Here is a 138,256-nt window from a genome sequence, read left to right on the forward strand (position 1 = left end):
GAGAGGAGAAGGGGATGCAGATGGGAGAGGGTTGGTGAGCCCTGGGAGCCAGCCTTAACCTCTCCTGGGCCACCACCAGCACCTCCCCAGCCTCTCCATGGAGACGAGTGAATCAGCCCAGCTTTCCTGAGTGCAGGCAGCAAAAAGCATCGGGTTTGCTGTCTCCAAGAGCTTCCTGCTTGAGGCAACCCCATGCTTTGCCCATAACAAGATTTCTTCCCCCCTTGCTGGCCCTGTAAGGCTCCCGGTGGAGGAGGGAAGAGGTCAGCCAACACAGTGGGGAAAAACCCAGCCACAAACCATAAACCCCACTGTGAGCTGAAGAGCTGAGTGCACTTCTTTCTACCCCACATCCAGGGCTACAGCCAGTCCAACGTCCACAGCCAACTGCCACCACTGCAGGATCTGCTATCCCGGGAGGAATCCAGGAAATCCAGCCCCACATCATCCCACCTCACTCTTCAAATGCTCCATTGGGTCTTTTTTTGCCCCTACTCGCTCTTTCTTTTCCAAGAGGGGAAAGACTTTGCAATAGGATAACAGAAGACTCCAACACTTGAGACATGGGAGGTTTGAGGCGCAGGGGGGAGAAGCGCTCAGCACTGCTCTGCTTCCACAAAGCCCTCCTTCTCCTGGCTGGCTGGTTCCACCTCGGAGTACGTTGCGTGGTTGCTGTGGTTTCGGAACTTCATGGCAGGCCAGTGATGTGGCCTTCGCTGGGGACAGAAACAAAGAGCCATCAGAAGCTATGGCAGAGCCCTTCGCGCCAAGCCCACAGGGAAGTTGGGATCTCGGTCCTGAAACAAGAACAGTCTTTGTGGAAGTCATAAATGCTAACAAATACCTTCGTGCTTAACCCAGTTTGTTCCAACACGTCCATCCCGCTGGGCTGACCCACTGCTATGGTTAAAATGGGGGAGGAAATGGAGGCTTGAAGTGAAATCTCACATCAGGCTCAGAACAAGGATGCTCTGTGCCCGGGGTGGCAGCTGAGGATGGCCACCACACACAAGCCAGCTTTGGGTGTCCTCTATCAGCAGAACAGGGACAACTGCATTGCCCCATCCCAGGTGAATGCATCCAACACTGCCAAGTGCTGCTAGACTGGTAGAGGCCACGTAGCTCAATTCCCTGCTTCCTGCCCTTGCAAACAGGGCAGATGGAGCAAAGCCAAGTGCTCAAGGAAAAAGCCAGGGAGCGATAAGGAAAGGCTGAGGGCTCAGTGATGCTCACTCCCTCCGCAGCAGCTCCTACGCCAGGATTCAGCCCACTTCTGCCTGCCTTGGGATCCTACAGCAAGCGGTCTCCTGGCTTTGAACAGCAGATGGAGACGGTTGGACCCCCATCAGTGTGTGAATTAAAGCCTTCCCTTTAGAGCCTTCACACCACCGCTTACACAGTAGCTGATGGCATGACATCTAGCAGGAAAACCTGACAGTTTTAGTGCCCAGAATCCAGCTGGGTGACTCAAAAGGCAGCGAGCTCAAGTATGTCGTGGCTCCAAGTGAGCCCTCCAACTGCGTGTTGATGGCTCCTGCATGCAGGTGGAAGAGCGGAACGTCGCATGGGGGAAAAGGAAAGGCAATGTGTGAAAGAGAGCATGTGAAAGGGAGCAAAATAACACCGTGTGGGAGGGGAGAGCCTAAGTTTAAACCATCATCAGCTGGAGGTTGGGAGATTAGCTGTGACTGTAGGACCACGAAAAGAAACTCAGTCTGGACTCCATCAACACCCCTCTTTGCTCTCCTGTTGGTTGGGATTTGGGGTGATAGCAGAGGGAACCGGGTGAGGGATCAGGCTCTCCACTCACCTCAATGAAGAAGAGGGCAGCGGTGGATGTGGGGTGGCTGTTGATGTAAATGCCAGTGAGGATGATGACTGCGATGAGCAGCACGGCCAGGACGATCCCCACGATCGTGCCGGTGTGGATCGGGGCGCTGGCTTGCTTGGAAGGAAGGCTGCTTCCCAGCCCTGCAAGAAAGGGTTCACTTCAGTCTGGAACTGTGCCGGGACCTCAGGAGAAAGGAAGGGAAAAGCAAGGGAAGAGCTTTCAGAGCTCTGCACACAAGACTGGGATCCTCAACCGGCTACCACCTGGCTCAACGAGAGTGGAGGAGGCACCAAAGGGCCATGCAGGCTCCAGCATCCCTTCCAGATGATACAAGGAGCTGGATTGAAGGCAGATTAAACCAGCACCATGCAGAACCCCATCTCCAATCTGTATGCTTTATAGACTGGCTGCTCACCCTGGTGGAAAGCCATTAGCCATATGCTGAGCTGGGGCCTCCGTGTGCCTCCCTTGCCCTCGGTTCTCAGCTATGAATAGACAAAAGAGCTACAGAGGGTGGAGGTGGCACTTGTGAACAGTGACATTACCACCATTATGGGAGCAGGTTGGTTGCAACTGGGAAGATGAAGCATTCTAAGGGCCCCGTGCCTGCAAAGGAGCCGATCCTGCGCCCAGTTTAACTTCCCTGAGCTGCTTCCAGGTGAGCGAATGGGCTAATGGTATGCACAGACTGCAGTGCTTGCAAACCTGATATTGGGTGAAGAGGGCTCAGATCTTTCCCATGCTCTGGAATTAGTCAGAGCCTTACAGCAACAGTTTGGTTCCTTGCCCTTGGGGCCGATGAGCAGACTATGAGTGAGAAAGGATTCATTGGAATAGGGATGGAAAAGGCAGAGCTGGGCTGAAGGACACTTCATATTTGGATTTTACGCTGCTTTTTGGCACAGCTGAGGAAATTCAAAAGGAAAAAGGACTTTGTCTGTGCAAAAACTGCAGAGAAAGGGAATTAAATGGAAAGAGAAAACTCATCATCTTCGTTTGCACAGCAGGGCTAAGCAGGAGAAGCAAACAGCACCAGGGTAAAAGAGATTTGGCCTGACTCTCACTTTCCTCTCTCTGCAATGGTATTAATCAGGGTAAGGACAAGAGGAGCCTTATCTTGATTCCATCCTTTCTGCTCCAGCTGCCCACCCTTTCCACCCTGCAGCTCCTGGTGGATTTGAGCAGGCCAGGGGAGGATGAAGGGCTTACCTTCACTGCCTGCATACTGAGTGAGCTTCGTGTCATCTGAAGAACAAACCAAAGGCAAATAAAGTTAGGAGGCACCGAGGATGTTCTGCAGCTTCCCACCCGCTCCCACTATGGTGTTTGCAGCAAGGAGTTGCTAATACAGAATCCCAGCCTGGTTTGGGTTGGAAGGGATCTTAAGATCATCCAGCTCCAACCCCTACCACAGGCAGGGACCCCTTCCACTGGAGCAGCTTGCTCCAAGCCCCTGTGTCCAACCTGGCCTTGAGCACTGCCAGGGATGGGGCAGCCACAGCTTCTCTGGGCACCCTGTGCCAGCGCCTCAGCACCCTCATGGGGAAATTAAGGCTTCTTTATAGCAGGTTCTCAGTCATGGTGCCCATACAGCCCCAGTAAATCAATGGGATGTTGTCACGCTATAGATGTCTTCCGTGGGGGCCCAAAATCCAATCCCATTTTCAATCCCATCCTGGAAGAACTGGGATACTCCGTGCAAGGCTTCACATCTCGATGGGCTCCACATCAGCACCCTCCTGTGTCCAGCTGGAATCCTACGGCTGCCACATGACCCATCCACAAACATCCCCATGAGCGGCTCCGGTGGGATGAGGAGGAGGAGGATGCAGGGGGTGGGTCCATCCTCTGCCTCTCTTGTCTCCAGATGAAGCTCACTGCCTGATGCAGCTGGGTGAGCGTTTGCTTCCAAGAGCACAAATGAGCTCCATGCCTGGCTCTCTCACAGAAAAGCCTCTTGTTCTTCTTCCAAGAACCAGCGATGAGTTGGGAAATCATCTCAACGCTGGTGTCGTGCTCCCCCCTTCCCTTTAATTGCTCCTTTCAAAGTCAGCTCTGTCAGCACGGGCTCCGTTCATCCTCCCAGCTCCTTCCCATTGCTGAAGGACGATTAGGAGTGTTCCTTTCTATTTATTCTAATTAGCAGTTTGCTTTAGGGACTATTAAGCAGGCAAATGGAAGCGATACCTGCCGCTAGGATCCGAGGAGCCAGCCCTGTGTTAATAGGATTATCAAGCTTTAGAACGTGGGTGTCTCGAGGGACACTCAGGGCCTTATGTGGAGCTTTCCTGTGCTGGAATCAACACCATTCCCAAGCAGAGGGCAATGACAACCCTGTGCTGTGTTATTGCCACTCTGTCCTGGCAGCCCTGAGGCACCAGTGAAGACCAAGCACATTAAAAGCATGAGCCCTATATACTGTATTATCATAGAATCATAGAATAGTTCGGGGTTGGAAAGGACCTTAAGATCATCAAGCTCCAACCCCCCTGCCATGGGCAGGGACACCTTGCTCTAAACCATATTACCCAAGGCATCGTTCAGCCTCGCCTTGAGCACTGCCAGGGATGGAGCATTCACAACCTCCCTGGGCAACCCATTCCAGTGCCTCACCACCCTCACAGGAAAGAATTTCCTCCTTATATCCAATCTAAACTTCCCCTGTTTCAGTTTTAACCCATTACCCCTTGTCCTATTATCCTCTGCTATGATGCTGGGGTTCTCCTCACCAGGTACCAGCTGCTTGTGGACCTTCTCAAACACTCAAACCAGCTGTGATGCAGCTGTAAACCTCTCCCCACTGATGGGTTTCCTCTCCTCCTTTGCCACATCATCCCTCTCACCTTCTCCTTCCCATTGCCTCCTGTACTCACCCCAACCCTTGTGCTTCAAAACCCACTTGTTATAGGATTTAATTGGCTAAGAATGAGCTCTGGAGTGAAAGAGCAGGGGTAAGCATCACTACCTTCTGTAGTGAGGCCGTCAATGAAGAGCGAGGACGTGGAGGTGGTGATGTGCTCATCCAGCGGGGAGGAAGAGCTCTCTGGAGGTGCTGAGTAGTGCTCACCAGCTGCTAAATCCTCACAGGTCTTCTCATCAGCCTGGGAAGGAAACAGACAGGAGCCACTTTCCCTTGCTCTCCTCCAGCAGGAGCATCAGTGAGGACCAGACCCTGCTTCCCAGGCTTGGGGCTACTGAGCCCGAGGGCTTCCAACACTGCAGTGGAAGCAGGGGATGTGGTCCAGAGGTATGGAGGGGGCTGACCTAAGGGTTAAAGGAGGAAAAGGTTGGGGACCACTTAAGCATGCCAAGGTCTGACCTTCTTGCATCACTGGGTGACCTTACATAGGTCCTGTGGCCCCCTTTCCCCTCACTCAACCCTCTCGGTTAAGAGGGAACAAAGCTGAGTTTTCAGAGGGAGGAAAAAGAAAGGAAACCAACCCAAAGCAGAACCAGATGTTTCCTTAGAGCTGATCTTTCCGAGACAAAGAAACTGGTTCATCCAGCGTGGAGATAATTGGAGAGCAAAGAAAGTCACAAGGATTAATTCCTTCATGCTTAAGAGTGAGTAAGAGTCATGCTTCAGAAGGTGAAGAAAAACACAGCCCAGAGCACTCCGGCTGCACCACTGGGTAACTTAAGGAGGTCTCTGCACCTCTGCTGAATGCCCAGCACCAGGGAAGCAAGAGAGCAGCAAAGCAAACCCTGCATGAGGTGGACAAGTTTTAACCATTCCCATACCCAAGTGGATCAATGGTCCTGCTCTAACGGGAAAGGGATACCCAAAGGGATGCTCAGCCTATTCCAGGCATGGGTTAAGTGGAGCTGAGTGTGACTTTTAGGGGATGCGGCCATTGGTTTTGCTGCAGATCAGCTTCATCCCTAGCAGAGGTCCTAAAAGTGCCTCTTGCCCCAGCCTCACCTTCTGCCCGCAGCCATAGGAGAGCCACTCCTCACGGTATCGGTCGAAGCCACTGGAACATCTGTGGACAAGAGGAGAATGAACCTGGGCCAGAGGACTTTGAGGGACACAGCAATGCTAAAGCTCCTTTGCCTACTGTGGAGGGCACTGGTAGGGATGCCCAAGCTGCACAAGAGCCCCAAATGCTGCCCCGATGGGTGTCTGGACAAACAGCCAAGGGCTGGGAAGAGGAGATATAGGTTGACATGGGAATGGTGTATCTCCTAATACAGCTGTGCTGGAAGGACCCAAATGTTCCTCTTCACGGAGGAGGAAAAGGGTCAACACTGCTCCTCCAAGGGAAACAGAGAAATGGGAAAAATATATGGCCTGACTTGGACTTTCCATTCCCTGGACCCTGCCATGGGCTGCACGAGGGTTTTGTGGGGTTTTTCCAGCAACATCTGCACAGGAAAAACACATTAAAGGAATTATAAACGAGCTCAGGAAAACACCAGCTCGAGAAATCCCTACAGAAAGAGAGGGAATGGAGGAGCACTCTGTGGGAGGCCTCCGGGGACACCAAGCCGTGAATCAGGGGGTCACAGCTCATACAAGCACTGATTTACCCAGCGACCAAGCAGGAAAAGGAGGAGAAACCACAAAAACCCCACTCTGGGTCCTGCTGAGTGGCTGGGATCTTTGCTTAAGGTGCTGTTCTGATGATAGTTATGGGCTCAGCAAGAGCAAAAGCACAAACCCCACTGTCCGGAGGTGAGTTATGAGGTTAACTCTGGGGTTAAATCACTGCATTCACTCCCTGGAAGCCACCCACCCCATTCCCTTGGGAAAGATCATGTTGGCTTTGCAAAGCCAACCAGCAAGATAGCAGCGGGCTTGCTCCAGCTCGCCATGAGTCCTGTCCGTGTGTAACCCCAGCTCCTCGGGATGGAGCTGCCAACACGCGGTTACGGCTGTGGGAAGTGTGGCCTTTAGCCAGCACAGGCAAGCATCTGGAGAGGGGCTTGGGACAAGGGCCTGTAGGGACAGGCCAAGGGGAATGGCTTGAACCTGCCCGAGGGGAGACTGAGCTGAGCTCTTAGGCAGAAGCTCTTCCCTGTGAGGGTGCTGAGGCGCTGGCACAGGGTGCCCAGAGAAGCTGTGGCTGCCCCATCCCTGGAAGTGCTCAAGGCCAGGTTGGACACAGGGGCTTGGAGCAAGCTGCTCCAGTGGAAGGGGTCCCTGGATCTGGATTGGAGCTGGATGAGCTTTGAGGTCCCTTTAACCCAAACCAGGCTGGGATTCTATGAAACACGAACAATGGCTTCAGTTTTAGAAGCTGGGGTTTGCAAACACCATGACTTTGGATTAAACAGGCCAGCAAAGCTCTGGAACCCTGAGGTTTCGGCCCAAACAAGACCCAGCCTGAGCCATTGACCAAACCCAGCTTTGGTTTTGCTACAAAAGCCACATCTGGTTTCATGCATCTCAGCTGCAAGAGCAGCCCCTTCCCTGATCCGAAGGGCTACAGCAGGGGGGGAACCACACTGAACCACACTGCCCTTGCAGGAGGCGGCTGGGGAAGGGGCCCAGCCACGGAGCCTCCCTGGTTGATCCGAGCTGTGCTGCCTGTGAGGATCTGTGTTACTGGGTCCCCTCCCCTGCCACCAGCTCCAGATACAGATCTCAGCAGAACCTCATTAAACTCCTGCTCCCCATCACGCTGAAGGAGAGCATGGAGCAGGGATGCTGCATGGCAGGGCCAGCCTCACCCCCCGCATCCTCTGGGCACCCCTAAACCAGCAGCAATAGTCCTCTGGGCACCCCTAAACCAGCAGCAATAGCCCTCCCTTTGCTATGTCTCATCCCCAGCAAGGAGAACATGGTAAGCATCCCCTTCTCTGTGACCTACCTGAGGCTGGAGCCCGTCCCATCCTCCCTGCCCTGCACTGCAGGCTCACATCACAGCCTGAAGCAGGACAAGTTTCCCCCCATTTAAACTTGCTGATTCACTAAGAAATGTGAATCTTGCTTCTGGTCCCAGCTTGTTCCAGTTGCTGCACTGAGACATCAGCACCGAAAGCCCCAGGGTTGGGAAATGTCTCCTTGTAAGTGGAGACCAGCTCAGAGCATCACCAGGGCTGTGAGCCTGAGAGCAGCACCAGAAAGCAACAGAGGAAAGAGAAGAGTAATAAAAGCCCATGAGCACTGATACAGGCACCAAACCCGGAGCTGTGCTTGCACTCCCAGCTATAGGAATGTGAGCAAGGGAAGAGGTGGGGAGGAAACGCATCGCTGGTACCTCTGCAGGACGTGGCACCAACTGCAGTTGAAGGTCAGCTCCGAGCTCATGCACATTTCACAGCTCTGATGCTGGAGACAGGCTGTAAAAGAGAGAGGAGACACAGTGAAACAGCAGCATCTGCATGGCACCATCCAGTGTCACAGCAGCATCTGCATGGGCACATCCAGTGAAACAGCAGCATCTGCATGGCACCATCCAGTGTCCCAGCAGCATCTGCATGGCACCATCCAGTGAAACAGCAGCATCTGCATGGCACCATCCAGTGAAACAGCAGCATCTGCATGGCACCATCCAGTGTCCCAGCAGCATCTGCATGGGCACCATCCAGTGTCCCAGCAGCATCTGCATGGGCACCATCCAGTGTCCCAGCAGCATCTGCATGGGCTCCATCCAGTGTCAGCAGCATCTGCATGGGCACCATCCAGTGTCCCAGCAGCATCTGCATGGGCACCATCCAGTGTCAGCAGCATCTGCATGGGCACCATCCAGTGTCCCAGCAGCATCTGCATGGGCACCATCCAGTGTCACAGCAGCATCTGCATGGCACCATCCAGTGTCCCAGCAGCATCTGCATGGGCACCATCCAGTGTTACACCAGCATCTGCACAGGAGCATCCACTGTGCACTGGTGCTGTGGGCAGAAGCACAGCACCAGCAGGTGAGTCTCTAACCCAACCTCTCTGCTATGGGCCTGCAGACGCCTCTCTAGCAGGATGAGCTCCCAGTCCATGTGTAAACCTCTTCCCATCCTGTTTAGCTGGGAGGTGAATCACATCTGGGATTTAACATCACTTCTATTGCACAGAGGGTGTTGAGCAGAAGGAAGGGACCGATACAGTTTAGCTCTCTGTTGCTGTGTCCATAGGAAGTAGCTCTGCAAGAATACCTCCATCTGGACAGGCTGAGCTGCTTGGAGAGCCCAACCCTGGCTGGAAAAGGTGGTCTGTCAAGAAAAGCCATAGAAACTGATGGTTTCCATGCCCCAGACCTGCCCTCCTGACCTGAATGAGCCTAAACATAGACCCCCCAGGGGAAGCAGCAGCCTCCAGCTCTCCCCATCCCTGTGGCTCCTTTGGAGATGCTGCTCTCAGCATCCCTGCCTGCTGGGGAAGACGGAAGAGCAGGGTTTAAGGGGAAGAAATGGAGTTCTTGCTGGGTGCTTATGATGTGCTCTGTGGTGACCCTGCTGCTGCTGACACTGTCACCCCATGCCTTAGGGAGGCCGTTTCCATGCATAACCCCGGTATCTCCAGACACATCCCCTCCCTGCCCCGTATCCATGGGCTTCTTGACGACTCGCATGAGTCCTTGCATCCCAGCACTACAAATGGGGCTGCTCAGCAGCATCCCGAGGTATTCCATCTGAGTGTGGAGGCGTCCGAAACAGCCCATAGGCAGACCTGGAGTGAACTGGTGTCCAGCGGGATGAGCTGCAGCTTATGGAGCAAAGAGAAGGAGCTCTGCAGGGTGGGCAGCTGGGAAGAGCAGGGGAGAAGGAACTAAAGGCCTAGGGTGAAAGGGGATTTGTTGGCCATCAGCAGGAGCAGTAGGGAAGGCAAACTGCCTGCAGAGCCCTCCTTTCCCTGCTTTCCCTGTGCCCACTGGGGCTTTGCTGCATCCCAGGCTCAATCCTGGCTCCGGAGCAGGCATCCTGGTGCACACATGGGATTAGGCTGAGGCTGGGTCTGAGCTGCTCAACCCAAACAGGGCTGTAGGCACGAGATGGCAGGCGTTGGAACTGGGTGATCTTAAGGTCCTTTCCAAGCCCAAACCCTTCTCTGTTCAGTGAGAGCCGTTCAGAGGCCCTCAGGATAAGTGGGGGACCCTGGTTGATGCTCCCCCTCTCTCCATGGCTCCCAGCCATTGGCTGGTGGGTGACAGCCACACACCCCCGGTACCCATTGAGCCTGCCTCCTCCAGCCCTTGGCTCCACACAGGAGGCTGCTGTAGCTGCTGGGTGAAACCATGGCAGGAAAACACCCTTCAGGGCACCACCGCATCGTCCCATCGCTGCGGTCCCCAAGTGTCCCCGTTGCCCCATTGCTGTGGTCCCCAAGTGTCCCAGGGCCTCATTGCCCCATCACTGTGGTCCCCAAGTGTCCCCAGGGCCCCGTTGTCCCATCACTGTGGTTCCTAAGTGTCCCTAGGGCCCCGTTGTCCCATTGCTTTGGTCCCCAAGTGTTCCTAGGGCTCTGTTGCCCCATCACCGTGGTACCCAAGCATCCCCAGGGCCCCATTGCCCCATCACTGTGGTCCCCAAGCATCCCCAGGACCCTGTTGCCCCATTGCTGTGGTCCCCAAGTGTTCCTAGAGTCCTGTTGCCCCATCACTGCAGTATCCAAGCATCCCCAGGGCCCTGCTGCCCCATCACTGTGGTCCCCAAGTGTCCCAGGGCCTCATTGCCCCATCACTGTGGTCCCTAAGTGTCCCTAGGGCCCCGTTGTCCCATCACTGTGGTACCCAAGTGTCCCCAGGGCTCCATTGTCCCATCACTGTGGTCCCCAAGCATCCCCAGGACCCTGTTGCCCCATTGCTGTGGTCCCCAAGTGTTCCTAGAGTCCTGTTGCCCCATCACTGCAGTATCCAAGCATCCCCAGGGCCCTGCTGCCCCATCACTGTGGTCCCCAAGTGTCCCAGGGCCTCATTGCCCCATCACTGTGGTACCCAAGTGTCCCCAGGGCTCCATTGTCCCATCACTGTGCTACCCAAGCATCCCAAGGGCCCTGTTGCCCCATCGCTGTGGTCCTCAAGTGTTCCTAGGGCTCTGTTGCCCCATCACTGCAGTACCCAAGCATCCCCAGGGCCCCATTGCCCCATCACTGTGGCCCCCAAGTGTCCCCAGGGCCCTGTTGTCCCATCACTGTGGTCCCTAAGTGTCCCTAGGGCCCTGTTGCCTCATTGCTGTGGTCCCTAATTGTCCCCAGGGCCCCGCTGTCCCATCACTGTGGTACCCAACTGTTCCTAGGGCTCTGTTGCCCCATCACTGCAGTACCCAAGCATCCCCACGGCCCCATTGCCCCATCACTGTGGTACTCAGGCATCCCCAGGGCCCCGTTGCCCCACTGCTATGGTCCCCAAGTGTTCCCAGGGCCCCATTGCCCCATCATTGTGGTACCCAAGTGTCCCAGGGCGCCGTTGCCCCATCACTGTGGTACCCAAGTGTCTCCAGGGCCCTTTTGCCCCATCACTGTGGTCCCTAAGCACCCCCAGAGCCCCATTGCCCCATCGCTGTGGTCCCCAAGTGTCTCCAGGGCCCCGTTGCCCCATCGCTGTGGTACCCAAGTGTTCCTAGGGCTCTGTTGCCCCATCACTGCAGTACCCAAGCATCCCCAGGGCCCCACTGCCCCATCACTGTGGTCCGCAAGTGTTCCTAGGGCCCTGTTGTCCCATCACTCTGGTACCCAAGCACCCCCAGGACCCCATTGCCCCATCACTGCAGTCCCCAGGTGTGTGTGACTCACTGGGCAGGGGAGTGAACTCCACAGCTGACTGGTTGCTGATCTTGCTGGTGTCCAGCTCCACGCGATGGTACTCGTAGATGGTCCGGCGGCGGGACTCTGAAACACGGAGCCTCGGCTATAGACAGGGCCCAAACCCCCCTCAGCACCCTTCTCCATCCTGCAAAGGGGGTTCCCCCATTGCTGCTGCCTCCCAGCTGGAAGGCAAAGGTGGCCCCAGGGCTTGGGGTTGTTCCTATGGGAGAGGAGAGGGTCTGGAGGCTGCAGGGCATCACGGAATAGTTGGGGTTGGAAGCGACCTTCGGTGCCATCTCCTCCATCCCATCTGCAATGAGCAGGGACATTCCCAAGCAGGATGCGCTGCGGGGCAGAGGATGTCGGGACACGCATCTCCCCATCCCTGTTTGCTGGGAGGAGCTTGGAGCTCGCTGCGCCCCTGTCCCTGAGCAGAGGTGGCCGTGGTCCAGGCCAGCATCGCTCTAAACAAACACATTTCTCCTCAGTGACTCACGGGGCTGTGAACCAACCCCTGCTGCAGCCGCTTCCCTACAGCCTCCTCCTTCCCTATTTCCTTCTCTTTCCCCACCATCCCAGGCCTGGAAGGGTCTCCCACATTCAGCTTCTCCCTGCACCCGCCATGGATTCACACAGTGGCACCAGTCAAGATGCTTCTCTGGCATCACGCTTCCATGGGAGGGGAATGAAAAGAGCCCAAGGGATGAGCAGGACAGAGCATTCCCCCCTCCTCTCCTTCCCTTCAAGCCTCGTTTCTTCCCCTCAGGAGCTGGTTTTGATCCCAGTTCTTGCCCTTCTTCTCCCCTCACCCCTTAGGGCAGGCAGGAGGTACCACGGGGATGGAGGCACATCCATCCTGGCCGAGGTTCACTGCTGTAAGGGGGTGATGGATGAGGAGCACATGGAGCTCCATAAATAACAGGGGAATAAAGCGAGAGCAGCAGGAGGTTGGGCTCCTCGTGACGAGCAGGGAGGAGAGAGGCTGGAAGAGGCTTTTTGGGGAGCTCAGCCCATGCCTGCAGCTCACGTGGGGTATAAGCACGTGCATGGAGCCCTCTTGCCTGCAGCACCTGGCCAAAGCTGGCGGTGCTCATGGGCCACGGTGGTCTTGGCCATGGAGAGATGGATCCAGAGAGAGATGGACCCAAAGAGAGATGGACCTAAAGAGAGATGGACCCAAAGAGAGATGGACCCCAAAGAGAGATGGACCCCAAAGAGAGATGGACCCAAAGAGAGATGGACCCCAAAGAGAGATGGACCCAAAGAGAGATGGACCCAAAGAGAGATGGACCCCAAAGAGAGATGGACCCAAAGAGAGATGGACCCAAAGAGAGATGGACCCAAAGAGAGATGGACCCCAAAGAGAGATGGACCCAAAGAGAGACGGACCCAAAGAGAGATGGACCCCAAAGAGAAACGGACCAAAAGAGAAATGGACCAAAAGAGAAATGGATCCCAAAGAGAGATGGACCCCAAAGAGAGATGGACCCCAAAGAGAGATGGACCCAAAGAGAGATGGACCCAAAGAGAGATGGACCTAAAGAGAGATGGACCCAAAGAGAGATGGACCCCAAAGAGAAATGGACCCAAAGAGAGATGGACCCCAAAGAGAAATGGACCCAAAGAGAAATGGACCCAAAGAGAGATGGATCCCAAAGAGAGATGGACTCAAAGAGAGATGGACCCAAAGAGAGATGGACCCCAAAGAGAGATGGACCCCAAAGAGAGATGGACCCCAAAGAGAGATGGACCCAAAGAGAGATGGACCCAAAGAGAGATGGACGTAAAGAGAGATGGACCCAAAGAGAGATGGAGCCCAAAGAGAGATGGACCCCAAAGAGAGATGGACCCAAAGAGAGATGGACCCCAAAGAGAGATGGATCCCAAAGAGAGATGGACTCCAAATAGTGATGCACCAGGGGATGTGGGACATGAGGGGTGTCCATGCAGCTGAGCCCCACACATCTCCTCACACTCCTTGCTCCCCACCATGAATCCAAGCAGTGCATCCTCCTGAAGTGCCCCAAGGTGAGGACATCCCATCTCTCCTTCCCCAGCTGTGATCCCAGCGGAGCTGTGGGATCCACTGCTTCCCTGCCCCAGCCTCCCCCAGTTCCCCCAGCACAGTGACCCACCAGGCACGTCAGGAGATGGGTTGAGGACCATGAAGGCATCGGAGAGCCCGGCTTTCACAGGGTGCTGGGTGGCACTGATCTGCAGGACCGGCACGGGGATCTGCAGCCAGGGAGAGAGGACTTGATGGAGGTGTTGGGTGTGATGGAGGTGATGGAGGTGATGGAGGTGTTGGGTGTGATGGAGGTGATGGAGGTGATGGAGGTGATGGACGTGATGGACGTGATGGAGGTGATGGACGTGATGGACGTGATGGACGTGATGGAGGTGATGGAGGTGATGGAGGTGATGGAGGTGATGGGTGTGATGGAGGTGATGGAGGTGATGGAGGTGATGGAGGTGATGGAGGTGATGGAGGTGATGGACGTGATGGAGGTGATGGAGGTGATGGAGGTGATGGGTGTGATGGAGGTGATGGAGGTGATGGAGGTGATGGAGGTGATGGAGGTGATGGACGTGATGGACGTGATGGAGGTGATGGACGTGATGGACGTGATGGACGTGATGGAGGTGATGGACGTGATGGACGTGATGGAGGTGATGGACGTGATGGACGTGATGGACGTGATGGAGGTGATGGACGTGATGGACGTGATGGACGTGATGGAGGTGATGGACGTGATGGACGTGATGGACGTGATGGAGGTGATGGAGGTGATGGACGTGATGGACGTGATGGAGGTGATGGACGTGATGGAGGTGATGGACGTGATGGACGTGATGGAGGTGATGGAGGTGATGGAGGTGATGGAGGTGATGGAGGTGATGGACGTGATGGACGTGATGGACGTGATGGATGTGATGGACGTGATGGACGTGATGGACGTGATGGATGTGATGGACGTGATGGAGGTGATGGAGGTGATGGACGTGATGGAGGTGATGGAGGTGATGGAGGTGATGGAGGTGATGGAGGTGATGGAGGTGATGGAGGTGATGGAGGTGATGGAGTGATGGAGGTGATGGAGGTGATGGAGGTGATGGAGGTGATGGACGTGATGGACGTGATGGAGGTGATGGAGGTGATGGAGGTGATGGAGGTGATGGACTTGATGGAGGTGATGGACGTGATGGAGGTGATGGAGGTGATGGAGGTGATGGAGGTGATGGACGTGATGGATGTGATGGACGTGATGGGCCCTGCTCCCGGTGCTGCTGCAGATGTCTCTGGTGCTTTGGTGGCACCGGGAATGCCCAGCCCTGGTGTGTGGTTGGCTACAACAGTGCCCCTCCTGCTGTGCCTTTCCCCAGCAGGAGCATCTCTCACCTCCTTGTACCCAAAGACGATCCTGCCGGTGCTGTGCAGCGCTGCCTGGAAGGTGAAGCTGCCCATCTCCTCCTTCCCCTGAAGATAGACCTTGTCCCACTGCACCACGAACACCGTCCCTGCAGGAGGGACCAGAGCGCATCAACCTCCTCCCCTCTGCTTGCTCCCGTTCCATGAGGACAGAGCAGGAAGCTGGGATGCTCCAGCAGCCGCTCCGGTGCGCACTGGGGTGGCTGGAGCTGGACTCACCGTTATCCATGTACTGGACGGTGGAATTGCGGGAGAAGCTGGGGTTGAAGTTGGCCATGAGGGGAGCCACGTACTGCGTGGCCGTGAGCATCCGGTGGATGACGTCCCCCATGAAGATGAAGCCTGAGCAGGTAGAGGAGGGTGAAGAGCGCCCGTCCCCTCCTTCCTTCCCTCCTCTGACTCCCACCTCCCTGCCCTGCCTCCCGCAGCATCTCCCCAGTGCCTGTGTGACCCCTGCATCCCCACAGCCGCTGGTACCAGCAGCAGGGCTGGGGTTACACTTGGGGTGCAGGGAGAGAGCTCAAAGGGCTCTCGAGGGCTCAGGGTTGGAGTCGATGATCTCCAGAGGGCCCTTCCAATCCTATTGATTGTGTAAGGTTGGAGCCAGCCCCAGAGCCATGTCCTCCCACTATGGAAATGACAACAGAGCAGGGACACCCCATCGCATCCCACCCCATCCCACTGACCCCATCACATCCCACCCCATCCCATTGACCCCATCACATCCCACCCCATCCCATTGACCCCATTGCATCTCACCCCATCCCACTGACCCCATCGCATACCACCCCATGAGACTGACCCCATTGCATCCCACCCCATCCTATTGACCCCATCACATCCCACCCCATCCCACTGACCCCATTGCATCTCACCCCATGCCATTGACCCCATCGCATCCCACCCCATCCCATCCCACCCCATGCCACTGACCCCATCACATTGACCCCATCACACCCCACCCCATCCCATTGACCCCTCGCATCCCACCCCATCCCATTGACCCCATCACATCCCACCCCATTCCACTGATCCCATCGCATCCCACCCCATGCCATTGACCCCATCGCATCCCATCCCATCCCATTGACCCCATCACATCCCACCCCATCCCATTGACCCCATCGCATCCCACCCCATCCCATTGACCCCATCGCATCCCACCCCATCCCATTCACCTCATCACATCCCAACTCACCACCGGTCGCTATCGTGACCTGCCGCAGGAGGTGGCCATAGAAGGGGAAGTCGAAGGAGAGGACGATTCTCTATGGGAGGGAGATGGGGTGAGAGCCCATCCCACAGGACATGGGCTGGGGTGCAATGGGATGGGTCGGGGCTCACCGATGCCTGTCGGTGCGTGTTGGAGAGGATCCCATGGATCTTCACTTGGCTCCTGTTGGCCGTGGCCAAGTCGACCCACAGCCCCCTCAGCCGAGCATCACCCGGCCCGTAGACCCGTGACACGTAGTAGCTGTGGTTGTCCTCCTGCGGTGACAAGGGATGGTGGTACCCGGCTGTCTCCATGGAGACCCCCAGGCAGGGCTCAGGGACCCCATCTCAGCACAAAGCAGCCATAAACCAGCACCCAAAGCCCCGTGTGAAGCCTGCAAAGGGCTCTGAGCAGTAGAAGGCGCAGAGAACACCGTGAGACAGCCGAGAGCAGAGGCCGGTTGGCAGGAGGGAGCTGTGACTCAGAGAGACCTCAGTGGAGCAGATGCAGCCTTCCCGGGATGAAAACATCCTGCTCCCGAGCCAGGGCTGGGAATTACACACGGGAAGGGAAGCCAACAAGAGAGGATGGGGAAACCCAGAGGAAAGGGAGAGCAGCAGAGAGGGAGCGAGGGGCTGAGCATGGGGACACGGGGCTGCATCCCCGAGCATGGCATGGGATGGGACACGGCTCCATGTGAGCGGTCAGAGCCCTCCTTGCTATTCCCAGGCTCCCAGACCCCCTTCCCAAGCATGCAGCAAGAGCCATCTGCAACCAGCCAGGGACCTGCAGGAGGATGCACATCCCCAGCATCTCTCCCTATGGACTTGTTCCCCATGTGAGCCCATTCCAGAGGCTGGGAATGGCCCATCAGCCCAGGATTCAGTGGGTAAAATGAGGCAGTAAAACCCCTGTGTTATTCCCAAGAGAGGAATTACAGCCCCATCCTGCTCCCAGGCCTTCCCAATGGATCAAGGGGGGATATAAGCAGGGCTGGGATTGTGAAGGACCTGACTCACTTGGGTGTCCTCATCCATCACCTTGCTTTGGATACAGCAGGAATGAAGCGAGGAGAGGGTTTGCACACACCAGTGAGTGGGGCAGTGCTTTGGGCAGGACTTGGGGATGGATGCTCAGCAGCACATCCCCCTTCATCCTTCACCATCCCAACATTCCAAACCTGGAATACTTTGGGAAACCCCTCTGGGCTGGCACCCTCCTTCCATGGGCCTGAAGATAGACGCAGTGAGATGCAGCAATGTCCCTCACCTGGCCCATGGCCCTGATGCACAGGCTCCGAGTGCCCCAGCAGGGAATCACTGCCTTTTCCTCCGGGAAGCACAATTGCCATCGCTCCCACCCTGCGGCCCCATTGCTGGGTTTGGGCTGCTTGGGTTTTGCCTTTAAACGCTTCCCCATCAGGGACTTTGCTGGCTTCTGGCCCTTCTCCATCCCTGATGCTCCCAAGCTGGGGCTCCAGGCAGGCAGGACCAGCCCCAGCCCTTTCTCCCCTCCACACCAGGCCACGGAGGCACCAATCCCATTGAATCCATGAGTGGCAAAACCACCATGAGGAGCCAACCTCCGCCGCGCATCCAGAGCCCTGTATCCTGTGATCCCACAATCCCACGAGCCCATCCCATAGGGATCAGCTTCAGGCAAACCCCCTCGGTTTCAAGGGACACAAATAACCAGGAGCTAATTGAGGGCAGGTAATTAGGCAGGGCTGGGATGGGGGAGCCAGGGCTGGTATCCCAGGAGGGACCACTGCAGCAGCACAGGCTCCTGCATCCCAAACCCATCAGCATCCCCCTGCGCATGTGGCAAGTGGAGCATCTCCAGCTCTTTTAGGATGGGAAGGGATGATCACAAGGCTCGGGGTGATGCTCAGGGCACCTCCTCCCTGGGCTGTAATTACCCTCCTGGATCCAGCCCCATGCATCAAATCCAAGCCAACATCTCCCTGCCCAGCATGGAAATAGCTCCCAGTGGTCAGGCACCGGCTGGATCCTGCTTTGGGGGGGACCAGATTCCCCCTTCCCAATTGTGGATCCCACTGGGGGGGGGTCCCCACTCACCACGATCCGTGTCTCATTGGCTGGCAGTGTGTCGATGGCCAAGCTGCCCCCCACCAGGTCCTGGCTGATGTGGGTCCCCTCGCTCCCTGGGCCTTCACCCATCATTGGGCTCCCATGGGGGTGTCCTGGAGGAGGATGGGGGGGCACAGGGATGGGTTATCAGGGTCCCACAATGGGATCAATCCACCCCCCCCGCATAGCAAGGCAGCTTCTGCTTGGGTGACACGAGTTTAGGGGGGTCTCAGCCCCCCATCACTGCAATGATGGAGGCAAAGGGAAGGGCTCCCGGGTGAGGGATGGGTGCAGGGATGGGCGATGGGCACCCATGGCTGGGGGAGGAGAGCTTCCATGGGGGGGGGGGATGTAAGGACACCCCACAGCTCATTCACACCCACACGAGGTACTGGGGATGGGGAAGATGCAGCTTCAACCACCAGCACCAGTGCCCGTGGTCCAGAGCCATCCATCCCCAAATCCGGGCTGGAATGGGGTCTCCGGACCCGGAGCATCCATCTCCTAAAGAAACACATCCCTTGTCCCCCCCTGCCCGGCTCCAGCCCCAGAGAGATGGAAAACATGGAATTGATTGAGGAAGGGGGGGTGTTGAACAAGCCATTGGGACCAAACCTGCAGGGATCTATGGCACTTCCCTGTGATTCCCGATGGAGCCAGGATACCCATCCCCAGTGACCGGGACAGCAAAGACACCCATGGGGGCTGCTCCATCACCCCCCCCTTCTCCCCATAGGGAGCTCGTTGCTGCCTGAGGAGCTCGGAGCCATCCCATGGGGCTGGGTTCTATTCCCAGCTCATCAGGGAGGGGAAACTGAGGCAGGGGGGGATCTGGCAGCCCCCGGGGTGGGAAAGGGGGCTCAGTGCTTGGGGGTCCCCATGGGGGCACTGAGGGGGGACCCAGCCCTCGCCGATGCTGGGGGCTCAGTGGGACCCCACAGACTCTCCAGTGTGTGTGTGTGTCCCCTCCAAACCTGCACCCACAGCCACGGGTGTGGGTCCCTCCGGGGTTAGGGGGTCAGCACCAATGGGGTTACAGCCCCCCCCCTCCAGCCCCACTGATGCACCCCCCCCATCGGGTCCCGAGCCCCCTCCGCAGCCCCTACCTGCGCCCAGCGCCGCGCGGAGCAGGCAGAGCAGGATCAGGCCCCCCCCGCGCATGGTGCTGGGGGGCGGCGGGGCCCCCCCTCGGGCCCGGTGCTGCTTTGGGGGGGGTGGGGGGGGGAGATGTCAGCGCCCCGGCATCGACCGGGACCCGCGGGAGCCGCGCACCCGCCGGGAGGGAGCGGAGCGGGAGCGGAGCCGGGAGGGGGGGGGAAGGGGGGGGGAACAGGGGGTGGGGCCGGGGGTGGGGCTGGGGGCGGGGCTTGAGGGGGGGGGGGAATCCCGGGATGTAAAGGGGGGGCCCGGAGATGGGGACCCCGGAGCGGGAACGGGATCCAAGGAGCGGAGCGGGGATCCCGGTGGGGGGACCCCGGCCCCCCCCCCCCCGCCACGTCTCCATCCCCGGCCTGGGGGGGGGTGGCAGCAGCGCAGCCGGGGGGGGTCCCACAGCCCCGTCCCCACTGCGGGCAGCCCCAACCGCTGCCGCCGTGCCCCGGGGTGGGGGGTCCTAAAGTGGGGGCCCCAGCACGGGGGGGGGGCGGCCAGGGTGGGGGTCCGGGAGGGGGGGATCCTTTGGGGGGGGGGTCGGGCACTGTGGGGGTCTCTGGAGGAGGTGGCTCCATCCTTTTGCAGGGGGAAGCGACCCCCCCCGTTGGGGTCACCCGAGGCTGCGGGGAGCAGGACACGAGCCACCCCCCCCCCCCGGTTGAGGTGGGTGATGGGGAGCAAATAAAGCGGACGGGAAAAAGGACCCCCCCCAAAAAGAGCATCAAAAGAGGGGGCACCCGGATTTGAACCGGGGACCTCTTGATCTGCAGTCAAATGCTCTACCACTGAGCTATACCCCCGCCGCAGTCACTGCTTCCTCACTCGCCCTGCAGCAGCGCTGCATCCAACGGCATCCATTGTGCACCCCCGCCCTATGGACACCCCTTTGTGCACCCCATTGAGCACCCATGACCCACAGACTCCCCCATGCACACCCCCCCTTCCGTCTCACCTGCCCACACAACACCCCCCCCATTTGCACAGCAGGGGTCGGAGGATGCAGCCCCCAGACTCATCGGTTTAGGGGGGGACACACGGGCCATGGCATCATCACCCCCCAAACCCATCCGCACAGAGCAGGATGGAGCCAGCGCAGGACCTGCCTGTGCGAGCACTGCAGGGACTTGGGGGTGCTGCGGGACCCCCGGGGGTTGGGGGGGGGGGATAACGGCACCATGTGGGGCTTCCGTGGGGCTTCCGTGGGGCTGGAGGGATTAGAGCCGGAGACAGCAGCGTTGTGGGGGGAGCACCCAGCGGGGAGCGGATGAAGGGAGCGATTGTCCCCATGGAGCGGGGTCAATATTTGCTCCCGGAGCCGCTGGGCAAACACGGAGCGAGCGGCGGCAGCGCCCGGGGCACGATCCGGGGGACAAAGGAGGTTTGGGGCCACCCCAGTGCGAGAGGCCCCGTGTCCCATCGGCCTCCCCCTGCTCCCTTTTTACATGGGGAAACTGAGGCACGAACCAAGGCTCAAGGAGGGGGTCATCTCCATCCCCACATCCCTGCAGCTCCAAAGAGGGGGACCCCGCAGTGTCCCTGCCGTGGGGACAAACCATGGCAGCGATGGCATCACTGCAGGAGCCAGCCCTGGGCTGCCCTTCCCCGCTTCAAAGTGTATTGGAGAGGTCGGTGGGTACCCCCCCCCCCCCTTCGGCCTGTTTGGGACCACACTGTCTGTTGGGATGCTCCGGGGGGGGGCCATTAGCGGGTTTGCCCAGCGCCAGCGCAGCTCAGCCGGGTGATAAGGGCCCGGCCATGCAAACACCTCGTTAGTGAACCCATTAGGGAAGGTGCAAAGCCCGTCACCCCCCGGCAGTTGTGTGTGCACAGGGAGGGGCACAGGGACATGCATGAAGGGAGGGGGGCACAAAGCAAACACCGCTCAGATGCCAACTGCGTGCCTGCGTTTGCCCCCTGTTTTCTCCTCCCTCCTCCCCACTGCCCGCTATGAAATGCGGGGGACAAACCCCAAAGCTGCTGTTGCCTGGAGGTGCTCGATTCCAGCACCCCAAACCATGGGGGACGGGACGGACATAGGGGCACCCCAAGCTGCACCCACCCGGCGCCGGAGCCAGACTGCACCGAGGGGGCTGTTTGCTTTGGGGCTGTTGCCCGCAGCGAGGGGAAGGCTGCAATTACGTTAATCCCTTAACCCCTGATTGCCTCCTCCTTCCCCATTAGGTGGGCAAACAGTTTTAGCAGCAGGGTTCATGATAGGCTCTGGGCTACAAATACCCCGTGTGCCCCCGGCTCGGGCACCCAGCGCCACTGCCAGCACCATGCCGATGTCCCCGGCCATCCTCATCCTCATCCTCATCGCCTCGCTCCTGCCTGCGGCCTCCGGGTACCTCTGGGCCTGGATGTACTCGCTGCCCCATCAGCCCCCCGAGGAGGCAGCGTTGGGGAGGAGCGCCAGCCCCGGGGACAAGGCCGAGGAGGTGAGGGATGGGTGCCCGGTGCGATGGGTGACGCACGGAGTGGGAGCAGAGATGGGTACAGGAGAGATGGGTTTAAAGAGGGTGGGAGCTGGGTCTGCAGCAGGGGCTGGGGCAGAGATGGGTACAGGAGAGATGGGTTTGTACCAGGGTGGGAGCTGGGTCTGCAGCAGGGGCTGGGGCAGAGATGGGTACAGGAGAGATGGGTTTGTACCAGGGTGGGAGCTGGGTCTGCAGCAGGGGCTGGGGCAGAGATGGGTACAGGAGAGATGGGTTTGTATCTGGGTGGGAGCTGGGTCTGCAGCAGGGGCTGGAGCAGAGACGGGTACAGGAGAGAAGGGTTTGTACCAGGGTGGGAGCTGGGTCTGCAGCAGGGGCTGGGGCAGAGATGGGTGCAGGAGCGGGGTTTAAAGGCAGGGTGGGAGCTGGGTTTGCCCCTGGGATGGGAACCGGGGCTGGGAGAGCACGGATGGGTCCAGGAGCAGGAGGTGGCTTTGCCCCTAGGGTGGGACCAGAGATGGGTACAGGAGAGAAGGGTTTGTACCAGGGTGGGAGCTGGGTCTGCAGCAGGGGCTGGAGCAGAGATGGGTGCAGGAGCGGGGTTTAAAGGCGGGGTGGGAGCTGGGTTTGCCGCTGGGATGGGAACCGGGGCTGGGTCCAGGAGCAGGAGGTGGCTTTGCCCCTGGGGTGGGAGCAGAGATGGGTAGAGGAGAGATGGGTTTGTACCAGGGTGGGAGCTGGGTCTGCAGCAGGGGCTGGAGCAGAGATGGATGCAGGAGCGGGGTTTAAAGCCGGAGTGGGAGCTGGGTTTGCCGCTGGGATGGGAGCAGGAGCTGGGTCCATGAGCAGGAGCCGGGGTTACAGCAAGGAGGGAGCCGCGCTTCCAAGCGGGGCGGGCGCGGCGGGGCCGGCAGGGGGCGCGGGCGCGGCGGGCGGCGCCGGGCGCTCCAGTGGCGCAATCGGTCAGCGCGCGGTACTTATAGGGCAGTACTCGAGCAATGCCGAGGTTGTGAGTTCGAGCCTCACCTGGAGCAGGACTTTTACGTGCCCCGACAGCCGCCCCCCCCCTTTCTCCCCATTGCCCCCATTGCCCCCATCACCCGCTCTCGCTCCCATTCGCGATGCGCGAGCAGCTTTTGCCCCGGAAGCAGGGATGAGGATGGGCTCTATGTCTGTGTCCCCCATAGGCAACACCCTGCGGGCCGGCCACCCCCTGCACCCACGGGCACTTCTGCGACGAGCACTTCGGGCTGTGCCTGCCCGAGCGGCCCGAGGGGCAGTACTGCCGCCGAGACACGCACTGCGCCCGCGGCCTCCTCTGCATGTTCGGGAAGTGCCAGCAGCCCGTGCCCGACGGGCAGGAGGGTGAGTGGGGACCGGGTTTGGATGGGGGACGGGTGGACGGACATCGAAGCATCACCCCTGATGGAGGGGGGCACCCACTGGTCCAGCTCCATCCCTGTCCCTATCTCGGGGACCGGCCTTGGATGGGGGGGGACATCGCAGCATCACCCCTGATGGAGGGGGGCACCCACTGGTCCAGCTCCATCCCTGTCCCTAGTGTGGGGACCGGCCTTGGACGGGGGGGACATCGCAGCATCACCCCTGATGGAGGGAGGCACCCACTGGTCCAGCTCCATCCCTGTCCCCAGCTCGGGGGCTGGCCTTGGATGGGGGGGACATCACAGCATCACCCCTGATGGAGGGGCACACCCACTGGTCCAGCTCCATCCCTGTCCCTATCTCGGGGACCGGCCTTGGATGGGGGGGACATCGCAGCATCACCCCTGATGGAGGGGGGGCACCCACTGGTCCAGCTCCATCCCTGTCCTCAGCGCTGGGACCGGGCCGGGTTCCCCCTTCCCTTAACGCTGTTCCCCATCCCCGCAGGAGCTCGGTGCGTGCGGGACGAGGAGTGCGGCCCCGAGGGGTGCTGTGCGCGGGTGCACGGCGAGAGCGTTTGTCAACGGCGGCTGGAGCGGGGCCGGAGCTGCCACGTCCCCCCCGGGGGGCTCGCCTTCAGCATCAACCAGCTCTGCCCTTGCCAGCGGGGGCTCGTGTGCAGGGCGAGTGCGCCCCATAGAGAGTGAGTGCGGGGCTACCGAGGGGGGGGCTACGGGGACCGGGAGCGCGGTGTTACCGGTGTGCGCTCCATCTCCGCAGGAAGGCGTTCGAGTACCGGCCCGAGAAGAGCGAGTGGCGGTGCCGGCAGCCCTGAGATCAACGGCTCCTTATTTATTGCCTGTAAATAGCGCGTCCGGAGCCGGCAGGAACCATCGCCCATCACCGTGGCTTCGGGTTCCTCCTATCCCCAGCGTGGAGCCGGGCGGGTCCCAGCTCCATCCGCAGCAGTTCCCGCTTTGGTTGGGCACTGCAGGGATGAGTTGTGTCCGGTCTCAGCCCTGTGTATGTGTATGTGTGTGTGACCCCCCCCCGCACACCAGGCACAGCCACGGGGCAGGTCTCACCGAACTGTTTATTACAAAGAACCAAGCGAGTGGGGCGAGCCCCCCCGTCCCCCCCAAATCATCCCCCCCCCCCCCAACAGAATAAATAAATAAAATACACTTTTTTGGGTCTTTTAAATAACGGTTCTGGAGGGACATAAATAGGGGGCATCCACTGCCCATGGGGGGGGGGACCCCACTGCCTGGCGAGCACCAGGGCAGGCAGGTCTCAAAGCACTTGGCAGCAGTGACACTGTGTGACCCCCCCCCCAAAGGGGAAACTGAGGCACACATGGGCAGAGCGGGGTGTCGTCGTCCCCCCCCCCTTTGACCCCTCCAAAGCTGGGGTGGGGGGGTGTGGGGAGGGGGGTGTCTGGGTAAGGCAGCGACCCCCATCAATGGGGCAAGCCCGGCCCCATGGGGAGGGCTGGATGTGGGGTGGGGACACCCCCATCTTGGTGTGGGTTGGGGGGGGACACACACACATAAAGGGCACCCCGGGGCGCAGGAGAAGGCAGTGCCCTGGGGGGGGACACACACAGAGACAGGCGCACAGACAGACACAGCAAAGGGGGGGGTTTGCCCTGTGCACCCCAATCCCAGAGCAAGGGCCCCCCCCCATAGGGCAGGCCAGGGCTGGGCTGCTGTTAGCACGTGTTAGACCCCCCGAAACTGGCTCAGATTTACCCCCCCCCCAAACTCAAGCAGATCCCCTCCAAGGCAAACACATGCAAACTGTGCCCCCCCCTTTGGGCACGCAGCACCCCAATACCCTGCACACACTGCACACGCATGCACTGCCCCCTCCCCAGGGTTGGGGGGCGCTGTGGGTCACAGCCCTGCAGTGGGGCAGTGCCAGGCTGTAGGCACTGCTTGGGGGGGGGGGGTGTGTGATGAGAGCAGGGCCCCCCCCCGGATGGCAAAGAGCACCATGGAGGGGGGGACACATACACAGAGCCCCCACCATGGGGCAGGGGATGGGCTGGGGGGGCCCATTTGGTCACTTGCCCCCCCAAAGCAGGGAGGGCTTGAGGCACCGCAAGATGCTGGGGGGCTGCGGTGTAACGGGGGGACACCCCCCATTAAGGAATGGGGGTCCCAAGGCAAAGCAAGGGCTCCCCATGGGGGCACAAAGGCAGCTGGTGGGGGTCCATCCCTGCCCGCACCCCCCCATCACCCTAACGGGGGGTGTAAACATCCTGGCCCCATCGCTCCCCATCGCTCTGCCCCATAGCCCGGCTGTGGGGCTCCCCCTCACCCCACTGCCCTGTGATGGGGTTCGGGGGGGGTGTGGGGGTGGCAGCCGGGGGGCGCCCCACAGGCTCCGGGTCCCCCGGTTCCATCTCGATGTCGGTGGCGCAGGAATCCCCGGGCTCGGTGCCGGCCGCATCCGCGCTGCCCGCGGGCTCCACGTCCACGGTGTCCTGGCGGGACAGGCGGGGGGGGGGCTGCCGGGGGGGGCGGCCGCGCTGCCCCGGCACCGGGTACGGACCCTGGTTAGGAGAAGCAACCACACCGTGCAAGGAGGGGGGGGGTAAGGAGTGAGGGGGGGGGTTAGTTGGGGGGGGGGGGCACATGCGTTCAAGCCCAGCCTGGCCTGCACACGCTGCTCACTCAGGACATGACTTGTGTCAGGTCTCAGCCTGGGGGGGGCCATGGTGATGGGGTGATGGAGAGGGGGGGTTTGTGCCCCAGCAGACACAGACAACACAGGACATGTGTGTGTGTGTGTGTCCCCTGCCATTGGGTGAGGATAGCGGTGGGGTAGGGGTCTGTGCCCCCCCCAAGCTGGTCCTGGCCCTCAGTGTGGATCCGCACCCCATGATCCCAAAGGGGATGGGGGGGGGGCTAAGAGGGGACATGGATCTCAGTGAGACACCAACCTGGGGGGGGGCACCGGTCCCATGGGGGGGGCAGACCCTGAGGGGGGGGGGATCCAAGGGATGGCCCCATCCCAACGGGATGCAGCTCCCCAGTGTGACCCCATTGTGGGGGGGGTGGGGGGGGTAGCACCGGTCCCATGGAGGGGGGGATGGCCCCATCCCAGCGGGATGCAGCTCCCCAGTGTGACCCCATCCCTCGGTACCCCCCCCTCCATCCCATAGAGGGCACCCTAAGGATGGTCCCCGGTGCCTGGGGGTGATGCTGCATTGATGTGGGGGGGGGTTCCAGTGTGTGTCTCACAGCGCGTGCTCCTCCAGGGCACCGGGGGGGCCGGCATCGGTGCCCCCACGGCCCCAGAGGCCCAGGTTCCTGCGCAGGGAGGTGAGCACCTGTACCTGGAGGTTGGAGACGGGCGCGGGGCTGGCGGCCAGCGCCGCCGTGGCCATGGTGCGGTTGAGCAGCGGGTTGGGGGGGTTGCTGCTGGGGGGGTGCGTGGCTTTCCAATAGGCCTCCAGGTACTCGGCCAGGTGCTCGCAGGCCTCCTCCAGCTGGTTCTCGTCCAGCACGATGTCGAACATCTCCTAAGGGGGACGGGGGGGAAAGGAGGATGTGGGGGAGAGCAGGGGCTATGGGGCTGGGCTATGGGGCAGGGAGATGGGGCAGGGTGAGGGCTATGGGGCAGGGTGAGGGCTATGGGGCAGGGCTATAGGGCAGGGCTATAGGGCAGGCTATGGGACAGGGTGAGGGCTATGGAGCAGGGCTATGGGCCAGGGTGAGGGCTATGGAGCAGGGCTATGGGCCAGGGTGCGGGCTATGGACCAGGGCTATGGGGCAGGGTGAGGGCTATGGAGCAGGGCTATGGGCCAGGGTGCGGGCTATGGGTGGGGGCTATGGGGTAGGGCTATAGGGCAGGGAGATGGGGCAGGGTGAGGGCTATGGGGCTGAGCTATGGTGCAGGGTGAGCGCTATGAGGCAGGGTGAGGGCTATGGGGCGGGGGGGGGCTATAGGGCAGCGCTATGGGGCCCCTGAAATAGGGGTAAATCCTATAGGAGCCGGCGGGAGGTGGAGCCTAAAGGATGGGGCGGGGGCACTAGTTGAACAGGGCGGAGCTTACGGGCTATGGGCGGGGGCCTATGCTAAGGAGGCGTGGCTTTTGAGTTAAGGGCGGAGCCTATCTGCGCGGGTGGGCGGGGGCCAAAACGAGGCGGGGGGCGGGGCCGGGGGCGGGGCTACGCACCGGGGGGCACTGCGCCAGCTTGTCCGAGGCCACCATCTGCACGTTGAGGTGCTTGGCCTGCGACTTCCCGCGAGACTTGACCAAGCGCTGCAGGACCTGGGCGGAGGGGCACAAGGACCCAGCTGAGCTCCGTCCGTCCGGTACCCAGCACCGGGTCCCGGTCCGTGTTATCCCCCACAACCACAGCCCCACCTTCGGGGAGGCGATCTTGATGTAGACGATGATGGGCGCCAGGGAGGTCTTGGCCAGCTGGGCAGGGTGGTTGATGGTGTCGGCATCCAACGCCACGAGCTGCAGCGTCCGCGCCAGCTCGAAGATGCGCTCGGTCTCGCTCTGCACCTCGGCTGCGGGATGGAGACATCGGGGTCAAGGAGAGGGGGGGACGGGAAGAGGGAAAGGGTTAAACCCCCCCCAAAACACCCCCCCACACCATGACCCTCTGATGAGCATATGGGGATGAGCTCCACAACTCATTAGGGTTGTAAAGGAGGGATGCTTCATTCAGCACTGAGGCTCCTCCAAAAGGATGCGCGCCCCAACTCTGCCACTCTGTTTCTATTCCATTGAATGATCAGCTAAACCCATGTTGAGCTTCACGCCTCATACATATGCAAAACCAAACAGGGTGTCCCCAACCCAAGGCAGAGAATGGGGGGCCAAAGGGATGTGTTCTGTTCCCCCCACCCCATTGTCCCCACACACACACACACACCAGGGGTGTCCCAAGCTACATACCCAAGACATCTGTATCAGGAGCAGGGGAGGAAGGAGCAGCGCGGAGGGGAAGGAACCCAAAGGAAACAACAGAGAGAAGATAAAAGAGGAGGAGGAGGAGGAGAGGCTGAAACAAAGGGGTTGGGGGGAGCACAAGGGACAGGGTCCCCCCTTGTTGGTCATAGGGACAGGAGGCTGATACAGATGGAAGCTTGGGATCAGTGTTAGGGGGTTCAATGGAGGAGGAGGAAAGGGGGGTCCCCATGGGGGTGCTGAGGCTCACCCAGGCTGGAGCGCGTGCTGGAGCGCTCGATGATGGTGTGCTTGCTGGGGTTGTTGAGCACCGAGCGCTTGGCCAGGGAGATGTCGGCCGTCACCCTCGTGATGGAGATCCTGGGGGATGCAGGGGGGGGGCACAAAGCGGGTGCAAAACGCACCCCCAATGAGCGCACACCCCCCCCTTCACCCCCCTCCTGTGCTGGAGCTGGGGCGCCCCCCAACAGCAAGAACCATGGGGCAAGGAGTTAAGGGTCACCCCATGGGGTTAGGGGGTTCCCCCATGGGATTAAGGGGCGCTCACGATGTTAGGGGTACCCTCCATGGTGATAGGGGTCCATCACCTCATGGAATTAGGGGTTCTTCGGTGTTAGGGGTCCCCCCATAGGGTTAGGGGTCCCCTTGTGGTGGTAGGGGTCCCCCCATGGGGTTAGGGGGTTCCCCCATGGGATTAAGGGGCCCCCACGATGTTAGGGGTCCCCCCCATGGTGATAGGGGTGCCCCCCATGGTGATAGGAGTCCGTCCCCTCATGGCATTAGGGGTTCTTTAATGTTAGGGGTCCCCTCGTGGGGTTAGGGGGTTCCCCCATGGGATTAAGGGGCCCCCACGATGTTAGGGGTCCCCCCATGCTGTATTGGGTCCATCCCCTCACGGTATTAGGGGTTCCTCTTTGGTGTTAGGGGTCCCCTCATGGGGTTAGGGTTTTTTTCCCCATGGGATTAGGGGTCCTCCATAGGGTTAGGGGTCCCCTTGTGGGATTAGGGGTCCCTTTATGGAGGGAAGGGTCTCCCACATAGTGTTAGGGGTTTCCACCATGGGATTAGGGGACCCCTCATGGGAATCACCCCTCCTTGGGGTGAGGAATCTCCCTGTAGCATCAAGTGTCCCTCATGGGCTCAGGGGTCCCCTGTTGCTATTAGGGACCCATCATGGGGTGATGTGTCCCCCATGGTATCAGTGCCCCCCCCCCCATGTCTCACCTGCCATCAAAGCGATGCTTCAGGAAGTCAAAGAGTGCTTTCTGCATCATATCCGTGACCTGGGCAGGGATGCACAGAGGGGTCCATGGCACCGGGGTCCCCCCCCCCATATGTCCCATTCCCCCCCATACCCCACTCCTCACCTCGTACCCCTTCAGCGACGGCCCCACCAGGATGATGGGGCGCATGGAGGGGACCACATCATAGGGGGGCACGTGCTCGGTCTGTGGGGCAGAGCTGGGGGTCACTGGGGTGAGCAGCACACGGATGGAGGGCGGGATGAGGATGCTCAGCTTCACCCCTGTGGGGGGGGGGGGATGGACACCCCCAAACCCATCCCATGGTGGGGCCCTCCCCAGGGGGGTCCTGTCGGTACTCACCGACTTCTGCTTCTGCTTCGCTACGCGCCGAGGGGCCGGGGGGGCCGGGGGCGAGAGGAGACAAACAAGGCATGCGTGTTACCAGCCATGGGGCACAGGAAGCATCGCCCTGCTCGGGGTTAGGTGCTGGGGTGCAAGCGGGGGGCTCACCCCCATTTAAGCCTTTGCAGACCCCCCCCAAAACACACACACATCCCCCCCATGGTGGGGCTGTGGTTGCACCCAGAGCAGCCCCCCCACCACCCCCAGGGTCCTGCCCAGCTGAAGGGGAGGGATGGTTCATTCTCATCCGCAGGGGGGTGAGGGGGTGACACAGCGGCCGTGCTGGCACACACCATGCGCACACGTGGGGAGCCCAGGCAATGGGGGGGTATGGAGTGGTCCATCCATAGGCCATGGGGGGAGGCAGACATGGATTCATCCATCCCATGGGCCAGGGGTTGATCCATCCATAGGACATGGGGGGAGGCAGCCATGGACTCATCCATCCCACAGACCAAGGACTCATCCATCCCATGGACCAAGGACTGATCCATCCCATGTACCACGGGGGGAGGCAGCTGCAGACTGATCCATCCCATGGACCAAGGACTGATCCATCCCATTGATCACGGGGGGAGGCAGCCACAGACTCATCCATCCCATGGACCAAGGACTGATCCATCCCATGGACCACAGTGGGATGCAGCCACAGACTCATCCATCCCATGGACCAAGGACTGATCCACCCCATGGACCATGGGGAGATGCAGACATAGACTCATCCATCCCATGGACCAAGGACTGATCCATCCCATGGACCAAGGACTGATCCATCCCATGGACCAAGGACTGATCCACCCCATGGACCATGGCCTGATCCACCCCATGGACCACAGTGGGAGGCAGCCACGGACTGATCCACCCCATGGACCAAGGACTGATCCACCCCATGGACCATGGCCTGATCCATCCCATGGACCAAGGACTGATCCATCCCATGGACCATGGGGGGATGCAGCCATAGACTCATCCATCCCATGGACCAAGGACTGATCCACCCCATGGACCATGGCCTGATCCATCCCATGGACCAAGGACTGATCCATCCCATGGACCAAGGACTGATCCATCCCATGGACCATGGGGAGATGCAGCCATAGACTCATCCATCCCATGGACCAAGGACTGATCCACCCCATGGACCAAGGACTGATCCATCCCATGGACCACAGTGGGATGCAGCCACAGACTCATCCATCCCATGGACCAAGGACTGATCCACCCCATGGACCACAGTGGGATGCAGCCACAGACTCATCCATCCCATGGACCAAGGACTGATCCATCCCATGGACCATGGGGAGATGCAGCCATGGACTGATCCATCCCATGGACCAAGGACTGATCCATCCCATGGACCATGGGGAGATGCAGCCATAGACTCATCCATCCCATGGACCAAGGACTGATCCACCCCATGGACCATGGCCTGATCCATCCCATGGACCACAGTGGGATGCAGCCACAGACTCATCCATCCCATGGACCATGGCCTGATCCATCCCATGGACCACAGGGGGATGCAGCCACAGACTCATCCATCCCATGGACCATGGACTGATCCATCCCATGGACCACAGTGGGATGCAGCCACGGCCCGCTCCACCCCATGGCCGGTGGGGGAGGCAGTGTTAGGGCAGGCAGGGTGCAGCAGGCGAGCACGGGGCCCGGCGGGTGCCGTTACCTTCCTAAAGAAGGGGATGCGCTTGTTGTGGGCTGGGGGGGTGGTGACACTGCTCACGCTACTCTTAGGGGAGCGGTGGGTCTCCATGGCCGCCTCCTCCTCCTCTAACTCATCGGGGTCAAAGGCAAAGCTAGGCATGTCCAGGGCACCTGGGGACCGGGATGGGGGGCAACCGGAGCAGGGGATGGGAGAGAAGAAGAGCGATGATGGCGATGGAAGAAGGGGAACATGGAGGTGTGGGGATGGTGGGAAGAGCAGGAGGGGATGGGGATGGAGATAGGGAAGGGGTGCACCCGCCTGCCTGCACCGGAGCTATGGATAAGAAGGGGGGGTCCGACACCCTTACCGCTGGCTGGGGGGGTCGGCCGGCGCGTCCCCGTCACCGCATCACCCAGGCTGGAGCTGGAGTTGTCGCCTGATTTGCTGCATGGAGAAGCATGGGATTGGGATGGGGATGGATAAGGATGGGGGTTTGGGGGGGGGGGTAGCACCTCCCATAGCTGGGATAGGAGCCCCCCCCCATTGGATGGGGCGCACCTGGAGCTCAGGCGGTTCTGCCTCATCTTCTGCTCCTGCAGCAGCCTCATGGTGTCCAGCTTGACGGGGCTGGGGATGAAGCCGACCTCGCAGCCCTCCTTCACCAGGCGCCCGATCCACCAGTCATTGTTGTACTTCTGGGGGGGGGGGAACCCATGAGAACCCCAATTCCTGCTGCTCCATCACCCCCAAATCACCCCGCGCCCACCTCCTTGATGTGCAGGAAGTCCTTGGGCTCGAAGCAGATGGCCATGCCCTGCACCGGGACATCATCGCCGGCTGAGGGGTTGTACCCGACGTTGGTCCGGACGGCGAACGCCACCGGCTTCGTCTGGCAATGGGACAGGGATCAGCACCTTCTACACCACCCACACCTCCCAGCAGCCACAGGGAGCTGGGGGCACTGGGAGCCATGGGTGCCCTGCACAGCCCCGCACTGGGGCACCAATGGGGCGGTGAAGAGGGGCTCACTGCATGGAGTAAAGGGAGAATGTGGGATCCCAGTGCCTCCCAGTGCACCCGCTGCTGCCCAGTGCACCCCAGTGCACCCAGTGCTTCCCAGTGCACACCAGTGCACCCAGTGCACTCAGTGCCTCCCAGTGCACCCACTGTTCCCCAGTGCTTCCCAGCGCACCCCAGTGCTTCCCATTGCACCCAGTGCCACCCGGAGCAACCCCTGCTCCCCAGTGCATCACAGTGCTTTCCAGTGCCACGAAGTGCACCCATTGTCACCCAGTGCACCCCCTGCTCCTCAGTGCCCCCACTGCTCCCCAGTGCTACCCAGTGCACCCACTGCTTCCTAGTGGCACCCAGTGCCCTCTAGTGCCAGCCCTGCTCCCCACTGCTCCCAGTGCACCCCCTGCTCCCCAGTGCCATCCAATGCACCCAGTGCACCCACTGCCACCCCCTGCCCCAAGTGCTCTCCAGTGTACCCACTGTTCCCCAGTGTACCCATTGCTCCCCAGTGCCTCCAAGTGCATCCCCTGCTCCCCATTGCACCCAGTGGACCCACTGCTTCCTAGTGCCACTCAGTGCCCTCCAGTGCTACCCCTGCTCCCCACTACATGCAGTGCCCCCCAGTGATCTCCAGTGCACCCACTGCTCCCCAGTGCAACCATTGCTCCCCAGTGCCTCTCAGTGCCCCCCAGTGCACCCACTGCTCCCCAGTGCTACCCAGTGCACCCAGTGCCACCCCCTGCTTCCAGGTGCACCCAGTGCCACCCACTGCTCCCCACTGCTCCCCAGTGCACCCAGTGCCACCCACTGCTCCCCAGTGCTACCCAGTGCACCCAGTGCCACCCACTGCTCCCCAGTGCACCCAATGCACCCACTGCTCCCCAGTGCTACCCAGTGCACCCACTGCTCCCCAGTGCTACCCAGTGCACCCAGTGCACCCACTGCTCCCCAGTGCAACCATTGCTCCCCAGTGCACCCAGTGCTCCTCAGTGCCACCCACTGCTCCCCAGTGCACCCACTGCTCCCCACTGCCTCCACCGCAGTCGATGCTGTGGGGCAGGGTCCGGACCCCCCCCCCTTTCCCACCTTGGCTTTCTCGAGCTGGGCCATGGCCTGGAGCTCCGCCTCCCTGCGCAGCGCCTCGCGGTCCTCCTCCAGCGACACATCCGAGTCCGACGGGCGGCTCGTGTAGGACTCGGCCGAGCCCTGCGGGGGGGACCGGGACCGGGACCGGGACCGGGACCGGACGGGACGGGGTCAGTGCCCCCCCCCCCATCAGCACCCAGCACCCATCCCCCCCAACCCCGTGTCCATGGGGGGGGGGACACGAACCCGGACCCCCCCCAGCGCTGCCCCACGGATCCGGTCCCCGCGGTGATGGGAGCCGCAGCCGCCCCCAGCGCTCCCGCAGGGAACCGGAACCGGAGGAGCCCCCCCCTCCCTTTGGAATGAATTGGGGGACCCCCCCCCTTTGCACCTCCCCATTGCTCCCACTCCCATTGGCAGCGCTGCCCCCCCCCCCCCATGGCAATGGGGTCATCCCAGGACATGACTTGGAAGGGGTCAGAGCCCCCCCTAACCCACAGCAACCCCCAGCCCCATGGCAATGGGGGCTGCAGGGGAGGGCGAAGGCACCTGGGTGCCCCCCAAGTCCCTCCAGACCCCCCCCTACCCATGGGGTTGTGGGATCCCCAATTTACCCCATGGAGGTGTTTAGGGGGGGGTGCTCCCCTTCACCCCAACCCCAACCATGGGTCAGCAATTGGAGACACCCCCCCCCCCATCCCAAATATATGGGGCAGGGAGACCAAGGGCTCAGCCCTGAGCCCTATGGCGAGGCTTTAAGGGGGGCAGAGGGGAGACCCTCACCCCACACCCGCCATGGGGATGGGGACCGAGGGGTGCTGGGGGGGGGCAGAGGCTCACCGGGGCAGCGGGGGGCTCTTTACCGGGTACCTCCATGGCTGTGGGGCCGGGGCGAGCGCTGGGCACCCGCTCAGGTTTCAACCCTGGGTATATTTAGCCCAGAGCCGGGCAGGGGTGGGGGCCACGGGGGGGGGGGGGGAGAGACCAAATAGGGCCCAATATGGGGGGGACACATTGGGAAAGGGATGCAGGACCCCAATATGGGGATGCAGGACCCCAATATGGGGATGCAGGACCCCAATATGGGGGTGCAGGACCCCAATATAGGGGTGCAGGACCCCAATATGGGGATGCAGGACCCCAATATGTGGGTGCAGGACCCCAATATAGGGGTGCAGGACCCCAATATGGGGATGCAGGACCCCAATATGGGGGTGCAGGACCCCAATATAGGTGTGCAGGACCCCAATATGGGGGTGCAGGACCCCAGTATAGGGGTGCAGGACCCCAAATTGTCGCAGTGACTGCAGGGCTGAGATTGATGATGGGTAATGGGGGGGGGCACAGCAAGGTTGGCCTCAGCCATTGCAATCAAACCTGGCTCCCATTGTGATTCCCGGTGGGAGGAGGGGACCCCCCCACCCCAATGTAAGCAGAGCCCCCCCTTTGCTCACCTGCCTGACGAAGCTGTTGGAGGTGGTGTCGGATGAGGTGCTGCCATCCGAGCGCTTGAAGCGGCTCTTGCGCCTGCTGTACTTGCCCTATGGAGAGCAATGGGGGAGCCCCATGGCTTGGGGGGGCAGCTCTGGACCCCCCCCCCCCCCCCAAAGCATTGCTCCATCCCTCCCTCTCTTTGCCCCACAGGTTCCTATGGGATGTGAGAAGGGAAACTGAGGCAGGGAAGGGGTTGCTCCCATTGCCATGCATCCCAAGGGCCCAGCATCGCCTCATCCATGGGGATTGGCTCTGTGATCCCAATGGATAAGTGCAGGGATGGGATGTGCCCCCCCCTCCATAAACCTCCCCCCCTCCAAACCAAACCAGAACCCACAGAGGTGTCTACTATGGGGGGGCACCCACATTGGGATGGATGGGGGGTAATGGGGATGCCCCAGTGCCCCCCCTAACCCTGTGTCACAGGGACAGCTGGGCCCAGCTGCCACCACCACGGGGGGGGGGGGGTCCCATAATGGGCAGCTCTGGGTATTTTTAGGTCCTTTCCCCCCCCTCCTCCTCACCCACCAATGGGAATGGCCATGGGGCTCAGTGTGGGATCCCCATTGGGGGGGTCACCACAGACCCCCAGAGACCCCCCCAACCATGGAGATGGGGGGGACCCCCAGCGCCTCCATCCCTTCTATGTGTGTGTTCCCCCCCATTGTCACCCAAAGTGGTTGAATGTCCCCATAGGGGCGCAGCACCCAGACACCCCCATGGGGGGCACATCCCTTGTCCCCCAAGGGGATAAAGGGGGGGGGGGGGCACACATAAACCACCCCAACAGAGTTTTCCCAATCCCTAAAAGTTTCCCCATAGCACCAGCATCGGAGGGGGGTCACACACACACACAGTGACACAGCACGCCCAGACCCCCACATGCACCCCCAAACCTACGATGGGGCCTGCATTAAGGATAGCTTCATGAGGGGGGGCACGCTGTTTTGCACGTTGGAAAGGGGGGATCACCCTAATTATGGGGTGTATGGGGGGGATCAATGGGGCTCTATTGCAGCCGGGGGGGGGGTCACCTGGAGAGCGGCGTTGTCCAAGACGTCCATCTGGATGTCCTGCGTGGAGCTGGGGGGGGTCCGGGCCATGCCGCCTTCCCGCACCATGGAGCAAGCCGGGGCCGGCGGCGGTGGAGGGGGGGGAACGGGATGGGGATGATGGGGATGGGGATGGGGACGATGGAGCCCGGGCCTGGCCTCGGCGGTGACGGCGAGGGGAGGAGGAGGAGGAGGAGGAGGAGGAGGAGGAGGAAGGGGAGTGGGGACGGTGCCGGAGTGGGGGGGGCCCAAGGGATGGCGGCGGCTGCCTCCGCCTATGGCCGCTCCCACCGCGTTCCGGCAGGGATGGGGGGTGCGGAGCCGTGGTTGCTATAGAGGGGACCCCAAACCCCCCCCCTTTATAAAGAGGAGTCCCCAACCCCTTGCCCTTCCCATGGAGGGCACCCCTAAAACATGGGGAAAGCGAGGGGGGGGGTGATGCAGAGCACCCCAATGGGATGCTCAGTGAGGGGGGGAGATGGGGGAACACCCCCCCCCCCCCAGTGTGTGGGGCTCGGGGGGCACACACATACAGAGGCTCCATTGGGATGCTCCAGGGCTCCCCCAGGACGTGGGTACCCCTAAACCCCATTGACTCCCACCCCATCCTGCCCATAGAACAAGGGGCAGATCCAAGGGGATGACCCCCCCCCCCAGGCTCATCTCAATGGCACCGGCTGTTGGAACGCCCGAGATTCCTGTTCCATGGGGTCAGGAGCGCATCCCGGGAAGCGGGACAGCTGAGGCCACGTTTCCCATGCTCAGCCCCATCCATCACAGTGGGGAAGGGATGAGCTGCCCAAAGGGTGCAGGATGCGACCACCACCACCAGCCCCTTGTGCTTGACCAAGCTCTGGGTTTTGGGGCTTCACTGCCCCCCCCAAAGCACCAACCCTGCCCCTCTCCTGGGGTGCAAGGCAGGAGGAGCAGCACCCCAGGGTGCTGGGGAGGCAGAGCTGCTGCAGGCAGATGTGTGGGAGCGGGATGCGGTGACAGCATCAGCTTCCCACTGCCAGCGCGGCTCTGATGGGATCTGCTCTGCTCCTGCACCCACAGCATCAGTGATCCTGCACCCACCTGCACCCGCAGTGCTTCTGCACCCACCTGCACCCATAGCATCAGTGCTCCTGCACCCATAGCATCAGTGCTCCTGCACCTGCAGTGCTCCTGTATCCACCTGCACCCATAGCATCAGTGCTACTGCACCTGCAGTGCTCCTGCACCCACCTGCACCCATAGCATCAGTGCTACTGCACCTGCAGTGCTCCTGCACCCACCTGCACCCATAGCATCAGTGCTCCTGCACCTGCAGTGCTCCTGCATCCACCTGCACCCATAGCATCAGTGCTCCTGCACCCGCAGTGCTCCTGCACCCACCTGCACCCATAGCATCAGTGCTCCTGCACCCGCAGTGCTCCTGCATCCACCTGCACCCATAGCATCAGTGCTCCTGCACCCGCAGTGCTCCTGCATCCACCTGCACCCATAGCATCAGTGCTCCTGTATCCACCTGCACCCATAGCACCAGTGCTCCTGCATCCACCTGCACCCATAGCATCAGTGCTCCTGTATCCACCTGCACCCATAGCACCAGTGCTCCTGCATCCACCTGCACCCGCAGTGCTCCTGCATCCACCTGCACCCATAGCATCAGTGCTCCTGCACCCATAGCATCAGTGCTTCTGCACCCACAGCATCAGTGATCCTGCACCCACCTGCACCTGCAGTGCTTCTGCACCCACCTGCACCTATAGCATCAGTGGTCCTGCACCCACCTGCACCCGCAGTGCTTCTGCACCCACCTGCACCCATAGCATCAGTGCTCCTGTATCCACCTGCACCCATAGCATCAGTGCTCCTGCACCCATAGCATCAGTGCTTCTGCACCCACAGCATCAGTGCTCCTGCACCTGCAGTGCTCCTGCATCCACCTGCACCCATAGCATCAGTGCTCCTGTATCCACCTGCACCCATAGCATCACTGCTCCTGCACCCACCTGCACCCGCAGTGCTCCTGCATCCACCTGCACCCATAGCATCACTGCTCCTGCACCCACCTGCACCCGCAGTGCTCCTGTATCCACCTGCACCCATAGCATCAGTGCTCCTGCACCCATATCCACAGTCCTCCTGCATCCAAAGTGTTCCTGCACCCACAGTGCTGCCCCTGTCACTGCTCCAGGACACCCAGAGCAGGACACAACGGAGCCAGCAGAGGAGCATAATATCCCAAACTGGTTTGGGTTGGAAGGGACCTTAAAGCTCCTCCAGCTCCACGGGCAGGGACCCCTTCCACTGGAGCAGCTTGCTCCAAGCCCCTGTGTCCAACCTGGCCTTGAGCACTGCCAGGGATGGGGCAGCCACAGCTTCTCTGGGCACCCTGTGCCAGCGCCTCAGCACCCTCACAGGGAAGAGCTTCTGCCTAAGAGCTCAGCTCAGTCTCCCCTCGGGCAGGTTCAAGCCATTCCCCTTGCCCTGTCCCTACATCCCTTGTCCCAAGCCCCTCTCCAGGTTTCCTGCAGCCCCTTTAGGCACTGGAGCTGCTCTAAGGTCTCCCCTTCAGGAGCCTTCTCTTCTCCAGGCTGCCCCAGCCCAGCTCTCTCAGCCTGGCTCCAGAGCAGAGCTGCTCCAGCCCTCGCAGCATCCCCATGGCCTCATCCATCAGCTCCACATCCCTCTGGTGCTGCTCCCCAGGGCTGGTCCCAGCACTGATCCCCGTCACCGGGCTCCAGGCTCTGCCCTGCCCCAGGTTTGTTGTAGGAACACGCGGAGCCCCATTCCCCCAGCACACGCCTGTGTTTATCCCTGTTTTCCTCTCCCAGTGAACCAGGAAATCTGTTGCCATCGGCTCCTTTTCTCACACCATATGCTGAGCGCCTGCGGCCGCCAGATCCCAAAGGAACCCTTTCCATCCTGTCTCTGGTGCTTCAAGAGCTGGCTTTGGGGGTTCGCACCCTCCAACCGGTGGAAGGAGGCAGGAAAACGGCTGCAAAAGGATGTATTTAGGGCACTATTTGGCATCGGGGTGGTTAAAAAGTGATGTTTTCACTGGGTTCGTTTGCTTTAAAGGGGGGATTTGGTGCCTGAGGTGGGTGCAGTCCATGCGTTATCACTTTGCATCATTCCCTGCTCCCTTCACCGCTGCTCTGGGATGCTCCTCCCGCATTAAGGACGTCGGTTTCAGGCCTCGCTCTTGGTTTTCCTATGCCAGGAGGGTCCGGAACATCCCTGAGCCCGTCCCTGCTTTCCCACCTGCGGGAGCAAAGCGGGCCCCGAGATCCCAGCTCCGATCCCAGCTCCGATCCCTGCTCACCCACACACCGCAGAGGGGAGAGCTTCGGAGCAACTGCAGGGACCAGAGCCCGGACGATGCTGAGCTCGTCCCATCCTGCAGCTCCCAGGCACGGGGACAGGGAACAACCGTGTCCCGGCTCCCTCGGGGCCAACAATGGGACCGGGTCCCGTCCCATTGCCCCTAACCAGGTCCCATCGTCCCCAGTCCGGTCCCATTGCCCCTAACCTGGTCCCATCACCCCTAATCCGGTCCCATCGTCCCCAATCCAATCCCATTGCCCCTAACCTGGTCCCATCACCCCTAATCCGGTCCCATCGCCCCTAACCTGGTCCCATCACCCCTAACCTGGTCCCATCGCCCCTAACCTGGTCCCATCACCCCTAACCCGGTCCCATCACCCCCAATCTGGTCCCATCGCCCCTAACCCGGTCCTATCGCCCCTAACCCGGTCCCATCGCCCCCAATCCGGTCCCATTGCCCCTAACCTGGCCCCATCGCCCCTAACCCGGTCCCATCGCCCCCAGTCCGGTCCCATTGCCCCCAGTCCGGTCCCATTGCCCCTAACCCGGCCCCATCGCCCCCAATCTTGTTCCATCACCCCTAACCTGGTCCCATCATCTCTAACCCGGTCCCATCACCCCCATCCCACTGCATCCCCAACCCCACCGCGCATGCGCAGGCTCCGGCTCGGGCTGTACCACCCCGCACCGAGACGGGGGGGGTACGAAGGAAGGAAACCGCTTCTTTCCTTCCCCCTGCCGAGTCGCTCCGGCTCCCTCTCGCCCTCAGTCCCCGCAGCCCCATCGCGGCTCTCCCGTCACCGAGTCCCGCTCCGTCTCCGGTGCTGCGGGGCACGGAGCTGGGTGGGAACCAAGTGGTACATTCCGCTCCCAGCGGCGCCTGCGCTGGGCGGGACCGGCCTCACGCCTCTTCCTCCGCGCCCGGCCGCCGCCATGAGGTGAGGGGTAGTGCTCTGTGGGGCTTGGGGTGGGTTCAGCGGCCATGGAGGGGGATACGGCAGGGAGCGGGGTCTAGGGTCTCGGTAACGGGGGGAGGCTTCGGTAACCGGGGGGGTCCCGCGGCCCCTGGGGTGGCTGCGGTCTCCGCGGGGGGAAAATGGCGGCCGCGGTGAGGGGAGGGGGGGAAATGGCGGCTGTGGGGAAGCTGAGGGAGGAGCGGGGCCAGGGCAGGGCTCGGCCGCTTGTGCTGGGCACTGAAGGGGCATTGAGGAGCTGGAGCGGGGCCACGGAAGGGAATGGAGTCGGTGCAGGGCCTGGAGCACAGTGCGGTGGGGACGGGCTGGGGGACCGGGGGGGACCTGATCGCTCCCTACAAAGGCCTGGCAGGAGGATGGAGCCAGGAGGGGCTGGGCTCTGCTCCCGAGGGGTGGGACAAGAGGAGCCGGCCTCAAACTGCCCCATGGGGAGGTTTAGATGGAGCTGAGGAGCAATTTCTGCCCCAGAGGGTGCTCGGGGCAGTGCTGCAGTCACCGGCCCGGGTGTGGATGGGGCCCGGGGTTAGGGCTGGGTGCTGATGCAGGAGGTGTTTGCAGTATGCTGCGGCTCCAGAAGAGGCTGGCCTCCAGCGTCCTGCGCTGCGGCAAGAAGAAAGTGTGGCTGGATCCCAATGAGACCAACGAGATCGCCAATGCCAACTCCAGTGAGTGCCCTCCCCGTGGTGCTGGGACAAGCAGGGATGCGGTGGGGACAGGGAGAGGGGCAGGGATGCGGTGGGGACAGGGATAGAGGGGCTGGGACAAGCAGGGATGCGGTGGGGACAGGGGCAGAGGGGCTGGGACAAGCAGGGATGCAGTGGGACAGGAACAGAGCAGCAGGAATGCGGTGGGGACAGGGATAGAGGGTCTGGGACAAGCAGGGATGTGGTGGGGACAAAGGGAGAGGGGCAGGGATGTGGTGGGGACAGGGATAGAGGGGCTGGGATGCGGTGGGGACAGCGGGAGAGGGGCTGGGACAAGCAGGGATGTGGTGGGGACAGGGGCAGGGACAAGCAGGGATGCTGTGGGACAGGGAGAGAGGAGCAGGGATGCAGTGGGACAGGGACAGGGGCTGGGATGCGATGGGGACAGGGACAGAGCAGCAGGGATGCGGTGGGGACAGGGACAGAGGGGCTGGGACAAGCAGGGATGCAGTGGGGACAGGGGCAGGGACAAGTGGGGATGCAGTGGGGATGGGGCAGAGGGGCTGGGACAAGCAGGGATGTGGTGGGGACAGAGGGGCTGGGATGTGGTGGGGACAGGGACAGAGGGGCAGGGACAAGCAGGGATGCGGTGGGGACAGGGACAGAGGGGCTGGGACAAGCAGGGATGCGGTGGGGACAGGAGCAGGGACAGGCAGGGATGTGATGGGGACAGGGGCAGAGGGGCTGGGTCAAGCAGAGAGGTGAATCCAGGACACTGAGTGTGAGGGAGCCCAGTTTCAGATGCCATGGGGGGGTGGGTTTAGAATGGTGTGGGGGGGTCTCCAGTGATGGGGACGCAGGGGCAGGAGGGGGTTTGGGAAGGCAGCGTTGGTGCCTGTGCATGGTTGGTGTTGGAGATGGAGGTTTCTGTCCACAGGGCAGCAGATCCGGAAGCTCATCAAGGATGGGCTCATCATCCGCAAGCCCGTGACCGTGCACTCCCGAGCCCGGTGCAGGAAGAACACCCTGGCCCGGCGGAAGGGCCGGCACATGGGCATCGGTGAGTGCAGCCCCATGGCTCCTGCAGGGCAGAGCCTCAGCCTGCGCTTTGTGTGGCCATGGTTTTCCTCTGGGAGCAGAGAGAAGGGTTAAATGTGAGGGGGGAGCAATCCCAGACACAGCTCCAGGCTGGGCAGAGAAGAGATCCAGAGCAGCCTGAGGAGATGGACTTGGGGGTGCTGGGCAATGAGAACCTGAACAGGAGCTGCTTCAGTGTGCGCTTGCAGCCCTGAAACCAGCAGTATCCTGGGCTGCATCAAGAGGAGCGTGACCAGCAGGTCCAAGGAGGTGATCCTGCCCCTCTGCTCTGCTCTCGTGAGACCTCACTTGGAGCACTGTGTGCAGTGCTGGTGTCCTCAACATCAAAAGGACATGGAGCTGTTGGAACAAGTCCAGAGGAGGCCACGAGGATGCTCAGGGGCTGGAGTAGCTCCTGTATGGAGCCAGGCTGAGAAGGTTGGGGCTGTTCAGCCTGGAGAAGAGAAGCTGCGTGGAGACCTCAGAGCAGCTTCCAGTGTCTGAAGGGGGCCTATAGGGATGCTGGGGAGGGACTCTTCATTAGGGACTGTAGTGATAGGACAAGGGGTAATGGGTTAAAACTGAAACAGGGGGAGTTTAGATTGGATCTAAGGAGGAAATTCTTTCCTGTGAGGGTGCTGAGGCACTGGAATGGGTGCCCAGGGAGGTTGTGAATGCTCCATCCCTGGCAGTGCTCAAGGCCAAGTTGGATGAAGCCTTGGGTGCCATGGTTTAGTGTGAGGTGTCCCTGCCCATGGCAGGGGGTTGGAACTGGATGATCTGAAGCTCCTTTCCAACCTGAACTATTCTATGGTTCTATGAGGACCGTGTTGAAGGTGCAGGACTCCAGCTCCATCCCCATCCTGTTTTCCCTCTGCAGGTAAGAGGAAGGGCACGGCCAACGCTCGCATGCCCGAGAAGGTGACCTGGATGCGGCGGATGCGGATCCTGAGGCGCCTCCTGCGCAGATACAGGGAGTCCAAGAAGATCGACCGGCACATGTGAGCCAGGCCCCGGTGGTGCCGGAGCCCTCCCCACGGAGCACGGCACCAGGGATGAGCCCAGCAGGAGGGATGAGGGGGTCTGGGGCTGCCTCACTGAGCCCGTTCCCTTCTGCTCCCTCAGGTATCACAGCCTGTACCTGAAGGTCAAGGGTAACGTCTTCAAGAACAAGCGCATCCTCATGGAGCACATCCACAAGCTCAAGGCGGATAAAGCTCGCAAGAAGCTCTTGGCGTAAGTGCTGCATCCACAAGGGGGGGGTTCTGGTGCTGGTGGCTCCTTCTGGAGCCTGGGTGAGGAATGGGAGCTAGAACTGGGCCAGAGATGGGCTCTGAGGCAGAAGCTCTTCCCTGTGAGGGTGCTGAGGCGCTGGCACAGGGTGCCCAGGGAAGCTGTGGCTGCCCCATCCCTGGCAGTGCTCAAGGCACAGGGGCTTGGAGCAAGCTGCTCCAGTGGAAGGGGTTGGGGTTGGAACTGGATGAGCTTTAAGCTCCCTTCCAGCACAAAGCATCCCCTGCTTCCATGAGCCATTGCTCCAGGTGGCTCTGGAGCAGGAGCCAGGGTGGAAGCTCCTTGGTGATCCCCACATGAAGCAGCTCTTCCCCTCTGGCAGTGACCAGGCTGAAGCTCGTAGGTCCAAGACCAAGGAGGCTCGGAAGCGGCGCGAGGAGCGGCTGCAGGCCAAGAAGGAGGAGATCATCAAGACCCTCTCCAAGGAGGAGGAGACCAAGAAGTGAGCGCTCCTTGTCCTGCGCACAGAGGAGCCTCGAGCATCCAATAAAGCTCCAGAGCCCCCCAGACTGCTCCCATGGAGTCTCCCCTCTTTCTCTCCAGGGTTTGTGCAATGGGAAGAGCTCCTGCTCCCCACCTTGGTGCTCGTCACAACAGGCTCGGGGTGCAGCCACAGACGGGAAGGGATAGGAGGGAGCAGGGGACCCCCAACCCTCACCCCTGTGGGTGCTGCCAGGAGCCAACCCCCCCCCTCAGAGCTTTTAGAAGCTGCTTGAGCCCCACAGCCCCATCACCCCCAAACCCTCCCATTCTCACCATCCCCATCCTTCCCCCCCCCAAACACAGATGTTTTAAACCTCATTTTTGGGGTCCATCATCCTGAACCTCATTCCAGACCCAAACCCCCACGATGCCACATCCATAGGGGATTCTCTTGAGAACAGGGAACTCTTCAGGTTTCTGGTTTAACTGAGCCCTGTTGGAGCAGCCACAGGAATGGGCTTGGAAGCGCTGCTGCAGGTCCTGAACCACCAGAAAAGCCTCATTTGGGGTGGAATTGGGGCTCCCTGACCCAGAAGGGCTCAGTTCCTCCCCTGGGGAGGTCCCTGCTGCATCTGCTCCAGCCCAGGAGGGTTGAGGCAGCAAAAGCCCCTCAAGGCTCTGCCCATGGACCCTATGGCCCGGGCTGGGTGTCTGAGCAGGAGCAGGGAAGAGCCCTGGACCATGGTCCTGTCCTGGACCAGTGGATCCAGGAGCCACCAGCTCCTCACCCCACCTGAGCCCCAAACCTCAGTGCTCGGTGCCCTCTGTGGCCACCAAACCAAGGCAAGCCCCAGCCTGGAACACTGCCCCATGCACCGGGGTTGGGTTTTGCTCCCCCAAATCCCTCCTGTGGTAAAACAGAGCTTGGAAAATGGTGTTTATTGGTATTTATAAATACAAACATAAAGGAAGAGTCCATTTGGAGACGGATTAAGTGACTTTTCAAGGACACTGTCAAGTAGGTTTTGAGCTACCTTAATGCTGTCAAACCCTGTCTGGAAAACGACAACGAAAAACGCTTTGGGTTCTGTAGTCTTGGGAGTTTCCCCCCCCCTTGAAAACTGGGCTCTGCCACAAGGAAAAATCAAATCCAGCCTGGAAATCCATCAGATCCAGCCTGGAAATCCATCACATCCAGCCTGGAAATCCATCAGATCCAGCTTGGAAATCCATCAGATCCAGCTTGGAAATCCATCACATCCAGCTTGGAAATCCATCACATCCAGCCTGGAAATCCACATCAGCTCTGCCCTGCCCCAGGTGAGCTTGAGCTGTGCCAAGACACCCATTGCTGCTGCCCTGGTACCATGGGAAGCGCCGTTTGTCCTCGGCCACCCCGAACCCTCAGAAGGGAGCCGTGCAAAGGGAGGATGAGGAATGCTCATGGAGGACAGAGGGAATCCACAGGGACCAAGGGATCTGAATAAATAGACTGGATTCAAAGCCAGCTCCAGGGGAAGGGCCGACAGCATCCTTGAGGCGGCACAACGGGGCTCCTGTCAGCACACCACGGAGCGAACGCTGATGGGGTGAAGGAGTAAGTGACCCTTCTGCCTGCCCCCATTGCTTGGGATGGTGGGAAGAGAGTGGGAAGCAACACAGCGCAAACCCTGAGCCTCAAACCTCGTGCTGCACCCCATGGAATGAAGGTGCAGCATCACTTGTGGGGCCAGGATGCTGAACCAGCCCCAGCCAGAGGCATCCATAAACACGGGTCCCTTCCATCCCGGCTGGACCACAGCAGGAGCACAACATCCCCAAAGCGAGCTCTGCCCCATGAAACCCATCAGCCCCCTGCCTGTTCGTGTTCCATACTGGGAGCACTGGGGCTCATCCCGCTGCAAACACATCCCATGGGAGCTGGGGAGCAACGGAGCAAACCCTCCTTTCATCCACACTTACCTGTGGAAGGGGCACAAGCAGCAGCCCCCCCCAGCACTCACACAGAGGGGGATGGCTCGAGCAGGGCAAGCAGCAGAAAGATTCTGCTTGGCTTTTCCTTGGGGATGAAGGGCAGGCAGGAGGGAGCTGGGCTTGCAACAAGGGTTATAACTGGTTCCCCTATAGCACGAGTTAGATCCTTGTCACTGGGAGAACACCTGAAACGCAGAAGAGATTTGGGTACCCAAGCACTGATGAGAAGGGGCTGAGGAGCCTCCTGTGGTACATCCCCCTTGTCCTTCAGCATCCTCCTCGCAGCTCCCTCCAGGCTCATGCTGCTCACGATGGGAAGCTCTCATTGAAACGCCTGATTCCTACCTTTGTGGAGGGGGAATCTCCCAAAGTGACTGCATTAGGAACGTGTCAAAGCAAACCCAAGTGGGATACAGGGAGGGGAACCCCCCCCTTACCCCCCCCCGGGGCCCTGATGTGCCAGGTTTGAGCTGGATCCCAGTGACCTAAGGAAGCCTCTGAGCCGGATGCTACAGGACACAAGAGATGAGCGTTGGCTCCGGGTGCTCAGCAGGGGAGCACGGCTCAATCCTGCCTCATCCCCTCACTGAAGAACGGACACAAGGATTTGGGGGGGGTTCAGGTTGGTTTTCTTTGTTCCCCCTCTGGATGAGAGGCGCGGGGTTAAAGCCTGGTCCTTCCTCTCCCCCTTCCATGTCCAAGGGTTTCCATTCACTCTTCCAACCTCCACAGCAGCGGCCTCACCGCAGGGATCCCACCTGAGCATCCCCAGTGGGAACGGTTCCCAACGAGCCCAATCCACCTGGAGAGAAAGCCAAGAGAGCTCCAGCTCCCACAGCAGAGTCCACCGGCTGGCTGGAGCACGGAGGGAGGGAAGGGGAGGGTGTCTGTCTATATGGATGGGGATGGGTGGCTACAGGGGCACCACAGCCCTGCTCACTGCCCCTTGCAAATGACACTGGTATCGCTTTCCTTGGAGATCCTGGTGGCCCCCGTGCCCCTACAAGGAGAGGGGGGGAAAGACTCAGTTTGCTGGAGGAGCAGGGCCGCTGTCATAGGATGATGCAGCATCTGCAGAAGCGCTGTCTGCTGCCTCCCACCGAGGGAGGTGGAGTCACAGGAGCGAAGTAAGCGTGGACTCTGATGTTGGGTAAATGGGTCTGGAAGGCAAACACAATGGAGGGGGAGTGACAAAGAGAAGCCCCAAGGCTTTGCTTGTCTCCAGGCTGGAGTCCAGCTCCTGCAGGTGACCAGGGTGATTTTCCCCTTTTAAGTTCATTCTGTTACTGGCAAAGAGGGTTATAGGGGATAAATAAGTGATGCTCCTTCCTCTCCCATCACTCCTGGGGTGGCTGTGGGGAACAGAACAGCTCCACACTGTGCACAGAGAGTGCAGTGCTATCACTGCTCCTCTTACACAGATCATCATCATGGAATGGTTTGGGTTCTCCAACCCCTTCCACTGGAGCAGCTTGCTCCAAGCCCCTGTGTCCAACCTGGCCTTGAGCACTGCCAGGGATGGGGCACCCTCAGCACCCTCTCAGCTCAAGATACAGACCGAGGAGGGGAGCACTGGGACACTGGGACACATACATCCTATGTATCATCAAGATACAGACTGAGGAGGGGAGCACTGGGACACTGGGTGCTTTAGGAGCACCCTGGCTCTGTCCCACTTGAGCCCCTGCAGCAAACTGCCTCTAGTACAGGATTATCCCTGTTATTTATACATCAAGGACCAATACAATGCACTGCATCTGCACTGAGGATATGGGGCAGTGCAATGCAAGCTCTGCCCCCTGTTTCAAGAGCAGTGCCACCTGTAAAACAACCCCTACTCCCCAGTGGGCACAGCAACAACCCCTTCCCTATGATCCAACCCAAGCCTGCGAGTGCACAGCAACCACTGCATCACTGATGGTCCCCATCCCTCCCTCCTGCCCCTGAGGCCCTGCTCCTCACCCTGAGTCTCTTGATGCCGGCGCGAGTGATCTGCTGGCAGTCGTACAGCTCTATCCTCTCCAGGCTGTGGCAGCTCTTCAGGTGCTCCAGGGAGGCATCCGTGATCAAGGGGCAGTTGTCCAGCTCGATCACCTCCAGGCGGTCGTGGGCGCAGGCGCCGTTGCCCAAGTGCCGGATCCCATCGTCCGTGATGAGCTCGCAGTGGGACAAGCTCTGCAGTGAGCACAGCAGTCTTCCTGCATCCAAAGTGTTCCTGCACCCACAGTGCTGCCCCTGTCACTGCTCCAGGACACCCAGAGCAGGACACAACGGAGCCAGCAGAGGAGCATAATATCCCAAACTGGTTTGGGCTGAAGGGACCTTAAAGCTCCTCCAGCTCCACGGGCAGGGACCCCTTCCACTGGAGCAGCTTGCTCCAAGCCCCTGTGTCCAACCTGGCCTTGAGCACTGCCAGGGATGGGGCAGCCACAGCTTCTCTGGGCACCCTGTGCCAGCGCCTCAGCACCCTCACAGGGAAGAGCTTCTGCCTAAGAGCTCAGCTCAGTCTCCCCTCGGGCAGGTTCAATCCATTCCCCTTGCCCTGTCCCTACATCCCTTGTCCCAAGCCCCTCTCCAGGTTTCCTGCAGCCCCTTTAGGCACTGGAGCTGCTCTAAGGTCTCCCCTTCAGGAGCCTTCTCTTCTCCAGGCTGTCCCAGCCCAGCTCTCTCAGCATCACACAGGGCAGACTGAGCCTCAACTCCCACATATTCCAGCCTAGAGGAATATCACCTCAGCTCCCCAGCTCCATAACACAGATGGGAAGAGCTGCATCCTCCTCTCCTATGGATGCAGAGGAGGGACAAGAGGTTCTTTGGGTCAAGTTTCCAGCTGAACTCTTCCAAAGCCTTCACAGCGCATCCATGAAGGCAAAGAGACAACTCCCCACCGGCTGCCCTTCAAACCCTTGTGTTTGGAGCACAGGAAACACTGGAAGTCTCCCTTGGAACACTCACCAGAACCTGAAGGCAAGGACAGTGTATGGAAAGCTGGATGAGCGTGCTGTCTGTTATCTGGAAAAGAGGAAAGAGCCCTTTTCAGGCTGGGTGCTTTGCTCAAGGCCTTCTCCCCTCCTATGAGAGGACCACTGCAGAGTTGGCCTCATCCATAGCAGTTCCCCTGTCCTGAGCCCCAATTCCAGGCCCTTCCAGGCATCACCTCAGCTTTTCCTGGACTTCCTCAAGCAGCTCTCATGGAATAAGCTCACGTGAAGCACGTGAGCAGAGCTCCATCCCATTGCTCCCCTTTATCCCTCAGGAAGAAAGAGGCTCAACACGATGGCTCCCCAATGCGAGCCTGGGATGCCTTTGCTCAGAGCCCAGTTCCTCTTCTTCCTTTCCCAGGTTCACTTGGAAGCAGCTCCTGCCTGGACCAGTGCCGCTTCCCCCTGTGATGGGCTCAGTTTCTGCCCTGTGCACATCGGGAAGGCCGGGATGCTGTTCCCAATGCAGGAAGCAAACCCCGCTGCTTGTACCACAGGATCCATTTCAAACCCATCCCTTTCAATGGGACCTGCAGGAAATCCAGCTCTTTTCCCTGCCAGTGCTCCCTGGAAGCAGTTATCTCCTTATGGCACGTGCCCTACAGAACACGCATGTGCCCTGTGGCCACTATGAGGGACAACTGCAGCACAGGAGGCAGGGATAGGGATGCCACCCCATGTCACCCCACTGCCTTGGTAGCATGGGGAGCCCTGTTCCATTCCAAGCTGTTGCCATGTCCCCTGGAGCATCCTCACTGCTCAGTGTGTCCTTTCCACAGAGGGAACCAGCAGTACATGGAGCACAAACCTTACTATGGGGCTTCATCTTGTGGTGATGCTCACACTTCCATCCCCTCTATCCCTGTTTAAGTGCTGTTTTGGTTGTTATTTGATATTGATAGGGAAATTTGATAGTGATTGATACTGAGATATGAACAAAGGCGTGATCCCCCAAACCAGCACTGCCTTATCCCGAATACCCCCAGCTTCCCTGCTCAGGATCCGAACTCCAGCCCTCCTTTGGAGCCCATCTCCTGCTCTGTCCCCCTCTCACCACGCTGCTGGGACCGTGCTAAAGGAGGAAGAGCCAAGGCCACCAGCCCCTACCTGGACGCACTCCTCCAGGTCCATCTTCTCCAGCTCGTGGCAGTTCTAGGAGCAAAGGGAAGAGCAAGCACAAGGACTGAGGGCAGAGATGAGGCAGGAGATGGTAACACAACCACAGCACCACAGCTCCTATTCAACCCGCAAGGTGCTCTCCATGAGCATCGTGGTGCTGCATCTCAATGCTCAGTGTGCAGGAAAGGACCACGTAAAGGCACACAGCTGCTCCAATCCTAGCAAATAAAAGTCCCTTGTGCCCACCCCAACAAATCAACCAATGAGGTGTTCACCTCCCAGTGTTCCCCATTGCCTATGGGATGCGTGGCTCAGGGCAATGGCAAAGATCACAAACAGGCTCCGTTTGGTGGCACAGGGTCGTTCCCATCCATCCCGGAAAGCAAGCAAAGACCCCCAGGAAGGAGCACTTACCCTAGCTAGGGTGGTGAAGCCCACGTCCGTTAGTTGGGAACACCTTGCAACTTCTAGTATTCTGCATGGAAAGAGTGGACAATCACCACGGTGCACTCATTTGGCTTTGCAGAGTGTTTCAGCACAAGCATCCAGCACCCCAGGGATGTTCTGACCCAGTTTAGGCTCTGCTCCCTGGGAGGATGAATGGGCACGGAGCAGCCACCCTCCATACCCCAGGGCATGGGAGAGAACAGGGAGTCAGGCTCCAAGGGGATGCCAAGCAGGGAGGGCTCACCTGGGAGACCATGGAACCCCAGAGTGGGTTGGGATGAAGGGACCTCAAAGCCCATCCAGCTCCAACCCTTGCCATGGGCAGGGATGCATCACACTGGAGCAGCTTGCTCCAAGCCCCTGTGTGCAACCTGGCCTTGAGCACTGCCAGGGATGGGGCAGCCACAGCTTCTCTGGGCACCCTGTGCCAGCGCCTCAGCACCCTCACAGGGAACAGCTTCTGCCTAAGAGCTCAGCTCAGTCAGGTTCAAGCCATTCCCAAAGGGGGATCTCACCATGGAAAGGGTGTAAACCACACCAAAAGGTGATGTAAAGCACAACCACCAAGATGAGCCCTGGGGAATAAGTGATGCCATGATAGAGGGGTCTGAAGTCTTCAGAGGTGCTGTGACAAGGGATCAGCTTGCTGAGGTTTCCTTCACAGTGGTACCCCATTTACCCACCTCTACAGGACAAGAAGCCAACTCTCCTAAAGTGCATGATGGATTTTACCCTATGGAGCTTAACGCTGTAAAGCTGCAGCTGAACAGGAACACAGAAACCATCTGGAACTGAAATGCTGCTTTACCTTCCTCTTTTCACACTGGTTTCCATGCAGTTGTACCTGTAATGCTTTAAATGGGCTAGCACAGAGCACAGTTGTGCTTTGCTTCCCCTGGAAGGCACCTATTTTGTGCCATTGAATGCAGCCACTCAGCTCTTAGGGATGTCAAGAGAATAAAACCCTCTCTTCTTTCTGCCCCTGGGCATTTGCTGCATTACAGTGAAGTCCTCCTGCAGAAAGTGGTCCTAATAGGGAGAGAGTCTTAAAGGATAACCCAGAAGGCAGCAAGCACCTGCAGAGCTGCTGCTGGGAGCCCCTCTCTGTCAAACAGAGCACAGATTCCACCTGAAACCACCCAAACCATCATGAGAAAGCTGCTACCATCCCACAGCAGGAGGATACAGCGCAGTTCCAGTGTGTTCCCAGTGCAACAATCACCTAACCTCAACTGGTTTCCATCAGGGATCAAAGGCATCACAGTGCAGAAGGAGCCTGCTGCTATCGGAACACACATCAGCATGGCATGGAGCAATCTTACCACTCACAGGAGGGGTTTGGGTTCATCCATGATCCCCCCACCCCATAGCAAACACATGGAGAAAGCTCAGGGAGCAAAAGAGCCCTTTATAGAGAGGGTTTCAGTGTCACGAGCACATCACCAGGGTGGCTGGAGCTGGGTGCTGCAAACTCACCTAAGCCTTGGGCAGTTCTGTCCCAGGGCGTTCAGGATGGCATCTGTAATGTTAGAGCAGCCTGAAGCACACAAGGATTGCAACTTGTGGCATCCTCTGCATATTGTAATGAGACCATCATCTGTTATTTGCTACAAGAAAAACAATAACAACATCACAAGCCATAACAACGTAGGTGGAGGTGCAAAGGCGCTGCTTGTGCTCCTGCTTCCACCCGGGCACGTCCCCCAGGAGGAGTTATTGCTTCTTTCAACCCCAAAATGCATGCAGGTGTTTCACAGGAGCAGCTGACGCAGGGTAAACCACGCTCAAGTGACTTGGGAGCATTGGGGAAGGGATTCCACACGCATGGAAGTGGTTCTGGGTGGAAGGAGAGGTGAGGTAATAGTGGGTCCAGACTCACCCAACAGGCACAGTTACCCCCAAAATGAGCTACAGGTTGTTTTCAGAGCCTTGTAAAACTACACTGCAGTGGTTTGGGACCAAAACCTGAGCTGGAAGAGACAGCCTTACAGCCAAAACCCCATTCGATTCCACTGCAGCATCCCCAGGCACACAGGGTCCATCCAGCCCCACGTGCTCTGCAATGGGATGGCAACAGGGCACAGATGTGTTCCAGATGTGCTCTTCCTTGTGTGGGGCTGGGAGGCTGTGTGGCAGGAGAGCAGGCAGTGGGATAAGGGAATAGGGATAACGGGGGGCAGAGGCTGTGCATGCTGAGGACCAGGTTAAACCTCATTGGGCTTTCAGAGGCAGCCAGACCCAATTCCCATAGGAAAACAGCAGTTTTTGGGACTAGCATTGCTTCTTTTACCAGCAGGTCTATGGGTTGGTAAACCCAAGCTCTGGAGGGAGAAGAAGCAGAAATTGAGCAGAACTCGGTGTTTTCAGGTAAGGAGATCAAGAACCTGACCAGTTTTCTCCTCCTTTCTTCCCATTTGCCTCTTGCCAAGCTCCCAGACACAGGCCTGGAACTGGCTAACAGCTCAGCCCCAGTCTCATAACTGCTAAAGCTGCTCCTTCAACAGGACTGGGCAAGACCATCCCTGCATCCCCAAAGTCCAGTTACTGCCTGCATCACCCTTGTGTGTGCAAAGAGCCCATTCCAGGTTCTTTTTTGGCAGAAATAGACATTTTGGGGCAGAAATAGACATTTTTGGCACTGCAGAATAACCACTTGCAAGCTTTTTTGGGCAGGGAAAGTGCACTTCTTGGTTGAGGTTTATGAAGAGACCTGAGGAGCCGTGGGCCCAGAGCAGCATCCAAGCACTCCAGGCCAATGGGAAGGATTTTTCCAGCTCCTCCTGCAAACGAGGCAGGGCAAAGAGACAAAACAACGGTGACAAAGGCAGTGCTGGGACACTGCTCTGGGGGCTTAGTCACTGTTACTGGATGCTCCCAACAAGCTGGGTTCCATCCATTGCTTTACAAAGCCTCCTGTTTCCCTGCCTGCACTGGTGCTGATGCTCCTGGGATGGAGCACGTTCTGCAGGGTTCTGCTTAGAGATGGTCTCTACCAGCACGATGCTGGGGCTGCATGGGGACATCACAGGGAGCTTTACTTACTAAGCACGTTTGAAGGTTTAAAGTGACCAGTTCAGGGCAATGGGCACCAATGTACTTCAGAGCTTCATCCTCGAGCTGGAAAGGAAGGAATCAGAGACTGAGGCAGTGAGCTACACAATACAGCTTAGGGGATAATAAAGCATCTATGGCTTGGATACCCATAGGGCAGAAGGGTACCTCCACACACACCCCATGGCTTTTGGGTTTTAAGCACCTCAGGAGCAGGGTGCAGACCCCCAGCACTAAGTTACTGATTCAGGAGAGGCTGAGCTGAGCAAACACAGATGTACCAAAGCCAGCAGTGAGATGAGGGATGAAGGAAACTCTTCCCTAGCGAGGGCCTGGAAGTGCCATCACCTTTATACTGCAATAGAGGGACCCAGAGAGAGCCTTATTTTGATGTGAGGAGCACAATCATGCCCAGGTTGCTTCCTGCTGATAAAAGAAAGCTGTTGTTCCTAAATCTCTAAGAGCAGATGGTGAGTAATTGATAACAAGGATGTATTGCCATCAATATTACTCACGACTCCATAAATACTAGAAACTCAAGCTGTTCCTGTGACCTGAATCCTCAGAAGAGCCTGAGATTGTACCTTTAATCAAGTCATTTTTACAGCCATGTAATGTATTATATATATATTATAAGGTGATGTAAACCCATCTCATGTATTAAAACCCAACAGCAGGACCACTGACTCCAGCCCTTCCAGCTGGGCTGCCTTGTGCCCATCAGCAGTGTGGTATTGCTTTGCTTAGCAGCAGCTTGCACGACTTTTGGTGGCCAGAAACAGGGCAAAACAGGCTTTTTGTACCACCAGAACCTTACCTACACACAGCAGAGGAAAAGGGCACTGACAGACTCAGCCCTAACCCCGCATCCAAGCCAATGGGCAGGTAATCAGCAATCGTTTTCCAGGTCTGCCTTGAGGCTCTTAAACCCTTGGGAGTCTCTGGGTCATGGTTTTAAGTCCTGCAGGCTCAGATTTACCCTCCTTGTTCAAGGACAAGATTCTCAGAGATGTGTTTGCTCCTTCCTTGCTCCTCAGCCTGCATTGGAAAGACCCCAGCCCATGTTCTCCTTGCCCTGTCCCTACATCCCTTGTCCCAAGCCCCTCTCCAGGTTTCCTGCAGCCCCTTTAGGCACTGGAGCTGCTCTAAGGTCTCCCCTTCAGGAGCCTTCTCTTCTCCAGGCTGCCCCAGCCCAGCTCTCTCAGCCTGGCTCCAGAGCAGAGCTGCTCCAGGCTTAGAGCATCTCTATGCTCCTCCTTGTAACTCCTCAGTAAAGCTGCACTACAGGGAAGTATTTAACACACAGAGCTAAGACAGCAAAGCAAGATTAAAGGAAATCAGTCCAAGTAACAGGAAATACAAGGGGGCAACCCCCCCCTTTCAGCTGTAAGAGTCTGCACCATTTACATATCCCAAAGCACAACCAGCCCAGTCTCTGCAGCCTCTTCAAAGCACAGTTATAGCTCAAGAGCTCTGCGATGTACTTGAAGCAGCAGCGTGTTCCTGACTGCTGCAGAGATGGGCACACACACAGTGATTCACTTGGACTAAGCACAGGATCCAGAGGCCACGCAGAGGAGATCCCATCACCAGCACAGAGGTAAGCTCTGGCACGCTTTCTAACATCTGAGCCCTCAGGAATGGATGGGTGCAGCCATGAATGATAAAGTTATCTCCTTTGGGAGCAAGGTTTCCTCAATGGGTCACCAGTGGGGAAGAAAGAAGAATGGTTCTACAGCAATTTGTTCCCTGTCCCATCACTCACACTGAGCTCAAAGCTATTCAAGAATCTCACTAAAAGCAGTTAATCTCCAACAGAGTCATTCCAACAAATGGGAAAAGCCCCATCTCCTTCACCCCCACGCTTCCAGGGAGAGCAGGAGGGGTGTTGAGAGCAGAGGGAGTTGTTATTCACTCTCTAGGGCAGTACCTGTGTGCAGCCCTTCAGGAACAGGGCTTTGAGTCCTCCGCAGCCTCTCACCAGGGCCTGGATGCCATCCTTGGTCACTTGGTCACACCAGGAGATGTTCAGCTGTTCCAGCAATGGGCAGCCCTCGCTTTGGGAAGGAAAGGAAAAGCTTGGGTTTGGTTTGGATACAAATCCTGCTCAGTGATCCCATTCTGGACACCCCCAGCTCCTCCGCAAGGACACACACTGTGGGTCTCTGGATCCAAATACAACCAAAGCACCCTCAATGCAACCCAAACTAGGGCTGATTTCTGCCCAGGTCTAACACTGCATCTGCAAATAGCTGCCAGGAGGAGTAAGACCCACTTTGTAAGCAGGAACACGCCACCATCCACCTGAGAGAGCTGCAGCACAAGTGTGGCCTTGGGAAAACAGGGATGAGGAGGAAGATGCTCAAGGGAAGGGAGCAACAGGCCCAAAGAGAACAGAACCATTCACTTGCTCTTCCAGTTCTGGTGTCCAGATTCACTCTCCAGTGGTTTTTTTCCTGTGATACAGCTTCCCTGTATTTTCCTTTATTCTCTTATTGATATATCTTAATGTATTATGTTATCTTATATTGACTTTATTATTTTTTAATAGCTTGGCCTCTATTGCTACCTTCAGTGGGGTTTTCCTGCCTCTTCTCCCATCCCAGCATCTTCCCACCGATGCCTGCCTGTCCCTTCCTTTTCTACATTACTTGGCCATTCCACTGAGCAGATTGGAGCAGTTCTGGGGCTCCTAAGCAGTTCAACAAGCCAGCCACATACTGGTGCTCACCCTCTGGCTCTCTAAATAACCACTAAGCAGCAATGGAGTGAAGGAGCTGAAGAATGAGCCCTTCAGAAAGGACTCAAAAGGCCCCAAAGGCTTTAACAGAGCACAATCCTTTCTTGTACTGCTCCTGGCCATCAGGATGGATACAAACAAGGCTGAGGGCAGGTTTCCTGAGTCCTCCTCCTCTGTCTCAGCAAACCAGGAGGCATGAGGTGAACACTGAGCTCCAAATCACAGCTACACCTCCAAGGCACACAGGATACAGGCAATGGTGGCTCTGTGATCCACCAGCAAGAGTCAATGCTGTCGAGCCCTACCTGAGTGCTTTCAGGGACAGGTTGGTTATGGAAGTGCAGGAAGCCAAGTCAAGGTGCCTGAGTTTAGAGCAGAACTTGCTGAGGCTGGTACAGGTCCTGCAAGAGATCAGACCGGACACACTCAGGCCACAGAGCCCACCACATGCATCCCATCACCTCCCACCGGCCTTCCCTTATAGCAGGGCTGGAGAACCCAGCGTGGTACCCATGGAACAGGGGATGCAAAGAGGAGTTTTACTCACGCGTCGGTGATCTTGGTGCAGCCGTTCAGGTTCAGGACTTCGATGTTCCTGCAGTTCTGGGCAAATGTTCTTGAGGGAAGGAAAAGGGAAAAACCACTGGATTTCAGGCAGTGCAATTCCAGTGCTTTACAGCCTTTGCTTGAAGGGGAACACAGATAACAGCTCACAAACTTGGGAATAGACAACAGGAAGAATCGATGCTGCCCCACACCTTGCCTTGGCATCTCCCAACCTTAAGGTAAAGGTTGGTAACTCAGTGCCAGCTCCTGCAGCAGAGGTTTTAATGAGCACTGAGAGGAATGGTGACTGTGTGAAGCTAAACCATGGCCAATTAAAGATGCTTCCATGAGAAATGAGCATTCAAAAGGGCTTCAGCATTAACCAATACAGTCACAAGGATGCTGTGTTACTGCTCCCGATGGCTGATGTCAGACACGCAGGCTGAAGAGCTCAGGTCCAAAGCGTTCCTTGGGGCCTGCAGTGATGGGATCCCTCTCCCCATCCCCTTTAAGAGCAGGGAGAAGCCACCCCAGTACCTCAATGCGTTGTCTCCCACTCCCAGGCAGCCGCGCAGGCTGAGCTTCCGCAGGAAACCCCCGCATCTCTTGGAGATGTTCTCAACCACCCGGCCCTGGTGGAGACACAGAGCAGCACAATGAGAACCCCCAGCAGCCCCACACTGAGCTCCCAATGCTGCACGTCAACAAGGGGGGTGTTTAAGGAAAGCAGGGCTCACAAACAGAGGCCAGGATAAGGATGTGGGGCAGGGAGAGGGGGGATTCTTCAGCTTCTGAAGATGGGGAGGTAAGGAACAACCACCTAACGCCACACAGGCTCCTGATGGCTGAGGAGCTTCCTCCTGGACATCCATAGATGAAAGCAGCAGTGCCCTGGCTCCAACAGGGCAGTGAGACTTGCAAATAAGCACAGTCCATGCACTGTAACTTCCTATAATGAGCCCTATTCAAGAGAAACAGGAGGCAGAACCAGGCCAGGAGCTTTCTTCTCAGAGAAAAAGGGATTCAAACATCTGTGTTCAAGATGGGAGCCTCCAAAGACACCATTGAGCATCTCTGGAGACAGCCTGGCACTGACCCAGCTGCTGCTCACTGTGAATGAATCCCACACACAACCACACACTGGTCTGGGTTGGAAGGCACCCTAAAGCTCATCCAGTTCCAACCCCTGCTATGGGCAGAGACACTTTCCACCAGAGCCGCTTGCTCCAAGCCCCCCAAACCATTGGGATAATATTGGCATCCATGTGCAGAGATTCAAACACCTCCCCTTGTCTATATGGCTGTTCACCACAGAGCAGGAACATCCCTTTGTTCTTCAAGTTATCAGTTGGCCTTTAGGACCTCATACCAGTGATGAGAGCGTTCTATAATCCTTCTCCAGTCCAAGACCTGATCAAGCATCATAACCCCATCATAACCATCAATGGGATCTCTGGATGAGGTTCTGGTGACATGGGGCTGTAGTGTGCTGTGGAAGCACTGCCCTGGCTAAGGCTCAGCCTGCACCTCCATTGGAAGGGGTGGAAAACCTGCCCCAGTCTGTGTGGTTCTGCAGCTCCTCCAGCAAGCTTTGGAATCCAGAGGCTTGGATGAGGGCATTCAGACACGATTCTGGAGAGAGGTCACCTCAATGGGCCTATGGACATCCCTTTAAAGCAAAGGACATGCAGGCACCAGGCAGCCTTGGAGGTGCTTTCAGGTTAGGTACAACCTACCCAAGCGTTGTGCTTTCAAAGGGGCAGCCTGTGCTTCTGCAGGAACCTCTGTGTGATGCATGGGGACAAAGAGGCATGAAAGCCATGTGAAAAGTGATGGGGAAGGAGAAGAGCATCGCTTGTATTCGCAGTGCTCCTTCCAGCCCTGAGCCATCACTCTGCTCTGCCTCCATGGAAGGAAAGCCAGAACTTCCAAGGGTTCATGAGCAAGCAAATCACCCCATTTCCTTCCTCTGAGAAGCCTCAGGCCACTCAGGTGCAGTACCACAGACCTCCTCCTTCAGCAGGGGTCCAAGCTGCTCAGATACAGCAGCAGGAGATGGATTTCACCATTTCCTCCTCAAATAACGTGTGTATTTCCCCCCCCCCCCCAGTTCCCATGGGTGAGAATGTTCAGCCCCCATCTGGGCTATGCCTCTGTTATGAGTTCAAATGATCTGCTCCTTATTTCCCTGCTCCAATATAAAGAGGATAGAACATTCCCTTTTGCTAACCAATGCAAGCTCCACTCGAAGACCAGCACAGCAGCATCCATTCCCACCAGTGCTGAGTAACCCCCATCTTACACACTCACAACAGCTACAACAAAGCCTTGCCAAAGCTGCATCTCTTAGGAACTATTTTGGCCTTATACCCCCCCAAAACACTTTCATGTATCAATACATATATCAGTGTCTGATATTAAAGCTAAGCCAGGACAGGACAGACACATTCAGGCCATGTTTCAAGGGATATTCAGTGTTAATGGTCTAAGTCAGGGCTCTGTTAACACCTAAGTGAATAGCAGCCTCCATTCTGCTCTACAGGAGCAGTAGCTCTCCACCAGAATGGAACTGTTCTCCTTATTTCTGGTCTCAGGGCACACCCAGAACCACTTCCCTTCTATTACCACCTTTAAGTCGTGATACAGACACAGAATCCTGTCCATTTTCAGGATGCATTGCCAAGACTTTAAAGTCTCCTTGAAGCTAGGAAGGACTGAAATGAATGATTTCTCTCTCCAGGGAAGGTAAGGAGGGCTACATTGGGAGTATTAATCCATTTGGGGCTGTAATTACATATTAAACAAGAAAAAAAGGGTTTGTATGTCACTTAATTATACCTCAATATCCCTCTGGAAATCAAACAGGTCAATTCGCTGCCAGTTGCTGCCATCCAGGGCCAGAACATTCCATGCCTTTATTGGGGGAAAAGAAAGGTAAATGTGTTGTTAATAGGGAAAAAAGATGCCAATGGGGACCCAGGTACAGTTTGTTCCTTTTAGAACCAACTCTGTGGCTCAGATGTAAAAGCAACAGGTCACTAGAGCATCTCTTGCTCAGACAAATCCCTTCTCTATGGGGCACACTCTTCCAAGCCCATGTGCTCCCCCTCAAGGTGAAGATGCTGAGGCAGGACAGGAGGCAGTGCTGCAGCATCTTCATGGTCCTGGATGCAATTTAATCCCCTCTAATCCAGCTAAACCAAAGCCTTCAGGGGATGCTACAGTGTGAACATGAAGGATACCAGGACATGAGGAAACCCTGTACCAGGTACCTACAGTGCCAAGAGAAGAGAAGCCAGGCTGAGGGTGCAGAGGGGGTGGTGGTGTTGGGATGGGGGACTTGGTGACCACATCCCATAGTGGTGGGTGAAGCTGTCACCTCCTCTCACACCTCTCTTGCCTCCAGCAGAAAGAGGTGTTCCAAGCACTTCCAGAGCTTGGTGCACTTGGTGCCACGTTCCACACATGGGGAATTCAGGGCTGTGTAAGCTGTCCAGCTAACACAGCCAGCTCTGACCCCAGAGCCCTGCACCTGGGACTTACAGCCTCTGCCTTATGGGGTTGCTTTGGTTTATTTAAACAACCACCCAAAATCTCCCATGCTAGAAAGGAGAACCAGGAACTGAAAGTTACTAATTCTGCCCTTAATGAACCAAAAAGGTTGTCAACACAGAACATGAAGTATGCATGACGTAATCAAGGTGCACACCTAGATCTCATCCTAACCATGAGCCCATCATTATGCCAGACAATGTGTACGTGCATGTGTTTATACTACATCTATTACATGCACTCAGGTGCATCTCCATCACCACGTAGCAGCTGGTGTGCAAGCCATGTGCAGACAGAACTGTAAGTAGTCATTAAATCTCTGCATTTTCAATCTCATTGCTGATGTGCTTTAAGATCTGGTTATAACCATGAGAGAAGTTAAGGGCTCCAGCAGAGAATAAATGCATCAGTGGCTGCTGATTTTAGTGTGTAATGAAGGGAACTTTACCTACAGCCTTCTGGAGCTCTAGCACAGGTACTTCAGTCCTTTACAATACCTGCTGGGTCACAGCATGACTACAGCGTTCTCTGATGCCCTGTGGATTGTGTGAGCAAGAACAGGAGCAAGTGACAGAAAGGGGAGCACAGCCTGACATTGGCAAGACTCTCGGGCAGCCTGTTCTGGTCTGTATTGTTCTGCTGGAGCAGGGGATTTGAGCTGGCAGAGCTTTCACCACAAGGCTGGTGTTATGCAGAGAGCACAGGGTGGTAACTGCAACACCTGGACATCACCCAGCGGGGTTTAATGCACTTAGGAATGGGTAAGCATGGGTTTTCTCACCCTTATGCACTCTGAATAATGGAGTTCAAGCTTGAACCCAGACTGCTCAGCTCTGGAGGTGCCACTCAGCATTGCCAGGGCACTGACAGCACCACTGCAACCACCCTCAGCATGGAGCCCACTTCCCACTCCTGGCTGCAGTGATGCCTCCTCTGTGCATCTGAGTACACTGGGCAAGACAAAGGACCCAAACAGCTGTGATGCCTGTAACTGGACCTGAAGGGGGGAGTCTTCCCAAGTGGATTTTGGGAGCTGAAGCCCTCAAAACTAGGAGCTGCTTCAGGAAAAAACAACCTTGAGGAAAACAGACCCAGTTCAACTTCCATCCTCACTTCGAATACAGGAAAGTTGCTTTCATTGACATTTATCTCCACCAAACCCCATAAGATGCCAAAGGATGGTGTTTTCATCAGTGCAAACAGACCTGGGCTGACTGGAGGGTTCTTGGGCATAAAGGGAGCCAGCTCCATACAATAACCATGAAGGGGATTTCAAGCTGAGTCCCCCTTCACTGCTGATATCAGAAGCTTCTGGACTCGTGGTGTTATTCAGTGCCCTGTGTTAACAATAGCTGAGCGACACAAAGCTCCCTCAGCTAAATCCTCGTGGTCTGACATATGAGGGGAGGCTGGGGCCACCCAAATCCAACCCAACTGTTCCCATCCAGCAGCAAGGAGGGAGGTTCTTACCCTGGAAACCTGAGCACAGCGACACAGAGTGACCACATCCAGGAAGGAGAAAATCCTGTAAGAGAAAGAAAAGAGCCCTTCTTGGTTACGGGTGTTTAAAGCACATTAAAGCAGGGTGAACAAAGGGGAAAGCAAAGCCCTGGAGACAGCAAAACTTCTTTGTGATTCAGTTGAAAGCTGCTGTGAAAAGAAGTGCAGGGTTAGCAGCTGACACGTGAAAGCAGGACACAGATACCGAGGCACTGGGGAATATTCATCTCCCACCTTGTGGTGCTTGCTGGTAGCAAACTGAATGGTTGTTTATCAAGAGATGCTCACGGGTATCGTGTAGCTTAATGGTTCAGGATAGGGCACAACATTCACATTGGGGTGTTTGGCTCCTGTTTGACACAGGGAGAGGTTGTCTGAATAACCTAAACCATACACAACCACATTGATCTCTTCACATTAGGGAGCTTTCAATGGGCTCAGTACATTGCGTGTACAGGTAGGGGTGTATGTGCCCCAGAGGAACGCACGGATGTCACAGCCCAGTGTAGCACTGCAAGGTGTCATTGTCGAATTCCTTCCTCCCAGTAAATAGGACAGCACCAGCAGCCTGTTGGCCTCAGCCCCTGGGTGTGCCCTGGCAGGGCAATGACAGAGCAGTGACCACATCGCGTCTCCAAGGCACTGCACTGACACCCATCTCCCTGCTGTGAGCTGCAGTGGTGCCCAGCATAATCCTCCTCCTGCCCCTGTGTGAGCAACACCTCGTGTGTGGAACAGCTGTGTGAAATACAAGGGATAACCCCTGCACCGGAGAGGGAGGCCATGGGGATGCTGCGAGGGCTGGAGCAGCTCTGCTCTGGAGCCAGGCTGAGAGAGCTGGGCTGGGGCAGCCTGGAGAAGAGAAGGCTCCTGAAGGGGAGACCTGAGAGCAGCTCCAGTGCCTAAAGGGGCTGCAGGGAACCTGGAGAGGGGCTTGGGACAAGGGATGTAGGGACAGGGCAAGGGGAATGGCTTGAACCTGCCCGAGGGGAGACTGAGCTGAGCTCTTAGGCAGAAGCTCTTCCCTGTGAGGGTGCTGAGGCGCTGGCACAGGGTGCCCAGAGAAGCTGTGGCTGCCCCATCCCTGGCAGTGCTCAAGGCCAGGTTGGACACAGGGGCTTGGAGCAAGCTGCTCCAGTGGAAGGGGTCCCTGCCTGTGGCAGAGGCTTAGAACTGGATGAGCTTTAAGCTCCCTTCCAACCCAAACCATTCAGGGATTCTTTGACCATTCTATGTCACGACACGATGATCGCACGATCCATCTTTCTCGACCAGCAGGTACATACAAAACACTTCAGCAACATCAGTGTTGATGGAAGAGAAAAGGATGCTCCTGCTTGAGGATGAATCAAAGCACGGATGCTTACAGGTATCACATAGCTTTAGCAGTCAAACCTTCAGCCAGGCTAGGGCAGAATCAACAGCCACGTGTGCTCCTGTGTTCCTACACCATCCAAACACACAGATCCAAGGAGTCTGCTTCAAGATAGCTCTCATCTGTTCCTTATGCATCTCATCATAAGATATTTGCACTTCAAAGGTCTGGGAAAGAGCTACACACACTTCACTGTAACAGCACTTTGGGAACCCACTTGTGGATGTGAGCAGCAGTTTCACACTCCCTGCTGATGGACAAGTCTTCCCCTCCCCTTAAGTGTCATTCACTCCTGCATGTCTGCGAGCACTGAGGATTTATTCAGCACAAAGCCCATGTACAACAATACAAGGAAAGCCTGGGGAAATGGGAGAAGCAAGGGCCAATTCTTCCTTTCCCCCTGGATTCCCATCAGCAAACACCACCCCACGCTCCATGGGAACAGCAGCCGGGTCAGGAACCACGCAAGCTTTCTATATTTTCCTTAGCTTGCTTTCTCCATGGAAATCCCAGGCTATGAATAACCCCCTCATCCCTCCATAGGGGTGATGAGGTCTTGGCCAAACGCTTTCCTGCTTCCTGCTCCTCCCTTCCCTGCCTGCCCCTGCAGCAAAAGGGATGTCAACACAGCAGAACACTCGCCCTTCTCCCCTCTATGCCCTGGTGCCCAGCTCTGCCAGGAGCTCCCTTTGGAGTCCTTGGCTCTGCAGAGCTGAAGAGCATCTTTCAGTGCGGTCTGAAGGGCTCCTGCCCTTGCTCAGGAGCAGGAGCCTGTGATTCAGCACAATGAGCCTGCAGGAATGACTCCTGCAGCAGCAGTCGCTGCTCTGCTCCAAGGTTTGCTCATTGCAGGCTTGGCTCCAGCTCCAGCCCTTTGGTGAACCGGGGAGAGCAGCAGGAGCCCCATTAAATCCTGCAGGCACAATGACACCAGCAAGGATTTCCAACGCCACCCTGAGCCAGCCTTGCCCCCTCTAAGGAGCTGCCCCTGTAGGGACAGGGCAAGGGGAATGGCTTGAACCTGCCAGAGGGGAGACTGAGCTGAGCTCTTAGGCAGAAGCTCTTCCCTGTGAGGGTGCTGAGGCGCTGGCACAGGGTGCCCAGAGAAGCTGTGGCTGCCCCATCCCTGGCAGTGCTCAAGGCCAGGTTGGACACAGGGGCTTGGAGCAAGCTGCTCCAATGGAAGGGGTCCCTGCCCGTGGCAAGGGGTTGGAACTGGAGGAGCTTTGAGTTCCCTTCACCCCAAACCAGGCTGGGATTCTATCAGTAACGGTTTCCCCAATTCTTCCTTAACACATCAACCCTCCCAGAGCTGCCAGTAATAACCCACACCAACAGCCACCACCTAACAGTGATGGCAGACCGAGCATTGCATTCCAAACAGGAATTCAACCCAAGTGTCAACTGCAGCAGATGGAATTGTTTCACCACTGCTGCAGGCAGGGCACTCTGCAGGCTTCATTCAGCCTCTTAATCCACTCAGGGTTTTCCAGGACTCCTCACTTTCCCACTGCCATTCTAATTGGATTAGGGTCAAGACTCTAATGCCACCCCTGGCTGCTGCAGGCTTGGAGGTGAGCTAGCTTAGACCTTCAGCCTGCTATAATTATCCAGTGACCCACCAGTCCTGTTGCATTTTCCTCTGGGCCCATTTCATACCCATGGGATGCTGTGCAGAGGAGAAAGGACAACTTTGCTGTCACCTCATTGCTCCCAATGGGCCCTGCTCCTGCCTGGTCCTGAGCAGAACTCGAGCTCCTGAGGAATAAATCAACTTGAAGGTCAGGTAGCAAAGGCAATGCCCATGGCTGTGCTGGAGATGGGCAGGCAGCAGCACAGAGGAAAAGCTGCTTAGGGCAGGAGAGAACTGAGGACTGCTTGACCTGCCCATGAACCAGCAAGGAAAAGAGAGCTCCTGCTGCCAAGGAAGCTCTTGAGCAGCCCCACGTCACAGCAGGAGGAAACCTGCTTCAGAGATCCCCCTGCCACAGAGCATCCGCATCTGAGGCTGGGGTTTGGCTTCCAGACAGGCACCTGGCAAGCAGCCCTCAAACGAATGAATGCACCTTTCCCAGAGGATCATCGCTGCCAGCGCAGGGAACCAGGGATGGGATGGGGAAAGGAGCACAGGCACAGCTGCCATTGACCAGGAATGCAGTGCTGAGGGTCACGGAGGCAGGGGCAGCAGTGAAGGGTTGGCTCCTTTGCCAGTGTAAGGGCCGTAGTGATGGATGAAGGTGTAAGCTCCTACAAGCTCAGCTGGCAGCAGGCAAAGCTGAAGCAGGCACAGCAGTAGGAGGACAAGGATTCGGGACCCATCAACTGATCCCTAGCCCCAAACTGCTCTATTCAGAGCCCTGCTCTTGGGGAACACAGGGCAAACACCACCGTTACCAGCACCAGGGCAGAACACGACAGGAGCCTTGCAAGGAGAGCCTGCAGTGTGTTTGCCACCTCCATCCCAGCCTCCCAGACAAAAGCACCACTGGAGTCACACATTTCTGTCTCGGGGCTGTGACAAAGGCTGCTGTTCACCCCTCTGCTATCCTCCCACTCTTCATTTTGCTCAAATACAGCTTTCCACTCTGCAGCCACATTACACGAGACATCAATGCCATCTGCAGAATGAACGAGCCAGGGAACAAGACATTACACAGCAGCACTGCTTAAACACACGAGGCTTTGTCTTGTAGACAGTGACACTCATTTACAGGAGATTCCTGCAGATAACTGCATCCAAGCTGCTCTCTGAAAGGCTGCACTGTCAATCCTCACTAATTGATTTTCACAGTATGCTAACAGTGAATCCCAACTCTCAAACCATCACTTATGAACTTTAAACATTTAGAAACCCACCCTCCTGCTCTCTCCTGTGCTCCTCACGCTGCTCAGCGCTTGCCCTGCTCTACAGCAGCTTGGGATGAGCAAGACACAGAAGACAAAAGCATCTCCACAGGGCAGAGCTCCTCTCCCCATGCTTTTTATCACCACTGGGTGCTGACATTAACCACGGTTTCTTGTCATGTCAATAACTAGAGCCACCTGCAATTACCTTCACCATTGATGATGCTTCACTATTTCAATCATTCTATTTGGTCCAGCCCCCCAGCTTCCAGCATGGATGGACACAGCTTTACTTCCAGATGCTACACAGTGATGTCTGAGGTACAACCACACGCACCCCATCCCTGCTCCTGCACCAGGGAAGGCAAACACTGAAGGGTGCAGATGTGTGTGCACAGGGAAGGGCAGAGCTCAAACCTGGTCCTTGGGCTCTGCCACCAGGAGCATCCTGCCCTGTGCTGAGCACGTCTCCTATGGATGAGGACCAGGACAAAGTCTGCTGGTGCCCAACTGCAGCAGAGAAATTCACTTTGTACTAGAATTGAACTCTTTGAGAAGCAGAATCCTGTTGCAGACATCAGCAGGTACTCACCATGTATTTTCACTAAGGATTTTAGTCCTAGGGTTCTTCCATCTACAAAACAGCAATTTGAAACCCCAAAACTAATCATATTTAGCATAAACTGCTGCAGACCTCTGCTCCACTTCTGCTTGTCTATGGCTTTTCTATAGTGACCTGATCCAAGCTCATGATTTAGGAGCATAACCAGCACAGTACCAGCCCCTGGGCTCCATGATGGGGAAGGGAAAGGACTCACCGGAGCAGCAGCTCTTTTGGAAGCTTCTTGTTGATCACAGCTTCATCGTTGTTTGAGAACATCTGTAAAGAAAACACAATTCAAGCCATTGAGCCATGGGTTCTCAGGAAGGAAAGGAAAGCTACCTGAGGGAAGAAGCTGCTGCTTAACAAAGCCATTCTGAGAGAGATGTCTGCCCCCAAACAACTCTCACAAGAGAAACGTTGGGCTCAAGCTTTCAACCTCCTGGATTAGATGATGGTTGGGTGGAATATTACATCCAACATGGATTATAAATGGTCCAAAACGCTCTGTGGGTTGAGAGATGAAATATAAATGGAGATTCAAGGCACTGGAGCTGCTCTAAGGTCTCCCCTTCAGGAGCCTTCTCTTCTCCAGGCTGCCCCAGCCCAGCTCTCTCAGCCTGGCTCCAGAGCAGAGCTGCTCCCAGCTCTTGCAGCATCCCTATGGCCTCCTCTGGCCTCATCCATCAGCTCCACATCCCCCTTGTGCTGCTCCCCACAGCAGGACCAGGACTGCAGGGGGGGTCACCCCAAAGCACAGCAGAGGGGGGGCAATCACTGCAGTGGCCAACAAGTGACAAAGCTGCAATGGACTCTGAACCCTCTGCAATAAGCTCAGTGCAGCTGAAGGGATGAGCTCCTCTGTTCCAAGGAGTCCAATGGAGAGCAGCCAGCGGTGCCGCGTGTGCTCCTCGAGAAGCACCCACATGGATTGAAACCACTCGGTATTGTCTTGCCATGGTGAAAAACCCAACAAACCCCCAACCTCCTCACGCTTGTGGCTGTGGGAGGAAGGCTGAGTGTGATCTGTGAACCAAGACTGCTGAGCAGTGATGCCTCCTTCTGTCAGAAGCCTTCAACGCTGCCAAAACCAAGCAGGGAACGATGAGAAGGAGCTTTAATTTCATTAATAAAGTTTCTCTTGAACCTTTACCTAAAAGCTGATCTTCCTGAGCCACAAACCTGCTAAAAAGTGCTGAAATCCCAGCCTGGGAAAGCTGATTCTAATGGCTTGATGCAGTGCTCTGAATGAATGGAGGTGTATGTATGCAGAGCAAATAAAGGCAGCCTCAGGCAGGTCACTCCTGTGGCACAGGATCAGATTAAGAGTTAAAAAAAGGAAAGTAAGACCTGGCTTATGGCGCTCTCATAAGCGAGACAACAGCTTCTGCAAGAGCAAACACCCTGTACCTGAGCCCCAACCCAGCCTCACCTCCCACAGACACCCCCTTCAGTGGGGAAAGCTAACATGGAACACCAACGTGCTTTTGGATATCGGTGATACCAAACAACAGAGTAACACCACCGTGCCGAGAGGATGCTCAAACCGATGCTTTTGGAGGCATCAAACTTCAAAGCTGGTTTTGAAGCATCTCAAGACCTCCAGCACGATGCTGAAGTGGGACACAACTCTCTCCAGCATTAGTCCTTCACGTGTTACTCAGAACGAGTGCTGTTCCCCCCTCCACAGATGCTGTTCTCACCTCCCACCAGATGATAGCGACTCAGTGAGTCTGAATGCATTCACAGACAGGCCCCACCTCAGCCCAGTTTGCAGATGATGAAACGGGGGTTTTGCCATTGCCCCAATCACACAGATTCCATGAATTCCATGCTCCATCTGGACTCGGGCACAAGAGGAGCTCCTCGAGCCCAGGACCTGGTTCAGACTCGGTTGCAACCGGTACCAACTGCTGAGAGCCACAGTGGGTCAGGAGAGATCGCAGCCGCTCCTGTCCCTGCTTCCCTTGTCCCAAGCCCCTCTCCAGGTTTCCTGCAGCCCCTTTAGGCACTGGAGCTGCTCTGAGGTCTCCCATTCAGGAGCCTTCTCTTCTCCAGGCTGCCCCAGCCCAGCTCTCTCAGCCTGGCTCCAGAGCAGAGCTGCTCCAGCCCTCGCAGCATCCCCATGGCCTCCTCTGGCCTCACTCCATCAGCTCCACGTCCCTCTGGTGCTGCTGCCCCAGGGCTGGATGCAGCACTCCTGCTCTATCCCATTAGCTGCCTCAGTCGATCAGCTGGGAAATGAAGGGAATTCTGCAGAGAGTTCTAATGAAGGAGAAATGCAGAGGAATTACTCATGGGAAAACGAGACGATGATTTCCATTCCCCCAGTCACCAGCACAATAGGGAACAGGCAGATCTCTGCTCCTTCCCATTACTGACCAGGCCAGAACCTTAGGTTTGACCCAGCACCCTCCACCCCTTCAACAACAAAAGGAGAAGGAAAATTAAAGGAGCAAACCAGACAGCAGCAGGAGACTTCCGAAAAGGAACCAGCCTGGAAGAGACCAGGCAGGGGCAGGAAGGATTAAAATAGAGATTCCAGAAGCAGCCAGCCTTTTCTGTCTCATCTGTATTGGCAACAGGGCTTTGTCTGAATTCAGATGTGCCTGTGTGAATGCAGGCAGCAGTCACTGCCTGTTGTTAATGGAGACTGTGCAGCAGGGAGGCTCCAGCACGGCATGTGCCCAGCACCAGCGGCTCCGGCACTGGGGTGTACTGGTAAGGCATGGCAGTGGGGAGAGGTAAATACACCCATGGACACTGGGACTCCTTGGCAGGGCCATACAAGAACAAAACCAGGATGAAAACAATGGTAAAGGCCATTTGAGACTTCCAGGCTTTTGAATTACTTCTAGGGGTAGAAGCTAGCTGACCTAAGCTTGCTTTTCCTACCATGTCCCTTAGCATCCTTTACTACCAGGTGTCATTCTCAACAGGATACAGACAAACACACAGGATCCCAGCCTGGTTTGTGTTGAAGGTACCTTAAAGCTCATCCAGCTCCAACCCCTGCCATGGGCAGGGACCCCTTCCACTGGAGCAGCTTGCTCCAAGCCCCTGTGTCCAACCTGGCCTTGAGCACTGCCAGGGATGGGGCAGCCCCAGCTTCCCACCACCCTCATTGTAAATCCCTGTTGGTGGCCACAGAGTGGATAAGGAAGGGGTTTATCTGCTGGGAACACTGGAGCTGCTGGTCAGGCCCTGGTCACATCAAGCCCTCATTAGAGGGCCCAGCACCCAAAGTGGGTCATCTGCATGACTTCCACAGAGGATGCAGCCAACAGCACCTTGGAGCTGAGCACAGTGGGTGAGTGTGTAATTATGAGTGTCCCTGCACCAGAAACACCTACATACGGACTGTACTCATCATACATGCAAAGAGGGGAGTGAACAACAACTGATGCAAGCTCGGAGAGTGAAGCAACTCCCAGCAGGCATGGGGTGAGTTAAAATAAGAGAGCATTGTGTCATTACTGCAGCTACTCATTCAGCCTCTGAGCAAGCCTTGCACTGAGATGGACCAGGTTCAAAAGCCATGCAGACAGGAGCCTCACCTGGCTCTCTCCCCCAGGCCTGATGCTGTGCTCTCCATCCTGCCCTGAGTGCATGCATGAGGTGGTAGTTAACATGGAAATGAAGTGTCCCAATGCTGGGCTGATCCAGCTTGTGCCCATTACATGACACAACCGTGTGTCACTGGGAAATGGGGTACAGCATCACCAACAGAGCTCTGCTCAGGAAATCCACACTCAAAGTGCATCGCTCTGTACTTTAGAAGTTCCCAGAGGAGGCCATGGGGATGCTGCGAGGGCTGGAGCAGCTCTGCTCTGGAGCCAGGCTGAGAGAGCTGGGCTGGGGCAGCCTGGAGAAGAGAAGGCTCCTGAAGGGGAGACCTCAGAGCAGCTCCAGTGCCTAAAGGGGCTGCAGGGAACCTGGAGAGGGGCTTGGGACAAGGGATGTAGGGACAGGGCAAGGGGAATGGCTTGAACCTGCCCGAGGGGAGACTGAGCTGAGCTCTTAGGCAGAAGCTCTTCCCTGTGAGGGTGCTGAGGCGCTGGCACAGGGTGCCCAGAGAAGCTGTGGCTGCCCCATCCCTGGCAGTGTTCAAGGCACAGGGGCTTGGAGCAAGCTGCTGCAGTGGAAGGGGTCCCTGCCTGTGGAGCTGGAGGAGCTTTGAGGTCCCTTCCAACCCAAACCAGTGTGTGCTGACCATGTAACACAGGGTTCGGCAGCAGTTGCTGATTCACTGCACAGCAACAAGGAAAAGCTTTTCCAGCAGAGATGGATTTATTCAACAGTTCCTGCAGAACTGAAGCCTCTGCTTCCAGAACCCCCTCCCTGCCCCTGCCCCATCCCACAGGAAGCCTCCACACTCAAAGTTGCCTTCCCCAGCTTACAGAGAGCTGGAAAAGCTCCCCATGAGCCACTCCGGGCCCTGGCTCCGATCAGGCTCCAGTGCAGCACAGGCTGGCAGAGGGAGGGACGAGGCCTCCTTCCTGTCAGTGTCCCCTCTGGCACTGGTTTGAGCGCATGGCTGGGGAAGGGCTGCAGGGGTGTTCCTATGGGGAACACAAAGGGATTGGTTTTCCCTTTTTTGTCTTTGGGAAAACCACACTGGAGGAGTCTCCAAGGGAGTTATTCCAACATTTACACTTTGCTGCCAGCCCTTAGGAACGTGATGGCCACAACACAAAGCACGTTTATTTGACATCACCCTCAGTGACCTCAGGGACCCTGTAAGCAGCTCTGTAACCACTTCACCCATCTCACTTGCCAAGAGGACTTTCCAGTAGAAGAGCAGCAGGGACTTGGGTCAATAAAGTGCCATCCATTCAGATATAAGGACACAGCAGTGCCTGTAGGATGCAGACACTGAAACCCACCCTCAATCACACAGGACTTAGCCTGATGAAAAGCCAAGGAGCAGGAGGGGGACAGCATCCATGTGCAGTGTAACATGGGTGGTCTACAATGAAGGCACACTGGGACTCACACACTCCAAGCAACACCAATGATGAAGCTTCAGAACCTGGACCAACCGAGTGCTATGACCCAGTGCCACAAAGCCCTGCTTTGCCAACACACATGAGGGGATTTAGAGGGATAAACTGCCCGAGGGGAGATGGAGCTGAGCAGAAGCTCTTCCCTGTGAGGGTGCTGAGGCGCTGGCACAGGGTGCCCAGAGAAGCTGTGGCTGCCCCATCCCTGGCAGTGCTCAAGGCCAGGTTGGACACAGGGGCTTGGAGCAAGCTGCTCCAGTGGAAGGGGTCCCTGCCTGTGGCAGGGGTTGGAGCTGGATGGGCTTTAAGGTCCCTTCAACCCAAACCAGGCTGGGGTTCTATGATAAAGCTCAAGGTTGATCACAAGGACTCCTTCACTGTCAATGTGACAGTTTGCAGAGCGTGTTTCTGCATAAAAACATGTTGTTTTTATGAAGCATCACCCCTCTCCATACTCTCTTACCTGCACACTAACACACTCACACACTAACACATTCACACACAGAGGCAGGAGTATTTAATACCCATCTTGCCCTGAAAAGCACTGAAGAACTCAGGTTAACAGGAGAGTTGGCCAAGAAGCTGCCATCAACAGGACATCCACTCACTGCTCATGGCTGTACTTGGTGGAAGCTGCATCCCAGCAGCACGATGCAGCCGCTGCTCACATCAGCTCAGGGTTTGGGGGGGGGGAAGCAGTTCCACACTGGTGACAAACAGCATCTGGTGACAAACAGCACCAGAGGGGGATGGTTGGGCTGGAAACTATATGAAAATCACATGAGGCTTAAGTTTAGAAGCACCAGTGCCAAAGGCAACAACCGAGCTCCCGGCACAGCCCCGCCGTGGACTTTGAACTCAAACACTTGTGGAGATTCAAAGCTCAGTGGGGGGAAAAAGGGGTGAGGAGCACTTGGAGCTGTATGGAATGAGTGGCTGGGAAAGGCACTTCAACCAGTTGGAATAGACTCACAGTTACCCACCTTAATGGGAACACCACCACTGAGCCCCTTGAGAACTGATGGAGCTCCCAGGAAGCACCAACACCACGAAGACACAACCAGGTTGATGCAGAGGGGGGGAAAAGGAAGGTGATGGACATCCCTTTGCAGTGCAAACCCCAAGCAGGCAAACAGTGGGGACATCCATGCACGGTGGGCAGCAGGAAAGGAAACCCCAAAACCAGTTCTGAAAGGACAAACAGCACCGACGGAGCGATCTGTGTGCCTCTGTATGGAGCAAACCCATGCAAGATAAATACAGCATTTTACAGCACAGCCTCTTGAAAAGCCATCAGCTCTTGTCCCTTTCAAACAGTGCTCTTGTGGACTGGTGTAATAGGAATGGAGGAGACAAACTCCTTACAGCAGCCTTCCAAACACAAGAGGAAGAGGAAGTCCCATGCTGAGGATGATGTGGTGGAAGTTGTTTAGACCCAGAGCTCCCTGTTCCTGGTCCACAAGCAAACACTGAGCAGAGCCCCCCTCCAGCTGCTGCAACCACAGGAAATGAAGCAATTAAACCCAGGGCAGAAAGCAGGCTGCAGTCATTAGAGGCAATAATGCATTCTGGACAGGGCTTTTGAGCCAGGAGAGGTGGGGAAGTGATGGTGGCCATCAGAAATGAAGGATTAACTGGGGCAGGTTATATCCCCACACCTTAGGGATTCACCTTCAGAGCGATGGAAGGGTCCTTGCTGTTCTCAAGTGAAACCTTTGTGCAAATTCATCCCAAGAGCTGGAATCCTGGAGGGACAGATCCCTGGGAGGGGGTCTGCAGCTCCAGCTGATGGCCCACATCCCAAAATCCAAGTGTTTAGGTCACTTATCTGCTCCAGACGGAGGACATCAACAAGCCCAGTACAGAGTCACTGACATGGAACAAGCCCCACAGCAAAGCGAGCTGTGATCTGGTACAAGCAGCTGAGCATAAATCACAGTGAGAAAAACATGGCATTCCGGCTGGATTTGCTTTGGAAGAGCTCAGTGAAGCTTTGAAGTGTCTCCTTACAAGCCCTGTCAACACACAGCAGCACCTCAGCTCCAGTTTTGCTCGCTTTGGGGACTGAAAACACTCTCTCCCTGTTACAGGGCTCAAAGAACTGAAACAAAGCTGACATGGATGGAGTATTGCTTCCCAAGAGCTGCTTGCTGGGACAAGGCTGAAGGGAAGCAGGAGTTCAAGCAGCAGAACTGCCTTCCTGGGGGCAAAGGGATGCTGCAGAGATAAGTCACACACAGGTGCCAGTGCCAGGCAAGCTCTTTGGAGGACACAATACATCCACACACGGCTCAGACTGATGGCATTTTCCTTCCAGCCTTCAGTCCCATAGGGAGTTATCTCTGCTTTAGGAAACCCATCCAGTTCAATCCATGTGGAGACTCCAAGGGAAATGGCTGGGGTTGAATTGAGCTGCTGGGACAAGCTCCATCGCGATGCTCCATGGAAGGAGGGAAGGTGAAGCCATCGGCACTGTGGTACCAGCCTGGCTCCCAACCAGGGCTCCACACAAACAAACTCCCATCTTTGGGGATTCACCTGGCATGCACCATCATCACTTCCTCTTCTGCTTGTGGGGGCTATGGAAAAGCTTGAATTCCTGCTGGCAACACAGAGCTGGGGTCAGGCTGAGCCACCTCTCCCTGGAGCTTCACCCTGCTCTGCATTCATCAACCTGATACACAGCCTTTATCCATAGTCATGGAATGGTTTGGGTTGGAAGGGACCTTAAAGCGCATCCAGCTCCAATCCAGCTCCGGGGACCCCTTCCACTGGAGCAGCTTGCTCCAAGCCCCTGTGTCCAACCTGGCCTTGAGCACTGCCAGGGATGGGGCAGCCACAGCTTCTCTGGGCACCCTGTGCCAGCGCCTCAGCACCCTCACAGGGAAGAGCTTCTGCCTAAGAGCTCAGCTCAGTCTCCCCTCGGGCAGGTTCAAGCCATTCCCCTTGCCCTGTCCCTACATCCCTTGTCCCAGGCCCCTCTCCAGGTTCCTGCATCCCCTTTAGGCCCTGGAGCTCCTCTAAGGTCTTCCCTTCAGGAGCCTTATTTGATGTTAGCTTCTGAATCAGCAATGCTAAAAGCATGAGGCTGAACAAAGGATTAGTAAAACCCTACAGAAATCAAACCCAAGCTAAAGACTTGATTCCTAAAGCCCTGCAGAAATCACAAGAGCTGCCTGCTGCACACACCTCTGATGTAGCTGGAACTGCCACAGGGGGGAAATTCATTGGGGATTTATGTGCGAACACACGGGGTTGTGATGTATTGAGAAAGGAAAGCTCCAAAGCTGGATGTACAGGTGAGATACGAGAGGGCTGCTTGTGATTGAAGAATTATCCTTTCAACCTGTGCCATATCCTGTATTTTATCCCCTAGAAACCATTCTTACATCCCAAAGGCTTTTGGATCAACTGTTTTGTTCTCCTCTTGTGCTCCTGGCTGTGAGACTGTTCTACAGACAGAGCATCCCACAGCAACACCTGGAAGCTCACTGTGTTCGTATTGAAAGTGCCATTTACCCCCCAGCATCAGCATCCTCATCCTCATCAGATCCACCTCAGAGTAGCTGCTGGTCAGAACCCTGGTAGCACACTGGGGAAGCAGGAGCTCGTGGTTCATCAGCTTTGCCTTTCCTAGGAGTTGTACCTGGTGCTGAATGAAAAACCCACTGTGGAAACAGCACATCCAGGAGCTGCAGAGCTCAAAGCAAGCTGGTGTCAGCAGTCAATGGCATTAAACAAAGGCAGGCTGAGCAGCCAGGAGCAAAGGTACCATCTTGGCTTCACCAATGATGTTTTGGGCATCAACCACATGAAAACCTCAGCATCCCAGGCAGGAGCAGCCAGCTGGTGCTCTGTGGCCTATTGCAGGTCCTGGGTTTAACACACACCCTGTAAAGGTTTCAATGTGCACCACTGCCCACAGAAACACCACCTAAGCCTGACAAAGGAGGGGATATAAATAAGACAGAAGCTTCCCGACTTCATAGGGACAAAGCCTATGGCTGTGTGTCCATATGATTCTTTCTTTAAGCTCAGTTTAGCAGGGTAGTGGTTTACTACAAATACCCTTTAACTGAACGAAACAAAAACCCCAAACCAGACATGCTTCAGTATCTTCAAGCCAAACCTGAGCCTCCTCCAGCTCTCCAAGTACGTACCAAGGCTCAGCACAAGTCAAATAAGCTTCTTTGATAAACAGATGTCTTTAGTTCTGTTCTCCAAAGCCTGCAGCTCTCCATTGCTGGTATTAAGGGGGGGTTTTCCCTGCTGGGTTTATATTCAGGCATGATCTAGACCAGGTCTAGTGGAAAGGTTGGAACTGGATGAGCTTTAAGATCTCTTCCAACCCAAACCATTCCATGATGATGGAATTACTGGCATCATCCTTGGATATAAAAATCAAACGATGGCATCTCAAAAGCCCTACCTGGGATGAGGTGAGTTCACCACATAAAGAGGACGTCGGGTCGGAAAGCAAACCTGATGGATCAGGCAGGCACACGGAGCCACCAGCACACACAGACTGCGGTTCACACTGGATCAAGGAGGCCACAACACTCAGGGCTTGACTTTCCTAATGGTAGGAGTCAACTGGGATGCACAGCAGGGTGATCCCTCGGTGACAACAGCAATTACCTGCTCTCCCCAGGCCCTGGTTAATAATGGTACCCAAGCTGAGCCATCCCCACGCGTGCCGGCGCGAGCTCCCGTTCCTGTTCCGCAAGCTGCAGGATGGACACAGCCCAAGGAGCCCAGCACCTCTCCCTAGAGCACACGTGCTCCATCTGCAATGGAAACCACCCTGGGGAACCCCTCCTGGGGCACTTCAGTGCTCACCCCATTAACCTGCAAGCAGCGCCCTCCCCAGTGCCATAGACAACCAAAGCAGTGACCAGGCTTCCCCTCTTCACTGCATGGGATGGGGAGGAAATCCAGGTTTTCTGGCATTTCTGCTTCTATTTCCTGCTGAAAGGACTGCTTTGCCACAGACTCCATGTATTGCTCACAGTCTGGGTTAAGAAAAGCAACTATAATTACTTGAGCCTGACAACGTGGCTCAATGGAACAGAGGAAGCTCAAACCCCATGGAGATGCCTGCAGCTTGCCCCATGGTTGGTCTGGTACCAGAGAAGCTCCTGTTTCACATCAAACACTGCTCCTCACCCCAGGCAGGTAGCTTTGTGCCAGATCATCCCTCTCAGCTCCATGCAAGTGCTCACCAGCTCCAAGCAGCGCTGCCCAACGTCATCCATCCCACCTGGAAATCCAGGAGGCTCTGGGGAGTGCTCTGCCCCACAAGGCTTCATTTGCTCTTTGATGAGGAGTGGGTGAGAGCAGCGGGTTAGTGGAAGCACGCTGAAGACACTCGGTCTCCAGACGACATCCCATGCGATGATGGATGAACCAGGTTACAGAAGCAAGGAGACCTTTGGAAGGTAACCAAAGCAGAGCACCAGCCCCTCAAAGGCCTCAGAAGGTGATGAGATCCCCCCCTCTTTGCTATCATGTAGTAGCTCATCAGGGATCACGTATTAGGCACCACAGGAAGCACAGAAACCCCAAACAGAAGGCAGGACTGCTCCATCAGGGCACGTTCCACACCAAACCGACACCACAGAGCATTAGGAGTCAATCTGGGCGATGTTTTCCCTTTTTGTTTGCTTTGCTGCAGTCAGTAATTATTCTCTCTGTGGTGGCCACACCTCCTGTAAAGGGACTTATTTAGAGCATGCTCCTTTGGCTGGGCAAGCTTTCATCCCGGAGAGCTCCGTCCCGCCTGGAACAGCGCTGCCTGCGCATCCACACCAGGAAGGATGCACAAGTGGGATTTAAGCAGCTTAGTCCATAGACCAGCTCCATAGTTTATCACTGGAGTAAGAAGCAGTGATGATTAAATCCCATCGAGATTGGATTTAGGAATTACCCAACAACAGCTCAGGAATCTGTTTATGTGGCTTAACAAAAGGCAATAAATTAACTCAGGGAACCTGAAGCAAACTCCCCCCTCAACCATTCACTTGTTAAAGCCTGGGACAGAGGCAATCCACGTTCCTCACAACCCCAGTTTAAGCTGGTTTTAGATAAGACTCCAGACTCCAAGGCCCTGCTTCCCAGCACAGTGGGAAAGGGCTCTAGAGGAGAACTCATCACCCACACTCCTGGGCTGTCTCCATTCATCTTACAGCATTGACCATACTCTGAGCAGCAGCTTCCTTCCACTCACACCGCACCCATGTGTAACTGTCCTTCTATCACATTAAATACGAACTATCACACCCAAAAGCACATCCTCAATAGCAGAGAGAACTTTTAAAGCACAGACATGACAAACGGGTTTCTAGAAAGCTGGAAAATTACTCCCCATGCTTCCCTTTGGAAAAACAAAGCTATTTCTAAGTGTGGCTACGTTGGCATTTCAGAAGCTTTCCACACCAAAACACCCTCCCTAGGAAGGCCTGTATTTAAAGCAGAGGAGCTCCAAACTCGTCCCTCCTGGGATATATGGGTGAGTGGGTCAGGGATAATCAATGCCAGGGCTAATGAAACCATGCCCTTCCTTTACCAACCAAAACACATCCACGAAACAGGACGTGGAAGCTCTGAGTGAACATTTCCAGCACACACCACCTCTCCCTATAGCAAAGGGGGTAAAAAAGGATTCATTTAGATCTCAGATCCTCTTGGAGCGTTTGACTTGTCCATTTTTGAGCTACGGGAAGAAAGTAACACACGATTCCAAAGAAAAGCCCAACTCAAAAGCAAACCCACTCAAAGCAAACCAAATGATGCTTTTTCCCCCTCTCTTCTTCCCCAAGGAATCTTGTTCTGCTCCAGACCCACTAAGGGATGAACTCCGGTGCTTCCAGAGAAGGATGAAGCCCCAAGCACACTGCCCCTCCCCTGCAACAGCCCCTCTGCAGCAAGAGGAAAGGCACAAAGCTCCCGTGCAGGCAGGAACAGCCTAGAACAGGCACAAGAACCCGGGATGAGCGGCTCCGCGTGCAGCCGCCGCTTCGGGAGCACCCGGGTTCAGGTCGCTGCCGTTCTCATCCGGATGCTGCAGAAACACAGCTTTAGCAGCATTTAACCCCAAATCACCCCGAGCCACCACAGGGCTCCCCATCCGCGGATTCCATAGAGGATCGCAATCATTCCCTGGCTGAAATGACTCGCATCGCCTGCACCTTGCTCGGCTCCAGGACCAGCTTCCAGCGCTGAACCGGGTGGACCTGGCCACTGCGGTTTACCATTAACCCGGGCTTCCCAGCCCGCTCTCTAGGACGGGGAGAACACGGCCACGTCTTTACCGTTCCGGGCTCGTTTCCTCCCGTGCTGCGCTCATCCCGGAGCCCGGCGGTGCAGGGAAGGAGCGGGCAGCTCCCTCCATCCTCCACAACAGCCTCTTCCAGCGGCCAGCTCCGCACCCGCGGTGACAACAACGCGGAGCCGGGAGCAGCCCCGGCTCGCACCCGCTTTGTGCCATCGCCTTTCAATGGATCTTATTGTTCCCCCTCCGCTCCTTCCGTCCTCCCCGCACCAGTGCCTTTTCCCGGCTATTGCCCAAATAACAACGCGCTTCCCCCCCCCCCCCCAACATTCCCAGTTCCCATTCCCGTTTTCCAGCCGTTTGATCACATCCCCACCAACTCGCTGCCAGCAACACGTTGCCCCCCCCCCCGGGAGGAGGGTTACATCGGGGGGGGGGGGGAGCGAAACCAGTTTGTACCCCTATACCCCCCCATATATGCACATACACCCGCAGCGCGGGTCACAGTCCCCCCCGAGCCACGCATACACGGGGCCTATTTAAGCCCCCACCCCCCAGCCCCATTCACACAATGCCCCCCCCCGTGTTACAACAGCACCTCAATGACCGGTTGTCCTGGTGGCGAAAAGCAGTTTATACCCCCCCCATACAACCTGCCTTGCATCCCCCCCGAAGACCCCCCCCATAACCACACGTGGACAGGGCCTGTTTAAGCCCCCCCAGCCCCATTCACACAATGCCCCCCCCGTGTTACAACAGCGCCTCAATGACCGGTTGTCCTGGTAGGGGAAAGCAGTTTATACCCCACCCCATATATGCATACAGCCCACCCTGAACCCCCCCATAACCACGTGTGGACAGGCCCTGTTTAAACACAGCCCCCCCCCCCCCCGTGTTACAACGGCGCCTCAATGACCGGTTGTCCTAGTGTGGGAACGCAGTTTATACCCCCCCATATACGCATACAGCCCACTCTGCACCCCCAACCCCCCCCCATAACGTGGACAGGGCCTGTTTAAACCCTCCCAGCCCCATTCACACAATGCCCCCCCCGTTACCACAGCACCTCAATGACCGGTTGTCCTGATGGGGAAAGCAATTTATACCCCCCCCCATATACACGCATACAGCCCACCCTGCACCCCCCAACCCCCCCCCATAACCACGCGTGCACAGGGCCTGTTTACCCCCCTCCCTTACACCAACCGGTTATTCCGGGTTGGGGGGGGGGGTGTCTCACCACACACTAACGCCGTGAGGGGGCCACACGCTGCGGCCCTGTCCCCCGTACCCCGCCATGTCCCCGGCGGGGCGGGCCCGGCCTCACCTCAAAGCGGCTCTTGGTGACGCCGTTCATGTCCCTCCGCATGGCGGGGCCGGGAAAGAGGGGGGGTAACGGGGGGGATGCGGCGGCACCGGGACGGGGAGAGGGGGTCCCGGTGCTCCGCGGCCTCCGCCGGCCGCGCCTGCTCCGGCCTCAACTTCAACCCAAAACAAAAACACTCCGCACCTGCCAGCAACGCGCCCGCTCATTGGCCAGCGCCGGTAAGAACGAGCCCCCACCTACCCCATAAGCCACCGCCCGCCTCTCCCGGGTCCTATCGCCCCCCCCCCGGGGGGGGGGGCACGGCAGGGATGTGTGGGGGGGTCGCGGTGTGGGGAGGGTGGGAATTAAGGGGTCCCCCCCCTCCTGCCCCGCCGCTCCCTTCCGGGAGACCGCGAAGTTTGGCCAATCGGAGGGCGAGGCTGGCGTGACGTCACGGTGATGTCATCCCCGCGGGAAAATCAAGCGTGGCTGAGCTCCCCCCCCACCCCAAAAGCGCCGCAGCGAGCACACACCGCCGTGTACCAAAGGGGTTTATTGGCGTGTAAAGAAACGCGTTTCTCCGCGATATTGCCCCCCAAAAAGGCGCCGTTACAAACCCAGCCGCGTATTTACACCATCAGCACGTTGTCCTCCAGCCCCTAATCCCCTTCCAACACCCAGGATCCATTCGGCTTCTGTCTCATTCGCACCTTTTGCAGGGTTTTTTCTCTTTCCAATACTGAAAGATGTAAAATAATCGTCCCAGAGACGGCAAGGAATCTATTAAAAATAAACCTTTTTGTCACAGACCGAACAGCCACAGGGTCAGAGCTCTGGTCTGTCTCTGTCACATGATTTATGTCATGGGATGACACAAGGAAAACAGGGCACCAAAATGGGGTGAAAAGCGTCCAACTGGTGCTCTCTGAGAGGAGACATGGTTCCCAAGAGGAATTCAGGATACTGAGCTTTGCTTGGGTGAGATCACTCCTTTCCAACCCATCGGTGTGGTTATTCGGACACTGAGCGGTGTTCCCTTGGATTTCCAGCGTGATTCAGAGCAGAAAAGGCCAAGCCCAAAGAACCCCCCCTGAAATCCCCAGTGCTGACTGAACACTGCTTTTATACCTTCACCCATCCCAGAGCAGCTCAAAGGGCGCTGGAAAACAAAACAACTCAAAACCTCCCCCCCCCTTAAAACCAGTGCATGATGAGGGGGAGCAGGAGCCACTTCCTTCTTCCAGGAAGCCCACATCCAGCGGGTCCGGAGCTGCAATCCTGGATCAGTTTCTTCCCTCCATCCTCTGCAATCCCAGAGCTCCAACATGTTTGCTCCAGGTTGACTCTGATTCCCTTTGATTTACCACATTCCCATCTTCTTGGTGCATGGGAGATGTGAAAGGGGAAGCTACAGGCTGCAAACCAGGAAGAGGAAATGGTGGGAAATACAAGGAAAAGCAATGCAGGGGCTTGGGGAAATTCAGGCTCCTGAATTCCACTGAAGGCAGGAGGAAGAGGTGGAAAATCCCTACAATTAAAAGCTTTGAATAAGCTTTAAAGCAGCAACTTGTAAGGAGCGGACTAGGAATCTCTGTGGAATCTTCCCCAAAACACGAAGTTTCATCCCAATCCCACTGGGAAAACCCTGGCTTCTGGGAATAAACAGTAAAACCCCCTGGGAGCAGGTAGATGATTCAGATGTGCTCCCAGAGCTCTCATTTCCTGCATTCCTCAGTGAATCACACTGAACTGCTTGGCAAAATAAAACCCTCTCCTGAGTCTCTTTTCCTTTCAGGGAAAACAAGACCATAAAGGATGCCCGAGTCATGCTCCCAATTCCAGCCAAAAGAGGAAAAATTGCCATCTTTGAGGGAAATCCCTGCTCTGGCACAGCTCTGTTCCCAGGAGGGGCAGCCAGGGGTCCTTTTCCAGCAGGGATATGAGGCAGCAGCACTTGTGAGTGGTACCAGAATCACCAGAAACAAAGGGAAAACAAGGCAAACCCCCAGATGAAACCCTGGAGGGTTCAGGAACCGGGATAAGCCCTGTCTGTGGCCGTGCCCACGCACAAGGCATGCTATTGCCATCACTGGAAGCATCCATAGTGGGGAAGCACTGTGGGCAGGACCAGGATGCAGGTCATAGCTCCAGGGATGCAGTGGGGGAAGCTCGAGGCTGAAGCCAACAGAGTCCCTTTTCCATTCAGATTTGCTTCAACATTCCACAACTTCACCACTTTCCAGGGCAGAGCAATTCCCAAGTTCCTGAGGCTCTCTGGGCTCTACATCACACCAGTAAAACTGAAGCATTCCAGCACCTCAATAAATAGCTAAACCAGAAGGGAAGTCCAACAAAGACAGCAATCCTTCATCACCAGGTTGGGAATTGAATCCTGCTATCCATCAGATCACAGAGCGGGATTCAGATCAGGGGAAGGTGAAGTTGTTCAGCCCTACACTGGCTTGGGCACTGAATGAAGAAATGCCACAAGAATCATATCAGACCTTATTGTTTTCTTTTCCTTCCAACCACCCTTTAAAAATCCAGCCCTAAAATCAAACTTCCTTGATACAAAAGCAACTTGATTCCGAGTGGGATGAGGGGAAGAGGGACTCAGACTCTCCGGAACAGCCCATGATTCCACTTGCACCACCCGGGGGTCTGCTCCCATACACTTTGCTTCACACCCATTAACTCTAATGGGGTTATTAATACTTATTAAAACCAAGTGTAAGCGCCAGCAAGGTGAAGGCCACAGTCAGGACCTGGATCCTGAAGGAGCTGCTGGCACTGGCGCTTTCCTTTGTCTTTGGAGATCCTTGGGAATACTTTTTGTTCCCCCCTTTTCACACACAGCCTGGTCAGCAGTGCAGCAGGTTTGCAAGGGGGACCTGGAGCCTGCAGGGCCTGCAAGAGCTCATCTCTTCCAGGCATTAGGGATATTAATTACCAATCAGAGCCACATCCATCAGATCATCATCCTCCTCCCCAATGAGGAACTCAGGGCTGGCACGGGGCGGGCGCTCGGAAGCAAGGATGGAGCTGGTGCCCATGGCCAGAGGCTGCTCAGCTGAGATGGGTGACTTGGACCAGCTCTCTGGCTTCAGGCTGTGCGACTTCTTCTTGTCCCTGTCCTTCTCCCGCTCCCGTTCCCTGTCCCGGTCTTTGTCTTTCACTTTCTTCTTCTCTTTTTTATGCTTCTTGTGTTTCTCGGCGCTGTACTCGGGTAAGGGCCTGATGCCATCGTCAGAGCTGGGGCTGTTCTGGTAGGACTTCTCTGCTATGGAGGAGCCCGACTCGCTCTCACTGTCGATGTTCTGGGGAGTGTATGCAGGGGACTTGCTGTGGCTGGGAGAGCAGCGCTCGTGCTTTGGGGTCGAGCCGCTGATGAGAGGGGACCCATAGCTTTTGGAAGAAGCCATCTGAGGCCTGAGGCTGTCCCCACCTCCTTCCCCAGGTTTCTGCAAAGTGACTTTGGCTTTAATGCTGGGGGAACCACCATCGTGTTTGCTGATGATGATTTTGGCCACGCCGGTGCTTCCAACGCTTTTGGAATCCGAAGTTTTCTTGGAAGAGTCAACAGATCCCCCAGAAACAGAGACTTTTGATTTCTCTTTGTCACTCTTCTCACGTTTGCCCTGGAATTCCCCTCCAGACATGTTGTGTTTGGAGGACATCGTATGGCTTGAGGAATTGGAACTTGGCCCCATTTGTCCATCCATTGGGTCATCTCCACCAGGCCCACTAGTGACAACCCCGTGTTTGAGCTTGTCTATGACTGCGGTCAGAGATGGCTTCTTGTTTCTGCTTGGAGACTTGCCTTTGGAGCTTCCATGCTGGTTCTGAGACGAAGACATGGAAGACCCACTGGATGAAAAGGAAGATGAGGACGCCGTCGAGGAATTCGATGAAGGAGGTGGTTTCTGAGACATCGACCCAGAGGATCCCATGCCTGAAGAGGACTTCATACTTGAGCTTGAGCCGGTCCCAGACATGTGGGAGCCTCCAGACCCTGAACTGATCGGAGACTTCGCTTTAGATGATGGGGGAGTACCTGGGACTGGTTTCATGGGAGAAGCAAGCTTCTCAGAACCTCCTGAGGGTCTCGAATGAGACGGGGAGATGTTTGGTTTACTCATGGACGGGTTCATAAGTGACGATGGCTTCCCTTGAGGTTTCATCTTGGTGCTCCCAGAGCCGCTGCTGAGGCCGTGTTTGGTGATGGGGGAGGATCCTGGTTTTCCCACTGATTGGGCTGAGCTTTTGGACTGGCCTGAACTCGAGCTGCCTTGGCCCGAGTAGAGGCTGCTGCTCATCTTGGAGCCTGAAGACCCTTCCGATTTGCTGCTTTTCATCTTGCCTGAGGTTGAAGAGGAGGAAGAAGAGGAGGAGGAGGAAGAATGGCTGTGATGGCTTTTGCTGCTGGAGGAGGTGACGGAGCCACTACTTGTGTACTGGCCGTGCGAAGACGGTTTGCCAACAGTCACTGTTCCTTTTGGGATCTGAATGGTGATTTTGGGGATGGGAGGAGTAGCTACACCAGGAGGAGTCTGAGATCGGCCCGAGCTCCCAGGTGATTTGGACCCACCTGTGCTTGCTGGTGGTGTGAAAGGCCTGTTGGATGAACTGTGAGACGGGGATTTCCCATCTGTCTCCTGCTTCTTCCGCTTGGGAAGCTTCTCTTTACTTTTGCCATCACTGGATGGCGTCCGGCTGCGCTTCCCAGGCTTCCCATCTATCCCGGCTCCTGCCATGGTACTTCCAGAGCCATTGCCTTCCTTTACCCGTTTCTGAGACTTCTCTTTCCCTAAATCCCCTGTGTTCAGCAAAGGGCTCTGCCCTCCACTGTGGTGCTCCATGATGTCCGAGGACCCCAGTGCTTTGCTTGCAGCTGCAATAATACTAAAGTCTACCGTGTCGGACTGAGTGTTCCCCTTGAATTTATTGTCCCCCCCATCACCCCCCAACACTTGCACCCCCAAAGTAGTAAGAGCCTGGGATGCATAACCCTTGAAATCATCCGTGTCTCCACTCTGGCTGCTCTCATCAAAGTATTCCTCCCCAAAGCCGCTTTGACTCTGACTGTTGAGCAAGTCAGGGTTGAAATCTACCCCATCAGGAAAGAAATGGTTGGAGGAATCACTGTTGGGGCTGACGGCAGCATCCGCGATCAGGTCCGCAGGGTCCGTGTAGGGGTTCTCGCTGGCGTTGCTCTGAAACACATCTGGGTCAAAGAGGGCACTTTGGGAATGGCCTGAACTGGAAGAGTCCCTCACTGGAGTACCAATGGGTGGACAGTCCTCAGTGGTGGGGGGGAGCTTGGAAGCCTCCTCTGCTATGTCCGAGAGGATGTCGGTGACGTCGGCTCCGATGCTGTCCGAGCTGGAGAGCCGAACCATCCTCTGAATACTGGGCTGCGTGTGAGGGATGGGCTGGGGGTACGTCGCAGGAGGAGTGCTGCACTGACTGGGGGCTGGAGTAATGTGGGGGGTGTCCAGGGTATCTGCAGTCATGTTGACGTCAAAAATGGGGTTCTGGGAGTCAACATCCATTGAGAAGAGCTCCCTCTGGAAGTCATCCTCAGTCTGGTGCTTGGGTTTGTCGGCTGGCGCGCGGGACTTTTTTTTCTTCTGCTTATTCCCCCCAGGAATTTCCATCCGGGGGGAGCCAGAGGAAGAGTTTTGCCTTTCCAGAGGGCTGCTCCCATACAGGCTGGAGAAATCCTGAGGGGGATTCTCTTTCAGAAGGTTCATGAGCATGGGGTGGTTCTTGGTGTTGCTTGCTGGGGAGGATACTGGTGGTGGTGTGTGGTGGGGAGGGGTTGGGCTTGAGCCAATGGCTGAGCCCACATTGCCTGTGATCTGCAATAAACTGGTGAGAATTGGGTTCTGAGACACTTTGCTGAAGTCCTCCCCGTGGCTCCCCACCGAGTCATGCCTCTCTTTCATGCTTATGCTCATGTTAAACAAAGTAGTGATGGGCCCCCCGGGAAAAGTGTTGGTTGGGGTAGTGGTACCACTCAGGGGGTTGGTGCCTGTGGTCATGCCATACCCTGGGCTGCTGGCTGGGGGGAGGTTTTTCTTCACCATATCTTCGACTGTCTCTGCAATGAGGGATAAGGCTGGTGTGTCAGCTTGAATGGTTTCTGCTTTCCTCCGGATTGCTCTCATGGTGACAGGGATGGACATACACCTGCAAGACACAATACAAAGGGGTTAGTGTGTGCTCTGCTGCCCACCAGCAGTGTTCAACAAGACCTTATCACAACTTGATTCTCCCTCTCTATTCTGCTCTGCTCTGGGGAGATCCCCCTGCAGTCCTGTGTCCAGCTCTGGGGCAACAGCACAAGAGGGACATGGAGCTGTTGGAGTGACCCAGAGGAGGCAATGGAGATGCTGCAAGGACTGGAGCAGCTCTGCTCTGGAGCCAGGCTGAGAGCTGGGCTTCTAATGTTCTGCAAGCAGAAGCAGCTATTCTCACTGCAAAGGCCTGTGCAGTGCCCTGCTCCCATTCTGCTGTGTTCCCAACAGTGGAGGAACCTTGGTAAAAGGTCTGTGTAAAGACAAACTGCTGGCAGCTATTCCAAGTCTTCTAAGGCTCAGAAAGCAGCCACCCCCACAAGAGGGCACCTGGACATGCATTCAAATATAAGAAGCTACAGTTGAATGCCTGGAATGGGGGTTTCAATAGGGCTCCAGCTTTCCTCTCATCCAAACAACCACTCCCAAGACTCACCCCCACACAGGACAGCTCCAGACCCATTGGGGTAAACATGAGATAGACACAGAGCACATCTGTATGAGCTGGAGTTCCTGGTGGCACAGAAAACCCTGGCTTACCTTTGCACAACCTTGGCAATGAAATCATCTGTACAGATCAGAGCATCAGACAGCCCCTTGTAGAGCTTACAGTTCACATGAGTGGAGTCCTGCACATCCATTACCACTACAAGAGAGGAGGAGGTTGGAAGAGATCAAACTCCTGGTTACAGTGGAAGGAAACTTTGCCACTTTTCCCATAAACACACTCCTGGCTGCTCCTGATTCCACTTACCACAGACCAGGGAGTCATTCACGGGATGCTGAAAGGAGACACTGAAACAGGAGTCAGAGAGGGGGCAAACTTCAAACTGCAGGATCCCAGGGGAATCTGAAAGACACGGAGACATGGGAGCTGTTCAACCAGGGAACATAGGGCATGAGCCAGAGTCACCAGCTCGATGCTCCCATATAGAAAGGGAAAAGCAGAGTGAAAAGGAAAGCATAGGCCTCATTTGTTCTTCCTACACCTGGGCCCATCACCCAGGGTTCCCCATCCCCACGTGCTGCACCCACCTTCCTTCAGCACCGTCCTCTTGACGCAGCTGCCGATGAGGGTGTTATAGGCCACCTGGTGCCGGATGAGGCTGAGGATGAGTGGGACCCGGCCTGGGTGCTGGAAGGCGATTTTACTGATCAGAGTTCCTTGGAGGCTTCTTCCATCTGGGAGAGGAGCATCTTTGTTCAGAAAGTAACAGTGCTGCTGTCCTGGAAGAGCCTGACAAACAATTCCTGCTTTACTCCAACTCCTGCTGGGTACAAGGCAGTAACAGACCTCCAGGAAGGAAAAGCATGCCCCAGATGCAAGGGACATCAAAGCCACCTTTCTGGGTGAAATGACTAACCAGGAAGACACAGCCTTCCAATCTGAACAAGCAAAACATGATTTTTGGCTCCTCAGAAGTACCAGAGCTGAACAGTATTCACTGTCCCCACTAAACTGCTTTCATACAGTGCAGCAGCCCTTGAGAGGTAGAGAGAAACCCTCTGAAGTTAACAAGAGATCCATCGCTGACACATTTAAGAACTAGGATTTTTCCTGCTTCTGAGGGGAGACTGAGCTGAGCTCTTAGGCAGAAGCTCTTCCCTGTGAGGGTGCTGAGGCGCTGGCACAGGGTGCCCAGAGAAGCTGTGGCTGCCCCATCCCTGGCAGTGCTCAAGGCCAGGTTGGACACAGGGGCTTGGAGCAAGCTGCTTCAGTGGAAGGGGTCCCTGCCTGTGGTAGGGTTGGAGCTGGAGGAGCTTTGAGGTCCCTTCATCCCAAACCATGCTGGGATTCTGTGATTCTAACTACTGTGGTCTGTATCTGAATCCCAATGCTTGGTTGTAACACAATACTTACTGCATAGAAGTGCATATTGTGGTTTAAAGGTACTGGATCAGCCTCCTTGGATAACTCAAACTGCGTGATCAGCTCATACAAGGGTACAAATGTTGGTGGTGTGTCGAACAAAGGAATACCTGAGGGCACAAGATGGCACAGAATGATAGCACCAGGGAGCCAGAAGGAGAAGGTGGGCCACAGAAGGTGCTACCACAGAGGAAACCTCTCCAGGTTTTCCTGACAACAGCACAAAACCTCGAGCAATTTTCCCATCACACGTTCAAAACAAGCAGCAGTTTATGAATAAAAACCTGGGGAGCAGCTATGAGACAGATCTGCCACCCACCTGTGCAGCCCTGAAGCTTCTGAATGAAAGCTCGAGACACCGGGATGGGACGTGGGAACTTCAGGAAGAAACAAGCTGGTAGATCCACACTGTTGGCACTAGTGATGGACGAGAACGACGGAGTTCTGAAACAGTGGGTTAACACAGGACCTTATCAGACACAGGGCATGGCTTTGCTGCCAACACCACACAGCCAATTTCCTGTTTGCTCCAACCCAAGCAGGCTGTTGGAGCTTCTTAACAACTAAGGTACTTCTCAAAAGCACGTCACATGCCTGAAATAGGGATTTCTTGGCTAAAGACAGAGCCATGATGCACTGACATCCCACAGCCATCTCCCCACTCTGACTCCAACAGAGGCCTGAGTGTTGCACGTGCATCTAAACCAGGGTGCTGAGCACTGTGTCCTTTGCTTACCCTTTGCTGTCAACTGGATGGGAGCCCATGATGAGCGGGGCGATTGGAAGTTTGTACATGGCCATGGTGCCCTCAATGGTGACCGACACGTTCATCCCCAGCGAGCGAGGGACTGCGAGAGGGAGCAAGAAACAAACACCACACTAAACCCAGAGCAGCTTTATGTGTGAAACATCACTGCATGGAAATCATCAGTCACAGAGTGGTTTGGGTTGGAAGGGACCTTAAAGCTCCTCCAGTTCCAATCCCCTGCCATGGGCACGGACCCCTTCCACTGGAGCAGCTTGCTCCAAGCCCCTGTGTCCAACCTGGCCTTGAGCACTGCCAGGGATGGGGCAGCCACAGCTTCTCTGGGCACCCTGTGCCAGCGCCTCAGCACCCTCACAGGGAAGAGCTTCTGCCTAAGAGCTCATCTCCATCTCCCCTCTGGCAGGTTAAGGCCATTCCCCCCTTGAAATACCTTACTTCCACCACAAGGCAGTTTCCAGCATTCACTTTATCACTAAACTGACCTACACCCAAACTACTCTTACTCCCTTAAGTTCTGTTTTCCTCTTGCAAGGTGAAGCAATTGCATCCTTCTTAAGAGACTCCAGATACATTTGTAAGTTTGTAGTATGCTCTTTACAATGCAAAACAAATCATGATTTCGGCCACTTTCACCCTCTCCTCTCCCAAGAGCAGCCTCAGCTTGAATAGCTGCTTGGTTTTGTCATTTTAGTGAGACACAGATATCCATGTCCATGCATAGAACCTCATCTTCTAGTAAGATGGCAGAGATACAACAAAACAGAGCCCATGTTAAGGATGAAATTCACCCTAAGGAAAAAAGCTCTGTGTGCACCCCATCCCCCTTGGTAGCAGTCTAGTTTGAACTCCAGAACAGCCATGAGAAGATCACCAGCATTGAACCCATGTCCTCTGCAAGTCAACCCATGACTGTCCTGTGTGACAGGGTGACAGCAGAGGGCAGTGAGGCTGCTAGAGTTGCCTTCTTTTCCCCTCCAAGCAGCAGTAGCCCTCACTGAAGCTGACCTACCATTGTTCTCATGCAAAATAACAGGGGCTCCAGAGCCATCTTCAAACAAATCATAGGGCGAGACGTAATATTTGAGGTTCATCAGGAGACCTGTGGGAGAGAAGCTGCTGAACTTGAGGGTACAAGTCACCCAGAGCACTATTAACCCCCACAGCATTCACACTGAGCCACAGCACACACCAAGCAGAGCTGTGCTCTGCTGGCAGACACACACGTGTCCATCTGCATGGCTTTGTAAAGCAAAGCTGGGTCTCTGTGTAGGACTCACAATCACCCAACCCTGTCCCTCTTTGCTTGGCATGTCCCATTAATTTCCAGCAGTTCAGGTGAAACCAAAGTCCATAAAGGGGACTCTGAACAAAGTAAGTTTGATTCTTTCCTTTTTTCAGCACTAATCAAAGGTACCTCCACTCCTGGGGGTGAGATAGCCAACGCTGCCATGGAGAATCTTGTCCAAGGGATTGGCGTTGGTGGCTTGCCTGCAAGAAAGACAACCAGAAGTCTGTAACAAGCCAGAGTCATACCTGAAACAAAAATCCAGTCCCATTGATCTTAAACTTCACAGCACGGCTGTTTGCCCAGGCTCTACAGCAGTAAAAGAGGGTCAAATGGTTCTCAGTTTCTTACTGTTAACCGCGTTACCACTAATCCATCCAGTTATAAACTTCATTTTTTGCCTTTTAGACTTTCTTGCTATTGAATTCTGCAGCTAAGAAGGAATTGCTAGAAAGCTCTAAGCACTTTCTCTCTTATTCACTTGCTACCACAGGCCCTCTATAGCCTCAGCATCTTCTTAGCAGCAGTAACAGACTAGACAGGCACTGATGGGACACTTCCCACATAAGCAGGATGTGGCACAATCAGAATCAGCCAGCGTGATGCAGTGTTAGTAAGAAAACCCAAACCAACAACAAACCCCAAAGCACACAGATGTCCTTACCAGTACATCCCTGCCATTTTTGAGAGATCCAGCTCTAAGGACTGCAGAGCCAAGTACATTTTAGTTTTCAGTTTGCTGGGGAGAAGAAAAACAACAAAACAATGTAAGAACAAAGGAAAGGAACTGTGCAAAGAAGTGCAGGCTGAGAATCTGTAGGCCTTGCCCTCAGCCTGAGCCTTTAGACTTGATCATTTGTCACTCTGGCAGCAAATAAATACATCCTAGACTTACTTGTCTCCTGGCAGCTTATACAGGTTCACCAGTCCCCTCAGGTGCTTAGAAAACTCATCAAAGTTCTTCTCTCTGAAAGGCAAAGTTAAGATGTATTCAAACTTGTAACACACAAGGGTTTGTTTTCAAAGGTTACATTAATACAGACACAAAGTCACTTCAAAAGAGACTTCTGCTACATGGAAGCTACAAAATATGTTCTCAGCATGGTCCACCTTTACTGATTCTGGGGAAGGTTGCTCTGTGGCTTTGAAGGTACTGGGCACAGCACTCGGGATCAGAAGGAGCTGAACCAAAGCCAGAAAACCCCCTGAAGGCATGGAGAGACTTTGTGGGGAAGGAATAGCTCTGAAGCATTTTGCATTTCCAGACCTAAACCAACATGGGATAACTACTGCAAAGAGAGGCTGCCAAAAACGCAATGAACTCTTGATGCTCACCTCAGATGTTGCACCAGCTCGGGACAACTCTGGAGAGGAAAGAACATAGAATGAGATCAGTGTCAGCGCAGTGATGTCAGTCCCTGTGCAGCACAGCAACTGTGAAACATCAGTACAGGAACATTCTTAAGCAGCAACACAGTGCTCACAACTCCACACTGCTCCAGCTCCAGTTCTGTCTCTCAGCTAATCTGTGACAGATTTAAGCACTCCTCTTTCTGCTCAAACAACTCATTTGAAATCATGAAGCTTTCAGTTGAAAACTGTAATCTTCTATACAGAGGTACTAAAAACTGCTCTCAGAAGAGTGGACAATGCAAGCATCAAGTTCAAACTCTCCTCCATATACAGGAGCGAAATAAAGTAATTTCCTTTCAGCATTCCACATTTTAGTATTTCCCATCTGCAGATCTCAGTTTTCTAAGCTTATTTTCCTTATCCTGCTTCCAGAAACAAAGTGAAAACATCCACAGCTGATTTTGGTAAAACCACTCAGAGGGAAAGAAAGACCAGCAGTAAACTGGTCCCGCACACATACATCAACCAGACTAACCCACAGGAATTACCCCATAGAGGATTTCCCTTTCCACTAAAACAAGCAGCAAAGGTGTAAGGTAGGTGCAGGGAAACATCAAATATAATCCATTTCCTGTGATCAAAGCAAAGGGAGTCAAAACCACGCAGACATCACCCTCACCTTGGTCAGTGATACATACCACAGGGTTTTCTCCATGGTGAGCCACCTTGACATCACACAGCAGCCCTGTAGGATCTAACTGGACTTCCACATAGAACATGTCTGAAGTGATGTAACATTCAGTGCCATTGGCACTAAGGTGAGATCCCAGGCTTCCATACAAAACAAAACAGAAATTGCCATGAGATACACATAAAACCCAACCAAAGCAGCAGTGAGAGCATGATGGGTGCAGGGGAACAGGGAAAGCCTTTGCTGTCAACTAAAGGAGAAGACCTACCCATTTTGTCTAGCTATAGACTCCAGGCGATCTGTCATGGCAGGCAGAGAAGACACTAGATGGGGAGAGCAGAAAACGAGGCTTAGTGAAATGATTCAACACCTCCCCAGGAATGAGACATCAGCATTAAACCCAAGCTCAACCAGTTCCTCCCTCCCATGTCTGCTCACACCTTCACGTATTCAACATGAGCTGCACTCAAAACACAAGCAGAACAACTTGAACAGAGAGAACCAAACGTTCCCAGAACTGCAAGGAGAGAAGGGATTTTATTCCCCCCAGTGAAATTCAGGTCTGTTTCCAGGAGAATCACCAGGCCAACGTAAAGAGCAAGTTCAAACTCTCATACAGGTGCAAAAAAGGGAACTAAAGCCATTTCTTTCACCATTCCATGTTTTAGTACTTCCCACTCACAAGTTTTCTACTTTCACAACAGAACCACCACAGACAGTCTCCACAGGCACTAAGAGGAGGTACCCAAACATAAGCACACACACAGGACGAACAGAGATGTGCCAGCAGCCACCTCACTGCTCTCCTGATTCAGAGGCCTCCCACTGCTGAGCACAGGATGCACCAACCTTTCAAGGCCTTCTGCAGTGTCTCCAAGCAGCTCACCAGGTGCTGGTGCCCCCCTGAGTTCATCACAACGCGCTTTTCCTTAGTCAGAGAGAAGAGAAACAGCTTTTTGAGCCTCACTCAGTAACAGGAGTTATTGCCATTGCAAGTTCAGTCAAGGGAGGTTTGCTGAGGTAATGAAAAGCTGATTAATTTCGTCCCCAAATTACAGCAGCTTTTTGATTCTTGTAGGAGAACACTATCTGCTTTGGAAAAAGGGAACAAAACCAGGCCTGGGATTGATTTATTTGCTTTTAAGCAACTTGCTCAGAGGAAGAACAGACTGGAGCAACTTTTAAGTAGGCATAAGCTAAGAGTTACATGAGAGACAACACAGAAACAAGGAGTCAGGCACACTTCTAACACCTCAGTGCATGCAGAAATTGCTGTTGTAGCTCTCCCCTGCCTCCTGATCCTCCTTCCCCCCACTATTTCAAACCCTCATTTGCCAAGGCCAGCGCTGAGTTTGGAACATCACTGAATGGGAGCAAATTGCTTTACAAACCCCAAAATCCCCAAAGAGCAAGGGGCAGCCCTTTAGAAGAGATCTAACAAAGCAACACCATTGCCACTCCAGGAGCTCCAGGAAGCTCCTGCTCAGACCCCAACACCTCTCACCGTGACTTGACGCACTAACTTCATGGTTTCTGTCCAGGGCCTGTTCTGGTTGTACTTTGCATGGAGTCTTTCCAAGAGGGTGCTCATCTTGTTCAGCTTCTCCGTCTCTGTAAGACAGGGCACTCTTGAGAACATAGAACAAGACAACGCTTGAAGTGCTACAAATAAAACAGTCATGCAGTTGGAATGAAAAGCATTTCCACCTTTAAGCTAAATGTGATTTCATAAAACCTATTCACTGCTGATTTCTCCCCATGAGCTCACTATGTAGGCTCTACCTCAAGCTGTCAAAACCTCAAGGACCGTAACATGAAGATACATGGTCTGAGACAGAAGCTTCTTTGGGACAATGTAACAGTGTACAAAACACTGCTACAGAAGTGAGGTTAAGCTTTGTTTCCTGCATTCCTCATCACAATTCTCACGTCCAATCCTCCAGCTTGTTTACATTGAAGATCATCACACACCCTTCCCTCACCAAAAACCTCAACCACATTGGTCCAACTGCCAGTTGTGGTGGGTTCTGTGAGCAGACACACTCCTGCCCCATGTGGGTGTCAGACACAGGCCTGGAGGCTCCTCAGTGCTGCTCTAGAGCCAGGGCACGGCTCTGAAAGCAGCAGCAGGCAATTGGAGGGGGCACAAATCTCCACCAACCTCAAACCAACTCAAGCTTACAAAATACCTTTCACATCCCATTGACTCCCATCTGCAATGCGTGGCTCTACAAGCTATTAGAAAAAGTTCCACTCTTAGGAATAATGTAGAATCATAGAATAGTTCGGGTTGGAAAGGACCTTAAGATCATCCAGTTCCAACCCCCCTGCCATGGGCAGGGATACCTCACACTAAACCATGGCACCCAAGGCTTTGTCCAACCTGGCCTTGAACACTGTCAGGGATGGAGCATTCACAACCTCACTGGGCAACCCCTTCCAGTGCCTCACCACCCTAACAGGAAAGAGTATCTCCCTAATGAGAGAAAAGAATGGAGAGAGGCTCAGTGACTAACCAAATACCAAGCATTGGCCGGTTCAGCCAACAGAGTTGAGGACTCCTGGCCACTGACAACAGGCTGCCCAGCCCCATGTCCTGGTGGCTTCAGGATGGAGCTTCCGTCACACCTGTGCTGGTGATAAAGTGCTTTCTAGTGCTCAGGTGGAGCCTTTCAGCTTGCACCCATAGCCCATAGTTCCCACCTGAAGGGAGCTCTGCTCCCCCTGCTTTAGGCTCTCCTCAAGGTATTTATGTACTGTTAAGCCCGGGGACAGGGAGAGAACTGCGAGACCACAGAAACACAGCCTGGTTTGGGTTGGAAGGAACCTTAAAGCTTCTCCAGCTCCAGCCCCTGCCACGGGCAGGGACACCTTCCACTGGAGCAGCTTGCTCCAAGCCCCTGTGTCCAACCTGGCCTTGAGCACTGCCAGGGATGGGGCAGCCACAGCTTCTCTGGGCACCCTGTGCCAGCGCCTCAGCACCCTCACAGGGAAGCTCCCATCACAGCTGGAGCCTCACCAACGCAGCACGAAGCCACACAGGCCCGGGCCGGGGAGAAGCCGGAGAAAGCCGACGGCCCTCCTCCTCCTGTGTAGGCCCCTCAGCCCCAGCCCGTCACCGGTACCTCAGAGACGCGACCCCCCCCTCCCCACACCGTCTCCTCACAGGGCCGGCGGGAAGCCCCAGCGCCTCACTCACCCTCAGCGCCGCCGGGCGCCGCCTTCATGCTGCCGCCGGAGCTGTGCGGCCCGCAGCGGGGCCGCGGCAATGGCGCGGGGAGCGGAGGGGAAGGGGAACGGGGCTGGGGAGGGGGAGCCGCGGCCGGGCCCCTCCGGCCTCACACAGCGGCGGCCGCCATGACTGCGGGAGCGCGCGCGGAAGGAAACCTCACCACCTCTCGCGAGAGCAGCGTGTGCGCGCGGGGAGAGGTGGGTGTACACAAGCTCCGCCCCCTCCACCCGTCCAATAGGCTTTCAGTGGGAGCGGCGTAGCTCTCGCGAGAAGACGAGTGAGCACCGCCCCCTCCCCAGCAACCTTTATCAGCCCCAGAGGATCTCGCGGGATCCGCGTTCTGCTGGGTGAGGGGTGGAGGCGCTGTCGCTGCTCTCGCGAGAGGCTGCCGGGTGTCGCGAGAAGTTGCCGAGGTTGCCCCCCTTGGACGCGGACCCGTTTCGCTTTGGGAAGTGAGCAGGGGGCGGCGGCGGGGACGGGCCGGGACCGGCCGGGCCGGGCCGGGGGCAGCGGCCGCGGGGCCCCGCGCTCCTTCCGGCGGCGCCATCCGCGGGCTCCCGGTGACTGAGAGGGGTGGAGAGCGATCGCGGGCCCAGGCCCCGCCTTCCCGGGGCGCCCCCGCCGCGGCGCTGCCCTCTGGGCCTGGGCCCCTTGGATGAGGCGGTGAGGCGGGGCCCTGTCCCCTTCCCCTCCCGGTACCTGCCGCCCCGTTTCCCTCGTCCTTCCGCCTCCTCCGGGGCCTCCCGTAGCCGTGGGGCCGCGCTCCCCCATGTAGGAGCGGCGGGGGGGTGTCCGCGGCAGGGAGGGCCGAGGCCGGTGTGAATGGTGCGAGGGGCGGGCGTGTGAGGAAGTTTGGGGGTTTCGGAGGCTTCTTCCCCCTCCGCTCTCCGGAGCACAGTGGAGGAGGAGGAATGCCAAACCCGGAGAGACATGGGGGCAAGAAGGACGGGGGCGGCGGGGGGTCCTCGCAGCACGCACCCGGCAGCGGCAGTTCCAACAGCAAGGAGAGGCACCGGCCGGCCTCCCGGCACCGGCGGCACAAGTCCAGGCACTCCAGGGAGTCACCGCTGGCGGCCCAGGAGGCCACAGCATCCTTGGGCTCGACGATGAAGCCGCTGGTGGAATACGATGACATCAGTTCGGATTCGGATACCTTCTCGGATGATGTGGCCCTCAAGCTGGATAGGAGGGAGAATGAGGAGAGGAAAACGGACAGGAGCGAGAGGGCCCAGAAGCACCGGCACCATCAGCACAAGCGCGTCCGGGAGCTGATGAAGAGCAAACAGTCAGAGAAAGAGAGGAAGTTGGAAAAGAGCCTGGATTCATCCAGTAGGTCTGGGTCCACCAAGGAGAGAATATCGGGATCTTCCAAGAGACTCCTAGAGGGTGAGGAGCATCCCAAGTCATTGTCCTCAAAGAGCAGCAACAAGGAATCCCGGTCAGCCAAAGCGCACAAGGAGAAATCCAGGAAGGATCGGGAGCTCAAATCCAGCCACAAAGAGCGCAGTAAAAGCCATCGGAAAAGGGATGCTCCCAAAAGTTACAAAACCATTGACAGTCCCAAGCGGAAATCCAGAAGCCCTCACAGGAAATGGTCTGACAGCCCCAAACTGGATGACAGCCCTTCAGGAGCCTCCTACATCCAGGAATACGACCTCAGCCCTCCCCGCTCTCACACATCCAGTAACTACGATTCCTACAGGAAAAGCCCTGGTGGCTCCTCACGCCGCCAGTCCATCAGCCCGCCCTACAAGGAGCCTGTGGCCTACCAGTCCAACACCCGCTCCCCCAGCCCCTATTGCCGGCGGCAGAGGTCCATCAGCCCCTATAACAGGAGGCGTTCGTCCAGCTACGAGAGAGGCAGCGGCTCCTACAGCGGGAGGTCCCCCAGCCCCTACAGCCGCCGGCGCTCGAGCAGCCCCTTTGGCACCAAGCGCTCCGTGAGCCGGAGCCCCATCACCAGGTACATGCTCTCAGTGTGGTCTTCCTCACCCCAGGGAAAGGGGAAGCATGTTGGGGTGGCTGTGGGTACGGGGAGGTTTAACCCCCTTCCTCATCTCTATGGGTCACAGAGTTGCTGGCTACCTGGAATTGCTGTGGTTGGGGTCGTGGTAATTCCTTTGGAAGGGGTGGTTCACACCTTGGAAAACACCTTCCCGGGTGGTGGTGGTGGTGGGAGGCAGCATTGGTGTTGGCTCCCAGCAGAGAGGCCCAAGGCTGAATGAGCTCCTGGGATTAAGTTACACCCACCTCTTGAGGTGGCCATGGTGCAAGGAGGGGGGGGCTGTGATCAGCTCCTGAGGCTCTTCCCTGTGAGGGGTTCAGCCAGGGAGAACGTTTTCACCTGGTTCAGGAAGCCTTGAGCTGTTCAGTATGAGTGGGAGCTTGAATACACATTTCAGGAGGCTGCAGTGGGCTCTTTCTGAGCAGGCTTTTTTCCTTCACTCCAAGCTGAGTACATGTGAGCTCTGTCATTCTGGACTAAACTTCCCTTTCTCAGCGTTGGAGTTTCTTGCTTCCATCCTGAAATCAGGGCATTCCCAGGGCCACTAGGAACCAGCTGTGTTTTGGCTTAACTTATAGAATGGTTTGGGTTGGAGGGGACCTTAAAGATTTTGGTTTAACTATAAGTTTCTTTCCTTTTTCTTTAATCAATAACTTTCCCACAGAAGGAAGCTGTTATTTGAAGGTAGTTCTGTGTGTTCAGTTTCAGGTGTTCATCAATCACCCTGTTACATGCACAAACACTCTAATGATTCTTCTTTCCTAGCTTCAGCTTATGTTGAGTTCCCAGTTGTCACCATGGGTACTGCAGAGCTTTGGTGGTAGCTCCATGGCAGTTAAGATGTGACCTGGAATACAGTGGCTGTAGAAATGCTCCACGCTGTGGTAGCTGCATCCTCTGGTCAAAACAGGAGCTGCAAGAGAAGAGGCTGCCTCCAGAGTGTGTTTGTGATGAGCACTTCCCAAAGACCACAGGGCTTTTGGAATCTGACCTTTGTTACTAGAGCTCCTAACTTCAGGAATGCTATCTCCCAGAGTGGGCTTGAAATGATGCCTTTGTCCTTGCTGTGAGAGCTGCACTGGTTTTAGCACCCCAGATGCTGTTACATAAAATCTACTCACTCCAGTGTGGTTTTACAGAGGGAGAATTCCCTTTGGGCTCTTCCTGCTCTGCCCTGTTTTCTCCATGTACACCTGAGGGATAGTCCTTGATAGTTTTCTTCTCCCTCCCCTCAATCTTTTTTGCCGTGGTGGCACTGCTCTGACAGACTCTTTGCCAATACATTGGCAAGAGTAAGAATACAGCAGTAGGCAATGGATGCACACTTCATGCTATAATCGTGTGTTACAGCACCTGCTAAATGTCCATGTTCAGCCTAAGCAGGCAGAAACCATGTAGAAACGAGGGTCTTATGCTCAGAGGTGGGGATTTTCCCCCCAGGTTACTCCCACTTCCCAGCAGAACCTGAAGCTTACTCTTGTTGTAGGTTAGGTTGCTTCTGACTTGATCTTAATGATGGGAGCAGCTTTGTGGTGCTCCTCTGAACTTCCATGCCCTCACAAGAAACTTCTTAAGGGCATCTTTGACTCCCTGGCAAAATGCTAGACCCCAAAGCAAAAGCGATTCCAAAGGTTACTGACTGTTTACTCTCAGCTTGTACTGAATTCTCTGAATCTTGGCCTTCATTTGGTAACCTAGTCCTCTTTTCTTCCTGGGCAGATAACTTACTGAGTGATGCATGCTTGTAAAGCAGAACAGAAAACATGGATTATGCCTTGAGAAGACATCTGCCTGAAGGGATTCTAGTAAAGGGAAGAAGGGGGTTAATGTGTTCTCCATATGTTAGACAAACTGTAAGTTGTAATTCAGGTGTTTGCTTTGCTGAGCTTGAAGCTCAGTGCTGAGGCAGTTGGTGCAAGCTCCTGCTCAGGTGTCTCAGAAGCCAGAGGTGGGGCTGCCCCTCTGCTGAGGGCTGTGCAGGAGCTCTCCACCAGGAGCAGCTTTGGTGGATGTGCTGCAGGTGAGTGTGGAATGGGGGCAGCTGAGTGGGCACCGGAGCAGCTGGGGAGTGACTGTGACCTCTTGTGTTGGCTCCTGCAGAGGGACAGTTTGGGAGAGGAAAGGTCTGTAACTGGCACACTCAGGCAGTGAACACCTGACTGTGGCTGAAATCCTTCAGAGGAGGTAACCCAGGCTTTTCTGGGCCACTGAGTGGCTTCCACTGACTGCCAATATAGGAGTTGGGGGGGTATTTTCAGTGCCTTCTGTGTTTTCTTTCATTTCCACGACCAAACCCCAGTGTTAGGAAACTGAATCCATGTGCTTGCAGTGCTGATGGGAAGAAAATACAGAATGTTTGCATTTCAAATGGCTGTGCAAAACAACTTGCTTTCCATTGAGGAGCAAATGAGGCTGATTGGGTCAGTAGGGAAAAGAACAGATGTGCCTTCCCAATCCCTGTAGCAACTGTTGGCATTGCAGCTAAAACTAGAAGAAGAAATTCCAGAGTCTTTCAGCTTGCTGGAAGTGGGTTGTGCTCTAAGTATAGCAGCTAAGTGTGAGTGTGTGCACATGCTGTAGTAGTGGCCCTTATTACACAGACCCTTGCCACAGCAAATGGTCGTTGGGTGTTCATAAATCAGAAGCATTTGCCTCCTGATTGAGCTTGTTTCCTGAGCATGGGGCATGCAGTCAGGCTTCCCAAGCACTCATTTCCATGTTACTCTTGCCTTCTGTGGTGGCTTGGAGCAGGTGAAATGTTTTAATGTCTGTAGATGTTCCTAGGAGCTTGTGTAATGGTTAATGTGGAAGTGAGGAGACATGGGGCTTTGTTCTGCCAGCTGATTCAGGGTCTCATAGCCAAAGGCTCTGAGCTGTGGTTGGTTTTAGCATGAAGAGGGCTGGAAGGTTCCAGCAATCCCTCTCCCCAACCCCATTCTAATCTTCTGATTGTATTAATGAAATTAATCTAATAATGCTTTTTCATTTGGATTTCCAGATGAGCCATAAGCTCTGCTTTGGGTTAATGTGCAGTGGTCATGGATCTTGCACTTCTGCTTTCCAGTGCTAGAGGTACAACAAGGTGGTGTTTAGCCTCAGGGCGTTTTTAACCACAGGAAGAACTGCAGTGAGACTGAATCTCCTATCCCTGATGATCTTAGCAGGGTAAGAAAGCCATAGAGAGTTGTCTTAACACATGAAGGGGCAAAAGTGCTGACTGGCTTCAGGTGAAGCCAGAAGAGCTTTCCAGAGGATGGAAGGAGTATGTTCAAAAAGCCTGGGCATCTTCTGCCTTGTTGTATCTTTCCTGAGAGCTCCAGCAGTGATAAAAGCTGTGGAAGATCATCCAAAGCTGGTGGGGCTGTTGTGTTCTCATATGAGATAAGGTCTGGAGTGACCTGTTACTGGTTTTAACTGCTGGAAAAGCAGAGGAGCCTCTCTGCTCTGACAAAGGAGCTGGAAAATGGGCTTCAGAAGAAAGAGCTCTTTGTAGATAACTGTAGGTTATCATTGGGCAACCAAAGAGGGGAAAGCCCAAGTGATGCTCATGGAGCAGGAATATATGGCTTCAGTCCTGATGGAACGAGGTAGAACTGGACTTCCGGGGAAGTTTATATCAGGTCTGCTGAGTGATCTTGTTGGGAATGTTGCTCTACAACCAGCTGAGTTGGAGTAACTGTTGGGGAGTAATCATGGGGAGGATGGAAGACAGGATGAAACCGAGTATTGCAGCATCTTAATCTTAACCTGAAAGAATTGTAATAGGGAATGCTAACCCCAGAACTATGTGTGGTTGCAGTAAGCAACATCCTGCAGTAGGAATGCTGCCATCAATGTGGAAGGGTCTTTGAGCAAAACCAGAACTGTGTTTTCATCCCTGTTTTGTGGCAGGTGAACTGCTACCCAAGGGGTAAACTGCATCTGAGACCGTTAACTCTTGAAGCAGAAACCTCAGGGAAAAGAGCTGATCCTGAGGCACATTCCCATTACAGAAACACATGTAATGGAAGAGGAAAACAGTTGAGTGACTTCAGGTGACACTTTGGTTTTCCTCCTTCTGGTTGTATATTTATTTTGTAAGGCTAAAGGTAAGGCCTACCTACACTTGTGCTCTTTGACCACTGGTAGCTGGAGGTTTGGGGTTGTACGTAATAGTGAGAGGGCAAAATGCTTGGTGTAGCAAGGGATGAGGATTCTGTGTGGCCAGGCCCTGTTTTCACATCCTTGCAGGTGCTGGTGGTGTCCACAAAGGAATTTTGCTTTAGTCTCAGTTGTCCAGTTTATTTTCCAGCCATTTGCTGTCTCAGGGTAGTAGTAATGTCTACTAGAAAGAGTAAATTACACTGAGTGCCATTCCAAGGGAGCTTGTGTTCAAACCTGCTTGCTGTTAGGTGGGGTTTAGAACTACTGTGGAACTCTGCTTTGAGGCAAGTCCCTGTTTTCACAACTAGGTACTCCTGAGGAATAACTCATGCAATCAGAATAAGCTTTGAGCAGTTTCTAGTATCCATAGAGTCTGATCTCAAAACATCCTTGTTTTCCTGTGGCTCACATAGCTTCTAAACCCCTCAGAGCCTATCACATGTACAGATAAAGTGTGCTGCCTCGTAACCTCCAAAATCCTCATTGGAAGCAGTTGTGTCTTGTCAGGAATTGTGACCTGGACACTGGGAGTACCAGTTTCCAATTCCATTTTGTTCCTGAGCTTGTTTCTCCATCAGCTGGTGGTTACTGCTGGGTTCACCCTGTGCTCTGGTGCATACCCTTATGGTGCAAGGTGTTTCCTGCCTTGCTTGTGTCTTACAGGTGTCAGTGTGGCTTTATTTCTGCATACATCCACCTCATGTAGAGCCTGCTTATTTTAACAGAGGCCCTCTGGATATACCTCAAGCAGAAGGACAATTCCTGGTGGATTTGGGTTTTTACTTCTCCTGAACCACAACGTGCAAATCTGAGTTCTGATGATCGTAAAAGGACCAGGGAGATGGGGATTGGCTTGAAGTGAGGTGCTCTCTGAGGCAGGATTCCCATGAGAGCAGTTGTATTTTATCCCTTGTTTGCTTTAAAATTGTACATAGTAACTGGAAAAACTTCCTAAACTCTTTTCTTTAGTGCCTGCATCTGTGTTTTCCTTTCGCCTTGAGGCTCGGCCCACCTTCATCCTTCCTTTCTGCCTTCAACAGTGTGATGATGAGGATGGTCCTGCCATTGGAAAGCTGAGTGATGACCTGAAACCTGCTTTGCTTTAGCCTCTAAACTCCTTTCAGTAGCTTTCCCTCACAGGTATTCTGGTACTGAGCTGATGGGAGTTCTTTCCAGAGCGAGCTGTTGGTGTTGGTGAGTAGCTGAGGGGGTGAGAGCTGCTTCGTTTCATTCATCCTCTCCCTGTCCCCCCCACAGGAAGTCTGTGAAGTCCCGAAGCCGAAGCCCTGCCTATTCAAGGCACTCTTCATCTCACAGCAAGAAGCAGAGGTCTGGGTCCCGCAGTCGCCATTCCAGTATCTCCCCCACGAGGCTCCCACTGAACTCCAGTCTCGGGGCAGAGCTCAGCAGGAAGAAGAAGGAGCGAGCGGCGGCGGCGGCGGCTGCAGCCAGGGTGGATGGGAAGGAGGCGAAGGGCTCTCCCGTGTTCCTGGCGAGGAAGGAGAACAGCCTGGCTGAGCTGAGGGAGCCCACCACGGAGCCGAAAAAGGCCCTCAAAAGTGTTAAATCTGACAAGTCGTCTTCAGACGCGGAGTCAGGGAATTTACTGCACGCCAATGCAGAGACTAAAACCGCTGCAGAGACAGCGAAAGCCAAGGCAGAGGAGAACTCGGAGAGGAAACATCCTGTTCCAGTCAGAGATTCCAAACAGACGGGAGCAAAAGACTCGAAGCCTGTAGCAGTGGTAGAGGACCTCCTATCTCCAAAAGAGACAGACACAGCAGAGAAGGAGCTTCCACCCCCACTACCCTCAATAAAATCACCTCCTCCTCCTCTGCCCACAACCACACCACCACCTCCAACCCCGCCGCTGCCGCCTTTGCCTCCATCACCTGCAGCTCCACCTTTGCCACCATCCCAACTGCCTCCCGTTCAGGTCCCTACTTCAGCCCCAACACCTTTGCCATCTTCTTCCCACCCAAGGACGTCTACTTTATCCTCTCAGGTGAACTCTCAGCCCTCTGTCCAAGTCGCTACAAAAACACAAGTGTCTGTGACGGCTGCTATCCCGCACCTGAAAACTTCAACGTTGCCTCCGCTTCCGCTCCCCCCTATTTTAGTTGGGGAAGATGACTTGGATAGGTAAGGTCACCTCACAGCCTCCTGGTTGCATTTAAAAGCAAAACGTTGAGATAAACCACTTCTTTGGGGTGGTTGGGCAGTTTATCCTCATCCTGCAGAGTACACTCAAGACTACTGCATTATTGCATGGCCCCAGTCCTTATTTTGGCCTTGTCAGGTTTATGTGGAGAGTTTTATGGTCCCATGCAGTAGTTATGTTTTATCTCGGTGGGAAAAAGAGGTTTGGCTGCTGATTTAATGGTGGTTAGTAAAGGTTTCACATCACTCTTTGTTCATACAGCATGGGTCTGGCATGATCCACCCCTTTGTTGCAGCCCTTTGCACACGCTTATCTTGAAATTGCTTTTTGAATGCCTCCAAAACCTGTACTTAAATAACAGGGAACAGCTCAACAAGTCCTATACCAGAACACAAACCAGAGTGATGGTGGTTCCAAATGCATCGGTCATGCAGGCTGGGCATGAAACTGCCATTGGTTTAACTGCACTGTTGAGTCATTAATACAATCCTTACTGCTTATGAAGTAGGTGTTCATGTAAAAATGGAAGGGTGAGGCTGCACCTACTTCATCTTTCTGTTTCCTATTGTGTCTAACCAAAGCACACAGGCTCAATTCTGTCCTATAAGAGCAGCTCCTGCCTTGGCTGCTGTGGCTCTGGGCTTTAATATGAACTTGGCTGCAAAACCTTCCTGGGGGGTGGCTTTTGGTGAAGGGGAAAGGAACAGAAGAGCCAAAGTGGATGTGGAGAGGAGGAAAAGCTGCTTCCCCTTTTGTGGCTGTTAATGTGTTGCTGTGTTGTTAACATCAGCATAGATACGTTTTCCTCTGCTTAGCTTGTGTGTCTTTCCAGCCATCACTGAAGATGGCCTAGGTATCTTGTTGGTTAGTAAAGCATGGGGTTTAATGGCTAGTGCTTAACACAGCGGTTATGACTTGGTCTAATGACCCTGTGGGTGAAGTGCACATGGTTATGTTACAGTTTCTCATTCACTGAAGTGATTTTTCTGCTATCCCTGTAAACGAGGGTGATGCTGTCACTTCAGTCAATGTGGAAGTTAGGCTCATGCTTGTCTCTGCCCCTCCAAAGCTATGTAATGTTCAGCAAGCACTTGTTTAACTGTATCTGTGATGAGCAGCAGCTTTTCCCAGCCTGCAGGTTTCCCCCCTCAAATGGCAGGGTAAGCAGGATTCTGCTGCTGTGTTCCCTCATTCCCAAACCAGGGATTGCTCTGCAAATCCAGGGGTTTGGCCTTTTTATACCACCCAGGTGTGGCTCAGTTTTGTCCAAGTGTGCTTTATCTCTGCCATCACTATGAACTGAGGCATGTGGGTGATCCTGCAGCTGGTTGCTATGCTTAGTAACTGGATTTCCACTGCCTTCCCCAATGAAAGGATGGGAAATCCTGCTTCGTTTTGCTGAGTCTGGTGGCCCTCATTGAGCAGCAGCTCACTCTTACTCAGCTGCTTTCATACATAGGAACACAACTTTTGTGGCTAGGCTTTAATTTTCCATGCTGAATCTCCAGCTCTGAGCCTGTGGGAAGCACAGGGTATTGAAACGTGTTTAAATGTGTCCAAGTACCAGATATGCCTCATTCAGGTGGAGACTCTCCATCCTTTCCTGCTGCTTGCTATCACCTCTGGAATGCCTTTAGACTGCACAGCAGTCAGGGTGCACTGTGGGCTGCTTCACCTAGCAGGAGATGCAGTGGGAGGAGAGGAAAGGCTGTGTAGACACCAACAGTACAAGCTCTGTGTTTGAGGTTGCATTCAATGCTCTGAAGGATTTGTTGGGCTTTCTCACTTCAAAATAAAGAACCCCAGTCCTCTTTGAGTTGAAGGGACCTTAAAGCTCATCCAGTTTCACCCCCTGCCATGGGTCCCTTCAGCCCAAACCATTCTGTGATCAGATCAGTGCTTCAGGTACACATGGAAGCCATAAAGAAAGCAAAACCTGATTGGAACAGTCTCCCATCTCCTGTGTGCAGTTGTAGGCCCTGTTTGGGTCCTGCTTTGCAGAACCTCTTCTGAGGTTCAACCAGGATTCTGCCTTGGCTGGGGGTTCTTCTGCACATGTGTGGTTAATGGAGGGGGAGCTCAGCCCATGCAGCTCTCCCATTCCTGGTGTTTCTGGGATCTGGTGAGTGCTTTCCCTCATGATGTGCCATTAGTTCTGCAGCCCTGGTGGCTTCTTAGCAGTGGGAGAAGGCTGCTCCCCCATCTTTTACAGGAGGTATCCAAGCTCAGGGCCACAATTGTGTCCTTCTTAACTTTGTTCCACAAGAGGTTGTTGTGGGGATTAGACAGTGCCTGATGAGAAAACTGGGAAAATGACCTACTTCCATTGGTGGGGGGGTGTAGTTTCCATGTTAGACCTGACAGTGCTGGCAAAGAGCAAACCTGCTGCTGCCTGCCCTGAAAACAGCCCTGGGAGGATGTTTGGGTCTCTTCATCCTTTCCTGCTGGAGATGTGCATGGAGAAGAATTCCTGACTATTCAGACCTTGGAATTCTCCCTGCTGCATGCAGGAGAGAGGCGTTAGGCTCTGCCTGTCAAAGCCAAGCTTTGGATGCTGTTGGTAACTTGGTTGTTTAAAGTCCCCTTTGGGTGTCTTGGCAGTACTCACAAGTCAGAGCTACATTTGGGTGCTGGCTGAGAAGTTAAAAGTCAGTGATGTAGAGAGATGTCATTCTGGGTTTGTATTTTTAGTGCTCCTTAACAAGTCATGCATTTAATTTCGGTATGGTAAAGGGACTGAATAGAGGAAGTAAGGGGGGAAAGTGGGGGCTGGGGGTAACCTGGACTTACAGGAAACTCACCATAACCCCTTATTTATGCAGGTTCTAGCTGCAGAGCTGGGTGGTTAGTTGACAATGGCACATTCAAACCTAACCCTGGTGTATTATCACTGTAAACCTGAAGGTTTCTGTTTGGCTGTGCTCATTCTGGCACTGTAACTTGGGCTCATAACCATGTGCTCGACCTGTCCTGCAGCAGGCTGGCTTTGTTTGCTCACTGGCTCTTAAGTCTGACTTCTGTGTTGTATTAACTTTCCGGAGTTTAGTCCAAAAGAGATTCTTCCTCCAAAACCTGTGAAGAAAGATAGAGAGCAGAGACCACGACACTTACTCACGGACCTCCCGCTCCCCCCAGAGCTTCCTGGAGGGGATCCATCTCCTCCTGACTCCCCGGAACCAAAGGCAGCCACACCACCTCAGCAACCCTTCAAAAAGAGACCAAAGTAAGAGCCTTTCTGTCTCTTCTGTTGGCTTGTTGGAGCTGTTGGGTTTAATGTCTCTCCACGCACATCTTGGTCTAGGTTTCCAAAGCTTTAGGTTTCGAGTGTAACCGCAGCGCTCCTTGAAGAGCTGAATGAGCTCTTCCATTTGAAATGGAACCTGGCAGCTGCTTTGCCAGCTCTCAGCAGCCTCCCCACCATTGATTGGATGGGGAGAACACTTAATGGGCACTTACTTATAGATCTTGAGTCAGACTTAATTCACTTGTATCCATTCGTTGTCCCCAGGCTCGTTTGAGTGCTCTCGATTGAGGGAAGTGAAACGTGGAGAGAGCAAGTTCATATTTCTGTTGTTGTCTTAGGGGGTCTGAACTGTTTCCTGAGGGTTGTTTTTCACTTGCACCACTCACAGCTGAAGGCCTCTTGCCTCATCCCTGTGAGAATGAACACTTTGGGAGGACGAGGAGGTTGTGGAAGTTGTGAGCCAAAGGGAGGCCTGGTTCAGGCTCTCTGCTGAAGCTGTGATGGGTTCTGTTGTCTTCCCCTTTGACCCTTCCAGTGGTAGGAATTGCTGGAGTGTTTCAGATCCAATCTCCAGCCACGTTTTCCCTGAAGGTGCCCACATCCTTTACTTTAGCAGTGCCTGCAGGGCAAAGAAACCTCCTGATGAGCATCCCTATAGAAAGCTCTTGGTGCTACCAGACGTTTGCTATTCCAAACAAGAGGTGTACACCTTTTCTTCAGGCATGATTGTGTTGCAAGGCGTATAGAGCTTCCCTGACAACAAACCCCATGTGTTTTGTACACTGAGTGCTGGCTACACCTTCCTTGAAACACAGCTCAAATCCAAACTCGCATGGTTTTGGTGCCTTCCCTTTTCCAGAATCTGTTGTCCTCGGTATGGGGAAAGGAGACAGACGGAAAGTGACTGGGGGAAGCGATGCGTGGACAAGTTTGACATCATTGGGATTATTGGAGAAGGGACATATGGGCAGGTGTACAAAGCCAAGGACAAGGACACAGGTAAGGATGCCAAGTGGCTTCAGGTTGCTTCCACTTGAAGGTCTCGTTGCTGTGGGTGTGCTTCAAACCCGTTCCAGCGTTAGTGGTGTTGCTTGTTAGTAATGAATACCTGTAGAACTAGAAATAGCTCCAGCCTTGGAGTTTTTACATCAGGTGCTTGCAAAAGGGGCAAAAGAACAGAAGCTTTGAAATCCTGTTAGCGCCCCTCTACTTTCCCTGCTTGTGAAATCACTGCTATGAGTACAGTTTGTGTGGTCAGGTGATCACAGGAATCACAGGATCCCAAACTGGTTTGGGTTGGAAGGGAGCTTAAAGCTCATCCAGTCCCAACCCCCTGCCACAGGCAGGGACCCCTTCCACTGGAGCAGCTTGCTCCAAGCCCCTGTGTCCAACCTGGCCTTGAGCACTGCCAGGGATGGGGCAGCCACAGCTTCTCTGGGCACCCTGTGCCAGCGCCTCAGCACCCTCACAGGGAAGAGCTTCTGCCTAAGAGCTCAGCTCAGTCTCCCCTCGGGCAGGTTCAAGCCATTCCCCTTGGCCTGTCCCTACATCCCTTGTCCCAAGCCCCTCTCCAGGTTTCCTGCAGCCCCTTTAGGCACTGGAGCTGCTCTAAGGTCTCCCCTTCAGGAGCCTTCTCTTCTCCAGGCTGCCCCAGCCCAGCTCTCTCAGTCGGGCTCCAGAGCAGAGCTGCTCCAGCCCTCGCAGCAGCTCCATGGCCTCCTCTGGCCTGGCTCCAGCAGCTCCACATCCCTTTCATGCTGCTGCCCCAGAGCTGGATCAGGATTGCAGGGGGGGACTCCCTCAGCAGAGGGGAAGAATCCCCTTCTGGCCACAGTGTTGTAGCAGAGCTTGTGGAGTGGTTTCCATGGTTAATTTATGTCTACTTGTGTGACCTTACACTGAAGCAGATGAGGGGAGCACTGGTGTCCCTGTCTTGAGTTGTGGCAGTGATTTTTACCTTAGTTGCTTTCAACTTAGAATCATAGAATAATTCGGGTTGGAAAGGACCTTAAGATCATCCTGTTCCAACCCCCATGCCATGGGCAGGGACACCTCACACTAAACCATAGCACCCAACTTCCCCTTGGAATCCCACCAAGGCTGTGTGTGGAGGCTTTGACACTGCCTTGTCCCGACAGGGGAGCTGGTGGCTCTCAAGAAGGTGCGGCTGGACAACGAGAAGGAAGGTTTCCCCATCACAGCCATCCGCGAGATCAAGATCCTGCGGCAGCTCATCCACCGCAGCGTGGTGAACATGAAGGAGATTGTCACGGACAAACAAGATGCACTGGATTTCAAGAAGGACAAAGGTAGCACTTGCTGCAGGCTGTGGGTTTCATCAGCCAAAGAGCTGATGCAATCCGTTAGTGTTTGTTCTGGGTCTAGGTGTTCTTTCTTTGGGTTCCTCCTTGATACATAGCTCAGTTTGGTGTCTGGATTCAAAGCATAGGTTCCAGTTAAAGTGAGGTGTCACACTGCAGAGCCAAGGTAGACACAGGTTTAAAAGGATGCATTGCATTCCTGGAGGGTCCCAAAGAAAGCCTTTACAGGATCACTTTTAACACTAATTAGGGGCAAAAACCTTACTAACAGCAAGATGAGTTTTGTCCTCTGTCACTGCGGAAGAGGGAGATGTTCCAGCATCCCACTAGCTGTCGTTTGGGGCCTTCTCTTCCATGAGGGAGCAGGGAACACCACAGACATCAGGTCAAGTGATCTCAGTCCTGGTAGAGATGAGTAGCTGCATGGGGGTTATGTGCAACTCATCTGCTCTCCTTCAGCTCTAGTCTACCTGGCAGGGTAGCTTAAACTTAACTAGCTTAAAAGAAACAAATCCAAAACAGCCAGGGAAATGTGCCCAGGATTTCAAAGGAATTCATTTTGGGGGCTGCTTGGTTGTGTTGGGTCTTTTGTCTGTTAAGGAGCAAAAAGAAGTCTTTTAGGGCGTCTAGGAAGCCCTAAGTATCACAAGGGTGTGTTATAGAAAATGCCAACAAAACACCAGCAAGGCTATTTCAACAGTTGAATCCACTTCCCCTCCTCTTTGTCTCTCCTTGTCTTAAATGATTTCTCTCTTTATTATACCAGGTGCCTTTTACCTTGTGTTTGAGTACATGGACCATGACCTAATGGGGCTGCTAGAATCTGGCTTGGTACATTTCTCAGAGGACCATATCAAGTCTTTCATGAAACAGTTAATGGAGGGGCTGGATTATTGCCACAAGAAGAATTTCCTTCATCGAGATATCAAGTGCTCCAACATCTTATTGAACAACAGGTAACGTGGGAATAGAAACACTTCAACCCAAGCTCTTCCCTGCCCTCTCTCTGCATTCACCTTGAGTATGGTTTGGAGCAGGAGGTGTTGATCCTATGGGGAATCCAACCCTGTGTGTTTCCACATGGTGTGGTGGGTGGTTGTGATGAAGCAGTGGCTTTCCTGGGTGCTGCTGCTGTAAGGGTGAACAGCCCCACCAACCTTCATCCGAACTTGGTGCTGGTGGCACTCTCTGCACTGTTTTGCAGCTCTTTACAGCTAATTTTCATGTTGACTTGCAATAAATGGGGCTCTAAACTTGGTCTCCATGGTATTTTGGCAAAATTCCTGTTTATTGGAAGCACTTGTATGCAGGGAAACCACTGAGGGTTAAGGTACGAAGGAGCAGCTCTCTGTGAGTGCTCTCTCCTCTCTAGATAGTGTTTGGCACTAACACAGCTCATCACAGAATACATCACAATTACTCATTTGCTGTTAAACCTCAAGTCTTTATCTGGATACCCATAAGAAAACTTTAAGCCTGTGAGAATAATGCTGCACATAATCACATCCACGTGTCTGGATATCCATCTAGAAAAGGTCCCTGGGACATTGGCCTATTGGGAAGGGTTCATGGTAGAGATGAGACTGAATTATTGCCTTTTCTTTTTGGGTCTTTTTTTTAAGCATTAAATAGGATCTGGAAAATTAACAGTGGTATATTCCAAAGTAATTACTGCTCCCATTGCTTTGGTGGGCCTTCCTACTACATGGGGGATTTCATTCCCTTTTCCTGTTGCAGTGTGTGAGTCTGGCTCTGGTTCAAAGCAGTGACTGTCTTTTGTCTTTCAGTGGGCAAATCAAGCTTGCAGATTTTGGACTCGCCCGACTCTACAGCTCAGAGGAGAGGTGAGGCATGGGAGGAAGGGGGAAAGGCCTTCCATGGGTGGGATGAGCTCCTTTCTTCTTAATACCTACATAGTCACTTCACTTGGAAGTCCTGGCATTGCCTGAGGAGTGATTTCCAGTGTTAAGTGGTATAATGGAGCTCCAACTGTTGTAGAAATATACTCCTGGCTGCTATTAATAGCTTTCCATTAGGGAAACCACCTGATAAGGAGCAGAAACATCTTCTCTGCTTGCCCTGGCCCATGTTTGGCTTTGAGATCAGTTGCTCTTCAGCCATGGCAGCCTCCTGCTGCCTTTTACAGGTCAGGATTTTCAGTCTTGGGTGCCTAGAGCTTGCTACCTGCATACAGGCAGACCTGAAATCCCTGATAGCTCACCAGCTCTATGTAACTCAGGCAGATGCTGTGGAAGGCTGGCACTTGAAAGCCCACTGCATCTACTTCTGTGCCAAACTCTGCCGTTTGGAAGTCAAAATTAGAGTTTATAAGGATTTTTGTGGCTCTTGGCCTCACTCTGTGTTTGTGTCTTGCATTCCAGCCGTCCATACACCAACAAAGTCATTACGTTATGGTATCGACCTCCGGAGTTGCTGCTAGGTGAGGAGCGTTACACACCCGCCATAGATGTGTGGAGCTGTGGGTAAGTGCCTGCCTTGTGTCTTTTGTCCTGTTTGGGCTGTGACTATTAGCACGTGGAAGCTGGTCTTTGAGCTGATCTCTGAAGCTCTGTTCCAGCAAAGCAGAGTGGTGGGATAGTACAGGGATACTTGGAATCATAGAATAGTTTGGGTTGGAAAGGACCTTAAGATCATCCACTTGCAGCCCCCCTGCCATGGGCAGGGACACCTCACACTAAACCATCTCACACAAGGCTTTGTCCACCCTGGCCTTGAACATTGCCCAGGATGGACTTCTAAGCTTGTGTGCTTTGAGGAGATAGGTATATGTCACCTGACTAAAACTACACCACTTAGTAAAAACTCCTGCTTGGTATTGACATGTAAGAGCATGAAAAGTGTCTATCCTTGCTGTTCAAATAACCAAACCAGCCAACCTTTGGTCATGGTGCACCACTAAGGAGGGGTGACAGGCTTACTCTGCTGGCTGTAGCTTCAAGTGTATGGGTGGGCTGTAACGGCCCTGTCCAACCTGGCCTTGAGCACTGCCAGGGATGGGGCACCCACAGCTTCTCTGGGCACCCTGTGCCAGCGCCTCAGCACCCTCACAGGAAAGAATTTGGCACTGATTGTCATTGCTGTCAGAAGGCTTTAGAATAGGTAGTAAGGATTGAGCCAGAATTGTCCCCTCCCTCCTTTTCTTTCTCTTTCAGCTGTACAAATGGTGTGTGTACAAACCTTGTGTGCACAAGGCTGTGTCCTGTGCTTGCCAATGACAAACAGTAAGCTTCAGGCAGCTGAGGATGATTTGGGCAGGCAGATACCCCCCCTCCAGTAAAGTTGCAAAGAGAAATGGGCTGGACCTGAAGGCAAATGAGCTGCCTGGCTGATTTCCTTGTCACATTATTGCCACGTCCTACCTTTCCCTGCAAAGAGTTAAAGCACGAAGCCAGTGTTAACCAGCTTGGTGGTGAATGCTATTTCCCAGCTGTGTGGAATCAGTGACTCTGTACACATAGGTTAGTTTGTCAGTCCTCAACTACAAGCCCTGATGCAAATAACTCTCTTCAGGCAAACCTGCTCCTGAACAGAAATGCTGCAGTGTTCAAACGACCATCCCATGGGTTTGCTGTCGTGACCTCTTGCTTTTCCTCTTTCCAGCTGTATCCTCGGGGAACTGTTTACAAAGAAGCCTATTTTTCAAGCCAATCTGGAACTGGCTCAGCTTGAATTAATCAGGTAAAGCATTGCACATGCATGCCTATGAGAAGAGGTACTGCAGAAACTGCTCATGCACACAGGCTCTGTGTTAGGAGAGCCTTCTTTCTCTAACCTGCCTGCAAAATAGGAGCAACAAATGATGGTAACTGCAGATGTGAATAGGTGGGCATTTAGGGGTGTGTGGCTGCTAATGAAGGCACTGTCTGGAAACTTTGCTGCTGTTTAGTTGAGTGTGTGATGAACCTAAATTACATCTGGCACTGAAAATGTGTTGGGTGGCTTATAAACTAAAGATAACCATTTTTCCTCTTCTCACCATAACTGAAGTGATTAACCAAAACTAGGTTATTGGTACCATAAGTTGCTAAGGAAGAGTAACAACTGTTCCAGCTGAAGCCAGAGCAGTTGGGGTTGGGGCCTCTTCTCCTCCTGGCTGTGTTCCACTCACTGCCCATACTCTGCTCTTCTGGTTGCCAGCCGGCTCTGTGGGAGCCCCTGTCCAGCAGTGTGGCCAGATGTCATCAAGCTGCCCTACTTCAACACTATGAAGCCCAAGAAGCAATACCGGAGGCGCCTGCGTGAGGAGTTCTCCTTGTGAGTCCTGGTAGAGGAGAGGATGAGTACCTGCATGGGGGTTATGTGCAACTCATCTGCTCTCCTTCAGCTCTAGTCTACCTGGCAGGGTAAAGCAGTGCTTCCCCTCCTTGCCCTCTCCAGGAGGGTTTCCTCCTTCTGGATAAGGCTGGAATGGGGTCATTGTCCCTCTTTCTAAACACCTCATCTGCCACAGGTGCCTTCTGGAGGGCTCGTGACACTTAGGCAGGGTCTGCACTGGAAAGCACTCTTGTCAGTGTTGTGTTCCACAGTGCTAAGGCTGGCTGACCTCAGAGACGTGCTCCCTGAGGGGAGAGAATGATTGTGTGATAATCCCGTGGGATTTCTAGCTGAGCTGCTCTTCCTAAACAGCAGAAATTACACTGAAAACACCCCATATCTGATGCCTGTTCTGGTGATGCCTTTGAGCTGCTGCACCACGTAGTAACCCATTTTGACTGCAAGGCCTGAGGGGCCTCTCTGAGCGTGCCTATTCACAACAAGCCCTGAACTCAGCTGTATTCCCAACTCTCCCCAGCATTCCTTCGTCTGCTCTTGACCTGCTGGACCACATGCTGACACTTGACCCTGGCAAGCGCTGCACAGCAGAACAGGCCCTGCAGAGCGACTTCCTTAAGGATGTTGACCTCAGCAAGATGGCTCCTCCAGAGTAAGTTCCAGTGGGTTCCCTGCTAACAAGCTTTGGGAAAGAGCCCCCCTGGCTTGCCCTTGGTGGGGGGGAGGTCAGTCAGAGTTCTGATTTCTGGATTCTTGTTGTGTGTTCTGTTGTATGGCTGAGCAAATAGCTCTTCCTGTGCTCTTGGGTATCAGGCTGGGGTTAGAAAGCTCAGTTTAATGCTTGCAAGGTGCTCTAAAACTCTTATTGGGGGATACAGGAGAGTAGCATGTAGCATCCCCCCTGTCCTGTGTGCCAGGGGGACTGGCTAGGCCTTGTTTGTGCCACTTGCTAATTGACTCAGGGGCTGTTGAGCAGTGTCACATGCGGCTCTTTTCTCCCACTCCAGTAATCAAGGGATAAAGCTCTGCTCTTACTGGGTGCAAGTAGCTTTTGAGGTTCCCTTTAGAGTTACTAAAGGCAACTAATTCCTTAAAGCTACCAGATTCAGCTTGGCAAGCTTGTGTGCATTATGGCTAACCCAGTCCAGCCGGGAGGGAGATCTGGGTGCAAGTGAAATGATTCCCATCCAGTTCTACTGCTTTGCCCCGTCTTGGAATATCCATGCTTGTCCTGCAGCACTAATGACTTCCTGCCCTCTTTGAGGGTTACCCCGTATCCTGGGCTGCATCAAAAGGAGTGTGACCAGCAGGTTGATGGAGGTGATCCTGCCCCTTTACTCTGCTCTTGTGAGACCTCACCTGGAGCATTGTGTGCAGTTCTGGTGTCCTCAACATAAAAAGGACATGGAACTGTTGGAACAAGTCCAGAGGAGGCCACGAGGATGCTCAGGGACTGGAGCACCTCCTGTATGGAGCCAGGCTGAGAAAGTTGGGGCTGTTCAGCCTGGAGAAGCGAAGGCTGCGGGGAGACCTCAGAGCAGCTTCCAGTGTCTGAAGGGGGCCTACAGGGATGCTGGGGAGGGACTCTTCATTAGGGACTGGAATGATAGGACAAGGGGTGATGGGTTCAAACTGAAACAGGGGAAGTTTAGATTGGATCTAAGGAGGAAATTCTTTCCTGTGAGGGTGCTGAGGCACTGGAATGGGTGCCCAGGGAGGTTGTGAATGCTCCATCCCTGGCTGTGTTCAAGGCCAGGTTGGACGAAGCCTTGGGTGCCATGGTTTAGTGTGAGGTGTCCCTGCCCATGGCAGGGGCTTGGAACTGGATGATCTGAAGCTCCTTTCCAACCTGAACTATTCTATGGTTCTGTTCCACACTGCTGTGTGTCCTCACTGCCGAGTGTTGTTCTCTTCCAGCCTCCCGCACTGGCAGGACTGCCACGAGCTGTGGAGCAAGAAGCGGCGGCGGCAGCGGCAGAGCGGCATCGCGGTGGAGGAGCCGCCGCTCTCCAAAGTTTCTCGGAAAGAAACTACCTCTGTTCCAAGCACAGACCCTGTCAAAAACAACAGCAGTCCTGTGCCCCCCCAGCCCGCCCAGCTCAAAGCAGAGCCTGGTGCTGCAGATGCAGTAGGTCAGTGCCAAGCCTGGTCTGTTAAAGGTTCCTGATACCGTTACCTCCCTGCTCTCTCTGGCCTGGGGGTGTGGAGGTTTGTGTCTGGGTTGAAGCCAGGCTCATTCTTTCACCTCTGTCTCTACAGAAAGGAGAATTCCAGGTTTTCCCCATCCTGATTTCCTCAGGGATCTCTTGCTGATGAGCTGTGAATTTGTCCTAGGTTGGTTCTGAAACGTGCTTCCACAGAGATGAATGGAAGGACTTACTGAGTCACTGAAGTACCAGACCATAGGCTGGAAGGTGCAGCCGTGTACAGGGTGTGCAAATGAGCTGAACTCCATAAAGCTGAGGCATGGGATCTCTCAAGCTAGTGGCTGATGGGTGCAAGTGTACAGTATTACACTCTGCTTAGTGCAGGCAGGATCCCTTGGTCATAGAGGCTTGCAGGACCAGGTTTCTAAAAGCGTGACCAACCTTCCTGTTGAGTTGGAGGGGAGGTATCTTGATTCCTGGCAATGCAGAGCTATGCAAAGCTCCCCAGACCATGCTGATTGTTCTATAGAAGCCTTATAAAAACCCAGATACAGCTAAAGCTTTCTTTGTCTCAGATGTTGTGCTGACAAGTAATGGGGAAGACAGTTCTTGCTCCAGGGAATGCACAATCCATGTGTTCAATGAAACATGGCAGATGGACAAAAGGTGGTGGTTGGATTAAAAAGCAGCTGAGGAAAGTGAGTGTTGTGTTCTTAGTTGCCTACCAGCAAGAGGAGCTTCGTTTTAAGCTTCTAAACCCAAACCTTTGCAGCTTTCTGCCCTAAAAGCTTGCCTTACAAAGGCAGTGGCAGTGTGAAGGGGCAGCGTTGGCACTTGTCACTCGGGAGGCTCTGCTCCAGCATGGTGCAGAGGGAGGTGATGCCACTCGAGGGTTGTGTTTCAGACTAACCTGGATACTTGCAGGTCAGGACAGTCTCCTATGATCCCAGACCAGTTTTCAGCAAGGAATTGCCTTCTGCTTGACCTAATTTCTTTTGCTGTGTCAGGGGAACACACCCTTTCTCCATCCCAAAGAGCAGCTCAGCTTCATCCCGAGAAACCTGCTTCCCAGTGCATAGGGAGTGCTGTTCATCCATGGAATGCTGCAGGAGGGGCTGAGCTGCTCTCAGATGTGCTGCTCTGATTGCCACTGAGGTGGGCTGGGGGTTTCTGTGGTCATCACACGTCCTCAACCTGGCTGCTGTAACTGGTGCTGCCCTTGCTCACCAGTCTGCTCCCTGGGATGCTCAGGCAGGGAGGTCTGGCTCAGCTGAGCTCGGTTTATGCAGCAGCCACGTGTGCTGCTGGCTCTGAGAGGGCTGTGAGGAAGCTTCCCAGAGCACGCAGCTGAACCTCGGGTGAGTGCAGTGTGTGCACAGTGCCACGGGGTGCTGCTGCAGTGCTGTCAGAGCTGATGGCAGGATGGAGGGGGCAAGCTGAGCAAACCCATCCTGGAATCCTCCTCCCGGAGCCTCCCTGCTTTCCCCCCAGCACGGGGTCACAGAGGAGGAGGTGTGCAGTGTCAGGGGTACAGGCTGATGTGATGTAGCTCTGTGTAACCTCCCTGTGATGCTCCTTGTGTTTCCAGCAGGCCTTGGAGAGATCACCCAGCAGCTGAATCAGAGCGAACTGGCTGTTTTACTGAACTTGCTGCAGAGCCAGACTGACCTGAGCGTCCCACAGATGGCCCAGCTGTTGAACGTTCACTCAAACCCAGAGATGCAGCAGCAGCTGGAAGCTCTCAACCAGTCCATCAATGCTCTGACAGAAGCCACCACGCAGCAGCAGGAGTCTCAGGCAGCAGCAGCAGAGGAAGCCATAGAGGAGCCACCCGCAGAGGCGCAGCTACCGGAGGAGCAGGCGACTCCAGAAGCAGCCAGTGCTCAGGGAGACATGCAGAACGTGCTGGCTGTTCTGCTGAGTCAGCTGATGAAGAGCCAGGAGCCTGTTCTGACCCTGGAGGAGAGCAACGGGGAGAAGAGCAGTGAGCAACGGGGGCCGAGGAAAACCCCGACAGTGCAGCCGGAGGAGAGTACAGGTAAATAACGTGCCCGTTGCTCGTGCATCTGGGATGCCACACTCTTGTTTGAGCAGTTCAAGTGTTCCACGTGAGGGCCTCTAGTTCATCTGCAGCCAGGAGGAGCTGAGAGGTGGTGACAGAGGGAGCAGGGGCTGTGGGTGGGAAGAGGAGAGGTGCTGGGTGCCAGAATGGGGGCAACATTCCAAGACTGAGGCAGACACTGACCTACTCCCTGCAGTAAGTGCTCAGGAGGTTTTAACAACTGCAGCAAGCCAGAACATGGCAATACTGCCTTCTCTGCTTCACATCCCCAAAGCATATCAAATCCAGTAGTGCTCCATCAGTGGAAATGAAAGGTTTTGGGGTTTGCTCAGAAATGAAAGGGAAACTCAAGAGGTTCAGTTCTTCCTCCAGCACCCCTAAGAATCAGTTTACACATTCAGGTGGGTTTTTCACCCAGGACGTGGAATTCCTGCTGGTTTTCCCATCTTGCTGCTTATCCCAAGTCTTCTTTCACTGTTCCCTTCCTGCCCTCCTAAAAAAGAAAGAGAAGGAAATAAAGAGAAACGTGCAGAGATGCTTTTGAAGAGCACAAGAACTGAAGTAGTGGCGAGTGAGTGCTGGAAGGGAGGGGGACAGTGGCAGTTGGGTCCAACAGCGACTGGTGCATCCAGCTTGGAGCAGACTTGGCTTGAGTCCTGCCATCCAAAGCTGAGCTCCCCTGGTTCTTGTAGAGCAGGTAGGAGGCATGTTGACAAGAGCTGTTTGTATCAGTGACCGCTTGGATTTCCTTTCCGAAGGTGAGTGTAAATGTCTCCATGTCTCTTGTTTCTGTTGCTTTTTTGGCTTTATTAGCAACCTCCCGTGACGACCTCACCAAATTCTAGGAGCACCTCCTGGGTATGTCTCAGACTCTCCAAGGGAGCCTCTTTTGGCCAGATACACAACTCCTCTGCAATGTAGCTGAACGTGCTGTGTTCTCGTGCCTTCGACACACCCGCCCACCACGAGCCAGTTGTGACCGTGCTTGTCTTTCCTGGTTCTTTTCTCTTCCTGCCCTAGTCCTGGAAGATAACTAGGTTCTTGTAGAGCAGCTTCAATTCAATAACCTTGTGTTCTGTTTATAACGATTTTAAAGGAGATGCTGTCCCCCCAATCGGCTTGGCTTCCCAAATGACCTGAAGATTGTTTTCTGGATTACAATACAATCTAGTTTTAAAGCGGACTGATGGGTGGAGGGGTGGTCCTGGAAGACTACTGGTTTTCACAATAAAGTTTGACCTTTTTAATAACCAGTTTTGCACATGATTTGAGGATCTGATTCAAACAAAGGTGTTTGTGGCCTCTTGTGTCATCGCCAGTAAGACCTTGCATCATGGGGTAGCTGAGCCTGGTGGCTGGACGGGAGGTCGAGGCAGTTCAGTTGTGTTGCTCTGCAGGAGTCAGGATGGGTTGCTGGGAGCAGGTCGTGTCCCATGTTGTCCCCTTGCTGCTTGCACTTAGCAAGGGGAGAGCCAGAGCTTTGGTCTTACCCAGCACCTAACCAGGCTGCTTTGTTGTTCTGCTGCCTCAAAAGCAGTAACACAAAGCAGTGAGAACGTGGTGACGGGGTGTGAAGGGTGCTCTTGTTCTTGCTAGGAGAGAACAAGTCCTCTTGAAACAGAAATCTTGGTGGCTTCAGGTCTGGGTTGGGGATGGGGACAAAAGGGGTTTCTCAGGCTCCAGGGCAGTTTGTGTGTTGCACTCAAGGATTTGTGGGTTGAGATGGCTTTGGGCTCTGTGCTGGAAAATGACAAAACCCAGGAGAAGGGCTGCTGTGCTTTGGGGGCAAGTGGACACAAGAGGTTGTACCCACTCCTTCAGTGTGGCTTTGTGGCTTTCCTAAACCAGTCCCTCACTATGAAGGCACCAGTGAGCCTGGGACCGAAGCAGTAAGGCCACAGCATCCCCCTGCAGCGACCCCATGTGCTGTTGCACAGCTCCATCCATGCATTATCCTTTTGCTCCAAGAGCAGGAATCCCTTCCACGGGTGCCCATGGCTTAGAGGAGCTGTTGCCCACTGGATGCACAGAGGAAACTCATGGATGTTTTGTGTGCTTTGGTCTCCCCTCTGAATGCCAGCTCCTCCATCCCTCCCAGTGCATCCCAACTCCATTGACTGGTTTGGGGGGGGTGGGAGGGAGGGGGGGAAGAATGTTGGTAAATCTCTTGGTGATGTTGTAAGCCGGTGTTTAAAAGCAGTAACCCTTCCACAGCGTGTCCTCCTCGCGTTGTCCCACCAGAGAAGAGACCCCCCGAGCCCCCCGGACCGCCGCCACCGCCGCCTCTCTCCGAAGACGACCTCTCCAGTGCAGCCCAGGAGCTGAACCCGGCCGTGACCGCTGCTCTCCTGCAGCTCTTTTCCCACCAAGAGACGGAGTCGCTCGGCCCCACACCGCAGGAGCATCCCGCTTCCAGAGCCACCGACTACAGCAGATCCCGGCCCACCAGGACTTACAGCAGCGAGAGCTCCGAGGGTGGCTTTGGAACCGAGGAGCTGAATTCAAGCCAGACGCTCCTGGAACCTTCAGCCCAGGCTCTGGGGAAAAGCAGGACCTTCTTGGGCTCCGTGAGCCACCTCGGGGAGACGAGCAGCTACCAAGGCACTGGCTCTGTCCAGTTCCCAGGGGACCAGGACCTCCGCTTCGCCCGCGGCCCCGTCGCCGTGCACACGGTTGGCCAATCCTTCCCTAAATCCGAGGGGAGCAATAACACACTGGTCCATCCCGAGGCCAAAATCCACAACTACAGCGAGCTGGGGCCGGCTGCTTCCAGCGGAGCAGGAACAGGTCACAGTTGGGGTGCCCCAACCCAAGCCACCTCTTCCTATGGGAAGCCGTTCCGTGGGGCTGGCAGAGTGCCTCCGCGGGGAGGACGGGGCCGGGGGGTTCCCTATTGAGCTGCCCTCGTCCTCCCCTCCTTCACCTCCACCTTTTTAGCCCCATGACTTGAGTTTGTGGCCCAGAGCAAGGTCTCCTCTGCATTTCAGCTGCTGCAACGCTCCCCGTTGTTAGTCCTTGCTAGGCTGCCACCGGGCACCCCGGGACTCGCTGGAGGGTCCCCACTTTGGGTGCCTTTGTGCTTGCTTAGTGACAGACCTGAACCCCCAAAGCGGGGGTGAGCTTCCTGCCCTCCATGTTGGGGGGGGATCCATTGCAAATAAGAGGAATGAAACAAAACCCAAGCACAGGGAAATAGGAAATCACTCAATCTCTCACTAGTGCTTCCCTGGGGGGGGGCAGCGCAGGGTTCAGGTATAGGGCTATGGGGAGATGGGTTCCCAAAGTGAGGATTTTGGTTTTTCTTCCCAATTCCCTTTAAAAGAAGAAACCAATAAAAACAAAGGGGAATCTATTGCTGGGAATTGGGTATCCCAGCTCTGGAGAGCTGGGATGGGGCACTGGCTTGGCCTCAATTGATCCTATTGCTGTGAGCTCCAGGGTCCATCTCACTTGACTGTAGCCTTAATCAATGGGCTTTGGGGGTTTGTACCTTTCCTACTGCAACTTCCTAGTGGGAATTGTCTTGGGTTCTTTTGTTCCTTTTCCTTTATCCCAGAGCCGAAGCCAGCTCCTCGCTCCCCAATTCCTGTTTCTCATTTGAAACTTCCAAACCCCACATTGGAGCAGCAGCTCAGCCCTTGGAGGCTTTTCCAGGCATCCCTGCATCATTTCTAGAAGCATATATATATATATATATATATTTTTGTTGTGTTCAAGGAAGTCTCGACGATGGAATCCCTCCTCCTGCAGAGCCCTGCGCTGTTGTCCCTCTCAATGACACTTAAAAGAGATGAATAAAACCAAGGTACATACGGATGAGCTGCTTTTTTGTCCCTGATTAGGCCTTTCCTATGGAAAACCTCCTTGGAGAGCCAACGGGCATCCGAGGTGTGGAAACCTTGGGGGTGTTGGTGATGGGTCTTAGAGGGGGGTAAGACCTTGTTCTATGTGGGGTTTGAGTTCCTGTCTGTGTATGGAGGGGAAGGGCAGATGGAATGCACCTGGATGGGTGCTGTTTGACCTAGGGGGTAGCCTGCCCTGTGCAGGGGAGGAAGGAGGGAGAGGAAACAGCTCTGGTCCATGTGGTGCAGCTGCATGCACAGCAATGAGGAGCTCCATAGCATTGAGCCAGCCCTGAGGATGCAGGATTCCCAGCTCAATGAATTGGGTTTGGTTTCATTTGGGTTTCCTTTGAGTTCCAAAGTTCCCTCCAGAACAGAGGAGCTGGGATGGAGGCACTGAACCAAGCAGGGCTTTGGGTCCTCTCTGTTCCCTCTCCATGCGATGCCAGCTCCGGGATGCAGTGGAGCTTTTGTTGCTGTTATGGCTTTTCCCTTCCCAAACCCATCCTGTTTGGAAGGAGAAGTCGTGCTCCAAGCACTGCATCCTCTTGGGAAGCCGATGCCCATCGCTTGTCCTCCCCTATCAGCCTCTCAAGGAGCTCACGGACCTGTCTGTGCCCCCCACTTGTGGGGGCAGGTTAAGGGGGGGCTCTCTGGATGCCCTCAGGGGTAGAGGTGACCCCATAGACAAGCTCCTGCCCCCCGGCAAAGGATGGCCCCCCCCCCACCTCCTTCCCTTGCTCTGGGGCGGCATCGGAGCTGGAGGTGAGATTGGAGCCAAGCAGGGCCTCTCCCTCCATCTCCAATGGGTTAACTGGTCCCAGCAGGACTCTTTGAGTGGGGGGGGGCAGCTCTCCCCTGCTGCCTTTCCCCCTTTTAAAGGGTCTCTGTACAAAGCAGACAAAAGGATTGATGGGGGGGGGTTAAAAGGCTCTAGGATGTGGGGCAGGACCCACAAGCACTGAGGTCCCCCTTGCCCTCCTCTCCCCCTCTGCACACACCAGGGTTCAAAGCCTCCCTGAGTCCCCCCTCTTGCCCAAAGGCGCCTTTGCTGGGTTTAACCTTTGTCTCTGTACAGATGATTTGTAATATATGGGCTTTTCTTGGGGTTTTCTTTTGGGTTGTTTTTTTTTTTTCCTTTTCAGTTTCTAAGAATGGAAAAGTGGAGATTGGAAAATTAAAGATTTCCTCTCGCTGTATTTGCCTCCTGTCGCTGCGTCACCGCCTGCACCCATCACCCTCGGCCCTCCCTGCTGCTGGCGTTTGGTACCCAGGGGGTCTTGGGGCTGCTCTGGGTATGGTGGGAGCAGGAAGGAGGAGACCCGGAGCTGTGGGGTTGGGAAGGGAAGCAGTGAGGTTGGGGGTGCCTCCGTGTGTGTGCATGGCTCCTGGTCCCTCGGCCGTGGGAGAGGAGCTGGGGAGAGGTTGTGCTGCAGCCCTGAGGTGGGAGGGAGCTGTGCCACAGACCATGTGTTACCCATCCCTCCCTCTATCCGTTCACCCTTCTATCCCTCTATCCATCTGTCTATCCCTCCATCCCTCCCTCTATCCGTTCACCCTTCTATCCCTCTATCCATCTGTCTATCCCTCCATCCCTCCCTCTATCCTTTCACCCTTCTATCCCTCTATCCATCTGTCTATCCCTCCATCCCTCCCTCTATCCGTTCATCCTTCCATCCCTCTAGCCATCCCTCCATCCATCCCTCTAGCCATCTCGTCTATCCCTCCATCCATCCCTCTATCCATCTCTCTATCCCTCTATCTCTTCCTTTATCCATCCTTCATTCATCCCCTCTATCCATCCATCTATTCCTCCATCCATTCCTTTATCCATCTATATGCCTCTATCCATTCCTCCATCCATCCCTCCCTCTAGCCGTTCATCCTTCCATCTATCTATCCATCTCTCCATCTGTTTGTCCCTCCATCCATCCCTCTATCCATCTGTCTATCCTTCCATCCATCCCTCTATCCATCCCTCCCTCTATCCCTCCCTTTATCCCTCCCTTTATCCGTCCTTCATTCATCCCCTCTATCCATCCATCTATTCCTCTATCCATTCCTTTATCCATCTGTCTATGCCTCTATCCATCTCTCCATCCATCCCTCCCTCTATCTGTTCATCCTTCCATCCATCTATCCATCTGTCTATCTCTCCATCCATGCCTCTATCCATCTCTCTGTCTATCCCTCTATCTCACCCTCCCTTCATCCATCCTTCATTCATCCCCTCTATCCATCCATCTATTCCTCTATCCATTCCTTTATCCATCTATCTATGCCTCTATCCATCTCTCCATCCATCCCTCCCTCTATCTCTCCATCCATCTATATATCCATCCCTCCATCCCTCCCTCAGTCTCTCTCCCCACTGTCTCCAGGAGCCTTTCTCCCAGCCCTGGAGCATGGGAAGGGGCAAGATCCAGGATTCCAGCAGACACAGAGGGGGCCGCTCCTGCTCCAGGGGCTCCATTTGCTTCCAAGCATCATCTCCTTCCCACTCCAAGGCTCGATCCGAGCCTCCCTTGCTCCCCGCAGTGCCCCTGCCCTGGTGCTGCTCCATGCCCCCCACCCGGCTCCCATTGCTCTACCTGCTCCTGCTTCAGCATCCCCTGTGCAGATGGCAGGGGGCGGCCGGAGCGAGCCCCTGATTTATGAGCAGGCAGCTGGGAGCCGGGAATCGGCCTCCAGGAGCCAGGAATCGGCCTCCAGGAGCCGGGAATCGGCCTCAAGGAGCTGGGAATCGACCTCCAGGAGCCGGGAATCGGCCTCCAGGAGCCGGGAATCGGCCTCAAGGAGCCTGGAATCGGCCTCCAGGAGCCGGGAATCGGCCTCCAGGAGCCGGGAATCGGCCTCCAGGAGCCGGGAATCGGCCTCCAGGAGCCGGGAATCAGCCTCAAGGAGCAGGGAATCTGCCTCCAGGAGCCGGGAATCGGCCTCCAGGAGCCGGGAATCGGCCTCCAGGAGCCGGGAATCGGCCTCCAGGAGCCGGGAATCGGCCTCCAGGAGCCGGGAATCGGCCTCCAGGAGCCGGGAATCGGCCTCAAGGAGCCGGGAATCGGCCTCAAGGAGCCGGAATCGGCCTCCAGGAGCCGAGGAGCTGGGAATCAGCCTCCAGGAGCCGGGAATCGGCCTCCAGGAGCCGGGAATCGGCCTCCAGGAGCCGGGAATCGGCCTCAAGGAGCCGGGAATCGGCCTCCAGGAGCCGGGAATCGGCCTCCAGGAGCCGGGAATCGGCCTCAAGGAGCCGGGAATCGGCCTCAAGGAGCCGGGAATCGGCCTCCAGGAGCCGGGAATCGGCCTCCAGGAGCCGGGAATCGGCCTCCAGGAGCCGGGAATCGGCCTCCAGGAGCCGGGAATCGGCCTCCAGGAGCCGGGAATCGGCCTCCAGGAGCCGGGAATCGGCCTCCAGGAGCCGGGGCCTCAAGGAGCGGGATCGGCCTCCAGGAGCCGGGAATCGGCCTCCAGGAGCCGGGAATCGGCCTCAAGGAGCCGGGAATCGGCCTCCAGGAGCCGGGAATCGGCCTCCAGGAGCCGGGAATCGGCCTCCAGGAGCCGGGAATCTGCCTCCAGGAGCCGGGAATCGGCCTCAAGGAGCCGGGAATCGGCCTCAGGAGCGGGAATCGGCCTCCAGGAGCCGGGAATCGCCTCCAGGAGCCGGAATCGGCCTCAGGAGCCGGGAATCGCCTCCAGGAGCCGGGAATCTGCCTCCAGGAGCCGGGAATCGGCCTCAAGGAGCCGGGAATCGGCCTCCAGGAGCCAGGAATCGGCCTCCAGGAGCCAGGGATCGGCCTCAAGGAGCCGGGAATCGGCCTCCAGGAGCTGGGAATCGGCCTCCAGCCGCCTGCCCCCCCAGCGCATCCCGCTCAGCATCACCTCCTCCTCCATCCCTGCATCCCCGCATCCCGACCTTCCCACCGCAGGCGGACAAAGGCCATCAGCACGTGGATCCCGCGGCATTCCAGGGTGGCCGGCCCCATTCCCTTCATCCCATTCCTTTGGCATCGAGCCTCCCCGGCAGCAGCTGTGCTGCCAAATGGCCTCGGGCCGAGCCGGGGCTGTAAATCTCCAGCTGCTCCATCCCACCCTTCCCGGCTCCTCACGGTGCCATTGGGATGCAGCACAAACCCCGCTCCCTCCCGCATCCCCACAGCCCTCGTGCAGGCGAGGGCTCTCCCGCTCATCCCAGTGCTGGGAATGGGGATGGTGGTGGGGGGGTCGGGCTCCATGCGGGAAGCAGCTCCCAGCGCATCCCAGCACATGCTCCATGCTCCTCCATGCGGGATGATGGAGAGGAAGACGAGGAGCGGGAGCCTTCCCACTGGATGCTCCATGGGTGAGAGCATCCCAACCCAGCTTGGATCACCGGGCAGCTCATCCCATACACATGTGGGCATGCACATGTATGAACACACATGTTCATGGATGCCAGCCACTGGGTACCACTCTCCCCATCCTCCTCCTGCTCTGTTTGTCCTTCCAGCTGCTCCCTGGCGCTATTCAAGGGTTTTCCTGCAATTCAGACATCCCCTTCCAAAACCCCATTCACACCTTTCCTCGCCATTTGGGAATGGGGCCGGGGGAGAGGGAAGAAATGGATTTAAAAGGATCCAGGGTGGGATAAAACCACCATGGGGAGGGATTGGGATGGAGCTGGGATTGGGGTTTGGGGGGGGTGAAGGATGGGCTCTGTCCATCCCATGGGATCCAGCGCTGCCCATCCCATGGGGATAGGATGCTGCTTTGGGGATGTGCTTTGCTGGCCCTGTACGCACTGAGGGATGGATATGGGGGGGCTCAGTGGGTGCCACGGTCCCTGTGCCACCACGGCCCCCCCGGCGCTGGCAGCTTGATTAAAGCGGTGCCGCGGCGCAGCTGGTGCCTCCCGCAGCACCCAGCGCCCGGGATTAACGTCTCCAATTAGTGGGAATGCGAAGCCCAGGATGGGAGAGGGGGGGGTCCCCAGCCCCCTGCACCCCCTTTGCCACCTCCTTGCGATGCCACCACTGCACCAGCATGGCGGGCACACAGTGATGCTCCAGCCGCATCCCTGTGATGTGTGGGCATCACCTCCATGGTGCCCCATCACCACCTCCTGCCTTGCCCCATAGCACAGCATGGGCAGGGGAACCCTGGCTGCGCCCCAAGGACCACAGTGGGCACCGGGTGGCAATGGGGACACCGTCACCATCCCCGCTGCCACCGGCGCAGCTGAGCCAAGGCAAAAGGGAAGGGGGGGGGGGGGGGGTTTCACCTGCCATTTAATTGGATGTATTTTTAATTAATGGTGCCTCTGGGACCCGCATGAGACAAACACGAGCCCTGAATAGGGGCAGGGGAGGACTTGGGGCCGGCGGGAGGATTGGGCCGCGGGGTGCTCTTACCCATCAACACCATCAATCACCCCCTGCTTTGGGCTCCGTGCTCTTGGCTGGGGCTCAAGGCCACTCCTGTGATGAGCGGCGCGTCCTCAGCAGCGATGGGGATGGAGGGGGGGGTGAACCCGGCTCCCAATTGCTCTTGCTGGGACCCCAAACCCCCCCTCCCAGTTGCTCCTTCCAATGGATGGCGGGGGGGGGCACAGATGGTTCAAGCACATGTACCCCCCAGAGCACCCCACTGAGGGGCGAAGGGGAGTGGGTTTGCAGGTGCTATGGGGCAGCATCAATGTCCGGTGGTGCTGGGGGGGGGCCTCAGCTGCCTCCTGTGCTGGAATGTGAACGGCAGCCTCAGGGATGCTGCTGCTGCTGGGACCCTCCAAGGACCCTATAGCCGCCCCATGGCCCCTATGGACACACACGGACCCCGTAGTCCTTTTGACCCCCCCCCAAAGGGTGGAGGTGTGAAACGTGGTGGTGGCCAAACCCCGTCCTCTCATAGGCACGGGTTGGGGAGGGAAGGGCCCGGCCTGGCTCCTCGGTGCTTGGATGCGACGCAGCCACTGCGATGGGGACCGATGGGGACCACTGGGGACCGATGGGGATCGATGGGGATTGATGGGGACTGATGGGGATCGGTGGGGACCACTGGGGACCGATGGGGATCGATGGGGATCGATGAGGACCGATGGGGACCACTGGGGACCGATGGGGATCGATGGGGACCGATGGGGATCGATGGGGACCAATGGGGATCGATGGGGATCGATGGGGATGATGGGGAGTCGATGGGGACCGATGGGGACCGATGGGGATCGATGGGGACCAACGGGGATCAATGGGGACCGATGGGGACCGCTCACACGCGGTGCCCCCGGAACCTTTTGTTGCTGCATCCCGGGATGAGCGGGGCCGCTGCGGGGCAGGGATGGAGCAGGGCACGGCGGGCGCGGTGGTGCCGCCGGTGCCGGTGCCGGCATTGGGATGCGGATGCGGATGCGGAGCCGCCCGCAGCAGCAGCTGCTGCCGCCCCGGTGTTTATTGGTACCCAGGGACAGCCCCTGGCTCCGGCCCAGCTCCCCCCGCGCCGCGCTGGCAGCGGCCGGGCCCGTTAACCCCCTGCTGCCCGGGATAACCCCCCCCGGGGCTGTGGGGACCGGAGGTGGCACCGTGGGATGGGAGTGCTGGGGGGTGCGGGGTGGATGGGGCCGTGCAGTGATGGGGTGTGATGGGGTGTGAGGTACCGTGATGTACCGTGATGTACTGTGGTATGCCATGATGTACCGTGATGTACCGTGAGGTACCGTGATGTACCATGATGTGCCATGATGTACTGTAGCATACCATGATGTACCATGATGTACTGTAATGTACCATGATGTACCATGACGTACCATGATGTACTGTGACGTACCATGATGTACCGTGATGTGTCATGATGTACCATGATGTACTGTAATGTACCATGACGTACCATGATGTGCCATGATGTACCATGATGTACCATGATGTACCGTGATGTACAATGAAGTACCATGATGTACCATGATGTGCCGTGATGTGCCGTGATGTACCATGATATACCATGATGTGCCATGATGTGCCATGATGTACCATGATGTGCTGTAATGTACCATGATGTACCATGATATACCATGATGTGCCATAATGTGCTGTGATGTGCCATGGTGTACTGTAGCATACCATGATGTACCATGATGTACCATGATGTACTGTAATGTACCATGATGTACCATGATGTGCCATGATGTACCATGATGTACCGTGATGTACCATGATGTACCGTGATGTACCATGATGTACTGTAATGTACCATGATGTACCATGATGTGCCATGATGTACCATGATGTACCGTGATGTACCATGATGTACCATGATGTACCATGATGTACTGTAATGTACCATGATGTACCATGATGTGCCATGATGTACCGTGATGTGCCGTGATGGGCCTGTAATGTTATGCCATCCCATGGTGTGCCTGTGACACCACCATGCTGTGCTGTACGATGCCCTGCCATGATGTGCCCATGACCCTTGCCATGCCCTGCGGTGCCAGCACAGCCCTGGGCAGTCTGTATCCATGGCACAGTGAATGGGGGCCCGGGGGGCTCAGCGCTGGCCCAATGCAGTCAAAACCATGGGGACGGGGGGGTCCCACCTTGTCTGGGGGGAGATGAGGGGGGCGGAAGGGCCACAGCTGGGGAAAACGGGGTCCCCAGCGGGGATGGAGGCATCCACTTGATGCCGTGTGTGCCCGGCTGCCATGGCGAGGCACAGCTCAGCATGGGCACGGCGTGGAACAGCACTGCATGGAGTGGCATATCCTAGCATGGCACATCATGGCATTGGCATGGCACATCATGGCATTGTCATGGCACACCATGGCATTATCATAGCACATCATGACATTATCATAGCACACCATGGCATGGCATTATCATGGCATTGGCATGGCACATCATGGCATTATCATAGCACATCATGGCATTGTCATGGCACGCCATGGCATTATCATAGCACATCATGACATTATCATAGCACATCATGGCACGGCACATCATGGCACTGACATGGCACATCCTAGCATGGCACATCAAGGCATTGGCATGGCACACCTTGGCATGGCACATCATGGCATGGCACATCCTAGTGTGGCACATCATGGCATTATCATAGCACATCATGGCATTATCATAGCACATTATGGCATTATCATAGCACATCATGGCATGGCACATCATGGCACTAACATAGCACTTCCTAGCATGGCACATCATGGCATTGTCATGGCACGTCATGGCATGGCACACCATGGCATTTCCATGCCACACCATGCCATGACCTAACCCAGCGCAGGAACCACCCCATTGTCACCCCTTTGCCCTCACATGGCCCCAGTGCCCCCCCCCTTTACCCAGCCCCATTCCCCCCCATCTCCCTCCACCCCACCGCAAGTTTTTATGTGCTTCCAGGCGCTGCATGGCAATTAGTGCTAAACTCATTTGCACAACTGCACTTAATTGGCTACAACAATTAATTAATGTGTTGGAAATTTGGCACTGGGAGGGAAAAAAGGAAGAGGAAAGTTTCTCATCAGAGGCAAAAAAAGGGGTGAATGGGGGGGGGCTGCGCCCACCTGCACCCACCTGCAGCCCCCAAAGCACCCCCCAAGCTGCTTTGTTGTCCCTTTTTTCCCCTTTTTTCCACCCGTTTTCCTTTTTGTTTCTTTCTTCCCTTTACCCCCCGGTTTTCCTTTTTTTTTTCCCTTTTTTTTCTCCTTTTCCTTTCTTGCTTTTTTTCCCTTTCCTTTCTTTTTTCTCCCCTGCAACTTAAGCAAACTCATTTCCCTGATAAAATACAGCATGACTAATGACTGAAGCATGTAAAAATCATTGGGAAAATGTCCTTGGAAGACGAATGCATTTTCAGCAGAATAATTAACTTAATTAACAAATTCACATGCATATTCATCAGGCTATTAATGTCTTCTCAGCTCAGCTTGACGAACATTGCGGTAATAACCATCTCATTTGCATATTGCATTCTACTGCTCTCCCCAAAAGCAAACGGGAGGCGATGGGCCCGGTGCACGCGCGTGTGCCCGGCTCCCACCGCGTGTCCCGGTGCTGCGTGGCGGGAGGTGCGATGCTGGGAGGCCTGGGTACCACCGGCACCGGTAGCACCGGTAACACCGGTAACACCAGTACCAGCATCGCTCCCCGGCCTCGGCATCTGCGGCGCGGGCGCGGAGGGGGAGAGGACCCGGAGCAGCTGTCGGCCTAATTCGGCTCGTGGGCGGCTTAGAAAAACAGATTATGTGCCTGCGACAGGCGCTGATTCCTGACATACGCTCGGGGTCTGCGTCTTCATCGCCCGCCCGCTGCAGGGGGGGATGTGGGGTGATGGGGATGAAGGGGGTGATGGGGGTGAAGGAAGCGAAGGGGTGAATGGGATGGTGAGGGTGAGGAAGACAATGGGGGTGATGAGGATGATGGCGGTGAAGGAGATGGTGGGGATGGTAGGAGGGGTGGAGGTGATGATGGTGATAGAGGTGATGAGGGTGATAGGGGTGATGAGGATGATGGGGGTGATGGAGTGATGAAGGCGATGGGGGTGATGAGGATGATGGGAGAGAAGTGGATGTTGTAGATGATAGGTGTGATAGAGGTGATGATGATGAGGGTGTGGGGTGGGGTGTGGGTGTGGGTGGGGGTGTGGGTGTGGGGTGGTTGTTGTGTGTGGTGTGTGGGTGTGGTAGAGGTGATGAGGGCAATGTGGGTGATGAGGATGTTGGGAGAGAAGTGGATGGTGTAGATTATAGGTGTGATAGAGGTGATGATGATGAAGTGATGAGAGCAATAGGGGTGATGAGGATGAGGGGGGTGATGGAGTGATGAAGGTGATGGGAGTGATTAGGATGATGGGAGAGAAGTGGATGTTGGAGATGATAGGTGTGATACAGGTGATGATGATGATAGAGGTGATGAGGGCGATAGGGGTGATGATGATAATGGGGGTGATGGAGTGATGAAAGCGATGGGGGTGATGAGGATGATGGGAGAGAAGTGGATGTTGGAGATGATAGGTGTGATAGATGTGATGATGATGATAGAGGTGATGAGGGCGATGAGGATGATGGGAGTGAAGTAGATGGTGTAGATGATAGGTGTGATAGAGGTGATGATGATGATAGAGGTGATGAGGGCGATGAGGATGATGGGAGTGAAGTAGATGGTGTAGATGATAGGTGTGATAGAGGTGATGACAATGCTGGGGGTGATGGGGATCAGGGGGATGATGGGTGTGATGAGGATGAAGGGGCTGATGAGGGTCATGAAGACAATGGTGGTGATGAGGCTGATGGGGATGATGAGGATGATGGGGATGAAGGTGTGATGAGGACTGTGGGGCATCGAGTGTACCCAGCACCTCCTGGAGAGGCTGCTGCACTGCCCCGCTCCCCCCACCCCTGCCGCACCCAGTGTGGCCCTGCCCATCACACCACAACCACACTGGGAGGGTCAGCCCCATGTGAGCACATGGCACACACATGGGTGTACACACAGCATGGACTGGGATGGATGGATGGATGGATGGACAGACGGACAGATGGATGGATGGATAGATAGATGGATGGATGGATGGATGGACGGATGGATGCATGGATGGATGGATGGATAGAGAATGGGTGGATGGATGGATGGATGGAAGGACAGGCGGATAGAGGATGGACAGATGGATGCATGGGTAGATGGATGGATGGATGGATGGATTGATGGACAGATAGAGGATGGATGGATGGATGGATGGACGGACGGACAGATAGAGGATGGATGGATGGATGGATGGACGGACAGGCGGATGGGTGGATGAATGGATGGATGGACGGATGGATGCATGGATGGATGGACGCATGGATGGATGGATGGATGGATGGATGGATGCATGGATGGATGGATGGATGGATGGACGGATGGATGCATGGACGGATGGACGCATGGATGAATGGATGGATGGATGGACGCATGGGTGGATGGATGGATGGATGGATGAATGGATGGAGGATGGATGGATGGAGGATGGATGGATGGATGGATAGATGGATGGATGGAGGATGGATGGATGGATGGACACACAGAGAAGGAGGTAGGTGGCTGGACGGACAGGCAGACATCTGCATGGGTGAATGCAGGCACAGGCACATAGACAGACACATGGGGAGATGGAGGTGTTGTGCAGGTGGGTGGCAGCAGGTGAGCGGTGGGGAGGGTGCTCCGACAGAAACACATGTTTGAACAGACACACGCGGTTGTTGGACGGACACACGTGGTTGGACAGACACACGTGGTTGTTGGACGGACACACGTGGTTGTTGGAGGGACACACGTGGTTGTTGGACGGACACACGTGATTGTTGGACAGACACATGTGGTTGTTGGACAGACACACGTGGTTGTTGGACGGACACACGTGATTGTTGGACAGACACATGTGGTTGTTGGACAGACACATGTGGTTGTTGGACGGACACACGTGGTTGTTGGACAGACACGTGGTTGTTGGACGGACACACGTGGTTGTTGGACAGACACACGTGGTTGGACAGACGGACACACGTGGTTGTTGGACAGACACACGTGGCTGTTGGACAGACACACGTGGTTGTTGGACGGACACACGTGGTTGTTGGACGGACACACGTGGTTGTTGGACAGACACACGTGGTTGTTGGACGGACACACGTGGTTGTTGGACAGACACACGTGGTTGTTGGACGGACACACGTGGTTGTTGGACAGACACACGTGGTTGTTGGACGGACACACGTGGTTATTGGACAGACACACGTGGTTGTTGGACAGACACATGTGGTTGTTGGACAGACACACGTGGTTGTTGGACGGACACACGTGGTTATTGGACGGACACACGTGGTTGTTGGACAGACACACGTGGTTGTTGGACAGACACACGTGGTTGTTGGACAGACACACGTGGTTGTTGGACAGACACACGTGGTTGTTGGACAGACACACGTGGTTGTTGGACGGACACACGTGGTTGTTGGACGGACACACGTGGTTGGACAGACGGACACACGTGGTTGGACAGACACAGGTGGTTGTTGGACGGACACACGTGGTTGTTGGACGGACACGTGGTTGTTGGACGGACACGTGGTTGGACAGATGAACACATGTGGTTGGACAGACAGACACATGTGGTTGGACAGACGGACACATGTGGTTGGACAGACGGACACACGTGGTTGGACAGACGGACACACATGGTTGTTGGATGGACACACGTGGTTGTTGGCCAGACAGACACATGTGCTGGCACTGCTGTCCTGTGCCGGCGCCACCAGCGGTCCCCGGTGGGGGTCTCTGTCCCTTCGGCCTCTGCTCTGGCACCCCCAGCCTCAGCTGCGGCCGCACTCGGCTCCCCCCCCGGCCGGGTCCCACCATGGGCCGTGACCGGGACCCACCCGGGGCATGCGGGGACCACCCTGCTCCCAGCCCTCAGCCAATCCCCAGCCTGGAATCATGCCTCCAGCCAATCGCCTGCCTGGGCTGGTACTGCTGACCAATGGCAGACTTCTTTATTCCTCTGGCCCCGCCCACTATGTCTATATAAACCGCCTGCCCCTCCGCTCCCCGCGGTCCTTCGGTCCCATCCCGATGTCTTCGCTCCGTATCCGTGGATGGAGGGGGCAGGATCCGACCCTGCTCGGCCGTGGGGTGCCCGCAGCACCCTCAGCTGCACCCCGGGGGGGGGGGCACAGCCCAAGACCCCCACCCATGGCACCAGGAATCGATGTGGAGCCCCCTCCTGGTGTCAAAGGGGACGTCGGGGCTGGGACCACCTTGCCTTCACCCATGGCTTCGAGGTGCCACCAACCCCTTTGCTTCCCCTGAGGACGACCCTGTCCCAGTGACCACACTGTGGGGGGGCAAAACCTGAGCCCTTCCACATGGGGAAACTGAGGCACGGGCCCTGTGGCAGCAATCCCCCCTCATCATCCTCCCCATCCCTGCTTTGTCCCCACCGATGTCGCTGGGTGCTCGCCCATCCCATCCATGTCCATAATGGGGGGGGACCCATAGAGGAAAGAGGTGGGGGGGTTAGGCCACGGGGTGAAGGTCGGGTGAAGGGCACCGGCAGTGGCACACGGGGGGGATGCTGCAGTCACGGTGCCAGCTGTAGCCGGAGAGGAACCAGCCCGGCACGGCACGTGCCAAAATACCAGCAGTAAAGTAGTTAAATGAATCCAGGGCGGGAGCTGGGAGCTGCGAGAGCGGCTTTGGGCCCCCATCCAAAGGAGTTAATGTCCCACAGTATGATCGATTAGTTGTCAGCCGCGATTTCAAACCAATACAAGATGAATGGCATCATTTTCCTTCCCTCATTTTCGGCAGAATTAAGAAGCCATTAGCTAACACAAATTTTTGGCAACTTTAAATAAAAGGAATAAAAGGGAATCAAAAAGCCCCAATGTACGTTCTGTGGCAAACGCTCCCCAAGGTAACCGTGAGGATGCAAATACCCTCCCGCGGCCCCGCTGCTGCCGGTGATGGTGCCAACCGGTACCCATCAGCATCAGGAGGAGATGCCGACGGTGGCTGGTTCTCCCCTCCCGAAGGGAAGCAGCGGGGTGTCCTGCCCGGCCAGTGGCACATTGGGGTTTACGGTGCCTCCGGTGCTGAGCTGCAATCACCGGTGTCACACGTGTGATGAGCTGCGAGGCCTCGGTTGCGGAGGGGGGGGGCTTTGTGGGGGTCTAGTGAAGGACAAACCAGGCACAAGCTGCTCCTGCCCGGTGCCCGCAGGCGCGGGGCCGCCGTGCCAGCCCAGCCGTGGCCATTACGGTGATGGGCGCCAGCTGCGCCTGCCTGGTCCCCCCCCACCGTGTCCCCAAGGAGGTTGTGAAGGGGGGGTACCGGGCACGGTGCCACCACCCGGGCACCGGGGCAGAGCTGCGGCAGCGCCCGGTGTGGGGCGATGGGGTCGGGTAGGGCCATGAGGAGGGCAAAGGCAGCGACCCCACAGTGCCAAAGGGACCCCCCAAAGCTCTGAGGTGACCCAGGGTAGGGGACAGGCTGGGTGCTGGTCACAACCAACCCCATTCGCTGCTGGATCACCGGATTTTAGGCACCAAATGGGGTGGAATTAGGATTATTATCACAGCTGCTCTAAATGTAATTAGTTTTGCTCTGAACTTGTTTGCTTTGCCGGGATTATGGCGCAATCCAGCCCGGCACTAACCTGGAAGAGGCTGCAATGACTCCAGGGAAGCGGATGCTGGGTCGGTGTGATGATTCCAAAGGTTTGGCTTTCAATTACATCCAACATCTTCAGTCGGGAACAGTTTCATTGGGAGCAGGCAGAGGAGGGATGGGACAAGCGGGATGATGCTCCAAGCCCCTGGCCGACACAGGGCTGGGACCTGCCACTGTGCCCCTGCTCTGATTGCTCTGCCTGGGCACAGGGGATGGATGGATGGATGGATGGATGGATGGATGGATGGATGGATGGATGGATGGGTGGATGGATGGATGGATGGATGGATGGATGGATGGATCCCCTCATCCCCATCCCAGGGCAGAGATGGATGGAATGGGTGTCCTATCTGTGCCAGCATCATGTCCCCATCCCCTGCCCATTGTCCCCTCCAGCACCACAGCCCCAGGCAAGTCTTTTGGGGGTGTTGGGTCCCCTCCATCCCACCACTGCACACCGGAGGCATCGCCGGTGCTTGGAGCTGTCAGGATCCACCCAAAGCAGATGGGATCCAGGGGCTGGGCCCGCAGGAGGGGGCCGAGTGCTCCCGCTGCCCGGCACAGACCTCCAGCGAGCCCAGTCGAGCCGGAGCTGCCAAGAGAAATGGGCAGATTATGGGATGAACACAGGCCAAGGCAGGGCTGGGATGCAGCCGCTGTAAATCAGCTTTTAAGTAGCAACAAAATGGACATTTCCCATATGAACCGAGCCACCGCCTGGCACCGAGCAGGGGGAGAAGGAGCCCAGGCAAGGCCCGGGCATGGGGGCATCGAGCTGGGGGGTCATAGAGGGGAGCCCCAGCCCCGGGGCTGCAGAGGGGATGTGGGGATGGGGCTGGAGCCCAGGATGGGGGTCACAGGGAAAGGGGAAGGGAAGGGTAGGGAAGGGAAGGGAAAGGAAGGGAAAAGAAGGGAAAGGAAGGGGAAGGAAGGGAAAGGAAGGGAAAGGAAGGGGAAGGAAGGGAAAGGAAAAGAAAGGAAGGGGAAGGAAGGGAAAGGAAGGGAAAGGAAGGGAAAGGAAGGGGAAGGAAGGGAAAGGAAAAGAAAGGAAGGGAAAGGGCTGTCTCAGGGTGCTCAGGTGGGCACCACCTGCTCTCCACTGCTCCTGGCCAGTGCTGGCCCTGCATTTCCCACTGGAACCAGCCTTTCCCACTGGATTTTGCCCCTTTTCTCCCAGGGCACGGCTGGGGGGGGGCAGGTTCCTCCCTTTCCAAAGGGCTCTGTGCTATGGGATCCCGGACTGCACAGCAGAGCCCTGGGCACCCGGATGCCCCCAGTCCTGGGTGACCCCTTCCCCTGGGTACCACTCGCCCCCCTCCCAGCCCATCCTAGGTCCTAGGGGACCCCCAGGGCATCTCCCACGCCCATTGCCCATCTGTGGGGATAGGAACAGAGCCTCCGGTGGTACCGAGTTACAGCCACGCTGTGGAGCGCAGGGACACGGTGGGGACACTGCCCTGGGGGGCTGCACACACAACCCCATGGTGGTGGTGGGGGGGGGGGGGGTGAGCCCCCTGTTCCGGGCCGTGCTGTGGGGCTGGGCTGGGGATAAGAGCGGCGGTGCCGCATTCCGGAGAAGCGGCTTTGCCGGCGGCCGGTGCCAGCAGGCGTTGGCAGGTTTGGAGCCTCGCAACGATTCCAGGCACAGATGTCCTTGTTTTAACTCCTCTGCGATGGAGCCTGGCAGGCCGGGCGGGGGAGGGGGCGGCTCGGCAGCCCCCCGCTGCGGAGGGGACCCCCCCTTTCATTCCACCTCCAACCGGACGGGATCCCGGTGTCCCCATGGTACAGACCCAAGGGGGGGGGCAGCATTCCGCATCCCCATCCCGACCCCTTACCCCCGACCCCCGGGCAGCCCCCGAAAAGGAGCCTCCTCCGCAGCGCCGCGATCGCCCAGCGCCGGGAGCCTCGGGTTTGTTGTGTGTGGTTTTTTTTTATGGTAGCTGCAATTTTGGCAGAAATCTGTCTTTAATTTAGCTGTCCATATAAAAATCCGCACTGTATAATAATGAACAGATGCCATGAAATTTAAACTGAAGCAATGACTCCTCCTCTCCCCCCCCCCCCCTCCCTCCGGCTGGCACTCGCCGGTGGCAGCGGCGACCCGGAGCTGGCGCTGGCCCCGCGCCCCTGCCGCGTAGGGAGAGGGAAAGGGCCGCGGGCACTGGGGGGCACTGGGGGTAACGGGGGGGGGGGGATCCACCCCCATCTCATCCTGCCTTG

The 138,256-nt window shown here is 55.7% G+C and overlaps 6 protein-coding genes and 2 non-coding genes across 11 annotated transcripts; 3 read left to right on the plus strand and 5 right to left on the minus strand.

The window, feature by feature from the left end:
- Positions 1-411: 411 nt before the first annotated feature.
- On the minus strand, positions 412-19,433 carry PLXDC1 (plexin domain containing 1). Its single transcript, XM_061361013.1, has 14 exons — positions 19,350-19,433; positions 18,232-18,356; positions 16,285-16,428; positions 16,139-16,208; positions 15,160-15,282; positions 14,911-15,029; positions 13,646-13,745; positions 11,499-11,594; positions 8,035-8,116; positions 5,754-5,814; positions 4,797-4,932; positions 3,041-3,076; positions 1,811-1,971; positions 412-716 (listed from the first exon to the last, which is right to left on the minus strand). Exons 1-14 carry the CDS (start codon positions 19,402-19,404, stop codon positions 597-599), a joined length of 1,428 nt encoding a protein of 475 aa, XP_061216997.1. The 5' UTR covers positions 19,405-19,433; the 3' UTR covers positions 412-596.
- A 690-nt stretch (positions 19,434-20,123) lies between these two features.
- TRNAC-GCA (transfer RNA cysteine (anticodon GCA)) lies at positions 20,124-20,195 on the minus strand. Its single transcript has one exon. It is a non-coding gene; the product is annotated as a tRNA-Cys (tRNA).
- A 2,579-nt stretch (positions 20,196-22,774) lies between these two features.
- On the plus strand, positions 22,775-22,864 carry TRNAI-UAU (transfer RNA isoleucine (anticodon UAU)). Its single transcript is given in 2 exon segments — positions 22,775-22,812; positions 22,829-22,864. It is a non-coding gene; the product is annotated as a tRNA-Ile (tRNA).
- Positions 22,865-26,413: 3,549 nt separating this feature from the next.
- On the minus strand, positions 26,414-36,191 carry CACNB1 (calcium voltage-gated channel auxiliary subunit beta 1). 2 transcript variants are annotated; one of them, XM_061361007.1, is made up of 13 exons: positions 36,084-36,191; positions 35,010-35,096; positions 33,556-33,675; positions 32,222-32,344; positions 32,014-32,150; positions 31,823-31,899; positions 31,477-31,625; positions 29,514-29,594; positions 29,371-29,429; positions 28,397-28,506; positions 27,592-27,743; positions 27,400-27,495; positions 26,414-26,742 (listed from the first exon to the last, which is right to left on the minus strand). In XM_061361007.1, exons 1-13 carry the CDS (start codon positions 36,168-36,170, stop codon positions 26,458-26,460), a joined length of 1,563 nt encoding a protein of 520 aa, XP_061216991.1. In that variant the 5' UTR covers positions 36,171-36,191; the 3' UTR covers positions 26,414-26,457. The 2 variants fall into 2 exon arrangements, with proteins under 2 accessions (XP_061216991.1, XP_061216992.1); XM_061361008.1 differs by lacking the exon at positions 31,477-31,625 and adding an exon at positions 29,751-29,770 and having other exon boundaries at positions 26,416-26,742.
- A 4,724-nt stretch (positions 36,192-40,915) lies between these two features.
- On the plus strand, positions 40,916-43,908 carry RPL19 (ribosomal protein L19). The gene is made up of 5 exons (XM_061361009.1): positions 40,916-41,055; positions 41,972-42,094; positions 42,992-43,112; positions 43,237-43,347; positions 43,727-43,908. Exons 1-5 carry the CDS (start codon positions 40,950-40,952, stop codon positions 43,848-43,850), a joined length of 585 nt encoding a protein of 194 aa, XP_061216993.1. The 5' UTR covers positions 40,916-40,949; the 3' UTR covers positions 43,851-43,908.
- Positions 43,909-46,696: 2,788 nt separating this feature from the next.
- On the minus strand, positions 46,697-80,250 carry FBXL20 (F-box and leucine rich repeat protein 20). The gene is made up of 15 exons (XM_061361022.1): positions 80,158-80,250; positions 66,775-66,836; positions 61,708-61,762; positions 59,524-59,598; positions 57,223-57,317; positions 56,687-56,755; positions 56,445-56,540; positions 55,330-55,456; positions 53,391-53,465; positions 51,825-51,955; positions 50,316-50,376; positions 49,890-49,934; positions 48,757-48,813; positions 47,764-47,976; positions 46,697-46,961 (listed from the first exon to the last, which is right to left on the minus strand). Exons 1-15 carry the CDS (start codon positions 80,197-80,199, stop codon positions 46,854-46,856), a joined length of 1,311 nt encoding a protein of 436 aa, XP_061217006.1. The 5' UTR covers positions 80,200-80,250; the 3' UTR covers positions 46,697-46,853.
- A 2,379-nt stretch (positions 80,251-82,629) lies between these two features.
- MED1 (mediator complex subunit 1) lies at positions 82,630-95,674 on the minus strand. The gene is made up of 17 exons (XM_061361023.1): positions 95,600-95,674; positions 93,905-94,011; positions 93,250-93,328; positions 92,669-92,723; positions 92,408-92,540; positions 91,692-91,720; positions 91,252-91,323; positions 91,021-91,095; positions 90,486-90,559; positions 90,081-90,170; positions 89,042-89,153; positions 88,625-88,749; positions 88,297-88,415; positions 87,471-87,672; positions 87,190-87,285; positions 86,976-87,081; positions 82,630-86,328 (listed from the first exon to the last, which is right to left on the minus strand). The coding sequence occupies exons 1-17, from the start codon at positions 95,625-95,627 to the stop codon at positions 83,079-83,081; spliced, it is 4,752 nt and encodes a 1,583-aa protein (XP_061217007.1). The 5' UTR covers positions 95,628-95,674; the 3' UTR covers positions 82,630-83,078.
- Positions 95,675-96,130: 456 nt separating this feature from the next.
- On the plus strand, positions 96,131-121,329 carry LOC133216378 (cyclin-dependent kinase 12-like). 3 transcript variants are annotated; one of them, XM_061361024.1, is made up of 14 exons: positions 96,131-97,595; positions 103,038-103,922; positions 106,988-107,164; positions 108,045-108,184; positions 109,324-109,494; positions 110,273-110,462; positions 111,294-111,350; positions 111,888-111,989; positions 113,128-113,205; positions 113,665-113,781; positions 114,320-114,451; positions 115,717-115,931; positions 117,535-117,984; positions 120,223-121,329. In XM_061361024.1, the coding sequence occupies exons 1-14, from the start codon at positions 96,544-96,546 to the stop codon at positions 120,903-120,905; spliced, it is 4,449 nt and encodes a 1,482-aa protein (XP_061217008.1). In that variant the 5' UTR covers positions 96,131-96,543; the 3' UTR covers positions 120,906-121,329. The 3 variants fall into 3 exon arrangements, with proteins under 3 accessions (XP_061217008.1, XP_061217009.1, XP_061217010.1); XM_061361025.1 differs by having other exon boundaries at positions 117,538-117,984; XM_061361026.1 differs by lacking the exon at positions 120,223-121,329 and adding an exon at positions 118,822-119,258.
- Positions 121,330-138,256: the final 16,927 nt, after the last annotated feature.

The sequence above is a fragment of the Neopsephotus bourkii genome, unplaced genomic scaffold, assembly GCF_033783945.1.
Source record: "Neopsephotus bourkii isolate Nb327-2 ecotype Australia unplaced genomic scaffold, CSIRO-AGI_Nbou_v1 NB_1044, whole genome shotgun sequence".
Classification (NCBI taxonomy): Eukaryota; Metazoa; Chordata; class Aves; order Psittaciformes; family Psittacidae; genus Neopsephotus; species Neopsephotus bourkii.

What these genes read in the sequence shown, in the direction of transcription:
- PLXDC1 (XM_061361013.1), bottom strand. Translation starts at nt 19,404, where the DNA reads ATGCGCGGGGGGGGCCTGATCCTGCTCTGCCTGCTCCGCGCGGCGCTG. An exon ending in CCCATCTCCTGACGTGCCTG is followed by an intron (nt 11,595 to 13,645) that starts GTGGGTCACTGT and finishes TCCGTGTTTCAG; the next exon opens with AGTCCCGCCGCCGGACCATC. An exon ending in CCTATGGCTGCGGGCAGAAG is followed by an intron (nt 4,933 to 5,753) that starts GTGAGGCTGGGG and finishes TTTCCTTCCCAG; the next exon opens with GCTGATGAGAAGACCTGTGA.
- CACNB1 (XM_061361007.1), bottom strand. Translation starts at nt 36,170, where the DNA reads ATGGTGCGGGAAGGCGGCATGGCCCGGACCCCCCCCAGCTCCACGCAG. An exon ending in CAGAACCGCCTGAGCTCCAG is followed by an intron (nt 31,900 to 32,013) that starts GTGCGCCCCATC and finishes TTCTCCATGCAG; the next exon opens with CAAATCAGGCGACAACTCCA. An exon ending in TCAAGATCGCCTCCCCGAAG is followed by an intron (nt 27,496 to 27,591) that starts GTGGGGCTGTGG and finishes CCCTCCGCCCAG; the next exon opens with GTCCTGCAGCGCTTGGTCAA.
- RPL19 (XM_061361009.1), top strand. Translation starts at nt 40,950, where the DNA reads ATGCTGCGGCTCCAGAAGAGGCTGGCCTCCAGCGTCCTGCGCTGCGGC. An exon ending in GATCGCCAATGCCAACTCCA is followed by an intron (nt 41,056 to 41,971) that starts GTGAGTGCCCTC and finishes TTCTGTCCACAG; the next exon opens with GGCAGCAGATCCGGAAGCTC. An exon ending in GCTCGCAAGAAGCTCTTGGC is followed by an intron (nt 43,348 to 43,726) that starts GTAAGTGCTGCA and finishes CCCCTCTGGCAG; the next exon opens with TGACCAGGCTGAAGCTCGTA.
- MED1 (XM_061361023.1), bottom strand. Translation starts at nt 95,627, where the DNA reads ATGAAGGCGGCGCCCGGCGGCGCTGAGG. An exon ending in GAGGACGGTGCTGAAGGAAG is followed by an intron (nt 87,286 to 87,470) that starts GTGGGTGCAGCA and finishes CGTGTCTTTCAG; the next exon opens with ATTCCCCTGGGATCCTGCAG. An exon ending in GAATGACTCCCTGGTCTGTG is followed by an intron (nt 87,082 to 87,189) that starts GTAAGTGGAATC and finishes CCTCTCTTGTAG; the next exon opens with TGGTAATGGATGTGCAGGAC.
- FBXL20 (XM_061361022.1), bottom strand. Translation starts at nt 80,199, where the DNA reads ATGCGGAGGGACATGAACGGCGTCACCAAGAGCCGCTTTGAG. An exon ending in CCAAAAGAGCTGCTGCTCCG is followed by an intron (nt 61,763 to 66,774) that starts GTGAGTCCTTTC and finishes TTTCTCTTACAG; the next exon opens with GATTTTCTCCTTCCTGGATG. An exon ending in GCTGTGCTCAGGTTTCCAGG is followed by an intron (nt 59,599 to 61,707) that starts GTAAGAACCTCC and finishes CCCCCAATAAAG; the next exon opens with GCATGGAATGTTCTGGCCCT.
- LOC133216378 (XM_061361024.1), top strand. Translation starts at nt 96,544, where the DNA reads ATGCCAAACCCGGAGAGACATGGGGGCAAGAAGGACGGGGGCGGCGGG. An exon ending in GGGGAAGATGACTTGGATAG is followed by an intron (nt 103,923 to 106,987) that starts GTAAGGTCACCT and finishes TCCGGAGTTTAG; the next exon opens with TCCAAAAGAGATTCTTCCTC. An exon ending in AGCCAAGGACAAGGACACAG is followed by an intron (nt 108,185 to 109,323) that starts GTAAGGATGCCA and finishes TTGTCCCGACAG; the next exon opens with GGGAGCTGGTGGCTCTCAAG.